Raw genomic sequence first — 144179 nt, forward strand, 5'->3', positions numbered from 1 at the left:
ATGTGAGGACATACATCCATACACAACAAACAAGGATTTTGTGTACAATATTGTCTCCAGTTATTTTCAATTTTCCTACTTTTAAATAAAGAAACCTATAGACAGAGTGAATTGTCTCTGTGACTTCCTTCTACACACTACAGTCACAGGCGACATGACTAAAGGGATCATCCCAAGAAGTTACTTGGCCCTGGTGTGTACACATGCTCATCTTCATTAGACAGGCAATTCTAGTTTCCCCGATTATTGAGACAAATTATGCTCCCAGAAGCCAGAAAACAAGTTGCCACTGCTCTGTCTCCTTTTAAAAATGTATATCCAATTCTACTTAGGAGAAATGGTGTCCTATAATACCAGTTTGTATCTTTTCCTGCTTATGGGACATCTGAATTTTCAGATCCATAACTATGAGACAGAGAGTCTTCTATACAAAGTTTCCAGAGCCTGGGCTGGGACGCATACTCGGCTGTGGGTCTGGTACATATGTTCAAATCTGTGACCACTAGCCCAATCAAACACTTCCCTACTCAGGAAGACATCTGATTCTTCTCAGGCTGAGAAAAGAGACTTAAGGAAGGGCTGGGAGATGGCTCCGTGGTCACTAGTGGAAATGCTCTTGGAGAAGAGCCACGTTTGGTCCCCGCACTCCTGTCAGGTGGCTCACAACCACCTGTCACTCCAGTTCCAGGGCCCTGACCACCTCTGGCCTCCATGGACGCCTGCACTTCTATCCCCATCACACATACACATAGACACAATTAAAAATAAACCTCTTTTTTAAAAAAAAAAAAAATGAAGGGAAACACACACACACACACACACACACACACACACACACACACAAAGTTTTTCCCCTCTTCCCCACCCTACCCCCGAGACAGGGTCCTCTGAGTGTAGCCTGGGCCATCCTAGAATTCTCTCTGTAGACCAGGTTGGCCTTGAACTAACCGAGATCTGCCTGTCTCTGTCTCCCAAGTGCTGGGATTAAAAGAGTGCATCATCACTGCCCAGCAAGTTTTCTTTTTTTTTTTTTTAAATCTTAAGAAATCCTATATAAAACCTTATAAGGAACAAAGTTGTTCTAGAAAAGTCCCTATGTATAAATCTGTGTCTGTTTGGCCCTCTTCTGCTCAGTTTTCAATGTGTAAAATTATAACAATCTGTAACATTTCTTATCCCATGTGAAAAATTTAGATGCAAACATTCTTGTAAAACTGTGAAAACAGGGATCACAGAGTCAAGGCTGTGTGAGTGTTAGTTATCCAATACCTTCTGAGAACTTCAGCAAGAAGAACACTAGAACATTGAGCAGCTTAGACCAGGAAAGCAGCTTAGACCAGGAAAGCCTACAGCCCTGCTGAATCATATCCCCAAACAGCTTTGTCAGAGACAAAGCTCTAAGACGTTCTTCACTCAGAATGTTTACAGAGACTAATAAAGCACTCCCTCAATTAAAAACAAACAGCAAGACTGTGGTGGCACACACCTCTGATCTCAGCACTTGGGAGGCAGAGGCAGGCAGATCCTGTGACTTCAAGGCCAGCTTGGTCTAGAGTGAATTCCAGGAGAGCCAGGGCTACACAGTAAAACCCTGTCTCAAACAAACAAACAAACAAACAAACAAGTCCCTTTGGCACCCTCAGTTTTCTGAGGTTATCTGCTGCCTTTTGTAGCTCACTTACCCATCCACCCTGACCTCTGTCCCAGGATAACGATCTACCCTAATGTCAAACGTGCTTTAGAATTAGCTATAAAGATTCACTAGTCCACCTCACTTCACCTTCTCACTCCTGAGACTAAAGTGTCACCTGAAGAAAATAGGTCTAACTGCTTCAAGTGTCAATTACCAAAGCACAGAAGGTGGAGGGTCCCCAAGGAGCCTCTTTCAGCGAAGAGTAGGGAGTCACACAGAACAGCTAAGGTATGTGACCAGGCAGCATGTCAACTCTAGACCCCCACCATACCTCTTTGCAGAGTTGGTTGGCCACTGGCACCCGTACCCATCCTTCATCCACCCATCAAATGCCACACCAAGTACCAGCAAGAAGATCTCATGACTCCCCATCCCACAGCGTGATCTGCAGTGGCCCTGAAGATCCACATCCTCCTGGGTAAGCAGGCATTTCTTCTATATGTCTCAGCTACTCAGGATCATTGCCTATAGATTCTTTGGCTTTGGGCAATCTCTGAGTCAAAATTCCACTGTGGCCCAGGAGCTCCCCTATGTGTCGGTGCTTCTGAAAATGGAGTTTGACCCTGGTGCCCACATGGAAGGAGAGAACTGATTCTTGTAAGTCATCCTCTGCCCTCCATGCTTGGGTATACACATTGTGAACAGCAAGAGATAGAATAAACGTTTTAAAATTTAGATTTATGTTTTATGTGTAAGAATGTTTCGTTGGGGTTGGGGATTTAGCTCAGTGGTAGAGCGCTTGCCTAGCAAGTGCAAGGCCCTGGGTTCGGTCCTCAGCTCTGGGGAAAAAAAAAAAAAAAAAAAGAATGTTTTGTTGGTGCCTGGTACCCTCAGAGGTCAGAGGAGGACATCCTATCCTCTAGAACTGGAATTACAGTTATACACTACCATGTAGGTGCTAGGAATTTAACCTGGATCCTTTGCAAGAGCAGCCAGCAGTCTTTAACTGCTGAGCCATCACCTCTCTAGACCCATGTTTCAAAATGTAGATGATGATGATGATGATGATGATGATGATGATAGAAGCTGAGTCTGATGGCATACGCCTTTCATCTCAGCAATTGGAAGGCAGAAGCAGGCAGATCACTGTGAGTTGGAGGCCACCTGACCCACACAGTGAGTTCCAGGCCAGCCAGAACTACATAGTAAAAGCCTATCTCGAGAGAAAAAAGAATGGAGTCAGAGAAGAGAATCATACTTACCAATGATCTCAGAGGACTACTCCTTCCAGAGCAGTAACATAGCTAAAATAAAACTAATGTGGTGTGTGTGCACGATTGCTCTGTAATTTTTTTCTTTTTAGATTGAAGTTACAATAAGATGGTATCTACAGTAAAGAAAACAAACCATTAATAGAGCAGTTCTCACCTGGTGGTGACACATGCCTTTAGGCAGGCAGATCTCTGTAAGTTCAAGGCTAGCCGGGTCTACAGAGCAAGTTCTAGGACAGCCAGGACTACACAGAGAAACCGTGTCTTGAAAAAAAAAAAAAAAAAAAATAGGGCAGTGGTTCTCCAACCTTCCTAATACTGCAACACTTTAATACAGTTCCTCATGTTGTAGAGACCCCCCCCATCATAAAATTATTTTTGTTGCTACTTCATAACTGTAACTTTGCTGCTGTTATGAATTGTAATGTAAATACCCAATGTGTGACCGACAGGTTGAGAACCACTGCAATAAGGGCAAAGAAAGCCAAAGTCCAGCAAGGACTTATAGAAAGAAGAAGCCCATCGGGAGAAGCACGAGCCACATATTATTTTCTTTACTTGTGCCTATTCTTCAAAAGGCAAAGGGTCAGAAAATGAGGTCACCCATAAACAGTTTCCTTCTAGAGTCAAAGAGTGTGTGCCAGCACACAAACTCTTGGTGGGTGCTAATACACTTAGGTTTCAGACACAAGGCAGTATGAAGTAGGCATTTCAAACACTGGAAACAGCCCTGCTTGGTAAGCAGACTCATTAGGTCTTGGACTGCAAGGGTCTGGAGTTGAATGACAGGAATTAGAAGCTAGGTCTCACTCTCTCTAGATCTTCGTTTCTTCTTCATGCTCTTTACAAAAGTCACAAGATATTCATGCATAGCTTCTACCATTTTGGTAACCAAATAAAATTCTGAAAGCAGAACCAAACTAGGAAAAGTTTGTGAGGTTACTTGTAAAATACAGTGTTAAATCACAGGCAATCATGGTGGTCAGACCACCCTGGCATGGCAGTTTCTGGAAAGTGATTAGTCCTGAATGGAGTTTTGTTCCTGGGAGCAAAGGTACCTTCAGTTGTAACTAAAAACCACTGGCCCTAGCTAAGGAGAGAGATACAGGCTATAGAGAAACTAACTATGTGGGTGATACATTGTGTACCCTAATAAAATTTCCCTGAAGACCAGAGAGACAAAGGAACAAGCCACTGTCACATCTTACCTCTAGAACTCCTCAGCCTGAAAAGCCTCTAGTTCCTGTCTCCTCACACCTTATATACCTTTCTTCACCCAGCCATCACTTCCTGGGATTAAAGGTGTGTGACTCCCAAGCATTGGGATTAAAGGCACATGCCACCATTGCCTGGCTCTACTTCTCTCTTAGATTGAGTCAATTTCATGTAGTCCAGGGTGGCTTTGAACTCACAGAGATCCAGACGGATCTCTGCCTCCTGAGTGCTAGGATTAAAGGTGTGTGCCACCACTGCCTGACATCTATGTTTAATCTAGTGGCCTGTTTTCTTCTCTGATCTTCAGGCAAATTTTATTAGGGTACACAATATATCACCACAAATATAAAACTATCTTTTCTTTTTTAAGTGCTTTTATCACTGTATACATGTTGGGGGGGGTACACACGCAAGTATGTGTTGGGAGATGCAGAGAATTATCTTGGTTGCCATCCTCAGGAATGCTATCCACCTCCTTGAGACAGGGTCTTTCATTGGCCTAGAGCTTACAGATGACTGGCATGTCTGGGCACGATGCTCCAGGGATCCTCTTGTCACACCTCCCCAGTGCTGAGATGCCAAGCCTGTGCCACCACTCAGCTGAAGATCAAACCCAGGTCCTCGGGTTTGGCAAACACTTCATCAATTGAACCAAGCCCCTAGTGTCATAAACTGTTTTCCCTAGATCGGACACAAGCCGCTCACAACGCATCTTGGGAATAGGACACAGCTACGGATTAGATGGTCTATGAACAAAATAGAATGTCTTCACCTCCAAAGGACAGCTTGGGGATGGTTCCAGGCACTACCTTATTAACTAAAGCAGGAAAAAAAATTCTCAGAAAGTATCATTGTTTAAATACACTCTATTTTTATTTTGTCTTAAAATAGTTTAACCTTTATGCTACAGACTTATTTCAAAAAACAAAATCTCATCTTGCACCAAAAAATATATATATAACACTCTGTTTATTTTTTTTCTCCAAAGACCATTAAATACTAAATGGAAACACAAACTAAATAATGATGTAAAGAACCAAATTTCATTTTACAAACTTGAGTTGCACATTTGGAAAACATTACTTCTACGCAATGATTTGTCGTCACTGCATCAAGTCCACACTCAGTCCCCAGCAACAGCAGATCTGTTAACGCCAAGTGCACTGGTTCCTAGCCATACAATGGCTGACAATTCATGTTCAAGGTAAGAAGAGCAAAAGATTCAATGACCTCTGCACTCTTTAAAGAACAAAGCAACAACAAATACATTTCCTAGTTTCCAGTGATTTTTTTAAGATCACTACCCTTTGAAATTTGTTAGAGGATAAGTAGTGTTTTAAATAAAAAGAAAAAAAAACACAACAGCATTGGACTAAACTACGTGATTATTTTAAACAAACAGTGCACAATCCGAGGAAGTTTGGTTAGGGTGCAACAGTTTTTATATACACATGGAAGTCACATCACACACACACAGGAGAGCAGGAATGGGGACTCAGCTCTTTGCCTTTATTTAAAAAAAAAAAGGGGTGGTGGGAGAAAGTCAAACCTAAGACAAAATTGTGCCCTAGGCTTTTGCAATCCTTGTGACACAGTACAAAAAAGCAGGCAACGCATCCGTCTTCAGTCCCTCACGGTGTTAGTATGTTAACTAACAGTAGATGAACAAATGACTAACTAGCAGCCGGGGCAGCTCATGCTTGGAACTGTGCTGACAAACACATTCGATGGCTGCTCTCTCACACTGACATCATCCAGTTAGTCTATAACAATGGTTCTCAACGTCCTAATGCTACAACCCCTTCATACAGTTTTTCATGGTGTGGTGACCCCCAACCATAAAATTCTTTTCATTGCTACTTCATAGCTCTAATTTTGCTGTGAATTGTAATGTAAGTATCTGATATAGAGATGATCTTAGGAGATCCCTGTGAAAGGGTCATTCAATCCATAAAGGGGTCATGACCCACGGGTTGAGAACCACTCGTCTACAGGAACAGCTAGCTACAAAAGAGTAGTAGTTGCCATACAGACCTGTGAACAGCCAGGTTTCTGCTCCTCTGATTTTCAAATTGGAGGGGAAGGGAATTAACCACATTTGTGTCATAAACCAATCTGTGATCCCACTGTATCCCTCAAACAATATCTTGGCAAAGCATAAAAAACTACTTATGGGGTTGGGGATTTAGCTCAGTGGTAGAGCACTTGCCTAGCAAGCGCAAGGCCCTGGGTTCAGTCCTTAGCTCTGGAAGGGAAAAAAAAAAAAAAAAGAACTACTTATGTTACCAAATGTAAAACTTTAATTAGAAAACAATACTCTTAAAGAAAATGTCAAATGTTCTGAGAATTATATGTCACAAAATTTGATTAACACCTTGCCAGAAACCCCATTCCCACTCTCCTGGATGTGCAGTAACAGAGGAGTTTGGATGCCCTCTCAATTAGTTATCAGATGGGAAAGTCCATACTTTAGAGCCGACTGCCTCAAGCATCCCTTCAGTCCTCGCATATGAATGCCTACATCTCTGTCCTGATGTACCAAGTCAAGTAGTCAGGGCCTGTATCGGGGCTAAGGATCTGTTCGTACAACCTAAGATAAAGGCAACAGGCCAGAAAAGAGCTTAGTTACAACTCCTTTCTGTCCCCAATCCACAGTGCACCCAAAGTTAGGGGAAGGCTAATGGCACTAAAGAAAATGTCAGGGGAAATCACCTACTGTATAGACTTGAACAAAACATTATCAACAAGAAAATGAGTAATGTGAAAACATTCTTTAAAATGGGGCTGTGTCCTGATGCTGGGGGAGATATAAGCTATGAAAGCTTCAAGTCATACACTTCACTATATTCTCTTAGCAATGATTTTCTGGAAAGCAAAGACCAGAAATTATGTTTCTCCTTTGTTGAGTATTTTAATTCAAGTAAAAAAAAAAATGTGTAACAGTAAAACTCAATAAATTAATCCTAAAGCAAGATATGAAGGTCCAAAGATACACCAGCAGTGAATTTTCAAAGTTCTGTTTCGCTCTGGCCTCTGGGTCTTTGGTTTCTGTCTAGGATTGTGGCCAGGTGAGAGCGATAAATGATGTACTGACACTGGAGATTCATGATTTTTAAAGCCTAATTAGTAGTAGACTGAAGGAAAAAAAAAAAAAATGAAAAGTTGGTGAGCAGAGGGCAGATCAAATGAATACCACCAGAAAAGATCAAAGGACACGTGCTCAAATACATAACTACTGAAGGAATCTACAGAAGACCTGAAGTAACAAGAAGGAGAATAAAAGAATAAACTTGTCTTTACATAAGAAAAAAGAAATGCCAGGCAGACTCATGCATGAGCATGCAGGCTGTGTCTCATTCCCCTCTGGCCTCCACAGCATCCACCCTGCACAGTGCTTTATGCAGTATGGGTCCTTTTAATTGTGTGTGCACTGAATGAAAATGGCAGGTCTCATCCTACAGTCAGGAAGAACCACCGAGGCATAAGGAGGGAGGCAAAAGGACATAGCAACACCTCATGTAACAATGCAAACAAAATCAAAAACCTACCAAAAACAAACATGAAGTCTTCTGAGCCAGTATTACTTCACTCCCCCTGTGCACAATACATGGTGTTCTTATTCTAGGTATTGCTTTTTAAAGTACTTCACTAGTAACTACAACAGTATAGGAAAAAAGGTAGTAACTAATGCCACACAATTCCTCTGCTGGCATTTCCTAAATTCCCTGAAGTTTCTATTACCCTTTACTAATCCTTTTAGACACTGTAAGACTTAACGTACTATCAATGTGCTTTGCATCTGACTTCTTAGGGTCTATTTTCATTTCTCTTGTACATATTGTAGAAGGCAAAGAAAACTACCCAAACACAGCATGAGGTCCACTTAAACAGTTGTCACGCCCTCCATGGGGCAACCAGCTGCAAGAGAAGGCACTTTCCTCTCAGATTTGCAAGTGCCTACAGACTTAGATGCCACACTGCCTCTTAAATTCTTCCTACTCAAGTAACAGGTTTCCATGTTTGCCTTCCTAGTTGAATAAAGCAGGGGGAAAAGCTGAAAGAGAGATTTCCCACTGATCTCTCAATGCACTCTTCAGATATCCAGAAACTCTCAAAGAATGAACAATTATTGCAACAGGAGACCAAGTGAGGCCCTTAATAGTATCTGGAAATAAAGGGAGGGTGTTTCAAATATTTGTGTCATGGCAAGTTGACAAGGAGCTATGTCAGGAAGAAGGCAGAAGACATACACGGAAGAAAAAAATATACTTTATAATACTTCTGTCTTCCACTTTGAAGGAAGGGTTTTCTAAATGCACATGCCCTACCAGGTGCCAGTGAGGAGGACCTGACTGATGTGAGCGCAAACGCCCTAGAGCAGGAGTGACAGGAGGCAGACAGAGGGCGGTCACATCTAGATATTAATTATGAATTTCATTATACAGAAAAATAAATATAAGATTCAAAACCTGAAATCCATTTTGACTAATAAGTAAAATATTATTCTAAATGGAGGGTGACTTTTAAGGTAAGTCACCAAGCAAAATGAAGTTGTCTAATAAAATCTGCCATTCTCATATTCTTATTGAGGAAAAGAAAAAATTATTTTCTCTGTGATAAGTTATTTTCCTAAGTGGATTATTTTAATAAAAAGAGGGGGGAAGTTACCATGAATTTCAATTCCACAAATGCCACAAACAGCTTCTGAAGCTGAAGCTATGACAATGAATTTCCGTGTCACAAAGAGGAGGAGATGGAAGGGAACAGTGCAGAGAGACAGTGACATTGCATTACAGTAGGTATTTACGTCTGCTATCCTCATCCAAGGTCAGGTCAACAACCTCTGCTGGTGAAGCCCAAGTCTGCTGGGGAGTCACAGCAGTCCATGACTGTGTTTGCCGGGAGCCGACATACTGCGTGCCAGAGCCATGCTTCCAGGAAGAAACACTCTGTATCACACCTCCTCGGGGGTGAACACACCTGCAATTGTGTGAAGAATAAAGTCCAGTTAATCTCACCGTTAGAAAATTTTCAGATAATATGACTTCATTTGTACCGTCAACACTTTACCAATCCTATTATGCAAACTTATTTTAAAAGACCAAGTCAGCTCCTGAGTTGTACCCTGGTCAGTCATTGACAACAGGGAAGATTTTCTTTGAAATCACTTAAATCTCTCTGATTTCTATGATAGCAAAATAGAAATTCTCAACAAAATGAACAATCTTAGTTGAAACAATAAGAAAAATAGGTAAAATCTGCTTGTAAAATAAGTTCTGTAACACAATTACATAATCATGTTAAAAATAGTGAAGATAGGCCAGGTGGTAGTGGTGCACACCTTTAATCCCAGCACTCAGGAGACAGAGGCAGGAGGATCTCAGTGAGTTCCAGTCCAGCCTGGTCTAGAGTGAGTCCCAGGTCAGGCTCCAAAGCTACAGAGAAACCCTATGAGAGAGAGGAGAGAGGAGAGACAGGAGAGAGGAGAGAGGAGAGAGGAGAGACAGGAGAAACAGGAGAGAGAGGAGAGAGGAGAGAGAGGAGAGAGACAGGAGAGACAGGAGAGGAGAGGAGAGGAGAGGAGGGGAGGGGAGGGGAGGGAAGGGGAGGGGAGGGGAGGGGAGGGGAGGGGAGGGGAGGGGAGGGGAGGGGAGGGGGAGGGAAAGAAGGAAGAAAGGAAAGAAAAGAGGATGGGAAGAGAGAGAGAGAGGAAAGAAGTGAAGATAGAGGGCTGGAGAGATGGCTCAGTGGTTAAGAGCACTGGCTGCTCTTCCAGAGGTCCCAGGTTCAATTCCCAGCACCCACATGACAGCATAAGACTGTGCAACTCTAGTTCCAGGGGTTCCAACACCCTCATACAGACATGCAGGCAAAACACCAATGCACACAAAATAAAAAACAGATTTTTAATGATAGTGAAAATAATGCTATTTTGTAAGTTACATTGCTGAAACCTATGGGAACTAGACTTTGCATAAACCATCTATAAGTCTCTCACTGTGGCTCAGTGAAAGGCGACAGGGCTGAAGCCCTCAGTTTCTAACACACAAAGGGAAGAACCACACTGCTAACAAGTCACACGAGTCCCTGGGAATTCCACAGTCTAGCCAAATGATAAACCAGAGCCCCTGGAGGAACACTGAGTCTTGACTCAATGAGAGGAAGGTAGAAGGCTCTGAGCCCACATCTGAAATCATTGAGTGTGTGTGAGGCAACAAGCAGCATGAGTTTTGGTAGCCTGACAACCAGAGCTCAGCCATCACCACAACATTCTCACCACTACATGCTCACCATGATATGAGTGAGTGTATCCATCCATACGTATCAAACACACGGTAATGGTTGAAAAACAACTGCTTTTAAACCATATACCGCCCAAAAATTATCTACCTGGTCTTTCAAAGGTTAGACTGCCAACAACTAAGAGAACTACGGAAGAACAGGGCCACTGGGGCCAAAGCACTGGGCAGATGTATGTTGTGGTGGTGGTGGTGGTGGTGTTTTGAGACAAAGTTTTTGCTATGTATTCCAGACTAGCTTTAAACTGATCAGGTATCACAAGCTGGCCTTGAACTAATACTAATCCACCTACCTCAGCATCCTGAATGCTACAATTACAGGTGTGGACCACCATACCTGGCTCAGAACACAGATTTCCTAAGTATCAGAGACACAAAATCTGTTCAGAAATGGGCCATGTAGGCACCAGGCCAGAGGCTACAATAGTTTGAAAGACTAGCTAACAAAAGTACTAAAATAAGGAACCCACAGCACAATGTCTAATCCCAAGCCCTACAACCTGTTAAGTAAACCCAGACTGAGTGACTCCGAAGTCGGAGATTGTCATGGAAGTGACACATCTACAGAACTGATTGGATGGGATACTTCAGCAGTTTCATACACATCACCTCGCTGGACAATTCCAAAAACCCTGGGAGGCAGAATGAAAGCCATTACCCATGGTCTACATACAGAAACAGGCTTAAGCAGGTGACGGGACTTGCCTGGTCACAGTACTCTTAAGTGTCAGGTAAAGGAACTTTGAGATGAGTCTACTTTAAATCGGTGTGTAAAACAAACCATCTTAAAGTATGAAGTTCTCTAAATTTGTACAAGCACTCTAATTTAAGTAAAGCTAGCTAGAAACCTAGTAAGAATTCAGGGACCAAGGCAGCCGATGTAATCTTTGCACAATTCCTAGAGCAACTAAGCTAGGGATATAAAGTACCATTGTTATTCTTCCTAAGGAATCATGAGCAGTGGTTTTAAAGGGATCTACTCTAATCTGTATTTTACAGAAGAGAAGGACCAAGGATGAAATGCAACCTAAGTATAGAACTACAGCAAAACCACATCTCCATTCAGGTTTATCTCCCTTTAAGTAACTATGCCTTCTTCAAATGACAGCTGAAATTCTACGGTTTGATCCAGAGGACTGCTGCCCAGTCCCAGGGGCATTTGTTAAACATCAAAACAGACTCTAGAAAAGTATCTGGTGTAGGAGCAGGGAGTCTGAGTGAGAGGTTTAGCGCCTGCATTTCCTGCTGAAGAGTGAACAGCCAAGGACCCAGGAGATGAAATACATACCTGACTAAATGGTCACTCTGCGCTGTGTTACGAGCAGTTCTGTGAAAGGGGTACTTGAGACGCTGGAACACCTACAAGACCTAAGGACGAAAACAAGCCCTGACCACCTGAGATTGTTTCTCTAGGGATATGGTGATCATACCTCTCTGGTCCAAAACTTTCCTGGCTCCAGATAGCTGTAACCAAGTGGTTAGCTCCAACAGAGATCCACCATAAACTGCACAGCCCCATAAAAGGTGCCATTCTGCCCTTCAGAAATATCAAAGGCAAGTGACACAAATCAGCTTCCAGAAGGCAAGTCTCAGGTGATCACATCTACACAATCCAGCCACCACAAACATAATAAACTTCCCCTTAAGATTCAAGCTGGGGGCCGGGCAGTGGTGGCACATGCCTTTAATCCCAGCACTTGGGAGGCAGAGGCAGGCGGATCTCTTTGAGTTCGAGGCCAGCCTGGGCTACCAAGTGAGTTCCAGGAAAGGCACAAAGTTACACAGAGAAACCCTGTCCTGAAAAAACAAAAAACAAAAAACAAAAAAAAAAACAAAAAAAGATTCAAGCTGGGGAGGTAGGGGGGCTTACTGCTCTTATAGAAACCCTGAGTTCAGTGCCTAGCACCCACCTTGAGCAGCTCTCAATCACCTCTAACTCCAGCTTCAGGAGATCAACACAGTCCTATTAAAGAACTCCATAGTCAGTAACCTACCTACCTAGGAAAACTACCATTGGGGCTGGTGGAAGCAAAGGGGAAAAGACCAAGAACAAAGAGGAACATCGGCATGAGGGTCACAACTTCTCCCAAGACTTAAACAGGCACAGAAGAACTAGGGACCTGACAAGTCTCCATCTTACTAGCACGAAATGCACTGTGTTACTGAACTGCCCCCAAGGAACATCCTGAAATGATAATAAATTCAAATAATGCCAGGAGCTCACCACAACGGTACAAGGTCACCATAAACAATGCATTCAATCATTAGTTCAGAGAACACACTAGAATGGCTAGATAAAATGCACAGGACAAAGTCTAGCATGGTTTCCATGCCAGCCTGGTCTACACAGCAAGTTGCTGGCCACCAAGGCTAACTACATAGTGAGAGCTTATCTCAAAAATACATAATAAATGAACGAATGAATCAATGAATGAATGAATGGTCAATCAATCGATCCATGATAAAAGAATACAAAAGTTTCAGGCCACCAAGGCTAGCTACATAGTGAAAGCTTGTCTCAAAAATACATAATAAAAAAGATAGATAGATTAGAAGAATACAAAAGGATATTAGCAAGCAAGAAAAGAAAAGCAGCTTCACTGAAAAGGCACATCATTAAGCACAAAAGTCAAACAGGGAGTGTGGCACCCACCAGAGCAACCAACCCCACAGAGAATACTCAAGGACCACATTTTCTAAAATTCTTAGGAAACCCATGACTATGTAGAATAACAAAAGCAGAGAGAGAGAGAGAGAGAACACAAGACAACTAAATCCAATCAAACTATCTACACATGCAAATAAAAGAGAACAAAAAGACCTGGGCCAAAACCTAAACTCTTTCCAAGTGATCACCTTACCAGAAGCCTACCAATACTTCACAATTGCAACCCAAGATCTGTAAATAATTTCTGGATGAGATACAAGCAGGCAAAGGAGCAACTCTGACCACCAGGAAAGCCTCCTTTGTGGGCTTTGCTGTGTTTTAATCCAATGCGTGAGTGAAGTTCACCAGGCTATAAAATACTTTTAGCAAGATAGAAGAGCAGTCAATGGAGACTACTCACTTCAGTCCTGGATCCAAAGGCCAATATAAAAGATAACCTCAAAGGAAATAGGATTTCCTTTAAAATCTCCAACAGAATCCACAAACTTTGTATCAAAATGGTTTCTCATCTGTAAGATATGTTTTCCCCAAAATTCAAAATAATGGATCAGAATAAAATGCAGCTTTACGCTTCAGGGCCTGTACGAAAAGGTCCTTGAAGGTAATGACATTCAAAATGTATTTTAAGTTACATAACTTGGTTCAGGAAATAGTACAAAATAGATACAGAAGAAGATGACAGTCTAGACCAGTGGTTCTCAATCTGTGGAGCACGACCCCCTTTGGGGTCAAACAACCCTTTCATAAGACCATCTGCATATCAGACACTTACATTATGATTCATAACAGTAGCAGAATTACAGTTATGAAGTAGCTACAAAAATAAATCTATGGTTGAGGATCACCACAACATATGGAACTGTATTAAAGAGTCTTGGCATTAGGAAGGTTGAGAACCACTACTCTAGATCAACTGACATTAAGATGGGTATACCAGAGATTGCATCTATACACTTGAGTTAGGGTTAAGGAGGCATTGAGCTTTTAGACTGAATGTTTTTAAACTAGTGCCAGACACCATAACATTGGTGGGGGGTGGGGGGTGAGGGGCGGAAGTAGAGATGGCTCAGGAGTTAAGAGCAGTTGTTGCTCTTCTAGAGGATCTGGGTTCAATTCTGAGCCTCTACATGGTAGTTTACAACTGCCCATAACTCCTGTTCCAGGCGATCTGCTGCCTTCTGACCTCCATAGGCACCAAGTACGAATGCTGTACACATACATACATGCAGGCAGAACACTCACATATACAATAAAATGAGTAACTCTCAAAACAATTCAAAAGAAAGCTAAAAAGTTCAGGATGGAAGAAAAGCTGAGCAAAGGAGCTAAAAAGAAGGGCATCTAACATTTCTAGGTATGAGGAAACAATGAGGGAGGGAGACGTGACAGGAATACAGAGAACCAGAACAAGAGGTGTGCCTTAGCACACACAAAAGACAATTTAACTACGTCAGTCTCCCAAGAGGGTATCATAGTAGAAAACCTTAAAAACCAAAACAGGAAAAGTCCAGAAAGAGCCTAACACAGGACTTAAAAGGGACAATGTAAGAAAAAAACCAATGGCAAAAACCATGTTAAACTAAGGGGAGAAAAAGCAGCATTCTTTCTTCCTCATCTGATGGGAAAGTCAGAGTAAAAAGAAAAGGTAAATAATGTAAGAGAATTTATGAAGAAAAGGTTTTTTATTTGGTCAAGAAAAGAAGAAACAATGAAGTTGCAGTGGAAAACTCGTCCCCATACAGACTGAGAGGAAGCCAAGCAGGTGCACGTCTGTCCGAGGGACTGGCGTAGGATGCCCAGGACAACACTGACTTCCAGAGAGGCAGAGCCGCCGCTCCTCTGGTTTCCGCTGAAAAACTGCCTCGGGAAGAATGACAAAACCTTAGGTCCCTCAGTCACACATATCTGTATGTCACTGCAGTCTATACTCCTAAATTCATTCTTTACAGGCTATACATAAATATTTTATTAACATACTAACATAGGAATGAAATTAGAACAAAGAACAGAGTGAAGAAGGTGATTGTGTTATATGCTTCTTTGTTAAAACATACACACAACTTAACCCTTGTTGGGAAGAAGTGCTAGTTTTGATAGATGGAATATATAGATTTTAAAATGTAAATTCTTGGTTTTTATGTAACTGTATTAAGACAAGAAAAATACATTTGAGAGGACTACAAACAATTATTTTAAAAAATTAAAATCAAATAAACAAAGCAGTACCTGGGACTGATACATGTAGTTAAGCACTCCACCCTTGAGTTACACTCACAACCAATCATTTAAAATAGAAAGCTGGTGTGATGGCACATATCTTTAATTCCAGTACTCTGGGAGGCAGAGGCAGGTGAACCTCTGTAAATTCAAGGCCAGCCATATCAACCTACTGTACCAAAAGTGAAAGAAGGAAGGAAGGGAGGAAGGGAAGGAGGGAGGGAGGGAGGACAGACTGACTTTCTTTCTCCTGCCAAAGGCCAAATATCTTTGATTTTGGGGACCATGCAGTCTGCTTAAACTATTCAACTCTTTGGCTGCAGTGCAAAAGCAGACATGTGCTATGTGCAAAATGGACTAACAGTGACTCCATTAGAATAATTTTATGAATTTCTTAAGAATTTTATGGCATAAAATACCATTTCTGCCCCAGTATTTTAAAACGTAAAAGGGCTGATGATGCTGATCTTGCGGAGAACCAATTCCCAATCTATAACTCTGCAACTCCAGCTCCAAGGAATCTGACACTTCGGATGTCTATTGTCACCTGTACTCACATACAAATACACCTACCCCCATGCATGATTAAAAAAAATAAAATCTTTAAAAACTAAAAGTATAAAAAGCACTCTTAGGCTGGACGGTGGTGGCGCACACCTTTAATCCTAGTACCAGGGAGGCAGAGCCAGGCAGATCTCTGTGAGTTCAAGGCCAGCCTGCTCTACAAAGCCAGATCCAGGACAGGCACGAAAACTACACAGAGAAACCCTGTCTCCAAAAAAAAGCACTCTTAGCTCTCAAGACATACAAAAGCCTGTGGTAGGACAGATTTGGCCTATGAACCACAGTTTGCTAGCTCCTACCATAAAGAACATCAAATTTCATAAAAATTACATTCTTTAACATCACACATTTCATGGATATTTTTGATTCTTAACCAGCACAAGAGGTATATCAGATTCATGTCCCCCAGCTGTTTGTTTTCAATACACTTCAATGTAAAATGAAGGGGTGGAGGAGAAACAGGAATGAGAAAACAGCACACAGTACTTCTTTTCTTTCTTGTTTTGTTTTGTTTGTTTGTTTTCAAGACAGGGTTTCTCTGTATAGTTTTGGTGCCTGGAACTCACTCTGTAGACCAGGCTGGCCTCCAAATCACAGAGATCTGCTTGTCTCTGCCTCCCGAGTGCTGGGATTAAAGGCGTGAGCCGCCGCTGCCCGGTTTGTTTTTGTTTCGGAGACAGGGTTTCTCTGTGTTTCCCGGGCTGTCCTGGAACTCCGAGTGCTGGGATTAAAGGTGGGTGTTACCACAACACAACCAGATACATCTTTCTTTGCTTAAGAGCAAACTCTGTCATGGTACCTAGACGTTTGCTTAAAAAGAGGGAGGAAAAACCAGATGTAGTTCACACACCCATGAATACATGTTTTTTTTTTTTAAGATTTATTTTGCCGGGCGGTGGTGGTGCACACCTTTGATCCCAGCACTCGGGAGGCAGAGGCAGGCAGATCTCTGTGAGTTTGAGACCAGCCTGGGCTACAGAGCGAGATCCAGGATAGGCACAAAGCTACACAGAGAAACCCTGTCTTGAAAAAACAAAACCAAAAAAAAAAAAGTTTATTTTATTTTGTGTGTATGAATGTTTTGCCTGCATGTATGCACCATGTAAGTGCCTGGTGCCTGCTGAGGTCAGAAAGAAGGCATTGAATCCCCTTATACTGGAATTAGCCAACAGCTGTGAGCAGGCACATAGGTGCTGGGAAAAGAACTGTTTTTTGTTTTTTGTTTTTTGTTTGTTTGTTTGTTTGTTTGTTTGTTTGTTTGTTTTGAGCTGAGGATTGAACCCAGGGCCTTGCGCTTGCTAGGCAAGTGCTCTACCACTGAGCTAAATCGCCAACCCAAAAAGAACTCTTCTATAAGTGCAACAGTGCTCTTAACTACAGAGCCAACTCTCCAGCTCCAAATGATATGTTCTTTATATGCAACAATATGAAACATGCTCTAAACCTCAAACTACATCTTAACAAAAAGTATTAAACCAAAGAAGGCTGCAAGACAGACTACACCTTCATGCCAAGGAGGAGGCCTACCATTTTCTTTGTTATTTTTAAAGATTTTATGAGTGCTCTATCTGCACGTATGCCTTTATGCCAGAAGAGGGCATCAGAACCCACTAGAGATGGTTGTGAGCCACCATGTGGTTGCTGGGAATCGAACTTGGGACCTCTGAAAGAGCAGCCAGTGCTCTCAACAGTTGAACCATCTCTCTAGCCTGGATCTACCATTTTCCTATCATTTATTTATTTATTTATTTTTGGTTTAAACAGACTCACAATGTAAAGTATCAGAATATCCCCCAATTACTCGCCTACCTTGCATGCTCCTGAACACCCACAATCTCCACTTCACTGTCTGAAGAGGCAATGTGAATTTCTTCGTTAAGTGGTGCATTGCCAACAGATGTTTTGTCACCTGCTAGGAATCCTGGATCCAAATGACCTGAGAGAGGAGGAGAGGAAAACAAGCAATACAGTTGATTTCTTTATAGTAACAGCTCACTGACAGATTACTCATCCAGTTTGAATTACAGAAAAGGTAACTCTATGCAAGCTCTGTAAGTCACAGCAAAACTGCTATGATGTCAAATAAACAAAGGAACAAATCTGTTGTTTCCCCTTTTTTCTCTTTTTCGTGTGCGTGTGCATGTGTGTTTGTTGTGCATGTGTTTATGTATATGTGGTATACATAGATGATTCTTTTTGCATGTGTGTAGGTGCACATGTGTGGCATGCATGTGGAGATACAAGGTTAATATCAGGAATCATCTTTCATCTATCTTTTACCATATTCACTCAAACAGGCTCAATCCAGAGCTTGCTGATATCGCCAGTCTTAACGGCCAGCTTGTATCCACCTTCAGGCTGAAATTACAGGCAGGCTCCCATGCCCTCCTGGCATTCTGAATTCCAATCCTCACAACAGCACTTTAACCACTTAGCCATCTCCTAAGATGCTCTGCCATTTGAAAACAAACAAACAAGCCAACAAACTGGCTTTTAAAAAAAATACAAAGGGCTGGAGAGAGAGCTCAGCAGTTAATATTAAGAGTATGTGCAGTTCTTCCAAAGGACCCAAGTTCAGTCCCAGCAGCCTGTAACTCTAGCTCCAAGGGATCTGATACCCTCCTCTGGCCTATGGGCACCTGCATTCATAAACACATACCCATACACAGATACACATAATTAAAAATAAAAATATCTTTAGAAAAATATGATATATGGATGTAGCATGTATCCAAGCAGCACATCAGGACTTTCAAGTAAAAGTCTCTTATTCTACACTTCTGTCTCTTAGGAGATCAACAAACTCCATCGACTAGTGCTCTACCTAAATATATTTATAAATAAACTGAACAACATTCTATATTTTATTCTGTAGTGCTTTTTGCATTCAACTCTAGTGTACTATTAATGACCTGCATAATCACCTCGAGGTCAATGGGGTAGCTCTCTACTGGGTATCATCCTAGAACAAAATTCTAAACCAGAAATCTGCAAAGGCATACGTAGAATAAAGCTAACTATTAATACTGTATTTATACCAAGATGCTTTGTGAAAGACTTAACATGTTTTCCCTCTCAGGGAATGACGATCTGGCAAAGTCTAATCCCAAAATCCATCTAAAAGCAAAGACAAGAGGCAGATGGAGCTTTGGGATCTGCGTGACTGACACATAAGCTGCACACTGCCAACAACTCTCAATAGATATGAACAAGCCTGAGTGCCAGAGGCATAAACCAGTTCAAGGCACTGAGACACAGAGGACTGCTCCACAGGCGTCTTCATAAACTATTCATTACAGAATACAATGAAATGCCCCCAGTGTCACAGTGAGCTGGACGGTCATAGACCTGACATAAAGGGCAATGGCACCACATCAAATCAAAATACACGGCTCTAAAAACAACCCAAATATGAAAAAAAGAATTCAGCTAAATGCCCTGCTCTTAAATATACAATCTTAAATGAATTTTCAATTCCTACATGGCCAGCAATTAAGTTCAGTAGTAAAAGCATTTGTCCCTCAAGCCAGACAACCTGAGTTCAATCCTCAGGCACACAATGGAAGGAGGAAATAGACTCTCAAAAGTTGTCCTCTGACCTACACACACACACACACACACACACACACACACACACACACACAACTTTAACAATTTTTAATTAAAAAATTAATTCCTACAAATTAACAGGGTTGCAGTCAACATAAATTTCCATTTACTCTTTAAAAGTTATTTGCATTTAAACATGTTGTCATCTAATACAAATTTTTTCTCTATATACTTAACAAAAATGTTTATGAAACCTCATACAAATGAGACCAATGAAAAGAAAACTTCACAGACACGGGTCATCCTTCCTTTCCTCTCACTTGCTCCAATGCACCAGCGACACTGAGAAATCTTGTACCCTCACTCCTGTCAGCTTTTCACAAGACCTTCTGGAAAAGCACAGGCAGGCCCAAATCTGAACTTAATCCTCTAACCCTGCAAACTCACCTTGGAGAGTCCCCCCAGGAGGAAAAGACTTACATAAGCTAGATGTTACAACAGTCACGGGCACTACAGTGCTAACAATGGCTTGGGAAAGCATCACATAATATTTAAAGTATAATACATACTATTGTAAAAATGTGTAGACAGTAAGGAAAGCTGTGAAAAGTAATCAAGTTTGATGAGTGTTAGTGCTTATTGTTTAGTACTATCATTCCTATTTGGGGATGTTTAAAATGACTGAGTGTTGGTGAGATGGGTCAGTAGGTAAAGCACTGTGGACAAGCCTGGCTACCCGAGTCTGATCCCAGGATCCACATGGTGGAAGGGAAGAACCTACTTTCAAAGTTGTCCTCTGAGTTCCACGTGTGCCCTAAGGCACATGTGTGTCTACATATAAATATTTTTCAATGAATAGAAACAAGGTGACCAAGACTATATTGCAGTCTGCATGAGTCTATAACACGGTTTGGATTTCATGTGGTGGCACTGGTAGTGGCCACCAGTCTTTGAAAACCTACATGCACAAATATTCTCTACACAGCACCTAATTTTGCTAAATCTGGGATGTTGTTTAAATGGGACTTGGGGAAGTCTAGAACTGGCAAACTCAGATCCTTTTTCTGTCTAACACCTTGCTGTGGTACAGTGTTTCATCCATCAGATCCTTGTTCTAACACCTTGCTGTGGTACAGTGTTTCATCCATCAGTACCCTGACGCTTTAGTTACGGTCATCACTAAGCACACTGCTCCAGATGCACTGCAGGGGAGGGATAGACTGACAGCCTTGATCTTCTCGAGTTCCAAAAAAGCCTAGAATCAATATCTCAATAGATTTTACTGTTTATCTGTGTGTTCCTATGATAAGTATATTACTTGTGACATGGTATACATTATACTAGGCGATAGGAATACCACTGGACACAAGGCAGACTCAGGCACTATTCTCAACAAATCTGTAACACCTTCAGCGATAATAAAAAAGCAGCCTGCTACCCACAGTTCAAAGAGTTGCTCCATGAGGGGGGTAGAGAACAGCCTGCAAAGATGAGTCGTGATACACATCCGTGATCCTAGCATCTGGAAGCCAGGCTGGGTTACATACATATCTAGCAGTGCAAGGAAACAGACCAGGCACATTCTCCAGACTTTAGTTTGATCAGGGAAGGTGGGTTCCAGAGAAGTCTGGGAACAAGCGAGAAGGAAGTACCTTTAGGGCTTAAAGGTTTATTGAGAGTTAGAGTAGAAAAAGTAATGATGAGCAATGCTGGCAATATTGGTGAGGTGAAATCATAGGTTGGAGTCTGGACTTGATCTTGAAAAGTGAGACACTACTGAAAGACCTACAGAGGGACACAATTCAGTTTTGCATTTTAAAGACTTCCCTTTGAAGTACAACCTGACAGCAGGGCCAGAGATTGCAGGCAACAGAACCCGTTAGCTACACTGCAACACTTTCTGGAGAAGACACAGAATGGGAGGTGCTCCTGCGATGCTGGCATCAGATAACTGGAAGAATGCAGGAAGTAGAAAATGGCTTACACTGATTATTTAGGCAACTTGAAGGAGACGATGGAGGCTGAGGATGGCTGCATGCCTACTTTTCAGATTTCCAACAAATGGTTGGTGGCACTGTTCAAAAACTTTTTTGACCCAGAGATATAAAGAAAACAACTTGATAAATCCCTACCATCTCTGAGAAAAGGGAGCACAGAACAGAACCCTGATGACCACCACTAGTAAAGAGATGGCACAAAAAGGGGAGTCAATGGGGAAACAAAAGCAAACCCACCAAAGACACGGTCAGGGAAGAAGTGAGAACAGGGCATTACCCACTTGGAACCCCTCCCCTTCTTGGGAGTTCTATCTCAATTTTTCTTAATAAATCTGTGCTCACTTGGCTGAAGGAAAAAAAAGGGAAAATAAGTAGGAACCTCTCTAGTCAACAAGATGACCTTAGAAAGCAGAGCCTCAGGAATGATGGGACCAAAACAGCAAAAGAGCCAAGGGAAACAAGAAAAGACAAACTGCAAAAGGTGGAATGTGGACGGGAAGGAAGGAAGCAAGAGGACTCAAGGGAGAGAGACGAGTGTATATGTACTGTTCTTAAAGATGTGCCAGATCAGGTTATATTCAGGGAAAAAAAAAGAAGTGAGAGTCATGGTGGGCAGCTAAAGTGATCTTCACTGGATGTGAACAGGGAAGCCGGAAATGGGTTTAGAGAAGTACTGCAATCACTCGAGGGAAAAGGAAGGAGGGGAGGGGAGGGGGGGGGGGAGGGAGGGACGGGAGGAGGGAGAGGAGGGAGGGGAGGGGAGGGGAGGGGGAGGAGAGGGGAGGGGGGGGGGGAGGGGAGGGGAGGGGAGGGGAGCTGAGAGTCAAGGTGAAATTGCAGATTAGGGAAATAAAGTGGCCCTTAATCCAATCCTGTAACTGTCTCCAGTTGGGTTTAGCAGTGTCTACATAGACTGACTAAGTTACACCAGGTGAGTACAGCTGAACACTCAACTACACTCATCAGCTGAGGACACCAGCCAAGGGGCCCTGGAGCCAGATTAGTAAGGAAACAGTAACAAGAGTACAGAGAAGCCCTAAGTGCAAAGCCGGAGTGGCTTCTGGGATCCAAGCCCTAGAAAGGCTGAGTCAGAAAGGATGCCACCAAACTGTGACAAAGCAAACAAGGGCTCTGGTTGTGAAGAGAGAGAAGAGGAGCAGGCGGGGAGCCAGCAGCCAGGAGAGCAGCACACGGCCAGCTCCTCTTTCACCTACACAGAAACACTAAGGCCCTGGCCCATTCCTGTCCTCTGCTCTCACCCTCCACTCTTGTTCTACTGTGTCTCCCACGACTCACCTGTCAACGATGTTTCTACTGCCCTCTGCAGTGTCAGCTCAAGGTCAACTGTTGCCTTTCACTTCTGTGAGGAAACAGGCTTTCCTAAAAATGCTGCTGCCCAGCCCAGATCCTAGCCTGTGCCCCAGTTTGGGGATTGGCTGAACAATCCTTCATTGTCCTCCAATGCCAGTAGTGTCCTCCTCCCAGGGAGCTTTTCCCCTTCACACAGGAGCCACTGACAGGTTCACACATTCATCATTCGTGACTGCAGTCTCTCTCATTCTCTCTTTCCACCTATGAATGCTCATCTGTGCTCATAGCCACCTTAAAATAGTGTCAACTCACTAAGAAGAAATTATACTCCAGGAGGCACTTAAAGCCACTTGTGACAGCCTCAAAACAAGGATTCTGAGTGCTGCTGTCAAGTCAACTGAATGAAACCAAACTTAAGGGAAGATTTGGAGTCAGTGCTGCAGTCAAGGTGTTCCTCTGTCATGCAAAGCTTCAAGACAGTGACCAAACACAACACAACGAACCTTCCTATGTGTGTCCAGTTCAGCACCATTCTTCTGATCTACAATTTAACTTTATGCTAGGAATCTCTGATACACCTCAGACATTCCTGTACTCTTGAACACCAGTCTTTACTTGGCAGGCCCCTCACCCTGACCCTGTGTCCAAAGCCCTATCAGAGCCAGCAACGTGACATTATATTAGCTTTTTTTTGAGGGTTGAGGATTTAGCTCAGTGGTAGAGGGCTTGCCTAGCAAGCAAGCACAAGGCCTGGGTTCGATCCTCAGCTAAAAAAAAAAAAGGAAAAAAATTTTTCTTGAAGAAACCACTAAGCCACGTTATTTTTAGAATATTTTTTACATCACTAGTATTTCAGGTTATTCTAACTTTATTCATCATAAATATAAAAGCCAAATTTATATACTACTTTTAGAATATTAGACCCAAACAATTTGAACAGTACAACTGTGGCCATAAAAATTGCAGTGTAAACCTCATATAGTGGGTATGTGCCTATAATTCCAGCATTTGGGAAATGGAGGCAAAAGGATTGTGAGTTCAAGGCCAGCTTAGACTACACAAGACCCTGTCTTAAAAACAAACATCCAAACCTGTAGTCCAAAGCAAGCTGCTTCATAACAATGCTTACAGTCCTAGTACTTGGGCCCCGATGTGGAGGATTGCAAGTGTGAGGCAATCTGGGCTACCTTGTCCTATAGACAAGAGGACCTCAGACTTCTGCTTCTTTAAACTCCAACTACAAGTTTATTGTTGCTGTTTTTTGTTTTGTTGTTTTGAAACAGGATCTTACTCTCCTACTTTGTCCTATAGCGGAGAGGACCTCAGACTTCTGCTTCTTTAAACTCCAACTACAAGTTTATTGTTGCTGTTTTTTGTTTTGTTGTTTTGAAACAGGATCTTACTCTCTAATCCCAGTGGCTGAAACTCACTAGGTAGCCAAGGATGGCCTCAAACTCATAGCACCAGCAACCTTCCTTACTTAGTCTACTTCAACACTATCATTACTATTTAGCACAGTGGTAGTGAGCATTCCTGTTCTGTGCTATACATATAACATGCACAATAACCTTTGGTGAGGCAGACGTAGTTTTATAGATAGGGAAAACTGAGGTCTTATATAACTGACCTATGGCCACACAGTTCCTAAGTGGCTACTGGTTCAAAAGCACCCTACCCAACCATTCAAACATCACATAAGAAAAAGTAAACACATGGTAAGGACACACGGCAAAATTAAAAAATGTACAACTTTGGCTGACCAGTGTCTTTCCTGATTCCAAACTCGTCTTTAAAATCTGCCAGTTACTCAACTCTTTTACCTAGGTCAAAACTAAAGATATTAAATAGTGCTAACTCATACAAGAACATCATCTAATTGCTTTGAAATGGAAGCTAGCTACTCTATTACCAATGCTTACTCAAATGATCCTCTATACATCAGGGCTGTGGATTTGAGCTGACATCCCACTATTAAAGTGAACATATGAATAGTCTGTTCAGTAACTAGAATTTTATCTGTGACACAGGGACACCAGAACATTTAACTTATATTCAAAACTCAAAACAGAGAAAGTGTCAAAACTAAAAATTATGACTTCTATTAACATTTTATAATGGATTCCACAATCTTTAGATCCATGATAAATTCCTACTATAAATTATAACACTCAATTTTATTTGTTATTCTTTGTAATGACATCATAATATTTAGAACCATATAATAGATTCCTACTATAAATTATAACACTCAATATTTTTATTATTCATATAATGGTCTACATTTTCATATCTAGGGAAAATGACTTTGAAAGAGAGACATCTTTATAAGAAAATGTCATGGGAACTATTGAACAGTGGTAATTGTATCCTAAAGATTAACCTAATATAATTTATGGCCCAAACTGTACACATACTGTGTATTATAACTTAAAGAAATTATATACATATATATAAAATTATATTTGTATATACATATACAAAATTATATGTGCATATACATATATACAAAAAATGTTAACAGCATGATCATTTAAAACAGCACCCTAAACATTCAGTAAGAGTAAGTTGTGATATACTCACATAGAATATTACACAGCAGTGAAAACCAACAGTAATGAACCAGACTCACACTTAGCAAGCACAAAGCTCACAAAATGTTTAACAAAAAAAATTACAAATGATTGTCTGCCATGCAATTAATTCTAAAGTAGGTGTGTTTTTAAACTATTTACTAATTAACAAACTAAATACTTAAAGAACACAGAGAGCCAAACATGAAACAACCAATTTAGGGCAGCTCTGAGAAGAAGGGGAAAGCAAGCAGCCAAGCTGAAGGCCCTGGTGTTAGTCTCCTCACACTCTTTCAGCATGTTGTATTTCTTAAAAAGAACAGTGGTAGGCACACAGCAATCACAACATTTTAAATAAACAAGCTAAAATGTACAGTGAGCCCTCCATACCCATGGCTGCACATTCAACTGTGAACGGAAAATACTGAGGGAAAATTGCATTTGAATTGAACATGCAGTCCTTTTTGTCAGCATTCCCCCAAATAACAAGTAGTACAATGATGAGGGCTTGTAAGTAATCCAAGGAGACTGAAGTACAAAGATGTGTGGGAGTTATATGCAAATACTATACCATTTTATAACAGGGATTTGTTCCTTCCTATGGATTTGGATTTGTTGTTTTCAGACAGAATCTTACTCTAGCCCAAGTTAATCCTAATATACTCTGTAGCCCCAAAATGGCCTTAAACTCAAAGTGATTCTCCCAATTCAGTCTTCCAAGTGCTGGAATTATGGGCCTAGTCCCTCTGGGTTTTTTCGTTTTAGTTTTTTGTTTTTTGGTTGTTTTTTATTTGGGGAGGGGGTTTCAAGACAGGGTTTCTCTGTGTAGTTTTGGTGCCTGTCCTGGATCTCACTCTGTAGACCTGGCTGGCCTCCAACTCACAGAGATCCACCTGGCTCTGCCTCCTAAATTCTGGGATTAAAGGTGTGTGCCACCACCACCCGGCTTTGTTTTACAATCCAGAGATTGTAGAACAATTCCCCCACAGACACTGAGATATGACTATACCTGAATCTGAAAATGTAAATACTACCCTAGATAGAAGTGCTGGGTTTTCTGTAGATGAAAGAAACACATTAACAATTCTACATGAGTCAAAATACACTTAAGAATTCTCTATATTAAAAATTACATGGGCTAGAGAGACAGCTCTAAAGTTAAGAGCACTGGCTCTTCTTCTAAAGGATCCAAGTTTGATTCCCAGCACCCACATAGTGGTTCACAAGCATCTGTTAACACCAGTTCCAGGGAATTTGATGCCATCTTTTGGCACCAGGTATGCAAGTAGTACACAGACATACATGTAGGTGAACACCCATACACATAAATTTTTTTTAAAAATAGCATGTGAGCTAGAGAGATGGCTCTGAGGTTAAGAGCACCTGCTGTACTGCTGGTCTTGCAGAGGACACAGGAGCATCTAACACTACACAGTGGCTCACAAGCACCAGGAGCTCCAGTTCCAGGGAATGACAAACTGTTCTGGCCTCCATGGATACTGCATGCACATGCAGACAGGCAGGTGTTCATGTTCACACACACACAAAGATTTAGTTGTTTTTGTTTTTGTTTTTTGTTTTTAAGAAAAATAACAACATGCTGGGAACTGTTCTTTTTTGTTGTTGTTTCCAAGACAGGGCTTCTCTGTATAGCTTTGGAGCCTGTCCTGGAACTCGCTCTGTAGACCAGGCTGGCCTTGAACTCACAGAGATCCACCTGCCTCTGCCTCCCAAGTGCTGGAATTAAAAGCATGCCCCATCACCACCCAGCTTTTTTTTTTTTTTTCCTTTTTTTGGAATTATTCATTTTTATCCCCAAGAATGAACTAGAAAGTGGTCTGTATGTAATGACATGGTCAGGGCAACAGGAAAATAAAATTGAGATGGGTCGATTACTTCTTCAGCCATGGATAAGAATCAAAGAAAAACACATCTAGTAATAGAACAAACTAAATCACACAGCTTGGAAACATGTTAAACAAAATGTCTTTAATTTTAAAGTATTACCTCTATTCAAAGTATTAATGCAGAATACTAATAAATCCTTAAAAGATTCTTCTTAGGCAAATATTTATACACATAAAAATGAAAATACAAAAGAAAAACAACTGATCTAAGATCAAAACTAAATTTAATTTCCAAATTAGACATAATCAGAAGGTCAGTAAGTTATTTTTCTTCAGTGTTAATCAAGATGGTGACAGAAAGAATTCAAGACCATTGGCACTGTGTTTTAATTCAGAAAACTAAATTATATTATAAAATTTCAAATAAAAGTAATAGTTTGGCTAATGATTAAATTACCAGACCAGTGCATTAAACCAATGAACATAATCCTTCAAAAGCAACAAAGAAAACATACACTGCATAGGAAGGTTTTTAAGTTTCTTCCCCTTTTATCTTAAGTACTAATCTTTAAAAATGAAAGTTCAAATTAAAAAGAATATTTGAGGAAGAGATTGACGGGAAGTTGGAGGCATGGTAAGAAGTTCCTTATAAGTATCATGTTAAGAATGTCAGAGACCTCAAATAATGGGACACAAAAAGGAAATTCTCTCTGAAATGACGGAGGCAGAAGGTGAAAGAAAGGTGTTAGATAAGGTGAGGGGGGAATTAACAGGGAGAGAGCAGAGAGGAAACAAGGACCGCACTGTAGATGAAGAGGCACAAGCAGAGAGCATCCAAAGCCCTCCGGAAGCTGCAAGGCAAAGCTATCCACAGTCAAGGCAGGGAAAGAACTGGCCAAGGAGTGTGAGGACATCTTGGTTGCCTTTTTAAAAGCATTTTAACCCAAGAGTATGCCTCCTAGAATTTGATGCCTACACATTCATATATTTTCATTTGCTTCCTTCTAATTAAGAAGTAAAATGACATGCTACTTAAATCTTTTGTTATACAGGGCAGCCTGGATAGACACGATTATTCAACGACAGAGGCTGTTCTCCTCATCAGTGTCTACTACCAGAAGAAATGGTTGGCAGGACTCATGCATATTACGTCATTAGAAAAAGGGGTAGGGAAGACCAACCTGCCTCTAGAAGCCCGCTGGTCCTCCAGGTAGCTCCTGTGTTCTGGCCGCCTACTGAATTACTGTGCTCTTGAACTACTGCAGCCGCCAATAAATTGTCCACATTTACCACTTCTGGGTCAGAGCTGGTGTCAGACATATCATAATGAGCTACAACTGGAGGTCCATCTAGGGAGGAAAAAAAATGTATACTTGTATCTAACTTGTGGGGTAAGAAATATCTCTCCAACTAATTAAGAGCCCACTAAATGCCGGGTGCCTTAACTTAGAGCTCACTTTATGCACCTAGCATTGTGAACCTGATGCTAAAGTAGAAAAAAGCAGAGGGACACATTTTGGAAAGAGGAAAAGGGTAGTACTATGAAGAACAGAAGACAAGACTATACTACACAATGGAGCACTGTTATTCCTACAGAGCAACAGATTAAGAAGAGGCGGTGAGGACTCCACAAAGAAAATGGGGGGAAACTGCAGTAAACTGTTGAAATTTAACTTCATGTCTTTAGAAAAATGAGTTTAGCTCTCTTAGTAGCTAATATTAAAAATTCCTAGTAGACTTAGAAAGGAAAATCACATGTACATTTTCTTATTTACTAAATAAAGTTGGCACAAGCCACTAATTTACCTCCAGCGAGGCCCTTTTACAGTAACAGGGATGTTACACACTTTATAACATTCTACAAAAAGACAACACCACAAAATCCACTGTCAGGATTTTGCTTTGGCTATCTTATGAAGGAATAGGGATATTTATATTTTCTTTTCCCTGAGAAAGATAAGTTCATTCAAGTAAAGGACAGCAACCTTGTGAGTAGGTTTTAAAAGAAGTTGAGAAAGTTCTCATTAGAAAAGTAAGAACATGCTCCTAAGCCCAAATCACATCACTAACTCCAAGTAAGTACCAAAGTAATTATACGACAGTAATTCATGCTATAATAGCCCAATATTCATGCTTATAAAATGAACACATGCTTTAAAATGGTATTGCCACCCTCTTCCTAACACAGTAGCAAAAGTATTGTGAAATAGCTTTCTTTCAGGAAATCCTTCAACCCGTCCCCCCTTTTAGAACAGAGCTAAAGGGAATGCTGTCCTTCCCAATAGCTAGCTATAAAGAACAAGCAAACTGTTTTCTCCACAGATTTTTAACATCACCCAACAAATGAGTATCAAACACACCTATTTATGACTATGAATATATGTATCAGTGAATCAAAAAATAACATATAATGAAGGCTTATTGTTTCAATACATACATCCATTGTATAAACTATCACTGAACAAAACACAGAATACAGATGGGCTATTTATCCCCTATCTTATGTGGCAACATTTTTTAAAAATAAAAAAGTGATCAGACATAAAAGCAAATGAGTTGTCAGGTGTCACTATATAAAGGACAGACACATCACAATATGAAATTCTGACGACCATGGCAATTTTAATTAACTACTTAAAATCATTTCCAGTTTCCTTACAGGGGTAAATCAAGTTCATCAAAGCCCATAAAATTTAACAAGATGGTAATAGATTTTAGTTCAACAGCAAAATTTGCTCACGTTTGAGGTTTTTCTTTTCTTAAAAAGTGCATTTTCCTATAGAATTTTCGTCAGAGTTCGAAATGACGACTGTGGAATCATGATACTGTGTGATGTCCAAATACTTAGGTACAGAAGGTAAGGGGACCAAGTACAATGTTGACTATGTGACCATAGGTTCGATTTTTGAAAGAGCTTTGTGGGTTTCTTCAGTTGTTTGCAAATAATTATTTACTGATTTATTCTAAGATTTATATAACCAACGGCCAATTCAGAGCCATTTATCCACATATTCCCCATCTCTGTCCCCAAATGGAGAACACAGGTCACAGGTCAAGTCAAAATTGTACTACTCCTACATGTATAATCATGCAAATAAGTATAAATGTATGTATACATGCAGAGTCACATCACCTACCCATGGAAATAACTTGTCTGAAAGTCTTCATCAGTAGAAAATACAAGCATAAACTTGTTATCTGGCTTCATTCTTGTATCTTCCATATTTCCAAACTGCACGCCTTATAACTTAGCTTAAATTTAGTATTTATCGTAAACAAAGACAGCAATATTTCATATTTTAATTATATTTAACAGTTAAATTATGATCACTGTCATTTTTCATTTCCAATGGATTCAAATAATGACAACTCAGAAGTATACAAACTTTAATAAAGTAAAGTACTTTTCCAGCTTCGACTTTCAGTGAGAAAGCACTATTAAGGATCCTTACACCTATCATTAGTAAGCCAAAACTAAGTAAATGTACAGCAATGGCAAGGGGGTTCGATTTGAACTCTGAAAATAATGGTGACAATTTGTGATAGTATGTTAAAGTGTGATTCCGGCTGCACAGCATTTAATTTTTTTCAGCTGATTTATTTTTGCATTTACTACAGGAATGTGTGTGTGTGTGTGGTGTATCGCGCGTGTACACATGAGCATCCATTTGCACGTAGAGGTCAGAAGACAACTTTCAGGAATCAGTTTGCTCCTTGCACCATGTAGGTTCTGAGGATCAAACTCAGGGCAGACCTGGCAGAAAGCACCCTTTCTCCACTATGGCATTTCACAACCCTTTATCTGCTTTATTTTTTAAAATATATCTTCAAGTAAAACAATCAGACCACTGAGAAGCTATAAAAGTTCAGTGTGTTAACACAAAGATCTATGCTGTCAATTCATGGCTGCATAATAAGCATTCTCCTTATTATTCCTATAAGCTTTTAGAACAACTGAATTCCTACTAATAAATTGTCTTGACTTTCAAGAATATCAAAATAGTTGCTTTAGGTAGGTCTACATGGAAACACTAACAATTTAAGATTCAATTGTTAACATAAGCATATTCTATTCTACAACAAATAAGGCTACCCAAACAGCATTCTCCATCTGCCAACTGAGATCCATCACACCCATAAAAATCGGCACACAGTAATAATTCGCTAGTTTTTATACAATCATTAAAAGCATCTCCTTATGAAGGCAAACTGAATACAATTAGTTAATAACATCAACGTGCAGTTTATCTTTGTGCTAGTCCCCCTCGCTAACTACTTTCACGGGGGACCCAGACAGGGGATCTTTCTGAGTGCTAGGATCACAGGCATGTCCACTTACAGAAACATTTTGAATGTTTTATCATTTGTTGCAAATACAAAAGAAGAAAATTTAAAATCAAGAATCTACCAACTACCTTTTATATAAGGACTCCAACACAAAGCTGGAAAGGTAGGTCAGTTGTCAAGTCCCTACACTAGGTCCTGGACTTAATCCCCAGCAACATAAAACACTGTGTTAGGTTTGTACTAAGCTCCTATCTTATATGAATAGATTCTAATCAATCCCTTTGTCGCTGTGTCTCTGTCTCTGTCTCTGTCTCTCCCTCCCTCCCTCCCTCCTCCCCTCTCTCCCTCTCTGTGCCAGTCTGTCTGTGCACCTGCATGCGAATGAACCAACCCTGAATATTCTTTCTAGTCTCAGGCATCATTCACCTTTTGTTGTTGTTTTGAAACAGGAACTTTCACTGGCCTGTACCTCTCCAAGGAGGCTATTCTGCCTGGCTAACACACCCCAGTGCTGGGATCAGAAACCTCTATTATTACACCTGGCTTTTTTGCATAGGCTCTGAAACTGAACTCAGGCCCTCCCTCACGTTTGTGGTGGAGGCACTTTACGAAGTGAGCCATCTCCTCAACCCGGTTTTAACTTTTCAAATACAAATACTGATGAATCTGTACTGCTATTCATTCCTAATAAAATTAAGTTTTATTTCTTCAACTTTCTCCATTATTGATATTAAATGTTTAATAAAATTAGTTTCTTTTTCAAATATATTCTAATGGAAAAGAAAATCAAAATCACACAGACAAAATAAAAAACAAAATAAAATATTTCTTTACTATGTTTATCCATAATGAATTTCCTTTCAAATTTGGCAATGAGAAGCATATCATTTTATAACTATATAAGGTAATCACTCAATTTAACTGCTTTCCCATCCCCCTTTTTCCAGTACTGGAAACCCAGGATCTCATGAATGCCAGACACTACCACTGAGCTACACTCACAGCCTTTTCAAAATGTTGAGACACAGTCTAGCTAAACTGCCTAGGCATCTACCCTCCACCCTGCTTCTTTCTCTACTGATGAAAAGCCTAAATCCTTAGTAGGTAGAACTATTTTAAAGACTCTGAGAGGCTTTAAAATAGTTGGGAGGCACAGACAAACTCTGTGAGTTCGAGACACTTATCTACATACATAGCATGTCATAGTCAGCCATGGCTACACAGTGAGCCCTGTCTCAAAACAAAACAAAACAAAACAAACAAACAAAAAACACACTTGCCTACTGGCCCATCTTTCTGTCAGAAGGAGCTATCCTATTTCATCTGTCTGCTTCTTTTTCCATGTACATTCTGCAAAACAGTTTGCATGCAAGCAGCTTTGAGGAAATAGTAATGCCTCAGCTGGTGCCTTCTACTGGTTATACACAAAGCTAACTTGCTAAGTATCAGGCTAAGATTAAGTTAAATGAGGCCATCATTAATGCATGTTTTATTCTCTAATCTCAGTACCTAGGAGACTAACACAGAAGGTTTATAAGTTCAAGGCCAGTCTAGACTACATAGCAAGTTCTAGGCTAACCCTAATTAGCTACAAAGCAAGACCCTGTTTCAAAATCACTAAAAAGAAAAGCCAAGAAACAGAAATGAAATGTTAGTTTGTAAGTATTCTTATAAAAGCATCTCAAAACCAAAGATCATTTTGGATTGGTCTGCACTTAGCATCATCCCTACCTAAAGAGCACTTCCACTAACTTACATTCCCAGTATCTCATTATAAATGCTAACTAAATCTAGAATAGGGTGTCCTCCTGTATTCTAGACACCTAGAAATATCACTCTTCATTCACTTTCACTTAAACCATACTAGGCAATGCACCAAACATGGTTTATTCCTTTGAGTATTTCTATGACTACAGTAATACACAACAAGGTCCAGAGAAAATTCCCTTCATCTGTTAGAAAATTCACTTCATCTGTTACACCTCATCTCTCCAATCCCCAAACAAGGAGAGAGAATGTCTGTCCTGTTGCTACTAAGGAACCTCAAGTGCTCCTTTCCCCGTCACGCCTATGCCCAGTGCCATTACGCACAAAACATCAAGAGGAGAATGAGGGGAGAGACACCCCTCAGCCCAGTCTGCTCAGATAATGAGATATGAAAGAAGTTAGTCTGAAAGAAAGGTTCTAATGGATCACCTAGCCAAGGAGCCTCAGAAAGTACAATGTGTGTGCTTGTGTGCATGGTGACAAGCAAGGTAGTAAGGTGTAGGCTTGAGGAACTGGAGGAAAGGGACAAACTTCAACATACACAAAGGAGACTGAATTTAGAAGAACCTACTTTTAAAAAAACACTAGTTATACTACCTTCTAGAAGACAAAAATACAAACATATTTGTAAGTGGCAAAACGCTTGAGAATACTTACTTTGTTTTTTCATTACTATCAAAGAAAAAAGTGCAAATTAAGAACCATTTGAATAAATAAGAAAGCAGCCCAATCACCTCTGAGAAGAGAATCATGTCAACAGAAACAAAAATTCAAAAAAGTGCAATCTTTGGAAAAGCAACCTTAAGTATCAAAAGCTGTGTGAGTATATTTTTCTTCAGACTAACATCATAAAGCTATTTTAATCTAAAGAAAAAATGTTAAAAGGGGGGGGGATAAACAGAGATGAAATTCAGCAATATGCACTACATTTTATGTTTAGGAATTATGCCACTTTTAAAATAAAAACAAACCAGTCTGCTCTAAATTTTTTCCACTATATTCATCTCAATTATTAAAATTGAGAAACTTCATAAAGTTCCTAACATGGAAATTGTTTTTAGGAATCATTGCCTTTTCTTCATACTGATAAACAATTAAGTCATTTTGTTCAGAAACAAAGTTACCTACAATAGATACAAGAGTTTCATTTATCACTTTGAAAGGGTCAAAGAGGTAAAGGGAGTGAGTGCGTCAAGATGCTCAGAATACTTGAAAAGCTGATCAAAAGAAAACGACAGCTTCACACTGCAGCATTATGTACAGAGAAAAGCAAGCACTGGATCAAGCGAGCTAACTCAAAAGATAACCTGGTACCACTCACAGAGATCCTTAAAGGAACCAAGAAATACAGGCCCGGGGCATTTGAAGAGGCTGCCATCTGCTTTAAGGACTCAGATATGACTTAGAAACTGACTAAAGCGTACACTACAGACAACAGAGAGCACACGCTAGTGTAACTTCTCCAAGTTTAGTTCCTTGCCAAAGATTCCTTCATCTGCCATTTTAGTTCCTTCTTTAAACAGACATGGTCTACATTTTCCCATTTTCCCAAATACCCTTTAATTTTTAACATGTAACCAGTAGAGCTCATAGTTTAAAGGAAAAGACAGACTTTCAGGTTTATAGTGGTTTTTTATCTTCCTTTTCAATATGTCAATTACAAAACTGAAAATCATCCTATAAATATTGTGTAAAATCCATTATTCTAACTATAAACTAATACTGCTAATTTCATTGTAGAAATATTATTTCTTGATTCAGGAATAGACTGAATTTGTTGGTAGGAAATAACTAACATTACAACAGAGTCCTCAACAGAGTAACAAGAAACATTTCTTTTTCAAATTTTTTATTTAATCTATTAGTTACACTCCAGATGCACAGACGTATAAAGGATATAAAAAAAAGCAATAAAATAAAAACAGCAATTTAATAACATTATTCTCAAACCTTCAAGGTTCTAGTAGAAATAAGAATACATTTCATGGAGGCCATTCCGTTGTTGTTCATGACAAATTCTGTATAATACTGTGGTGACCTGATACAGCAATAAGACCATCTACTCCATACTTTGCACTCTGGTCTGCTGCTGACTAACTTCTCTAAACTTCAAAGGAAGGAAGAACAAAAACTACAACCCCCTCCAAAAGCATAGAATGAAGTACTTTTAAATGTTATTTAAGTTTGTAAATTCATATACCTTCTAAATAAACTGACACATTTCTTGTCTATACCATGATTAAAGGCACCTATGCCATTTTTAAGAGGATCTGAGAAGAATCTAAGAAGAATTTTACAAAACAAATCAATAAAATAAATTTAATGTGTAAGTTTAATAAATTTGGTAGAACTATTTTTGATACTATACTCTGACATTTGGCATACACAAAATCTTCTCACCACCCCCATACATTATTTAAATAATTTTTAAGAGGAAAAAAGGTTTAAATTAAATAAAATACAATACTGTCAGAAGATTGCCTTTGCTAAGGTAATTTGCCCACATTTTCTTATTACATACATATGAAGACAGCAAGAAGCCTGCATACCATTTTTTCTATAACTGTAGTGTAACTATCATTAGGCAAAGTCAACTGCACGCTAAAATTGAAACTTAAGACCTAGTGTGAGAATACAAACTGTAATTCCAGAACTTGAGAGGTAGAGCCAAGAGAATCACAAGTTCAAAATTATCCTTGGCTACACAGTAAGTTCAGGTCAACCTGCATTACAGGAGACTCTGTCTTAAAAATAAGAAAATAAAATAAAAAATTAAGAAAGAGGAAGGGAAAAAAAAGAAAATTATCAGTAAGAGTCAAGCAAGGTGACAAAGGCCTGCAATTCCAGGATTAAGCAAGGCTGGTGCAGGAGGATTACAAATTCAAGGGCAGCTACATAGCAAGACCTTGTCTCTGACAAAACAAAAGTTTATCAGTAATATTAATTTAAGATATCTTGCTGAACAAAATGATTTATTATGTAATTTTTTCATTAATAATCACGTATGAGCCACATAAGCTTTCATAAGTCTAGAAATACCTATACTCATTGGCCCTTGCTTGAAACCTACATAACAGTAATGCAATAAGCAAAATAAACTCATTTGTGTGTGTGTGTGTGTGTGTGTGTGTGTGTGTGTGTGTGTGTGTGTGTGTACTTTCTGGGTTTGTTTTTCTTTTTAAAGACAGGAACTCATTATGTAGGCCTCGCTAGCCTGGAACTTGCTATGCACACAAACCGGCCTGAAATTTGCTATGTAAAGCATACCAGAGTGGCCTTGAATTCAGAGATCCATTTGCCTCATCTCCCCGGTGCTAGAATTACAGGCATGCACCACCATGCCAAAGCTAGATCTCATATTTTTTTATCCAGTCTGTTAGCAGTAACTGATTTCCAAAGATATTGTTTTAAAATAAAAGCCCTTCCCCTCTCCAGTTTAATTACCATAACTAAGTTTATAGTGAGTGACATTTTCCCCTGCATGTTAGGAAGCAACAAAGGGACAGTGTATTAATGACACTGTAGACTATGACACAGGAATTTGCCTCTAGACACTCATCAAACTAATTTTAATGAATTCAGAATTAAGGTGATAGGTATATAGGTACAAGCATACACATCCCTGAGATTAGACTCCTTTATCTGACTTGGGAAAAATAACAAAACAGAAAGAAAGGAAGGAGGAAAGGAAGAAAGGAGAAAGGAAAAAGGGGGGAAATTAAAGATAAGTTTCTTATTTTAAAAAACTTCACGCAAGGGGCTGGAGAGTTGGCTCTGCAGTTAAGAGCACTTGCTCTTACAGAAAACCGGGGCTCAGCCCCCAGTCCTCATACAGTGGCTCACAACCATCTGTAACTCCAGTTCTGGGAATCTAATGCCCTTTTCTGACCTCAGAGGGCAACAGGCTCACATGTGGTACATATACATATATTTGAGCAGAACACTAATCCGTATAAAACAAAATAAAATTTTAAAAAAATTTAAAACTCATGTAAAATATTAAATCTTAAGCTTTTAATTTCTTATGTATTCTAAACTAAAATTTTACTTGAACTTTTAAAGTTACCTCAATTTTAATAATGCCTACAAAATATATATCAATATAGCTGTTAGCATCTCATAAGTGGCTCTAATAACCAGACTACTTTAATCTGCTACTTAACGTCTCTTCAAATGACTAGGTATATAATATTCAGAATGCTACACCAGTAAATACCAGGTGAAAGCAGAGCACGGAAACATTATTAGAAAATATTATTTAACTTAAAGAGGGAATTATGCCCTTGAAATGTCACAAACTAAAGTGAAATACTGCTGTGAGGAAATAAAATGGTCAGTAAGAGTTATGATTAAACATGTTCCCTAACATTTGCCAAATAATTTAAGTGAAGTAACAACTTTTTGTCAAGTCTTCAACTTGACTGTCTAATTCTCTATCCCATGAAAAAAGCCACAAATGAAGACAATCGCCTGATACAGAAACTTCCACAGGCAGATTAAGAGATGTTATAGTCCAAATAAAGGATTACACTCTTACATAAAAGCATTTTAGTAATGCCTGGACTAGTGTTGTAGGTTGAAAGATGCTTCCTGCCAGGACTATCCCTTTACAGACTATAAGTAAATCCAAACAGAATACATGATTCTATCATTTTTTTAAATTGCTGGACAACTACAGGAATTCATGGGAAATGAAGGGTAGACCACTAGGCACTTAAATAACAGCTACATTAAACTGTTATCACTTAATCTGGAAACAATTCTCACCTGTGATTTTAAGAATATAGACATTTGCCTCAGACAAATTTTAATAATCCACTCCTTTGAATGTCCATAATACAAGCTCAAATGATTTTAACTGTTGAATCTGTGCAATCTGGAAATGGTGCTATCGTTAGAGTAAAATCTGTTCTCAAAACAGTAATCCTTAAGACAGTTATGATGTATTATCTTCAAGGCACTGTGTGAAAATGAAATCAGAATAAAATTTTTTGTATATGCCTCTACTGCAAAATTACTCTTAAGGCTAAACTCTGCAAACTATATAATCCCAAGTTTTAGTCTAAGATAAATTATTAATATTTTAGTATATATTTTTTTAATTAAACAGTGCATTATAGTTCCTTCTTTCTACCAAAACCCACTTTCATATCTTTATCCAAACTTTTGCAGAGAAGACCTCCCAAAATGACAAGTATTTAACATATCTTCAAATATTCAGTACAGTATTCTATTACCTGAAAATATCAACTATTACTGAAAAATTCCAATTAGTTGAATTTTTCCTGGTTTTATTCTTGGAAAAAAAAATATATATGTATGTGTGTGTATATATCTCCAGGGTGGTGGCACATGCCGTTAATCTCAGAACTTGGGAGGTAGAGGCAGGTGGATCTCTGTGATTTCAAGGCCAGCCTGGTCTACATAGTGAGTTCCAGGCCTGCCAAGGGCTACATAGTAAGACACTGTCTCAAAAACAAAACGAACAAAAACCTATAGAGCTCTTACTCAACAACAAAAATGAGACTATATCCAGTCAATATAATCAATATCAACAATAATTTTCCTACAGGTTATTTCTAAAAGAATTGGTCTTTTTATTTTAAAAATAAATGTATTTTTCAGTTACTTACTACTTGCTTAATAAGTTAAATATTTTATCAGAAAGCAAAATAGAACTCATTAAGTTTATGCATGCATTAGAAAGTCATAGCAACATACTGAAATGAAAGTAGTACTTTTATGTCTATAAGTCTACTTCTAGTAAAATTTGACTCTAGATTGAAAGAAAAGACAAATAAATTTCCTTTGAAAACATCTCAATTTCAAGGAAAGATTATTGATCAAAGTTCAGTCTGTTACCCAAAGTCAGAACGCTTTCTGTTGATATAAAACTTAAGCTCTATGCACGTATATATTTATAAAATCTGACATAGTCTGTAACTCTACTTTCACTTCAGAGAAAACTCCATCAGTTATAATACACTCCTATATTTTATACAGAAAAAACTCTTGATGTTCAAATCTTATCTCAATTAATCAAAATGAAGTACATAAACTTTCAACTCAATACACAGTAATGAGGACATCAATCTACAAAGATATTCTTACACAAGAACATATTAAACTTTACACAGTTAACACAATTGCCATACACTATGTTAAATTACAAGTATTTGCTTAATTCAAACTTTGTAAGAAAAAGGAAAACCTCGAGTCTATTACTGTTAATTTAAAAGTTGCAATATTTACATGCTCTATGATACCTGCCTGGCATGTGTGAGGCCCTGGGTTAAATCTCAAGACCACCAATAAGTGGGGGAAAGGGCTTGGAATGTAGCTCAGTTAGCAGAAAGTCTGCTTAGCATGCAGGAAGCCTTAGGTTAGATCCTGAGTACCTCATAAACTGGGTGTGGTCCATAGGATGATCAGAAGTTCAAGGTCATGCTCAGCTAACAACTAGTTTCAAGAACAGTGTGTGATTTATAAGAAATCCCATCTTAGCTGGGCAGTGGTGGCATATGCCTTTAATCCCAGCACTCTAGGCAGTCAGGTCTGTGAGTTCAAGGCCAGCCTGGGCTACAGAGTGAGTTCCAGGAAAGGCTCCAAAGTCACACAGAGAAACCCTGTCTCAAAAAATAAAAAAAAAAGGAAAGAAAAGAAAAGAAAAGAAAAGGAAGAAAGAAAGAAAGCCCATTTCAAAGTAAGTAGGGAAAGGAGTAACTTTTTTTCACATAAGATTACTGAAAAATATTAAGATGAACTATAGGCTTCATTTCTTACACACAAACTTCTAAATATACTATCTAGCCTGTAAAACATAGAATGTTTTTCTTCCATAATAAAACTAATCTTTTTCATTAATGTGAAGGAAAAGGATAAGTTTCTCAAAAAGAAAGTATAACTTAAAAACCAGTTAACATTACCAACATTATGTATCTCTGTTGAAGTCTTTCATGCCAATTTAGCTGTCTCTCACCATACTCCTACAAATCCTCAAAAAGATTTAAAAAAAAAAAAGAATCCCACATACAAACACATCTATCATACTGCAAGACTTGTGTTTAGTTCTGCTTCCGGGGCAAAGGAGATCACATAGTCAGGGATGACTTTGGACCCTGGTCCTCCTGCTCCACCTCCCATCCTGGGATTAGAGGTGTATACCACCAAGTCCAACAAGCCTGTCCTATTTAGTCCCTTTGCTACCCCACATGAGACCTTTAACACAATCAAAGACTATTTATTTTAAGTCTAAGGAATGAAAACAAAATTAAACTAGTAATTTGAAAAACAAAATTAACTAAATAAACTTTTTCACTAGCAACTTGAAAAGCCATTTAATTCCCCTAATACTTGCCAGGGCTAATTTAAAGTTTATCTGTGTAACGATGAAAATTAAAGTACTGCCCACTAAGGGCACTTTTATTTTCCTTGGTTTCAGTTGTCCTACAGTTAACTGAAGACCAAAATAATAAAAAGGAAAATATAGAAATGACTAGTTCACAAATTTTAATTTGGACAATATTCTAAGTAGTGTGATGAAATCCTCCACAGCTTTGAGCCCAAGCTGAGTCATCCCTTTGTCCAGAGTCTCCACAAAGAAAGCCACCATCTCAGTTAGGAGACTGTTTTAGTAGTACATCACTTTTGTTCAAGTAACCTTTACCTAACAGCCCAACTCTAGGCCAATAGTATTCACCTCACCATGTAGGCATGATATCTGCCATCTTACTATATCAAAATAAGAGTGAATATAATCCAATAGGATCTTTTGAGACACTAATTCACACAGCTTTTTAGTGTACTGTTAAATTTTTTTCTCTTTTTGTTATTGCTATTAACCTTAATGTGCCTAATTTATAAACTAAGTTTTATAGTAGAGTACATACACAAGAAAGAAAAACAGTATATACAGGGCTTGGTACTGTGTGGAAATCTTAGAACATACCCTCTCCCAGTAAGGGGGAACTATTGCACTATTTTTCCTCATGCAGGAAATCAACGTGCAGTAAGCTGGCCTTTCCTATAATAATGCCCTGCTCCCCTTAAGGAAGGGCTTTGCTATAACCCAGACTGACCTCAAACTCATGATCCTCTAACATCAGTCTCTTAAATGTTGGGATTACAGGCCTGCACTATCATGCTCTGGTATTCCATACAGTATGTTGCATAGCTGGTACAAAAGTAAACATTTACTCAAGAAAGTAATGTATGCTTCCCATATACAATATATTATAATTTAATGAAGACTACTGACAAATTAGTTCATTAAATAATAAGGAATATAAAATGCTCATGTAGTATACTTTCATAATCTTCATACAAAAATTACAGGATATGTCAGGTGGTGGTGGCGCACGCCTTTAATCCCAGCACTTGGGAGGCAGAGGCAGGCGGATCTCTGTGAGTTCGAGGAAAGGCACAAAGCTACACAGAGAAAACCTGTCTTGAAAAAAAAAAAATTACAGGATATAAATCAGAGTAAGGTGACAAATATTTATGGAATGAGTGATAAGATATTCAAGTTATAAACTATTTATGAGTTTTTACTAATTATTTTTAATTAAAGTTTTATTTAGATTTTTTTGCATGAACAGACATAAAAGAGAGACTCATTCCTTCCTATTGTTGCAAAAATACAGTTTCCGTTCCAACATACAAAATAAAACACAAGCTAAAACTTATCAAATTGTTGCTTTGTTTTAAGTACTTTTGCTTTTTGTTTGTTTTTGGAAGTTTTCACACAGCCCACGCTAGCCTCAAACTTGCTAGATAGCCAAAGGTGGCTTTGAATCCCTGGTATCCCTGCCTCCCTATCTCCCAAGTTCTGGAATTATGGGTACATGCCACCAGGCTCAGTTAGGAATACCTAATTTAAAAAGAAAAACCAAAACAAACCTGTAGTCTTTAAATACCATCAAAAGAAAAAAATTTTTTAATAGGCAAGAGTATACTTTTTCCTTAATCGGGCAACACACTTTAGTGACAAGTTCATAGGTGATTCAGAAATGCTTCCATTTTTTAGCAACGTTAACTAGAAAACTATTATGTTTTGGGGAATTCTAAAATATGGTCAACCTTCAGATGGGCAAGGAATGCAAGAAGTAATAAGGGATTGCTGTGGCAATACTTGCAAGTTGGGCATCAGCATTTAAGCACCTGACTGGGTGAGGGAGAATTCTTAGAGTAACTAGTTGTGTTTTGGATTCCCTGGGTTCAAGGGCTGTTCATTGTCTTCACCAGTGTCAAAGTGAGTTAGTTTCACACCCACATTCAGGACTTCTGCCTGTCTCTGTAACTCAGCAAAACAGTTACTGGCATCTTCTAGAACACCGCCTATACAGTTCCCATCACACACCACTCCTCTTGCCAAGTACTCTTGACATTTCCTATTTCCTTGAACATTCATTCAAATCCTCTAGCACAACTGATGTCAACTTTGAGACACTGAGGCCACTAATAAAACATTAATAATTTAGAAAAGTGTATTTTTATTTAAACACACTGAACTCAGGAAAAGTGGCAACAGCATTGTTGTTTGGTTTGGTTTTGTTTTAAAGCCTGGTAGCTATATCACTGGTAAGCAGTGTTGAAATTCACTAACCAAGCCAAAGTAACTTACTATAAGGAAATTAATAAAATTACTAATATCATATGATGCTACCCCTTTTCACAGCTTCAATGATCTATCTGGGAAAATTGTTCTCTTACTGTATGACTGTCTTTACCTGCAATTAACTGGTTTTTTGCCTTTGATAAATATAAGAACCCAGAATGGCTTAACAATACCACAAACCACAATGGCTCTCCGATATCTAAAGTTTAATTTAATTTTTTTAAGTTTTCAAGATAAGTTTAATACACAGCTTTAGTTGAGAACCCTGTATATTTGAGTATTTTTAACTGTGTTGGCTAAAAGGTAATAAATACTTTGTCAGGTGAACCCATAAATCTTACCTGACTGAAAGTTTTTATTTATTTGTTTGTCTGCTTGTTTTTGATTATGTGGAAAACCACATAAAGGATGTATAGGATCCATGTGTACTTCTGGGCCAGTCTTACAAAGACCGTAGTATCTGCCAGAGTGTTAAAAGGATTGTATGCCACTGGGAGCAAAGGAATCTTATGTTTAAGTTTGGGGTATACAGGCTAAGTATGTAGGATGTACAGCTCTTGCCTCGCATGCATGAAGCCTGGGTTCAGTTCCTAACACTGCATGAAATCAGATGTGGTGATACACTCCTATAATCCTATAATATCAGTATCTGGAAGATGAGGTGGAGTCAAAAGTTCAATGTCATCCTCAACTGGAAGCTAACCTAGGTTACAATGAGACCCTGTCTCAAAAATAAATAAATAAATAGAAAAATAAATAAATAAAGTGCAGTGAGAATTATATTTATCCCCTATATAAGATATATTAACAGTTCTAAGTTGTCCTGCAGTAAAGAAACTTGTTTTCACATAATCTAGCATATTCCAAATATGTGAACATATAAATAGGTATCGTTATTCTGTAGAAGAGTAGTTTTATAGAATTCTAGTTTAAGATATGGCCTTATACAAACTGTTCATCCTTGAGCTGGATTGTTTTGGTTTAGGCCTCTAATAAAACTAACAGTATTAAACTCTTCACTTTCAGGGACAATATTAAATAGGCTGCCTTCTCACACTACTCTTGACTATACTACCTACAATAGTTTTTCTATCTAACTCCCATTCAGTCTTTTGATCTATATGCTTTATTATTGTTGTTGTTGTAGTTGTTATTATAGTATTAGTAGTATGTGATATTAACATACATAAGTATATATTAGTAATATATTACTATGTTTAATATATACTATATATTACTATATAGTATAGAATTCACCTAGTAATAATGAATGCATTTATTATCTGGCTCCTGAGAGTAGAGTATATTTCGTGAGGGAGGAGACATCATTCACTATTATGCCCCCAACATTGTATATTAGGTATGCAAATACTTGCTGAATAAAATGACTGATGGAATCAATCAATACTGGACTTATATCATCTACCTATATCAAGAAATTGTATAAACAGTCCAAGGCTTGGGATATAGCTTAGTGACAGAACATGTGCCTAGAATGTGAAAGGTCTTGGTTGGGTTGAATGCCCAGCACCACCTAAAATAACACAAACAAAATTGGAAAACAATCTTATGAACTGTTCTATCATGTTTACTCCAGGTTATTTCTTTCTTTCTTTCTTTTTTTTTTTTTTTTTGGCTGGAGCTGAGGACCGAACACAGGGCCTTGCGCTTGCTAGGCAAGTGCTCTACCACTAAGCTAAATCCCCAACCCCTCCAGGTTATTTCTAAAAGCATGGCTCACTTTATCATTTAGTGGCTATTTATAAGGATGCAAAAGAATGCCTCATTATCAAGAAAAACTGTAGACACTAAGAACTTTTTAATCATGTCATCCTTTTTTCTATACTTACATACTACTGCACAAATTTTTAGCTCCATTCTACTTAGTAATAAAAAAATCTCTTCAAGTTTGCTACCTACACTTCCCCTAACTTCATCTTACCCATCTTCTTCTGACTACTCTTTCTCTACTATCTCCACTTTAAAAAATAAAACAAAACAAAGCCTTTCCTCTATATGCATGATTCTTTGAGAAGGATGTACCCTCTTCCTATTGTATATTTAAGCTTAGGAAAACCAGACCAAATAGAATTTATACTTTATTTTCCTTGTGGTTTTTGAGACAGTGTCTCATTCTATATTCCATGCTGGTCTGACTTGCAATCACTCTGCATCAGCCTCCTGGGGGCTGTGAGTGACTTATAGGGTATTACTATACCTGAACTTTGTACTCCTGTCTTTGAGACAGGGTCTCATTAGGTAACTTAGGCTGTCTTTGAACTTTCATTAAACTCCTGCCTTAGCCTTTCGGATGCTTGGCGTAAGCAGAATTGAAAGAGTAACCACTTTCCTTTTAGCTCCATGGCACATGCTGCGTAAAAATACATGTAGGGCAGAAAATCAGAAAGCAAACATGGCCTGCTAAATACTGGCATCAGCTATTTCTTGATGAATATAAAAATAGGTATTTAAAAATTGAATTCAGGAAATAGTGAGAGAACACTTATACTGAGGACAGTAACAGAAATTCTAGTCTCAAAAAGATGACTGCCAGCCATAAACACTAACAAATATGAATTTCGAGAACTAAAAGCAAAGGACACATTTGTCAAAATCCACAGAACTTAGAAAAATGAAGTGAACCCTAATAGTACATAAAGGACTTTAGGTGATAACAGAAGGTCAATATAGGTTTATCATTTTTTTTTAAAGTGTGCACTTTAATTTGGGTTTTGATAATGCAGAGGCTGTGTGTAAAGGCAAGAGTTTGGAAGAACTCTGTTCATATTTGCTGTGAACTGAAAAACTACTAAAAAGTAGCTTGTTAAAAAAATTTTAAAAAACAGGGAAAATATTCTCATCTCAAGTGAACATGGTCTTTTTTATTAACACTAAGGTATAGTCTGTGTTGGACATACAAAGTTAGTGCAGACACTCATTTTAGATATGAAGAATGAAAATAATGTATCTTTGTGCTTTAACATGAGAGGCTGCCAAAGGATACCTACTTCAAAGCCTATAAATGTAACATGCAGGCATTGGAACATCCAGATACACCCTTAAACAATGGATGCTTTAAAAACACTTAGGGTGGGTGTAGTGGAAAACGAGGTGGAGGCAGGAGGATCACTAGTCAAGGCCAGTTACCTAATCAAACACGGTGTCAAAAATACACAAACATTTCACTTAGATGGAGAAAGAGGTGCCCATCAATTAATTAATAAACAACTGTGCACAGTATACAACTCTGATTTCTAATCACCAGACCCCATTTTTTTGGAACATCACACCCATTGGCAACTCAGATGACCAGACTACCAGTTTTACATCCTCACCACCACTCACATTTGTGCCACACAGCCTGGCTAGCAACTGAGCGTTTCACCTGGAGAGCTATAAAGGCACTAGTACCTAGGTTCAGACCCCAGAAGATTCAGATTTGACTGGGCTGAAGTGTGGCCTGGGCACCAAAAGTTTTAAATGGCTATTAAAATACATAGCTAGGTTAAAACCTGCATGACTCTCTTTTATACTGAGCTCAGAACAGTTTTTACTTGGATGTTCTGCCTCTGTGTTGTATTAGCAATATTATCTACCAGGTCTCCTAAATAACTGTCAAACTAATTCCAGGCTACAAAAAAAAAAAAAAAAAAACATAGTTACATTAAATGCATGAGGCTTTAAGCCACTAAGGGTCACTTCATATTTAATCTAGGAGAAAGGTCAACAACTGGTGCTTCATGGAGATAGATCCTTATGAGTCTAAAGGTCTTCTACTATGAGCCCCCACTGCTTGGATTAATATCAAAACTTTTCCAAACAATTAAATACCCAATAGATTAAGAACCCCTACAAATTAAGAAGCAAAAAAGCACATGTGCCAAGAAGAAAATGTATGAAGAATATGAAAATTGTTTACCAAAAGAAATAAGTGCTGGGCGGCAGTGGCACACGCCTTTAATCCCGGCACCCAGGAAGCAGAGCCAGGCGGATCTCTGTCAGCTTGAGGCCAGCCTGGGCTACAGAGCGAGATCCAGGACAGGCACCAAAAACTACACAAAGAAAAAAAAAAAAGGAAGAAGGAAGGAAGAAGGAAGGAAGGAAGGAAGGAAGGAAGGAAGGAAGGAAGGAAGGAAGGAAAAGAAAGGTTTTCAACTTTACTAAACAGCAAAGTAATACAAATTAACCTGAAGCTCCAATTCTTCAATTCTTCACCAAATCAACAATAAATAATTATTTATCTATTGAAAGAATATAATACATAAACTTTCAAACTCCAACATAAAATAAATAATGTATTTTTAAACATAGTTTTAGACTATATGGTCAGAAGCCTTAAGTGTTTATACTCTTAACTTATAACAGCAAAATATAAAAATGGCTTAAATGGCAAACATTAGGGAAGTTATTTTTATAGTTAACTAAATTATTCAAAATTCAAATAATCTAGAGAAAAATGTATTAGTAAAAGGTGTAAAATGCAATGTTATAAAGAAAAGGAACACAGAAATATACCCACATAACAAATTTTGTATTATAGAAGACAACATACTCAAATGTTAACAGAAGTATAATTATGGGGGGCTGGAGAGATGACGCAGAGGTTAAGAGCACATGTTGCTCTTGCAGAAGACCAGAGTCAATTCCAGGCTCACAGCCATCCATAACTCTAGTTCCAGGGAATCAAAAGCCTTCTAACTTCTACGGGCAATGAGCACTCACATGATCCACATACATGCATTCAGGCAAAACATCTGTACACATAAAAATAAATAAATAAAAATAAGAAAACTTAAAAGTCATTTTTAAAAAGTGAAATTACAGGTCACTTAAAAATTTACTACTATTTTTAGGGTTGGGGATTTAGCTCAGTGGTAGAGTGCTTGCCTAGCAAGCGCAAGGACCTGAGTTCGATCCTCAGCTCCACCAAAAAAAAAAAAAAATTTACTACTATTTTTAAAAAAGATTTATCTTTATTTTTAATTGTGTGTGTGTGTCTATGAGTAGGTGTGTGCACATGTGTGCATGAAAGCCAAAGGCATATTAGATCCCCTGGAGCTAGCATTGTAGGCGTTGTGAGTCATCCAATGTGGGTGACAGGAATTGAATCTCTGAAAGAGCAGAACTTGCTCTTAATCACTGAGCCATCTCTCAACCCTAAATTTGTTACTTTTTAAGAATGTTTAATTCTAGACAAGAATTGCATGATTAAGTATAATAATCATAGGAAATTAGCTAGACAAGTTTGTCATGATCCATCTGAGCATACCAATATCTGTGGTGGATATTAGGTGTAGAGATGCTGGCTTCAGTAGGGCTGAGCTAATCTGATGTCCTCACATGAATTAAGAATTCAGGTTATTGTAGACAGCTGTCCTCAATAACCATCCTCACCTACTCCAAAAAGGTAAATCAGTTGAGACAACTGACTCTTACCTGCCACAATGGGTACCCTTTTGGAACCTCATTCTGAAAAAGCATATATAAGACTATTAGACCACACAGAAGTAGGTCATAATACCAAGATGAGACAAAGTTACCCTAAGGCTCACTCTATGCTAACTATTAATGAAAAGGAAAGGTTACAGAAAAAAAAAAAAAAAGTTTTCTGGATGCTCATATATACAATGATGCAGATGTTTACTCAGGAAATAAATTCCCTGAACTGAAGTTTAATGCCCATTATTCTTAACTAAAATCAAAACACTTCCAACAAACTTTACAGAGCAAGAGTGGTTTTTTACAGAGAAACTGTCCCCCCATGAAAAAATAATGTTCCATTCATAAACTGTAAAGAAAACAAAAAAACATAAATGTTCCAATCATAAAACTGCAAAGATAATATATAGAAAGCACATCAAAAACTCTAGAGATAAGCCAGGCATTTGATAAAAAGCCTTAAGTATTCAAGGTAACTATCACATAGCATTTTTACATTGGTTTACTTTAAAATACTATAAATTTATCTCTAAGTCCTCCAAATGAAGTACTGCCAGATTAACTTCATCATGTTCTTCCAAATAGATATTTAAAGCATCCATATTTCTAAAAACTTCAAGAAAATGGTACAGTGCAATACTAAGCAGCCTATCAGTTAACTAATTTTTTAAAAACCATAAACATCTCTTCCCAAGATATCAAACTAAATCAGTAGGCCTGAACTAGTGTGTATCATTATCTAAATTCTTTAAAAGAAAATATACTGTTAAATTACTTGGCATATAGTACAATCATGATATTTCCTTCAATTTTTAAGATGTGACTAAACAAAAGCTTGCAATAAAGCATTTTCTGAACTACTAAATTGGTTGTATCTTGACAAAAAAATCACATAGTAGGACACTTTTTACTGTTCCAATTGCTTTCCATTCTGTGTAAACAGCGGGACTCAAATTCAGCATCCAAAGATTCTCTTAGGCACATCCAGTGAAGGTTCACCCGAATGTCCATGTCGTTGCACTCAAGTTGGTTCACAGCACTTTTCAACAACTACTCTTGCTATAAGGTTGAGTGTACCTCCCTCCCTTCTTGCCCAAAGTTATGTGACTCACGAAATTAAAAAATATGTGTCTGTCACAGTAGAAATGTACAAGGAAACAGTTTTTCAGAGAAAACAATACGGTTGACCTAGAGTTCCTTATATTTAAACACTAGTTCAATGTTCTCTGCTTTGCATAATTACCAAAAAAAACCATTTATACCTATTCTATGTGTGAATAGGGCCACCTTCCCCTCCAAAAATATAAACAATGCACATCACAGTCATACAGTGGCCTCCATCTTCAACTACCATTTGATTTTCCACAATTACCTTAGAAACTGTTACCTCTTCTCAAAGGCCAAAAACTTATAAGTAATATAAAAAAAAAAAATAGAAACTATAGTAAATATTAATTTACTTCAATGTTTGATTGGCATACAATTCAGAAGAGATGGCAAAAACAAAGAATACCAATGTTTCAGAGATCTTAAAAAAGGTTCTGACAGTCAGAAATGAACAAACAGCACCTAGCCTGTATATTAAGGAAAGAAGGAGAGTTTTCATTAGACATTACTCATTTCACCTCTACAATGGGATTCTAGCTTTAAAAAAGACTTTTATTCGCCCACCTTCTCCCTTTCCATAAAAAGGCAAAGTGTTGAGATTATATGAAAATCTGTTTATATCTGGAATTAAGTACTATATCAGGAGATCCATTATAATTTGATTAATAGATTAGAACAGAATATAAGAATACATAAACAATTTTACAGGTATTTAAAGGCTTCCTTAAAAAATTAAATGGAAAACTGAAATATACCTAGAACATGTGTTAGAACAATCCAAAAGTCTGCTTCTCTCATGAACTTCATTTAAATCTTTCCCCATTAGTTTTAATATAAGGAACTACTAAAGGAATTCAATCAAGAGACTATCACAGTAAAAAGCATTTTTCAAGACTGTTTAAACTCATATTTAATATGCTATATGAAAGAGATTTATTGTTAGAAGTTCACACCTATAAAGTGTTTTTTAAATCATTCTTGCTATTGAGTTTACATGGGTAGGTATAAATTCAAATAACCAATATGATTTTTCTTGAAATATCTTTTGTACACCAGCAATATGTTGCCTTATGCATAAAACAGAAAACTAAAAGGAAAAAAGTCCCTATAAAACTTTAGAAAACCAAAACTTTCCCCTCTTCAATGCACAATAAACAATGTTGTCATGACCTATTAAGCATGTTACTTTACAAAATATTCCTAGTCATATGATTCTCTTCAATAATGAGAACTCTTCACTTAAGAACCATTCAGATATCATCTTTCTTCCTCTATGAAATCTCAAGACTGCCTCTGTAGCACACAGTATCAGATGTGACAATACAGGGAAAGCAGACATGTTAAAAATGTAATAAACTACAGACCCTTTTCTCTATGAGAGCTGAAACAAGCCAATGTCCAAGTAACTTTTTAAAGCCTGGGAGATTAAGGGGAAAGTTTTTTTAAAAACATTCTTTACAATTTGAGTGACAAGGTAGGATAAAAAATGTGCAATATGGGTAACTAGTTTATCATCCACTAAACCTGAGGGAAAACACACAAAACTATTGTTTTAGGAGAAACAGTAATTAGAAAGCTTTCATGAAAAAAGTGTATTATTCCAGACACCATAAGCTCAAGTGCAGAGACTAGATAATAAAGCAAGGTGCCTATTCCTGAGGAAAATGTACTTGTACTTAGTAATAATGCTGAACAGTGAGTATTAAACCTATGCAGTGCTAAACAGGCAATGATGGAAGTTCAGATAGTATGTTACAGAGAAAGGCCTGTAAGAATTCCATTGCTTAAAAAATAATCTTGTCCCTGTCATTAACCACTTAATGTTTTTGCTGATGTGCTAAAGTGCACTGGCAACTCAGAGCAGGTTTGCTTGGTTTAAGGTGGCCATGTCTTGTTAACAGACTGCAGTCTTCACATTTACAGAGAGCTGCAGGTCTCCTGGATTTTTTCAAGCGTCACTCATCTAACTGAGTCTGACAGCTGAGAAAAGCCATCAAGTGCTTTACAGTCAGTTTAAAAAACATCCTCTACCTGGTATCTCTGCAGTGATTGTCTTGCTGCTCCCTGAAACCTCTTCATCATCATCTGATGAGCTCGTGCTTGAGTCACAAGTCAGGTCACTATCACTGGTACTACTGTCCTGCAGCAAGTTGTACTTCTTTCTTGCAGCAGCCTCCCTTTTCTGCCTCAGTAGTCTGATCCTTTCCTTGTGCTTTTGGCTCCGATGACCTTTAACCTTGGTGACTCGGCCATTCTGCTTATCACTGGATTGCCGGTTTTTCTTGGCAGCCATAGTAGATGTTTCACTTTCAGAACGGGACCTCCTAGACTTGCGCCCAACAGTGGCACCAGGTACTCCTGAAGTATCTCCTTCTACTGTTGTTTCTGCTTGAGAGGGTTCATTCTCCTCTACAGAAGACAATGTATCTGAATCAGCCAAGTGACCACTAGAGGAAGGGGAAAGCATGCAATGATTAGAGGAGTCACTCTCATAAACTCGGCCAGTTGTGGGCTTGTCACTCTCTGTGGATGCTAACTGAGACTCTGAAGAGTCCCTTCTCAGTTCCATCAACAAACAGGGCATTGAAGAAAGAACTGCAGAGTCGGCTACACCATCCTTCGGAACTTGAGATTCCAGTTCTACAGAACCATCTTCCTCCTTGACCGTCTCTTGTTCAGAGGTTTTTGGTGGGGCTGCAGACTCAATGAGTTCTTCTACTTTTCCCACTGTCTCCTCCATCTTCATTTCAGAATTCCAAATTAAATCATGGAGCAGAGTCTAAGAAACGATATCAAAGATGCAACAGGAAAGCAGCCTGTATGAAAACACATAAAGTCAATGACTAGAAATGGAAGATTACTTAACCTATACAGTATGCTATTTTTCTAAGTAGCAAAAGTTACTACTTAGGCAGACCTTTAAGATATTATATACCCATACTCTGCTTGATTGGCAGTCAGATTCACAAGATTTAACAGCATCACAATCATAGCAGTCTTATCTACTAAAAACAGAATATTAATCCCCTATTGCTGTAATTACAGTAAGTAACCAAAGAGTAAAGTTTAGAACTTTAGATAGAGTTGGGAAAGTAGTGTAGCACATAGTGCTTGTTTAGGGTACCTGAAGCCCTGCACCAAAATAAGAAAGACTTAAAAGACTCAAGAAAGAAATCTTTGAAAACTTTTAATATAATAATTAATGTGTACTTGGCTTTAGTATAAATGAGAAGAATGATTTAAAATGTGACTACTCTGGGGCTGGAAGTGTAGTTCAGTTGATAGAGTGTTTGCCTCGCATATATGAAGCTGGGGTTCAATCCTCACCACGACCTAGAATTAGACATGATGATGGTATATGCCTGTGATTTCAGCACTATAGAGGCAGAGGCAGGAAAATTAGGAGTTCAAGGTCATCCATAATGAATTTCACCCTGGGATACATGAGACCCTATATCAAAAAAGAAAAAACAAAAAAAAAGGAGGAATAATCTGACCTAGACATGGTAGCACAGGCCTATAATTCCAGTTACTTGAGAGGCTGAAGTATGAGGATCTCCAAGTTAAGACCGACTTGGACAACTTGTGAGACCCTGTTTCAAAATGAAAAAAAAAAGGGGGCAGAAAGATGACTCAGTGGTTAAGAATACTTGCTGCTCTTGCAGCATATCTTGGTTTGGTTCCCAGAACCTACCCAGGTGCTCCTTTCTGTAACTCCAGTTCCAGGGCATCTGTATGTATGTATGTATGTATGTATGTATGTATGTATGTGTGTGTGTATGTGTGTGTGTGTGTGTGTGTATAGGCAAATACTTCTACACATACGAAATAAATCTTTAAAAAATATATACAAATAAAGGGGGAAGGGGCTGGTATGTAGCTTAGTAGTAGAGTGTTTGTCTAACATGTTTAATGCCCCAATACCATCAAACACAGCACTAGCCTGGGAATCATTGTAACTGAAATGATAGTTTTACACTCAATTCCCTAAAGAAAGAGGAGATGTAAAAGGGAGAACTAGCTACTGTACTCTTATGGATTGTTAGGGGATTGGTGGTGTGTATTTTGTGTGTGTGTGTGTAGGTGCATGCGGGGGCCAGATGAAAACCTCCTGTGTCATTCCTCAAAAGCCATCCATCTGTTTCGTGAAACAGGATCCCTTACTGGCCTGGAGATGGCCAATTCCACTACACTGGCTGGCCAGTAAGTTGTAGGGAAGCCTGTCTTTGCCACCCAGCACCTGACTTTTTAACACAGGTGCTGGGTATCAAAGTCGTGTCTTCTGAATGAGCTATCTCCTCACTGCTTCCTTTAAAAAAAAAAAAAAAAAAAAAAAATCAACTACATGCTTTTGGTAAATGAGGAACCAAAGTAATTCCCCTCAACAGAAGCTATCCCAAAGGAGAATTAAGAAACAAGGCCATCTGCGAATGGCAGCATATCCATGTAATATGGCTCTTTCAAGGCTGAATTTGGACTGAAAGTTGGACATCAGCCCAAGCTACATATTGAGAGCCTGTCTCAAAGGCCAAATTCTGCTGTTCTCTCAGTCCATCTACTGACTGAGTCTTGTGTCTAATGTTTTGTTTCAAAAGCAATAGCCACTACATACAGTTCAGTTACTTTGTGAACCCAAGAAATTCTCTGACTAGGTTCAGGTTTAAAAAAAAAAAAAAAAAAAAAAAAAAACTCCCTATAAGTTTTACATCTTATTTGCTAGATTGGGCCCCCAATGTCCTCACCACCGCCATGAAAGACACAGCTCTGATTAATCGTGAGCAGAACACAACCTTTAACCACAAGTCTGTAACCTCTTCTATCGAAAAGTTCATTAATTGATGGTTTTCCAGAGAATGCTAAGAAGGAGCAAGGCAAGTCACTCCCTCACCTTGTACATAGAATACAGAAGGCAAGGACCATGATGTCCCCATAGGCCAAGTGCAAACGTTAATCATGATGGTATGCTAGTAAGGTATAATATAGCTTCTCCACTACGTTAGTCTACCAACTATCAGTCCATTTTATGACCAAAAAAAAAAAAAAAAAAAAAAAACCAGAAAATACCAGAAAAAGCCTTTTATTGCTCTAACATTAGAAGCATCATTTTTATGTACCTTTTTTTTTTTTTTGCTTTGCATAGCCCTGTTCACTAATAAAATGGACATTATGATAGTTTCCTTAACAAACTCAGGAAGACTAAAATATTCCTACTTGAGCATTTACTAATTTGAGACACTCCATAAACAAATATGTATTACAACTAATTTTTTAACTAAGTGAAAATAAGCATAGATATTTAACAGTTCTAAAAGAAATGTAACGCTGCTGAAAGCCAACAGAGGGAGTACAGGCTAAACCAATAAACAGTGTCAAATGAAGTATGCTAACAACATAAAATATTTGTATGTCTATATAAAATACTCCTGGAATTTAAAAAAAGCCAAATTTTTCTGATAAAAATAAAAGAAGCGAGAGTTGAGGCTGGCAAGATGGCTCAATGGGTAATATAAAGGCAAAGGCACTTGCCACCTAGCCTTATGGCCTGGGTTCAGTCCCTGGGATTCACAGGGTGAAAAAGACGCCTATTAAGTTGTCCTTTGGCCACTACATACATACTGAGCACATGTGTATACCCTAACCCTCAAATAAATAAATACACTTAGAAAAAACTTAGGTGGGAGTTGGTGGGATTGGTGGTTTGCAAAAGCCCAGGGTTCAATTCCAAGCACTACACAAACAAGACATGGTTAAGTATGTGTGTAATTCTAATACTCAGGAAGTATAGGAGGAGACACAAAAATCCAAGATCAGCCGGGCAGTGGTGGCACACGCCTTTGATCCCAGCACTCGGGAGGCAGAAGTAGGCGGATCTCTGTGAGTTCAAGACCAGCCTGGTCTACAAAGTGAGTTCCAGGAAAGGCGAAAAGCCACACAGAGAAACCCCGTCTCGAAAAACAAACAAAAAACAAAAAATCCAAGATAATCCTTGATACATAACAAGATCAATGCCAGCCGGGGCTATACAAGACTTTGCTGGGGGGGGGGGGATAATTTATTGCCTCTTTCGTCAATGTTGCCAAGGTGTACAGTCTTCTAAAGAAGCTAAAGCTGCATTGGATGAAGGCCTCATTCCATCTAGAGATTAACTAGCACATCACCCAGCAATAGCAGTCTCCTCAGCACCATCCCCACTGTCCACCATGGCTTATCTCCACGTTTGTCTGCATCTACCCTGCCCTCATCCTGTAGGATGAGGTGGCCTGTACAGGGAAGATCAATGCTCCCATTAAAGCAGCTGGTGTAAATTTTGAACTTTTGGTCTGACTTATTGCAAAGTCTCAGCCAATGTCAGCACCGGGAGTCTCATGTACAACATAGGGGCTGCTGGACCTTCTCATGCAGCTGATATCACACTAGCAGGAGCCCTGTCCACTGCTGCCATCAGAACAAGAGAAAGCCAGAAACAAGAATCAAGAGAGTGGGCAGCGGCTGAGGAGAGAAGACTCAGTGGTTAAGAACACTTGCTGCTTTTCCAGGGGACCCGAGCTTATTCAGTTCCTAGCACTCATATTGGGCAGCTCACAACGGCCTGTAGCTCCAGCTGTAGAGGACCCAATGCCTTTCTCTGGCCTCTTCAGGCACATACATTCATGTGGCATACATTCTCATAGTCCTATTCTCTCTGTCTCTGTCTCTCTATGTCTCTGTCTTTATGTCTGTCTGCCCTTGTGTATGTGTCTCTGTCTCAATCTTTCGCGCGCTCTCTCTCTCTCTTTCTCTCTCTCACACACATATACACATACACACACACACACACACACACACACACACACACACACACACACAAAAACAAACTTCTAAAAAAAGGAAAGAAAGAAAAAAGAACCCAGAGACATTGATAATGACATGGGCTTTAGTTTGGTTTTGCTGCTGTTGTTTCTTTTTAAGATTTGCTTGTTTTATTTTATGTACACATGCTTGTGCCTGAGTGTATGTTTGTGCACCCCATGTATGTATACAGGTGTTCCTAGGGGCCAGAAAAAGCTTTTAACTGGGGTTACTAGTTATAGTTGCCCAATTTGGGTGCTGGGAACCAAACCCACATCCTCTGCAAGAACCAGTGCTCTTAACTGTTGTGGAATAATCTTCTAGCACACTGTGAAGATGTGTCACTCTGACTGGTTTAATAAAAAGCTGAATGGTCAATGGTTAGGGGGGCAGAGAGGACACTGGGAAGAAGGTTGGAGATGAAAGGAGACATGGAGGAGGCAGAAAAGCAGGATGGACAGTAAGTATGTAGATGAGGTAAACAAGCCTCAAGGCAGCATATAGATTAATAGAAATGGGTTAATTTAAGTTATAAGAGCTAGCTAGAAAGAAGCCTAAACTATCAGCTGAGCTTTCATAATTGATAAGATAGTAAGTCTCCATGTTGTGATTTGGGAGCTGGCTGGCAGGACAGATAAGGACTTGCTACACTTAACCAATGAACCATCTCTCTAATCCAGCGATGAACTTTTGACTAAACTCTTCTGCAATATGTTTAATAAAAAGCTAAAATCCAGCCAGGCGGTGATAGCGCATGCCTTTGATCCCAGCACTCAGGAGGCAGAGCCAGGAGAATCTCTGTGAGTTCAAGGCCAGCCTGGTCTACAGAGCAAGATCCAGGAAAGGCGCAAAGCTACACAGAGAAACCCTGTCTCGAAAAAATAAATAAATAAATAAATAAATAAATAAATAAATAAATAAAAGCTAAAATCCAAAAAATTGACTAACTACTTAGTTGAAATGACCAAGACTTCAGAGACTATGTTATTATGGGTAACACAAATGAATCTGAACTACTTTCTTTGTTTTTTTAAAAAAAAAAAACTAACAATATTACTTTCCATATTATATATCAATATATCAATCAATTAGCTTGCATTTCAAGATCCTTAAACTTAAGTCATAAATAAGATTTCATTACAGCTGCCTAAAAATGTCAGCAATACTGTGGTTAAAATCACTGTAATATTACCCAAATCAATCACAAAGGACTGGCATTAACTATAAACAGAACCAGTGAGTTCATCGAGGTATTTCCAAACAACATGGGCATTGAGAAGAAAAGGGCTCTTTTTATAAAGTGACACGAGACAACTCTCATGAACAAAAATTAAATGAGGAGGCTGAGAGATGGCTCAGTTGGTAAAGTACCTCCTGTACACACATGAGGACCTGAGTTTGGACTGCACACATTTATACTCCAGTGCTTGAGGGTAGTAGGAAACAGGCAGATTGAGTTCATTGGCCAACCAGCCTGGCAAAATCCATGAGCTCTAGTTTGAGTGAGAGACCATGTCTCAAAAAACAAGGTGAAGAGTGATTGATCCAGGAAGACAACTGACATCAACCTCTGCTTCCATACACATGTACACACATGCACATGCCAACACGAATACGTCCATATAACACACACAAACCTTAAATGAACAGAAGTAATTATACTATCTAAGTACAAGCAATGGTATTTATGATTTTGTCTACAGGGCACCTAATCTCTATAATAATCCTTGTTAACAAGAGTAGCCACCATCTACCTTGAGAGGAAAGAGAGGGGGAAGGAATAGATGTTATTATACACAGTTCCGTACCTGTTAAATTTTGTATCATATACAATAAATCTCTCTCAAAGCTCTAACATAAGTCTTCTGAAAGGGTAGTGCTTTTTATTCTGGACATGACACTCTATCATTTGGGTCATTTTCATCAATAAATTCTATGAAGCTTCCCCCAGAACAGTGGTCAACCTTCCTAATGCTGCAACCCTTTAGTACAGGTTCCTCACTCTGTGGTGACTCCCAACTATAAAATTATCTTCACTGTTACTTCATGACTGTAATTTTGCTACTGTTATGAATCGGAATGTAAATGTCTGTGTTTTCCAATGGTCTTAGGTGACCCCTGTGAAAGAGCCATTCAACCCTCAAGGGGTCGCAACCCACAGATTGAGAACTACTGCTCTAGGATATAATTTTCTTATAATTAATCACAGGGTTGGGGCTAAAAAAGTCACCAGAAATCCAAGCTATGAAAAAAGTCTTTATAATGGAATTAAAATAAACTTCTCTAAACACAATAGAAAAAATATCTATCATACATAAAGTTTAATCATGCCCCCCCCCAAAATTATCACTTTAAAATTATGTTTGCACCAGGCAGTGGTGACGCACGCCTGTAATCCCAGCACTCAGGAGGCAGAGGCAGGTGGATCTCTGTGAGTTTGAGGCCAGCCTGGTCTACAGAGCTAGTCCAGGACAGGCTCCAAAGCTACAGAGAAACCCTGTCTCGAAAAACTAAACTATAAACTAAACTAAACTAAACACCAAACTAAACTAAACACTAAACTAAAACAAGACAAAACAAAATAAAATAAAATTATGTTTGAGTTTATAATAGAATTATAGCATTTCCCCCTTCCCTTTCCTCCCTCCAGACCTTCCCATATTTCCCTCCTTGCTCTTGTTCAAATCAATGGCCTCTTTGTTCATCAATTGCTCTGTGTTGTGTGAATGTGCATGTGTGTGCACGTGCACACGCGTGTTTCTAAATACATAAACACAACCTGCTCAGTCTGTATAGTGTTACTTTTATGCATGTTTTCAGGGCTGCCCACTTAGTATTAAATAACCAGTCGGTGTGCTCTTCCCTGGAGAAGACTATTTTCTCCTGCTCTCAGTGTTCCTTAGTTGCCTGTAGTTCTTAGTGTAGGGTAGAGGTCTCATGGGCCTTCCCCTGCCCAAAAAAACAGAATTTTTTGGGTAGGGATAATCAAATAGGTGGAAGTAGAAAATGATTTTAACATGTGAAGCTGGGGCTGGTAAGATGGTTCAGCAGATAAAGGCACCTGCCACTGACAACCTGAGTTTGATCCCCAGGGTCCACATAGTAGATAGAACTTGTCCTCTGACCTCCATATACATGTAGTAACACACATACACACACACACACACACACACACACACACACACACACACACTGTGTATACACTAAAAACATGTCTTAAATATAAATATCAATAAAATGTTTCTATTTACTACCTCAACTTCCCACCCCCACCCCCTTGAGACAGGGTCTCTCTATGTAATAATCTTGGCTGGCTTGGAAGTGACCATGTAGGCCAGAATGGCCTCAAACTCACTGAGATCCACCTCCCTCTACCTCCTGGATGCTAGCTAGGATTAAAGGCGTGCACCACAACTGGCTCCCGTGCTCTTTCACAGGATACTTCACTGTGTTGTCAGAGAATAGTATATCCAGTCACTGGGGACACTCATGTAAATCAATGGGTCAAAATGAGTTACCTGGTAGAACATGAGATTCCAGAATTTTTGGTACCATGAACTGGTAAGGACCTCATTAGCTACTTCAGAAATCCTTCAAACTGTACTACCAAGGGTAATACTGCATAGAAGCACCCATTAAATTCACTTGCTAGAGTGGTTCTGGACAATAGAATATTTCATGATTATTAATTGGGTAAAAAAAAAAGTCTATGATATTGTTGATACTGCATGCTCTACTTCAACAAACTTCTTTGGGGAAGCTGAGACCCAAATATAAATGACAAGGGAATAATAACATGTTTACCAGTCTCACCCCAGTTTCCTTGGTCATTTGTTTAACTGGTTGCTTTGAAGCCTGGATTTTTAGAAACCAAATAATTTTGAAAACTGGGACTATCAGATACTCTTAATTTTGCTCTGTATTATCCTTTTTAAATTTTGGATTTGTTGCCTATCAAGTTTCTGAAGAAATACAAGTACCAGAGGTCAGCCATCTATCTCAGTAGGTAAAGGCACTTACATCCAAGCCCAAAAACCTGGGTTCAGCTCCCAGGACCCATATTTGAAAGAAAACCACCTGCTGCAAGTTGTCCTTTGCACACTCACATACATACTAAACACAGATGTGAATGCATACAATAGACAGGCAGATAGATGACACATACACACGCACACACTAAACAGAATAATGCTGACCCAATGCTTTGAGATGACAAGCAGCCAAACCTATAGGACAGACAAAACTGAATCTGAGAGTGAAACATTGAAAGCTTGGCTCAATGGGTTAGAAAAAAAAAAAAAAAAAAACTTGCCAAGCATGCCTAATAACCTGAGTTTTATCCCTGGAATCACAAATGCAAAGAATCAGCTCCCAAAAGCTGTCCTCTGACCTCTATCTGTGCAACATGGCATATACACCTAAGTCATATACTCATACACACACACACACACACACACACACACACACACACACACACACGAAAAAAGAAAAAAGAAATCCTGAAAGTCTCTCCTTCTGTCAACCTTGCTGAGCAAATGTGAGCAAACTATTCAGGTGGTCTGTTTGTTTCAAGATGTTACTGTTTATGTGTGTATATGTGTATTCATCTGTGTGAGTTTATGTGCACGCCATGTATGCAGTCCTCTTAAAAGAAAGAGGGCCACCCAATGTGGACGCTAGGAACGAAATGCAGTAATGAGTAGGAGTAAATGATGTTAACTACTGAATCAACTTATCTCCAGCACTGCTATGCATGATTTTAGTATCAACTAAAACTAAAATTTTAGCAACTCCTTGTTGCTAGTCATTTTCTTCCCATGCTGTAAGACAAACCAGAATATGTCTGTCCTATCTCCTAAGAACAAACAAAGCTAATTTGAGATAAGCAATGTTTTTAAACAAGGATATCCATAAAGAGGGAAATGTAGTGCTGTGGTAACACATGCTGTGATCCCAGCACTTGGGAGGTGGAAGCAGGAGGGATTAGAAGTTCAGAATTTGAGGTCAGCCTGGGCTCTGCAAGACCCTATCTGAAAATGGCTCAGTTGGTAAAGTACTTGCCTTGCAAACACAGACCTGAGTTCAATCCCTAGAACCTACATAATTAAAAAAAAAAAAAAAAAAAAAAAAAAAAAAAGCCTGCCATGTTGATGACATGTGCTTATAATGCTCGTATTGGTAGGCGGAACCGAATAGATCCTGGTGGTCCACTGGCCAGCCAGTCTACCCTACTTGGCAAGTTCCTGGCCAGTAGGAAACCCTACAGTGAAACAAATAGAAAGGTGGACAGAACCTGAGTAACAGTGCAGGTTGTTCTCTAGCCTCCATAGATACATATATAACACACAAAAGAAGGGGTATGTGGTGTGGCAGTTTGAATTGTCAAAAATGTACTACTTGTGTGAAACCTTAAAAGAATAGCCCTCATATCTGCATACTTATGATAGGGACAATGCATAGAATTCCTCAAAACCCACTGTATTCCATCCATATAAGGCATTTGAACAGGAAACCTACCTAAACGCACAGCACTAATGAGCTAATGCCACCCCTAAAACAAGTCCTTGTAATAAAAACCCACCCTAACATTTAATACACTCAAGGTGTATTTCTTCTTGGAACTGGAAAAATGGCTTAGTGGTTAACAACACATCTAGTGTAACCCCAACCATCTCTAACTCTAGTTCCAGAGAATCTGACCCTCTCTTTTGACCTCCTCAGGCACTGCAAACACATGATGCACAGACATATGCAGGGAAATCACTCATACACATAAAATAAATATTTATTTATTCCTAATGTGTGTGTATATAAAATAAAACTAATGCTGATCATGACTCAGTAAACTGATTTCACAACTGATGGCAGCCTGAAATTTGGAAAGCACTCCCTAGAGAAATCTGTACACATGGGTTGTAGATGTACTGTTAGTAAGGATATATGTCATTTGTCTAGCACACAGAAATCTCCAACACCACACAAACCAGGAGGACCTCTGATCCCAACACTAAGGAAGTGGAAGAAGGAAAAATTTTAAAGTTCAAGGTCGGGTTGGGGATTTAGCTCAATGGTAGAGCGCTTGCCTAGCAAGCGCAAGGCCCTGGGTTCAGTCTTCAGCTCAAAAAAAAAAAAAAAAAAAAAAAAAAAAAGTTCAAGGTCATCGTACAGGGAATCTGAGATCAGCCTGAAAAAGAGAAAGAGAAACCCATGCACAAGTTACGTTGACAACACAATTGTTTTGGTTTGGTTCTTTTGTTTGTTTGGGTTTTTTTGGTTGTTGTTTTTCCAGACAGGGTTTCTCTGTGTAGACCCTGCTGTCCTGGAACTCACTCTGTAGACCAGGCTGGCCTCAAACTCACAGAGATTCATCTGCCTCTGCCTCCCAAATGTTGGGATTTAAGGCGTGCGCCACCACCACCTGGCCACAATTGTTTTGTTAAAAAACATAAATGGGGTTGGGGATTTAGCTCAGTGGTAGAGCACTTGCCTAGTAAGCACAAGACCCTGGGTTCAGTCCTCAGCTCTGGAAAAAAAACAAAAAAAAACAAACAAAAAAAAAAAAACCCATAAATTATGGTACATTACACTGAAGAAGCACTGGGCTAGCAAAATGGCTCAAAAGATAGGAGCATACTTTTTGCTTCAAAGCCTGACAATGAGTTCAATCCCCAGGACCCCTATGGTAGAAAACTGACTTCCCAAAGTTGTCCTTTGACTCCTGCATCAGCACTATGAAATGTACGTGTATACTTGCACACACGCACAAGCACAAGCATGCATACACACACACACACACACACACACACAGAGCCACAATAAATAAATGTAGTACTAAAAAACTTAAAAGAAGTATATAAAGTGGAAACAAATTAAGAGCAACTATATTAAGTGAGTAAATTTTAGAAGCAATGGTAAGAGAATTCAAGAGAAAAGGTGTCCAAAGTATATAAAACTCAAAACCATGCAAAATGACACATTATGTGTAGACATTTAGTTGCACACTAAAATTTCTTTTAAAGCAAGGGAATTTTTACTAAAATGTTAGGGAAACAACTATCTATAAGTGGAAGTATGAAGGTTATGAGTATACAAAGTTTAAAAGTATTGGTAGGGACAAGTATGGTGGCTCAAGTATGTAATCCCAGCACTTAGGACACTGAGGAAGGAATATTAGGAACGCCGGGCCATCTTAGTCTACATAAGATATCTCAAAAACAAAGCAAAGAAATAAAAAAAGGCCAGGTTTGGGGGGGGGGGGTGCTTGCTGCACGAACATGAGAACCTGAGTTCAGATCCCTATGTCTCTATGTAAAAGCAAGGCACAGCAATATTATTCATATGTAATCCTAGAGCAGCGGTTCTCATATATCCTCAATATCAGATATTTACATTCCAATTCATAACAGTAGCAAAATTACAATTATGAAGTAGCAATGAAATAATTTCATAGTTGGGGTTACCACATGAGGAACTGTATTAAAGAGTCATAGCATTAGGAAGATTGAGAACCACTGCCCTAGAGGGAACAGGGAGTATGGGACAATTGAGTCTTGGGAGCTCACATGGGCAGTAACAGAGGACATCTGATCTCTGTCTCACACAGGCTTTCTGCCTATAGGCAAGTTTTAGGGTTACCAAAAAATATTACTACAAAGCAAAGCAAAACAATAACCATTTCAGTTCTCTGGAAATCCAACAAAAGCATACAAAAAATGTTGGTGCTTGAAAACTTCTCAATTTTTGTTGACAACAAGAGTTAAAACATTCTTGCCTGTGGCTATCCACAAGCTGAGTAGATTCTGTCAATGTGGAACAAGCACTGGCTACAATGTGTAATAATAGAACACACCTATATCCAGGCATTACAGGAGCAAATGACAATCTTAACAGGCAACAGAGTACCCAAGGGCTCTAGTAGTATAAAGATATGGTTTGCCGGGCGGTGGTGGCCCACGCCTGTAATCCCAGCACTTGGGAGGCAGAGGCAGGTGGATCTCTGTGAGTTCGAGGCCAGCCCTGTCTACAGAGCTAGTCCAGGACAGGCTCCAAAGCTACAGAGAAACCCTGTCTCAAACCCCCCCCCCCAAAAAAAAAAAAAAAAGATACGGTTGTACATATATCGAGCATATTCTTGGTTGATGTGGTAGTTTGTGTAAGAAACCACCCTCTCCCTGGATCCCTGGTTGGTAGTGGGGTTTAGAGAGTTTATGTAACTTTAAGAAATGGAATCTTGCTAGCAAAAGTATGCAATGGGGCTGGCCTTTGAAGCCTTGTCCCAATTCCTGTTTCTCTCTCCCCACCCGCCACCAGTACCCACCCCTACCCCTTTGCTTCTTGTTTGTATATGGATACAAATGTGATCAACTAGTTTTCTGCTTCTGCTAACACGCCCTGCCTTCTCCACCAAGATTAAATTTTATCCTTCTAGAACCAGAAGCTAAAATTAAAAATCCTTTCTTCTGAAGTTGCTTTTGGTCATGGTATTTTATCACTGCAACAGAAAGGTTAACTAAAATAGAAGATACTGAACTATATTGTCAAAGCATTTTAGAAAATAAAAGTGGTAGATATATTCTGAAAAGGCTTCAGCTTTAAAATGTATTCCCTTATCTACTCTAGGAGATATTCTCTACTAGGAGAGAATGAAGTTTTATTAGCCTCAGATCTTTATGTACAACCACTGTCTAGTCACTGGTTGTAGATCAGTAAGCAGTACCAGAAATGACAAAAGCAACCACTAAAAAGCTTGAAATTTAAAAAAAAAAAAAAAAAGAAGAAGAAGAAGAAATATTGAACAGAGTAACTAGTAGCTAGCTATACACTGGAATGAAGACATTTCACAGATCTGTTATCTAAACAAAGAAAGTGTAACATTTTCAAAAGGACAAAGATGAAAATCCAAAATTGGAACAATATTTTGTCTGAGATGTCCAATTTCAACATAAAAAATTAAGACTTCCAAAAGAAACAGGAAACTGTGACTCATACACAGGAGAAAAAAGTAGTCACTGGGAAAAATTCTCAGATGTCTGACTTAGCAAAGACTTCAAAGGAGCTATTTTAAATATGTTCAAAACACTTAAGGAAGGGGCTGGGTGTGTAATCTCAGTGATAAAGAGAGCTTACCTAGCATGCACAAAACAAAACCCTGAACTCAGTTCTCAGCAAAACACACACACACACACACACACACACACACACACACACACACACACTTTTAAAAACGTATTTAAAAAGAAGAAAAAAGAAAAACAAATAGCACTTTGAAGATTTACAGAATGGACAAAATAACAAATACCATTATATATTCAATAGTAATCCTCAAAAGAAAGTAAGACACAAGAAAAAAATTGGAAAAAAAATACTCCAAAAGCCAGTGGTAGCACTCATTTGTAATCCCAGTACTTGGAAGATAGACGCAGAATCAGGTTGTCTTTCTTGGCTACAAAGCAAGTTCAAGGTCAGACTAAGCCACATAACACCCTATCTTAAAAAAAAAAAAAAAAAAAAAGCTGGGCAGTGATAGCACATGCCTTTAATCCCAGCACTCAGGAGGTAGAGGCAGGTGGATCTCTGTGAGTTCGAGGCCAGCCTGGTCTACAGAGTGAGTTCCAGGACAGGTTCCAAAGCTACGGGGGGGGGGGGGGGGGGGGGGGGGGAGTGGGTGGTAAGATGCATGCAAAGTGATCCACATATTCACATCATAGGTAAGTAAAAGACAAAAGAATTATGGGTAATGTTGTTATGTATGCTGTGAATATGTGTTGCTCTGATTAGCTGATAAATAAAGAAAGCTGTTTGGCCAATGGTGAGGCAGGACATTCTAAATAGGGAGAGGAAGGAGAAAGACAGAGCAGGAGATGCTGCCAGCCACTACCGCCATGAGAAGCAAGATGTAAAGACACCAGTAAGCCATGAGCCACATGGCAAAGTATAGATTTATAGAAATGGGTTAATTTAAGATGTAAGGGATAGCTAGCGAGAAGCCTGAGCCATTAGGCCATACAGTTTGTAATTAATATAAGCCTCTGTGTGTTCATCTGTGTCTGAGTGGCTGTGGGACCGTGGGACTGCAGGAACCAGCTGGGACCAGGAAAACTTCAGCTACAAAAGAAAAATACTGAAATCAGCTAAAGTAACCCATCAAATGCAAAGGAACCTTATTTCATTTTCACTTCTTCTTTGAAACAGAAGCCAGAAGGAGTAGACCCATACATTCCAAGAGCTGGGGTAGAAAATCGTCAATCAAGAACTCTAATAACAACAAAACTATTCTTTCAAAATGATCTTCAGACTCAAAGAAAGTGATATGACTCTATGCTTGAACCTTAAAAAATGAATGATGAGTCGGGCAGTGGTGGCGCACGCCTGTAATCCCAGCACTTGGGAGGCAGAGCCAGGCGGATCTCTGTGAGTTCGAGGCCAGCCTGGTCTACAAAGCGAGCTCCCGGACAGCCTCCAAAGCTACAGAGAAACCCTGTCTCGGAAAAAAAAAAAAAAAAAATTATGACAACAAACACTGGAGAATGTACTGAGTGAACCTACAGGAATCTACATACTTTCTTAGTTCTTATCTTCCCTTTAACATAAAGGAAAGGGGCCAGAGAGAAGGATCAACGGGTGAAGTCTCTTTCCATCAAGCCTAATGACCTGAGCTCGAAACCCAGATCCACATAGTAAACCAACTCCCATAGGCAGTCTTCTAATCTCTAATGCCATGGCATATGCATGCACTTATACACACATACACACAAAATACTTGAAAATGTATAAAGAAGTAATTATATCATTCTAATGTTAGGTTTATAATTCAAACAAATGTCAAATACATGAAAATTATAGTTATCTAGCACACCTCTATAATCCCATTACTCAGCAGGCAGAGAAACTCAAGAGCATGGGCTATATAAGACAGCTGAAAACATAAATAAAAATAACACTATGCAGACTGAGGTTATTATTTATAAATAGATATGTATGTACGTATATATGTATGCAATAAAAGTAGAAAAAGAAGCCATGAATTTGAAAGAAAACAAGGAGGGGTTTGAAAAGAAGGGAAAAGGAGAAATACTGTTAATCTCAAAAATAACAAAGTATAATAAACAAATAAATATAACTAAAAAGGACTGGGTATGAACATGCCTTTAATCAGGAGGCAGAGGTAGGTAGATATCTAAGAGTCCCAAGGATTAGAAGGATTAGGAGGTATGGCCCTGTTTGAGGAAGTGTGCTGCTGGTGGGGTGCTTTGAGATTTCAAAAGTCCACGCCAAGCCCAGGGTCCCTCTCTGCCTATGGATCAGGATGTAGCTCTCAGATACTGCTCCAGCACCTGCCTGCATGCAGCCACACTTCCTGACATGATGCTTATGGACTAAACCTCTGAAACCATAAGCATGTCATCAATCAAATGTTTTCTCTTATTACAGTTGTCTTTGGTGACTTAAGACACTCTTCTACTACACTGTGAGCACCTAAATAAGGATATGTATTAAATGTCTCAATACTCAAGAATAATTCTGAATTTATATTTAGTGTCTAATATATGGATTGAAGACGGATAGATGGAGGTTAAGGTGACATGGTGTTATGGTTTGAATAAAAATGTCGGCCGGGCAGTGGTGGTGCATGCCTTTAATCCTAGCACTCGGGAGGCAGAGGCAGGTGAATTTCTGTGAGTTCGAGGCCAGCCTGGTCTCCAAAGCAAGTTCCAGGAAAGGTGCAAAGCTACACAGAGAAACCCTGTCTTGAAAAAAGAAAGAAAGAAAGAAAGAAAGGAAGGAAGGAAGGAAGGAAGGAAGGAAGGAAGGAAGAAAGGAAGAAAAGAAAAGAAAAGAAAAGAAAAGAAAAGAAAAGAAAAGAAAAGAAAAGAAAAGAAAAGAAAAGAAAAGAAAAGAAAAGAAAAGAAAAGAAAAGAAAATGTCCCTTACAGGCTATGCATTTGAACAGTTTGTTCCCAGCTGTCAGTGTTGGCAAGATGGGTCACTAAGAATGAGCCTCTGAGGGTTATAGCTCTATCCAACTTTCTATTGGGGTTCTCTGCTTCCTCATCTTCCAAGACAGGAGGAGCCCTATGCTCCAGCCATCATGTCTTCCTCACCATGATGGACTGTACCTTCTCAAACTTGGAGCCCAAATAAATCCATCCTTCCATCCTTCCTTCCTTCCTTCCTTCCTTTTCTTCCTTTCCTTTCCTTTCTTTCCTTCCTTCCTTCCCAAATAAATCCTTCCTTCCTTCCTTCCTTCCTTCCTTCCTTCCTTCCTTCCTTCCTTCCTTAAATTGCTTCTCTCACAGCAACAAGAGAGGAGCTCCTTCCTCTACATCGTTACACTCACTCTCACATTAACACTAACTCTGCCAATCTAGCTTGCATTTATTGATGGCTTAGAGTCAAAAATTTCAACACAATTAACAAAAACAATGTGAAGACTGCTTCTGTAGAAACAATATTCCCTTCCCAAGACAGATCTCAAACTAGAGTGTTAAAACAGCTGACAAAAAAGCTTAAGGCTTTCTTAGGCTGGAGAGATCACTCATCAATTAAAAGCACACCTCCTCCAGAGGACCCAACTTGAGTTTCTAGCACTCATGCGGCTCAGCTCAGGGGACCCAACACCTTCTCCTGGCCTCCCTGGGCACCCATATACATGTGACATACACGAGCACAGATACAAACATACACAAAAATAAAATCTTCAAGTTCAAAAAAAAAATTCTTTCTCATCTGTAAGGTTATTTTTTTCCTAAGAAAATCTCATATACATGATGAATCATGCTTATAATCATAAAATATGTCCTAACCACCTGGTGACCTATGTATAGTTAAATATAGAAATTTTTTTAAAAATTCATCTTATGTGAGTATTCACCTACATGTATGTCTATGTACTACATGTATGCAGTACCCACAGAAGACAGAAGTGGATGTTAGATCCCCTGGAACTGGAGTTACAGATGGTTCTGAGCCACCATGTGGGTATGGGAATTGAACCCAGGTCCTATGGAACAGTAATCAGTGTTTTTAACCACTAAACTATTTCTCCATCCTCTCTCTTAGCTTTTGTTTTGTTTTGTTTTTATGAGTTTTTCTTGTTGTTGTTGTTTTGTTTTGTTTTGTTTTAATCGTACCAGAACTAACTCTTCTTTTTATAAACTTGTACAAGGTACACCATAAACTGCTTAGAGGAAAAAAAACAAAAAACTATATAGCTATGTAGATCAGGCTTGGCCTCAAACTCAAAGAGATTTTATTTTACAGTCTACGCCTCCCACATGCTGTAATTAAGGTATGTACCACATGCTCAGCACTAAAACACTTGCACACTGTATCCTTTGAAATATGTAATTTCAAAATCACGCACGCACGCACGCACGCACGCACGCACGCACGCACACGCTCAACATTTCACAAAAACACTGAGAACCCTAATCCACCCCTTGGGAGTATACTGTTCTTTTCTCAATAAACCCCAACTTTGCTTCATTCTGATTCATCTTCAAAGTTTTCTCTGAGATCTAAGTCAAGATTCAGGCAATACTTAAGTGAAGGTCCCTGAGAAGACTTCTTCAAGCAATAAAGCTGATAATTAGAGTTACATCTCTTGCTGCCTCTAGCAAATCAATTACTTAAGCTATCCAGAAGTGATGGGGCTGGAGAGATGGCTCAGAAGTTAAAAGTGCTTACTGCTCTTGTAGATGTCCCAGATTCAGTTCCCAGTACTCACACAACAGCTCAGAACCATCTGTAACTCCACTTCCAGAGGCTCTGATGTCTCTTTTGGCCTCTTCAGGGGCCAGGCACACATGTGCTACAAAACTTACACTCAGGCAGCACACACATACACATAAAGTTAAATAAAATAAGTATTTTTTAAAAAGTTTTTCCTAAAAGAGATAATAGTGGCTTCAATAAAGACAGATTTGAGAGTTACTTAAACAAGGCTTCAAGAGAAATCTGGAAAGTTCTTTCAAAGAGGAAAAAATGGGCTTGAAGAACACTCTTTAGGTGACAAAAGTAGCTGTCTAAGTGGTGGAAAAATAACCAACTTGAGTGTGTATGGACTAGTACAAGAATGCAACCCCCAATAAACAAATATGTGGATGAAATGTGGTGGCACACACTTCTAATCACAGCCCTTTGAATTTATTAGACTACAGTGAGTTCCAGGCCAGTCTAGGCTACACAGTACGATTCTGCTGAAAGAAAGAAGGAGAGAGAGACAGAGACAGAAAGAGAGAGAAAGGCAAAAAGACAAGGGAAGAAGAGAGAAAAGGAGGTATAACATGTATGAACCCACTGAGCACTCAGCTTGTCTTACCTTACCTTTTCAACTACATAGCTTTATAAGCAATCATTAATCATTCACACCACTTTAATGATAGTGCATTTCTGCTAAAACAAATAAACTTAAACTGTGCTGCCCTTTACCCTTGTGACAAAATACAAACTGAAGTCATTTGATGTTACAAGTTTATTGCTGCCAAAAAGACTTTTCAGTTGAAATCACAAATTGATGTTGTAAGCTGACAAAAGTACAGCCCTTTAAATGGCCTTTCCTAGGATAGGATGTAGATTAGTGGAGCATCCATGTGCACAGACCTGGGTTCTATCTCCAGGACTATAACAAATTAATTAATTTAATTAAATAAACAGGATACTTTAAGGCAAGATTTTCTCCACAGAGTAGGCATTCTAATTGCTAGCTCATCACCCTAAAACCGGGAAAAAAAAAAAAAAAAAAAAAGCAACTAATATCTATTGGTGAAATTATTAAGGCCACTCCATGTAGTTAAAAGGGAGGTTTATTTTGTGGGGTAACTTACAAATGAAGGGATAGGTTGCAGGGTCTGGCAAAGGTATGGCGCATTCCGGCGATGTTCTCTGGAGAACTCTGCTCAGTCTACCTAGAGCGTCCAGGGTCCCAGAACCAAGAGAGACCTCTCCTCTCCATCCTGGGGCTTCAGCTTCCTCCCCAGCCCCGCCTTGTGGGCATGACCATTACCGAAGCCTCAATGGGGGTTGGAACTTCCAGGCCAAGGCTGGGATGGCTACCCACTACAAATATCTCAAACAGGATCTATATAAAACAGTTAGCTTATCCTGCTGCTTTATATGTATGCTCTAGTATTAGATAACTCATGAATTCCAACTGCACTGTCTTATACAAAATGTATAAATTAAAAATGGACTTCTAGTTTTAAAAAAAGACTCAAAATCTTTTGAGAGTCAAGGTTTACTGATAAAATAAGAAAGCTTCTGTTCACTAAGAGCATATGAAATTTTCCCTGTCAACAGAAATATGAAGGGAGAAGAAAAAGCCTTAAAGGTGAGGTAATTCTATGCCCTTGCAACATACAATTGGGCCAAATAATACACGTGCTGTTTTAAGTAATCTAGTTTCAAATACCAAATGATAGGGCTTTTATCAATCTCCTTTGAACGGATACTGTATTCTTTATGTTGGAGGGGATGTCAGGAAAAGAAAACCCTCATTTCCTGTCAGTGAGAGTGCACACTAGTATATCTACTATCGAAATTCATGTGGAAAATTCTCAAAAAGCTACACATAAATCTACCATATGACCCAGCTATACCACTCCTTCATACATGCCCAAAGGACTCAACATCCTACTCCAGATACTTGCTCAGTTATGTTCATTGCTGCTCTGTTCACAATAGCCAGGAAACAGAAAGAACCTAATTGTCTTCCAACTGGCAAATGGATAATTAAAGTGGTGTGTGTGTGTGTGTGTGTGTGTATATATATATATATATATATATATATATATATATGCCCATAGTATGTGTGTGTGCACACACACATACTATGGATAAAGACCCTATCATTTGTTACTAGCTGTAAAGAAAAATGAAATCATGAACTTTGCAAATAAATGGATGGAACTAGAAAAAATCATATTGAGTGAGGAAACCCAGACCTAGAAAGACAAACATCACATGTTCTCTCTCATTGGAGGCTCCCAGCTCCAAATCTTCAGATGTAAGCACATAAGCTTAAAGTAACTGCAGAAACCAGGTAAGTAAAATGGGCCCGGACTGGGGATTTAGCAAGGCCCTGGGTTTGATCCTCAGCTCAAAAAAAAAAAAAAAAAAAGGGACCACTGCCAGGATTGAGGATTGAGGAGCAATAAAGAGGGGAAGAGCAGGGTACAAGTGGTCTGATTAGGGAAATGGGAAGAGGGGACTCTTTTGGGAGGGGGAAGGAGGCTAATACAAAAGAAGGTGTGAGGGGGGCAGGAAAAGGAATAGCAGGGTACAAGTGATCAGATAGGGGAAATGAGAAAGTGGGGGATCCTTAGGGTGGGGGAGGGAAGTAAACAGAGAAGGAAGGAGGGTAAAATAACAGTAAGGACGTTATTAAATATTTGCAAACTAATATACATATATAGTTTTAACAAACTTTTCTCATCTAGATTGACAATGGTTCTTCCAAGAACCAAAGACTACTTAACAAAAACTCCAAACCAGACTGAGAAGCCCTCTTTTGAGTTGTTGGCCAGGGTTTTCCAAGAGATTCCCAAAACATATAGTTTGTTGCTATTGTCCTTGGTTGTCCCTAGAAGGTGGAAGGTAAGTCCCTATTGCTGAAGACATCAAACACTTCAGAAGCAGGGCCCAGAGAACTCTGAGCTAGAACTGCCTGAATGCCTCCTCCCTGAGGACTAGCTTTCATGGTACCAGAAGGCACTGTGCAAGCTTCCAAAGGAGGGAGGCAAGCAACAGCTCTACCCAGCTATGACACCTATGAACCACAATCAACAACCAGCATGGCAATCAATAACCTGAAGGGTACAGTAGTAACACACATACCTGGGTAGTAACCAAAAGCTCTCTAGATATGCTCAAGTACTCAGTGCTAGTGAAGTCATGAATAGTCAACATGGAGAAGTTGAGCTGGTGACTCACTAGAGCCTTCACCCCTACTGGCTAATGTTATGGTGCTGGAAGGTACTCTGCACACAACCAGAGAAGGAAAAAGGTAACCACCAAGTCAGTTAAAACCCCAGCTATCAACAATGGTGTCCTGCCTGCATGATACTGTGATACAATAGTGGCACAAAAGCTGTGGTAGTAATCAACCACCATCTGGCTAGATTTAAGGCCCACTCCATGAGATGGAGCCCATGCCTGATATTGCTCAGGTAGCCAAGAACCTGAGATTAGACAGACCATGGGCCTAGGAGAAACCCAAATACTATTGTTCTACTAAAAGAACATAGCAATAAAATGGTTCTTAAGGATATTCTGCTATACCTATAAATCAGTGTTTTGCTCAGCCATCATGAGAGAAGCTTCCTCTTGCCATAGAGGGGAACAATTTAGAGACCCACAACTGGACAATGTGGAGAGAGTGGGAGATTTTGTCACACTCAGTCTTAAATGAAGAAAGGTCTTCATCATCTCCTCTCCCCAGGCTCAGGGAACTCTGCAGAAGAGGAGGTAGAAAGACTGGAAGAGCCAGAGGGGATGGATGACACAAGGAAAGTGGCTTCCAGACACAACAGGACTAATACACAGATGAACTATGGTAGCATAGGGTCTGCACAGGTTCAAGCCAGATTGGGGAGGGGGGCGCAGGGGGGAATGGACACATACACAAACTCCCATCCCCAATCAAGAACCTATCTCCAACCAACAACTGACTGGCCTTGTAGTCTTAGTCTTCCTGCCTCCACCTCACAAGTGCTGGGATTACAGACAGGTACCATCACATACACCTTTTCTATTTTATCTGATGATATAGTGTTCCTTATTTTTATGCTTTTTAAAAAGCTGTGATTTGGGGCTTCAAATGTAGTAGATTCCCTGTAGTAGAGCTTGATGCCTTGGATTTGATCTCTAAAACATAAAATACAAAGTGTCCCTACACTGATAACTTTTTTGAGATCAATTTATTAATTCTTATTACTGATCATAGCTAACCTGAAATAAATACTCATTTCTAAGAAAAGAATATGTAGGTCAATGGCCAAGATATATTTGGAAAGATATATTTAGAGCACATTCTGAATTTCTACCCTGCTTCAAGCCTGGCCCATGCTACAGTAGCAGCCTCCTATAATCAAACACAAGCATTCTAAACATCTAGATTTCTACAAAAGATAAGTTAAATTGTAATGCTTGAAAGACAAGAATTTTGGGCTCAGACTGAGTTTGATGCCCAGCACCATATAAACTGGATATGTTAGAACATGCCTATTATATACCCTGTCTAAAAATAAGGCTACTCTTCTTTGAGAAGCCCACACTCACCATGCCCTGGGTGTATCTGTCTTCTTGCTCAGTGTCTCTTACTCTTAACCCTCTGGGGGTAGGATCTATGTTAAGATATCCATAATAGAGCAAAGCATGGTGGCACACACCTTTAATACCAGAACTCCAGAGGCAGAGGTGGGAATGGATCTACCTAGTTCCAGGCTACCCTGGTCTACATATCAAGTTCCAGGCCAGCTATGACTACTAGTGAAAAAAGGAAAGAAAACAGTATTTAATTAACCCAACTCTGCTTCAAATGAAATAAATAAAAGTTTTTGTACTACTAAGGTTTGAAACAAAGACTCAGGCATGCTAAGCAAGTGCTCTACCACTGGGCTACATTCACAGCCCCTTTTTAATTTTATTTTGAGATAAGGGTTTGTCTCAATTGTCCATGCTGGCCTTCAACTTACAAGGCTTCTATCTCAGCTTTCCCTGAGGGAAACAACTACACTCTGCAATGTTTAAAACAGAATCCTTTAAAATAGAGCTTTCTTCAGCCAAAGACCCCTTTAAAAAACATTTTAAGCCATACATACCAGTGTCTGCCTGCAATCTCAGCATTTGAGAAACTAAAGCAGGAAGACAATAAATTCAAGGCTATCCTGAGCTTTAAAACAAGATCCTGTCTCAAATAAATAAGCCAAGGGTTTAGGATGCAGAGAAAGCAGAAACAGTGCAAATTCAAGGCCAGCCTGGTCTACATATTAAGTTCCCAGGCTAGCCAGGGCTACATAATGAGATCTTGTCTAAACTCCCAACACACACAGACACACACACAAACACACAAACACAAAGCCTAACAAATAAATTGCCAAAAGTAAGTTTCCCAAAGGCTGGAGAAATGGCTCAGCAGTTAAGAGTACTGGTTGCTCTTCCACAGGACCCAGGTTTGATTTCCAGCATCTGCATCTGCATCTGCATGGCAGTTCAAAACTATCTGTGACTCTAATATCAGAGGATGCAAACTCCTGTTCTGGGACACCCATACATGCAGTGTACAGACATATATGCAGACAAAATACCCAGTACACACACAAAATAATAAGCTTTCCTAACTTATTTGAAGGTTGCTATTTAGAATTTGGATGTCCACAAACATAGATATATCATTTTGTGTAAGAAAATATCTACACTTTACCTAAGTATAGTAAAAATATACTTAAAAGGCTAAAGAGGACTGCTGTTTTTTGTTGTGTAACAGTTTCCTCGGAGATTGAAACATTTATTCTGCAGGGAAGCACCTTAAGCAGGAAGCAACTCAAAATAGCTTCAGGAAGTCTCTAAAACCAATCAGATTCCCTAGGCCCTCCTTGCCAGAATAAGCAATAAAAGCTGCAAAGACTCTTGAGACCAGACCAGCTACCTGGAAGAAGCAGAAACCAGCTCAGATACCTGGTTTAGAGGTTTAGGACACCTGAGGTACCTGCAAAGGGCACTCTCCAACCTGTTGAGCTGCCTGCAGGCTGTGAAGTATGCTCCAGATTGCCAGCTTCTGTGAGTTGTCACCGATGCTGGATGGACTTTGGTCATGCAGCTATCTTTGAGTCATTTCTGTTTCTTTTTTCTTTTTCCTTCTTTCAAGACAGGGTTCTCTGTCTAGCTCTGGCTGTACTGGAACTCACTCTGTAGACCAAGATGGCCTCAAACTCACAGATCCTCCTGCTCTGCATCCTGAGGCTAGGATTAAAGGCGTGCACCACTACCGCCCAGCCAGTTCTGCTTCTTTAAGTAATCATTCGTCTATATTCCTGTAAGTGACCCCAATAAAATTCATGGTTCACCAAGTTGTACTTTGGTGGTATCTATACTTTCATCTGTCACGGGTTTCCTACGTGAGGTGAATAGTTTGTGTGGGTAGCATCTCCTCAGAAGAAGTTTTGTATACAACATTTACCCAGACTTATACTTTCTCTTCCAATTAAAATAAAATTTGAGAGACAGAAGGATAGGTTAACATTGAGCCATTGTCTGGACAATCTGAGTTTCAGTCTGTGATCCCACAAGCTATAAGGAAAGAATTGACTCCCAAACCGTCCTTTAACCTCCACATTAGTGTCATGACATGCTTTCACAGAGAGGCAGACACCAACACACAATGTAAAAAATAATAATAATAATAATTAAATTAAACGAAATCTGAAGGGCTGGGAATATGGCTTACTGGTGGAATACTTAGACAGTATATACAAAGTCTTGTATTCAATCCCCAACACCATACAAGAAAAGTAATAATAATAAAAAAAAAAAAATGAGGTTTTCTAATGGCCCACAAACATGCTGAAATCTTATTTTCAGCACTGAATTCATCCAGGAGGTTCCAAAATCTGTTATGATGTAGCGTTTTAAACGTTTCTAGCTTAAAACTAGTTCTTTGTTTTGTTTTTTGTTTTTTATTTTTTCAAGACAGGGTTTCTCTATGTAGCCCTGGCTGTCCTGGAACTTGCTCTGTAGACCAGGTTGGCCTTAAACTCAGAGATTTGCCTGCCTCTGCCTCCTGAGTGCTGCGATTGAAGGCATGTGCCACTATTACCCAGTTTAAAACTAGTTCTTTCTAAAGGTGGTTCCTTTTTAAACTTTCAGTCCAACTTAATTAAATTCCTTAAGGTTTCCTTAGGTAGGTAGAGGTGCTTACTCCATAAGCCTGACAACCAAAGTTCAGTCCCCAGAACCCAACCCCACAAAGCCATCCTGACCTCCAAAAGCATACTATCAGACTCGAGCGTGGGCGCGCACCACACACACACACACACACACACACACACGCATACACAGTACATACAGACAAGCAGGAAAACACGCATACACATAAATAAAAATATATTCTAAAAATACCTTTTTTAAAGTACTGAAATAGAATCTTAACATTTTGGCTCATTTCCTCTGAGCACATTTACCTATAAATGTGTTATTAACATAACAACACAAGGCTTTAGAAATGAATTACTTTTTCTTTCTTTTTTTTTTTTTTTTGAGCTGAGGATTGAACCCAGGGCCTTGCACTTGCTAGGCAAGCACTCTACCACTGAACTAAATCCCCAACCCTGAATTACTTTTTCAAAACAGCAGCTATAGGATATGCAAACAGTACATAATACCCTTGTCTAGATCTATGGCTCAATTAATACAAACTATAATTATAAGCAAATACTATGCTACTTGATGAATGTAAATACTATTTATTTGACAACTTTCCCTTAAAAACATAAAACCAAGCGGGGGGGGGGGGGGGGGGGGGGGTGGGGGGTGGTGGTGGTGGTGGTGGTGGTGGTGGTGGCACGCCTTTAATCTTAGCACTTGGAAGGCAGAGGCAGGTGGATCTCTGTGAGTTGGAGGCCAGCCTGGTCTACAAAGCAAGTTCCAGGGAAGGCGCAAAGCTACACAGAGAAACCCTGTCTCAAAAAACCAAAAAAAAAAACCAAAAAACAAAAAAAAAACATAAAACCACCATTGTCTTAACTGATTGGGGAAAAATTAATCCCTTGCATACTTTAATCCTACACTGAAGAAATGGTGTAAAAATAAACAAAAACAAACAAACCAACCTTGGGCTGGCGGGATGGCTCAGCAGGTAAAGGCACCTGTCACCAGGCTTGGCAATCGAGGTCTGGTCATCTCCTGGGCCCACATGGTGCAGAAAAAGAACTGACTCCTACAAGTTGTCCTCTCTCTTCTACACACATTTCTCTAATAGTTGGAACCAAGAGCCAAAAAGAAGAAAAAAAAGAAAAAAGAAAGGATCCTTAAGAACAAGTTGTGGCCAGGAGTGGTGGTACACACCTTTAATCCCACTTAGGAGGCAGAGGCAGGCGGATCTGTGAGTTCAAGACCTACCTGGTCTACATTGTGAGTTCAGAACAGCCAGGGCTGTGTAGAGAGACCTGTCTCAAAAAAAGAAAAAGAAAAAATCATGGGTACTTAAGATTATACTTCTGTGGTCCCTTTGTCTGAGCTATTTCTATACTTAAAATATACAATTAAAAATGTTGACCTGACATTCGGCATTCAAAAAAACAGAAGAAGAAGAAAAGAAGAGGGGGTCAAGATCATGATGGGGAAACCCACAGGGACAGCTGACTGGTGCTAGTTGGAGCTCACTGACTCTAGACTGACAGCTTGGAAACCTGCATGGGACCAAACTAGGCCCACTGAATGTGGGTGACAGTTGTGTGGCTGGATCTGTTTGTGGGGTCCCTGGCAGCAGGACCAGGACTTATCCCAGGTGCATGAACTGACTTTTTGGAACCCATTCCCTGTGGTGGGATACCTTGCTCAGCCTTGATACAATGGGGAGGGGCTAGGCTCTCCTTCAACTTGGTATGCCAGACTTTGTTGACTACCATGACTTACCCACTCTGAGGAGTGGATGGGGGCAGAGTCATAACATACATAACTAACAGTCATACAAAGATTTCATGTATTTCATAGGCTAGGTATGTAATTCAGTGATGAAGAGAATGCTTGCCTAGGATAAACAAGGTCCTGGGTTCCATCCCTAACACTAGAAAAAAAAAGAAAATGTGTTATTTTGCACATGGTTAGACAAGCTAGGTCTCAGCACAGTACTGTAAACAGGCCAAGGCATACCTGCAATTCCAACACACAGGAGGCAGAGGCAGGAGGCTTTGAGTTCAAGGACAGACTGAACTTTAGAAAGCATGTCTTTAAAAAAACAAGGCCTAGGGCTCAAGAGATGGCTCAGAGGTTAACTGTACTTGCTGCTCTTGCAGAGGACCCAGATTCTACTCCCAGGAATTAAGTGGTGGCTCACAACCCATACCTCCAGTTCCAGAATATTCCACACCCTCTCCTGACCCCCACCAGCACACATAGCCAAACACTCATACACACAAAATAAAATAAGTAACAAGGCCTAAAAATGTAGCTCAGTAAGCAGAGTATTTATTTACCCAGCATGCACAAAATCCTAGGTTCAATCTCCAACACACACCATACACACACACACACACACACACACACACACACACACACTCGCTCTCTCTCTCGCTCGCGCTCGCGCGCACAAGGTATGCTATGGTGATATTTTATTTGTGCTGAAATGTGATTTTATTTGTATGTTAATAAATAAAGTTGTCTGAAGATCAGAGCTCAAAGCAATCCATTTAGCAGCTAACATCACAGACAAAATAAAATATGTGCCTCCCAAGGCAAGTACTCAACATTAACTATGAAGTCTCCTTGTCATCCAAGAAAAAAGGAAAACTGATAAAGAAAGACTATACATCACAGAAACTGAACTAGATCAACTCTCTAAACAGAAGATATCAATTAGCAAACATGCACAGGCGAGAAGAACATGCTCACCACCACTACAGGAGTAGAACTAACAAATTCAGACTATGGGGAAATTTCAGTTTCTTCATAAATGATGTGTAAAGAAAAAGAGAGGAGCTAGAGATTACTAAAACTAAACAACTGCATTTGGCTCTTGATCTAAGTAACTATAACACCGCATTTATAATGAAGAACCCTAAATGCTCCCATATGACACTAGGCATTATTAAACTTATTATCCTTCATTGTGATTAACAGTTTTTTGGGTTGTCTTTCCTTAAGGGTGAAGTTGACTGAGAAATGAATGTCAAATGGTTGGAGCACATAAAAGGAAAACTAAAATTAATAAAGATGAATGGAGTTATCAGAAACATCCTGATCTGGACTAACAAGCACGGAAATATGAAGGCAATTTTGCATGTCTGCCAGCCAACCTTTTCTCCAATGATACAAGCCCTATAAATAAACCAAGAGTGATAATAGCCGCTCAAATCACTTCATACTGCAGATACTACCACTTCTAGCATGTACCTGGTGCTGTGGATATCGCTCTGTGTAAATAAAGTTCTGATTGGCCAGTGGCTAGGCAGGAAGTATAGGCGGGACAAGAGAGAAGAGGATTCTGGGAAGTAGAAGGCTGGGAAGACACACCACCAGCCGCCGCCATGAGAAGCATCATGTAAAGACACTGGTAAGCCACAAGCCATGTGGCAAAGTATAGATAAGCAGAAATGGGTTAATTTAAGATAGAAAAGGTAGATAACAAACAGCCTGCCACAGCCATACAGTTTGTAAACAATGTAAGTTTCTGTATGCTTTCTTGGTTGGGTCTGAGCGACTGTGGGACTGGTGGGTAAGAGAGATTTGTCCTGACTGTGGGCCAGGCAGGAAAACTCTAACTACAACCTGGCCCTACACCAGGACTGTGATTAAACCAGCATCAGCTAAGAGGCCAATGAAGTTACCAACTGCAAAAGCCCTGCAGCTAATGAGAGAAACCCTAAAGCACTCATTCTAAAGCACCATTACTGCATATCAAGAATAATTTAAATTACAAGTTTTAAATTTCTCCAAGATTTTGCTCTTACCATTTCTAGAAGATCACTCAAAAAGATAGGTCACCAAATAACCACATATGCTAGGACCTCAGGTCCCTAAGAAAAATGAAAACATGCTGCCAAAAATCTATCTCAGGCTCATACCAAATTGTTCTGTGGATTGCAGCAGAGAAAAACAAACAATACTTGATGATTAAATGTTGGGTTAAGAATATGCTTCTACACATAATGAGAGGAAACCCCTTTTATCGAAGAAGTTGCTCTGGAGCAGTGGAAGAGCTGAAGTTGATTTGCAAACTATACATCTAGTAGGCTGTAAGTCTCTTAAGCTGGGGGTGGAGGGGAGTTAGTACCTAGTGGAACAGTGTCTGAGAAGCTTAGCTGTTTGCCAAAATGGTTTGGAAGTATTTGGGCACACAAGAATTTCATAGAAGACAGCTGAAATATTAAAAGCTGTATAACACCAAATATTCATAATAAATGGCTTGCCTTTTGACAGACCTTTGGTCTGCCAAAGTATAGCTTTAATTCACTAATAATAATAATAATAATAATAATAATAATAATGATAATAATAATTTTTTCTTTAAAAAAAGAATATGCTTCTAGATGCTAGAGAGATGGCACAGTGGTTAAAAAGCTCTTGCAGAGTTCAGTTCCCAGCATCCATATCAGGAAGCTCACAACTACCTTCAACTCAAGTTCCAGGGCACCCAACAACCTCTTCTGACCACAGGCAACTGTACTTACACGCATATTTTCAATTCACACACACATAAATACATTTAAAAGAAGTAATAAAGGTCTTTAAAAAGTAAAAAAATGAAGACACAGTGGCAGACACCTTTTAGCACTAAGAAGGCTGCAAAGCAAGTTCCAAGTCAGCAAAGGCTACACACATAGGGAGACCTTGCCTCAGAAAAAATAAAAAAAGAGTATGCCTCTCGCCTAGGAGGAGTAGTGCAGGCCTATAAATCCCAGCACTTGGGAGTAGAAGCTGGAAGATCATAGCTTCAGCTATGTAGTTAGTTTGAGCTCATCCTGAGTGAGCTATGTTAGACATCACACACACACACACAAATTCAATAAAAATGTTTTAACCTTTTTATCAAATGGGAATTCATTCTAGTATTCCAGTAATCCCAGATCCAGGAGGCTGAGGCACAAAGACTGCCTCAAGTTCAAGGCCAGCTTGGGGTACAAAGTGAGATCCCTAACACAAAACCAACCTTTCTCAACAAATACTTTGTCACTTTCTTTTGTGTATGTGTCGGTATCCACATGCCCACGTGTAGTCAGAAGACAACCTGAGGAGTCCCTTCTCCCTTCCACCTTGTAAGTCCCCTGGACCAAACTCAGTCAGGTTTCATGACTGGGTCCTTTACCTGCTGAGGCAACTTACAGCCCCTCTTTTGTTGTATTAAGGGGAACAGGGTCTCATAAACCAAGCCAGCTCAAACTTACCTAGCAGCTGAGGATGACCTTGAACTCTCAATCTTCTACCTTCCAAGTAATGGGATTACAGGAATGTACCACAATACTTGGCAAAAGAATATGCTTCCATGCTAGGATAAAACTAAGGCAGACAAGAAAGACACTGTTTAAAATCAACTGGATGAGGGTTTTGTTCTTAACACAGAAAGGAAAACAACCTTGTTCTCCTAGAGTTCATACCATGATATTCGATTTTTAAGAGATTTATACCAACCGACCATTCATAAATAAAAACTGGAAGCACTAAAAAGAAAGAAAGTAGGGAGGAAGGGGAAAGAAAAGAGAGGAAGATATGGGAGGGGAGGGAGAGGAGAAGGGAGGGGAGGGAGAGGGGATAGCTGTTCTAGGGCTTGGGAAAATGTCTCAGTGGTTAAGAGGGCTTCCCTCTCAAGTGAGGTGGCACACGCCTTTAATGTCAGCACTCGGGAGGCAGAACCAGGATCTCTGTAGGTTCGAGGAAAGTGAGTTCCAGGAAAGGCGCAAAGCTACATAGAGAAACCCTGTGTGTATGGGGGGGGGGGGGTTTGCTTCCAGTCCCCAGCACCCACTAAAGGCAGTTTACAACTGCCTCTAATCCAGCTCCAAGAGATCCAACACCCTCTTCTGGTCCTCTTTGAGCAAACACAAACTGGCGGCACAATAAACACACATTACACATAAACAAAAATAAAAGGAATAAAATCATTTTTAAAGTTTTAATTATAAAAGCCAGGCGTGGTAGCACACGCCTTAATCCCAGCACTCAGGAGGCAGAGGCAAGTGGATCTCTGTGAGTTTGGGGTTAGCCTAGTCTACAAAGTGAGTTCCAGAACATCCAGGGCTGTTACACAGAGAAACCCTATCTTGAACCCCCCACCCTAAATGAATATAGCTACTCCAAAAATATTATCAGGTTTACCACTGATGCTCTTTGAACATCCACCCAAACTAATTTATTAATACACAGACCTGAACTTAGGTGGAGGAAAAGGCATTTTGCAAAGAAACTGGCAGTACATTTAAAAAACAAATTTTTTAAGGTGTCCACTTTTTTTAAGCTTAGAGAGCTATTTAAGAAAACATTGCTTTCCAAACACCTTATTGAAAACTGGCTTACAAAGGAAAAGACCGGCTTCAGCCTACAATTGCTGTGAGTACTTTCCCCTTATAGCATACTTCCTCTCACATTCTAAGGCAGGAAGACGACTTAGGAATCATCAGGTTCACTAGAATCATTTCCTTAGCTAGAAACTATTTCTTTTATCTACATACCCATCCCCACCTGCACTTCAACACTCAGTAAAGGAGGTTTTAATTTAACCACTTTGTAAAATTTACCTACATTCACACCAAGTATGATTTGCTGATAAGACTTACTTTTATTAGTCTTCATCTAACTATGAAAACATTTTCAGGTAAATGTGTAAGTAAAGCCAAGTTCATACTTTATGAATTTACAACATCTACTCAAACTTTTGGGTGAGCAAAGACAAACTCCTTATATTAAGTAAAGATATGAAAAAGAACAGAGTTAAATTTACAAGAACCAAGTCAAACCCAGAAATTCCCAAATAGAGCAACTGACCAAATACATCAGATAGGCTAAAGTATTTTAATTTAAATCACATTAGGAACTGCCAGCTGCTGTTACTACTTTTTGATAAGTATGTACATACATATGTGTTCATATGTATCCATGTGTATATATATGTATGTATGTATGTATGTATGTATGTATGTGTAGATAGATAGATAGACAGACAGACAGACAGACAGATATGTTTCTCGTGTTTCCACTCCTAGTAGTGCAGAAACACTGAAAAGAAGGAGATACTTTCTTAGCTTGCCCTGCCCCTTCCTTTTATGACAAGGCCCTGTAGGCTGAGTGAAAACCAACTGAACATCAACCCCACTCTTCTAAGAGATGCTGCCCACACAAGAAGCACTGCTTCTTTCCCTTAAGTTCAATGAGAGTTCTGAAAGAATAAAGAAAGCAGGTATATTTAAATGACAAAAACTAACAAAATTTTTTTCATAAAGTTTCATGACAATAGTCAAATTCAAAGCAACTAAAGAAAAATAATTACCAGAGCCAGTGAGTCAGCTCAGTAGAGGCACTTTGCTACTGTGGTAGTTTGAATGAGAACCACCCCAGAGGCTCTTTTATATCTGAAAGCTTGGTACCTAGTTGGTGGGACTGTTTGGGGAAGGATTAGGAGCTGTGGCTTTGTTGGAGGAGGTGTGTCACTGGGAGTGGGCTTTGAGGTTTCAAAAGTCCAGACCAGGCCCAGTCTCCATCTCCCCCACTCCCCTCTCTGCCCTTGCTTGTGAATCAGGATGTAAGCTCTTAGCCACTGCTCCAGAGCCTGCCTGCCTGTCTTCCACCATGCTCCCTACTATGATGATTGTGAACTCACCCTCTGAAACTGTAAGCAAGTCTCCAATTAAACGCTGCTCTCTTCCATAAACTGCCTTCATTATGACGTCTCCTCACAGCAAGAGAACAGACACTTTATACAGCAACCACACCTGACAACCTGAGTATCACCCAGGAACCCATATGGCAGGAGTGAATGGATTCTTACAAGTTGTCCTCTTACCTCCACATTCATCAGACAGACAGACAGACAGACAGACACACACACACACACACACACACACACACACACACATATACATACATACATACACACACACACAGACACACACAGTAAATGGCTAAAATGTTTTTAAATTAAAAAAAAAATCTATCAACTTTCTTTAGCCTGACAATCAAGGATCAAAGGAAATTAAGTAAGAGCAGGCCTGTGAGAGCTCAATGATAGCATGCTCTGCTAGGATACACAACACCCTGGGTCCAATCCCCAGCACTGGGGGATATTGAAAATAAACAAAACCAAAGACTTCCTAGGCTAGTAAGATGGCTCAGTGGGTAAAGGAACTTGGTACCAAACCTGAAGAATTTCATCCCTGGAACCAACTAACATGGTTGTCCTGCTCTCCAGATGTGCACCATGGCACACACAAATTAATAGAAAGGAAAAGTAAATAAATCAAAGAATTCTCACCTCACCAGGTGTACAGTAGTTCCTACCAGTAATCCCCACACAATGAACACTAAGGGATCACAAATTCCAGGCCAGTCTGGGCTAGAAGACTCTATCTTTGAGTTTTCATTACAACTGAGATGGGAGGAGCCATCCTAAAAGAAAATTCACAACCCATTAGCAAACTAAGAAATCTTCACAGCTTGGCCCTATCTCTATCTACACAGTGACCCCTCTGAAAGCTCAAGGCTCTGCCGCCCTGATCAACTCTGAGTTTGATAATCATGACTTCACTTTGGCTGGTCCCTTTCAGGAAGTACTTATCTGGAAATTCATCTCAAACCTTAAGTACAAAAGCTGAAGCTTTTTGAGCATGCTCCATCATGGCTCTATGGAATTGCTGACAAGCATTAACAATCAATAGCTTAGGGCTAAGAAGAAAGAGGTGTCACATAAGAAAGGCCAAGGTGTGGTGGTGTATACCTTTAATCCCAGCACTGGTAAAGTAGAACAGTCAGAATCTCTGTGAGTTACAGAACAGCCAAGGCTATACAGTAGACTCTGATACACACACACACACACACATTCACACTCACATCCCATATGAATATTTTGTCTTCTTTCTCCATATCTCTTCTAGATATCACCATTTTATTCATGTTATTATGCCTACATAATTATAGTTAACAAAGAAAAATTTGGGAGGCAGAGGCAGGCGGATCTTGTGAGTTTGAGGCCAGCCTGGTCTCCAAAGCGAGTTTCAGGAAAGGCGCAAAGCTACACAGAGAAACCCTGTCTCGAAAAAAACAGAAAACAAACAAACAAAAAAAAAAAAAATTAAAATCACTGGGTGTTGTCGGGAGGCAGAGGCAGGTAGATTTCTATGAACTAGAAGCCAGCCTGGTGTCTACATAGTGAGTTCCAGACCAGCCACAGCTATATAAAGAAATGTTGTCTCAAAAATACAAAATTAAAAAATGAGGAACAAAATATACTACATTAACAATATATTTTTAGCCTTTTGCAGAGTTTCAAGCATAAGCCTAGTTACATGCAGGAAAATGAAAATCTAAGATAATTATTATTAAAGTTATCAAAGTAAGGATAGGGTTGCTACTACATCCAAGCTTTAAAAAGGGAGGAAGGCACTCAAACTGTCCACCCATCTTGTCTATTCACTCACATGTTGGAGCAAAACTGTAAGATTGGGGATCCCAGCTAAACATTTCTTGAATAATAATTACACAAGCTCACAGAAATGATTAGTTATATAGTAAACAGATTTATTTATTTTTGAAGTTCAGTCCCACACTATAACCTAGGCAGTCCTAAATCTCACCATGTCTCCCATATTGGCCTTGAACTCAAAGCAATCTTCTTGCCTCGGTTTGGGTTACATGTATAAGCCATCACATCTGGCTCAGTAACGAGAGTTAAAGTATCAATACCTGAAATGTGAATATAAGGAAATCAGAAGTATCAATGTCAGCAAAAATCTTTAAAGGCCATACACTGAACACAGAGCTCCAGCAGAACTGCATTACATCTGAAAGTTAAACTTATCTTTATTATGTAGGGCTTGAATTAGTCACATTAAACAAACAGTATTATGACCATTAGCCTCATATGAATGCTCGTGGTGTAAACAATGACAGGAGTGATGGATGGCACAAGCCTGCAATCCCAAGAACTCCAGAGGCAGAAGGACTGCCACAAATTCATGGCCAGCCTGGACCCTGTCCCTCCCTGACACATACACACCAAAAAAAATTAAATAAATTGAATTATAAAAATGCACTGTGAACTTAATATGAAGCTAATGATGGACAATTTCTTGTTCCAAAAATCCAATCCACTTTTCACAAAGTTGAGGGGGTGTCCCAGTAAGCAATCTGACTTGATACCAACCCTAGGGACCCACATGATATAAGTAAAGAACCAACTTCACAAACTCCTCTGATCTCCACTTAATAAAACAATGCATGCACCCAAGCATAAAATTGTAACTCAAATTAAAAAGAAATCTGAGCACTCAGGAGGCTGAGGCATGGGGACGGAGATTGGCCTGAGCTACAAGGTGAGACTGTCTTCAACAACAAAAATCTGATTTACTTGGTCCTCTAGTTAAAGCTGCCTTGTCGTTTCTCCTTGTCTTTCAAATTTCATACATTTATTTTGAGGTTTATACCTATATTAACATGAAGCAGGGCATGGCGGTGAACCCTTGCAATCCTAGCATTTGGAAGCAGAAAGCAGGAGAATCAGTTCAAAACCAGTCCGTGCTACACAAGATCCTGTCAGGAACACACAAATCTCCATGTATGGTGGGGGGGGGGGGAGACAACAGAGTATAGTTTGCCATTTTAGTATAACATTGCACAGCCAGTCATGGTGGCACATTCCTTTAATCCCAACACTTGGGAGACAGAAGCAGACAGAACTCAGAAGTTCAGGGTCAGCCTGGTCTACAAAGCTAGTTTCTGGACAGCCAGAGCTACAAAGAGAAACCCTGTCTTGAAAACCCAAAACCAAAACAAATTTAAAAAAAAAAAAAAAAAGTATTACTGAGAAGCACTCTAAAGAAAGTCAATTTATAGGTTAAAAATATTTTTCGTTCTCATGTAATAGAAGTGAATTAAAATTTCAGTAAAATTCTTTTTAAAGTTGTATGTAGGTCACTGGAGTCAAGTCCATCTAGGCTTCCTAAATTCAAATTTAATTAAGTAATTACATATTTATAGACAATCTACTAAGCACAATGCATGCTACTTAACACTGTATTAGCATATAAATATGGTCCTCCAAAAAAGAAAAAAAAAAAAAGATTACTGCTGTAATTCTTCAAGATAACAGAAGATTCATATCAACTGTAGGTCTAAAGTGCTAGCTAGTTAAACCAAAAGGCAATGCTCTGATTACTGGAGAAATCCAAATTGCCAGAATCAGCAAAACTACATTACAAAGTTAATAGCCTCCATCCTTAAAATATCCCAAGAGGAGAAACAGAGTGATTCAAACTGTTAGCATGTGCCTAACGATACAGTAATAACCTAAGCAAACGGTCAGATGCATTAATAATTAAGTGACCCAACCTTTACAAGGCATCATCGGTGGGGCTTCCCCCCAAACGGAGGCAAAGATCCAGATACAAAAAGCGCAAATGCACAACTGCATGCACAAACTGCCCAAGCGGTGAAGATCTGGAAGGGCTGCACGGGTTCTATGCTTCCACCGCTCAGCCTCTATTCTGTGATAAAGACGGGGTAATTTAAAGGTGAGAATGAATAGCATACCAATCCGACGGGGGGGGGGGGGGGGGGGAGTTGCTCCATAAAAAAACACATTATAAAAATAAGCGCTTTAAGATATACGATGAGGCATTATGCTGGGGAGGGAAACACTCTGGGAACTCGAGGGAGGCAAGAGTCCTTAATCCGGGGGGGTCGTCAAGATTACATCTGCTCTGGCCTTTAAAGTTGACAAACTCGCAGGTCAGTGTCGGACCAGGCACACTTGATTCTGGGGATCTGTGGACCGACAGTCGCGGAAGCGGCGCGAGGCCGGCACCAAGCCAGGGAAGCCCTTTCTCGCTCCTCCTCCAAGGCCACCACGGGAGGGGGCTCTCCGCGGCTCGGGCAGGTGTCCCCCGCCAGCCTCCGGTGCCGAGCTGGCGGGGCTGCCGCCTCAGCGGCTCCCACGGGCCGGCCGGGCTCCGGAAAGTTGCGTCCAACACAACTCTGCGGCCTGGGGGCTGCGGTCCCTCCAGCCCGCCGTCGCCTCGGTGCCGGCGGCCGGGGGAGGACACTTCGGCGGGTAGAGGACGCGAGGGTCACCCGCGGCGGGCGAGCGAGGGGTCCGGGCCGCGCCTCCGCTCGGCGTGACCCCACGCTCGGACGCCGCAGAGCCCTCAGCCCGGCCCCGCTCCCCCTCGGCCTCGCAAGCGCCTCCCTGGAGCGCAGCCCCGGCCCCGCGGCTCGCCCCGCGGCCAAGGCCGCTCCCCCGCGCCCCTTCGTGCCTCACCTGCGCCCCGCCGTCCGTGCCTCCTCGCTGGCCCCGCGCGCCCCGACGGGGCACGCGCGCCCACCCCGGGCGACGCTGACGGGCCGCAGACTCGGGCCGCGGCGGCCCCGCCGCCCCCGTTCTCCTCAGACAACTCCCAGCCGCGGGGCAGACGAACGCGGCCGGAGCCCCGGCAGAGGGGCAGAGTAAAAGCTCGCCGCCTCCGCAGCCTCCAACACCAATTCCCTTCAGTCGTCCGCGCCGCCCCAAGAAAATGTCACCAGAGGCCGTTCCGCTCTGCGCCTCACTTCCGCCCGGAACCACAGAGCAGCGCCACCGGGCTAGAGCGGCCGCCGCGGCGGCGGGAACCCGTCGTGACTGGCGGGTGGCCCGGAGCAAGCCGCGCAGCGCCACCTGGCGGCGGGGATACGCGCAGGCCCTTCAGGGAGCGCGGGTTCCAGCGCGGTTCCAGCGCGCCGGCTTCCCGGGCTTTCGAGCGGACCCTCTTTCTGTTCCCGCAACCTCCATCCAGTAACGTCGGTCTCGGAGAGCCAAGATGCCAGGCGATGCAAGCCAGGGACAGTACCTCAAAAGCACGGGAATCCGCTTCCCGAGCGCTGCCCAGTACTCACCCACTCGTGAAGCCTTTCCGATGGAAGCTCACGATGTCCAAATCGTAGAGCCACTCCAGCCGGACGGAGGTCAGCTCCCTTCTCTTGCCACTTTCCCGCGGGAGCCAACAGCTGCGGTCCGGGAACCGCTCGTCTGCAACACCCGCACTAACAACGTCTTGTTCAAGTTTTCGGCTCCGGAACGGCGTTGGGCTTGCGGCTAGCGCGCCACCTGCTGGTGAGACCGCATTCCAGGGGACCCGGCTCCGCCACCACGCTTCAGACGCCCCAAATTCCACCTCTGCAGAGTCACTCCTTGGTTTGGCGCGCCCTAGGAAGGGTGACCGACACATACCAATGTGAGTTTTGCAGACCCGTCCTTAAGATGGGCGCGGGGCACGTGCTGGACTCAGGACCTGGAGAAAATGGGAAGGGCAAGTAGAGAGCTCCAGAGACTGATGCTGAGGACAACCTTTCCACGCAAGGTCGACTCCCTAAAAGCAGTGCAGGTTTTTTGGAGGAGAGGAAAGATGTGAAAGGTTTGAGGAAAAAAAAAAGGATTGCGATCTGTCCCCTCTCTCCCCGTGTACCGGAAATTGAACTGATCCCTGCAGATGCTTGACAAAGGCAGGAAGTCTTTTCCTTCTTTTTTCGAGGTGTATGATGTCTCCAGACTCTGCTACCAGAAATCAGAGCAGACCTTTACCAGTTTGGATAACGGCTAGACCTGTCTCAAAATTTGAAAAAGGTCTGGGGGGAAATGGATTTGGTGTCTGCTGTGTCTCTCCATCCTTCGGTGATAGTAACTTTTCCATGTTGGTGGTCTTTCTAGTAACGAAACCAACTGCCCAGCGACTGGCAGAATGAAGGTGGAGGCTGCCTGCAGTGAGTCCTCCCCTGTCCCATTATCACTGCCCTGCATCTCAAACGCCAGACCATAAAAGGAAATGGGACCAAGACCCCTGAACCTGGGGCCCACTCAGCCTTCAGAGCTTCTGTTTGCTGTGGGATGTCAACCCATCCTCTCCGACAGCATCTGCAGGAAGAGGGTTCACAGACAATTTCTGTTAATAAATTGCCTCTGTGTAAGGGGGTGTGAAATCTTGCGTGAGGTTCCTCAAAAGGAGATTTGGGAGAAAAAAACCTGCAGCACTGGTCCCACGCCTCCATCAACATCAGTTACCTCCTTAGACTAGGTAGCTCTGTTCTCCCGTTCACTCGGGATTTATGTTTATCATTATCTTGTCATTTTGAGAGAGAGAGATGCTGGTGAGCTCAGAAGACAACCTTGGGAGTCTGCCCTCGCCTTCCACGATGAGCTGTGAGGGTCAAACTCAGATGGTCAAGCTTCCAAGGCAAGCACAGTCTTCTCGCCCGCCCTTTCTCAAGACCTTTTAAGTATGTTTTATCCACATATAACAACTGTACTATTTGTAGGGTACAGTGTGCCATGTCAAAACACGTATGATGTCATGGTCAAATCAGCATAATTGGCTCAGACTTTTTTTTGGGGGGGGGGGGGTTTCGAGACAGGGTTTCTCTGTGTAGCTTTGTGCCTTTCCTGGAACTCGCTTTGGAGACCAGGTTGGCCTCGAACTCACAGAGATCCGCCTGGCTCTGCCTCCCGAGTGCTGGGATTAAAGGCATGCGCCACCACTGTGTGTGTGCGCGTCTGTGTGTGTGTCTGTGTGTCTGAGGTGGGAGGCAGGACTCCATGGTACGGCTTCCCTGAGGCCACTACTCACAATGAAGTGGGACTTTCAGTGATGAAGTTGTTTTAGAATCACCCAGGCTCCTGGAAATAGCCCCTCACCTGTGTTCCTATTATAAATAAGCCAGGACACTCATTGGTTCACGAAGTGGGACTTGGGAGGAATCATTACTTTGATCTGTCACAGGTGTCCTATTTATTTTTCCACAAATTTCCCCCACATTTCCCCCAGGGAAAGTTAATGTGACAACATTTAAGTGAAATCATGCAGAGTTTCAGCACTTGTCCTTTGGTCCCTGACATATTCCATTTAACATCCAAAACCTCCAAGATGCGAGAAATGGTAGAATTTTATTTCATGGCTGGATAATAGTCTACTCTGTGCATCACATTCATATTTGTCAATAGAGCTGTAATAAACATATAAGTGCAGATATTTCTTTGATATGCTGATCCCATTTGAGATATATATTTTTATATATGTAGGATATATATACATCTTATACAGTCCGTTCATTTTTGCTAACTGGCATTGGCACAGAGATTTCCAGTCCTAAGTAAAGTGAGAGAATGAGATAATAATGGCTTTTATTAAATACTATGCACCAGATGCTGTGCTATTTAAATGGGTTTATTCATCTACACCTCACAGCAGCCCCATGGGCTTGGTGGTATTTTTAATCCCTGTAAAGGTGTAAGGCAGTGGACTCTGCGGAAATGCTGAGCCTCCGCACTGTGATAGCCTTGTAACCGCAGACAAGGCACAGTTTCCAGAGTTCACTTTCTTGCCCTGCCTGGAAGTAGCCTTCCACGGAATGGCATTGCATCCTCATAGAGAAGTCTGTGAAGCTAGAAGCAGTCAAAGGAATCCAAATAGTCAAAAGTCTGAATTTGGACCTGGCTCTGCCTCACTCCAGCAGAGTGACCTTCAAGCAATTGTGTGACCTCACTGGATCTTGGAGTCCTTACTGGTCCAAAGGATGACCTCTGGATGCTCTTGAGGGTGAAGGTGAAATGGGGAATGCATAGAAAGATCCCAGAACAGTCCTTGGCTCAAAGAGAACACACAACTCAGGGCTGTCCTTCTGGTGCCAGGGTCCCGAGTCACATGTTAGGAGTCCCAAGGCACACAGGCGTAATGCTTCAGTACAGTGACATCCCATCTCAACATGATTCTTTTTTTTTTTTTTTTTTTTTTCCCAGAACAACAGGTTCACATGGAACTAGAGCCATAATGGAACAGTGCAGAAGGATGTCAGGAGGTGGCCAAGTGAGGGCTGGGAAGAACTCTTTTCTTCTCTCTTGGCAGGATGATTGACATTCCTTAGCCTGGGGTGAAGTGCTCAGAGACCCGGTTCCATGCCCCTCTTTCTTGTCAGTTGAGCCAATGAAACCTAGTCCACACAGAAAGACTAGCTTTTTTTTCATGTGTATGAATGTTTTGCCTGCATGTACATATGTACACCACATGCTTGTCTGGAGCCTGTGGCAAGTGTCAGATCATCATAAGTGAGTCATCATATGAGTGCTGGGAGTTGAACTTGGATCCTCTGCAAGAACTAGTGCTCTTCACTGCTGAACCATCTCTCCATCCCCAAGTCTAACTCCTTAAAAGAAGGAAAATACATGCACACCTTTAATCCCAGCACTCAGGAGGCAGAGGCAGGTGGATCTCTACAAGTTCCAGGCCAGCCTGGTCTACAGAGTGAGTTCCAGACCAGCCAGGACTACACAGAGAAACCCTGTCTCAAAAAATCAAAAAGAAAGAGAAGGAAAATGGAAATAAATGCAAAAGATAGTTTCTAATTTGTCAACAAGGCTCCCCCGCCTCCTGCCCCTCTCTCTGCTCCAGCTATAGCTAAGGATTTCTGGTTCCCCTGCTGAAATGACAGGCATGTGCCACTACACCTAGTGACCCAGTTTATACTGTGCTGTGGATCAAAGCTGGGCCTTCCTGCATGCTAGCAAGCACTCTATCAATGAGCTACATTCCCAGTCTATGGCCTTCCATTTTCTTAAATAAAGCTATAACAAGCTAGGCTAGCTGTCCACAGTAGACTAATTAGTGAGGTCTAACAACTTCCCTGTCCCCTACAAATCCATCCTCAGGATTCTGACATAAGGTTTAAGTTTAACTAGGGAACAAAGCCAGGCATAGTGGCACATGCCTTTAATCCCAGCACTCAAGTGGCAGAGGCAAGTGGGTCTCTGTGAGTTCAAGACCAGCCTGATCTACATAGTGAGTTCCTGGAGAGGTAGAACTACAAAATGAAAACTTGTTTCAGAAAGAAAGCTTGACTTTCTCTTACCCACTAACAGTTCAGAGAAGAGGGAGCGAAGGACTCGAACCAGCTGCCCAGGAGGCTAGTAGGAGCTCTGGAAGAAAGGGCTATATCTGAAGACTCCGGGGGAAGAAAGGAAAACATAGGAGGCGGTATGGCAAGGGTATCCACCCTCAAGAGTTCCCTATGAGTGGCCACAAAAGACACCTAGTTTGAGAAGAAAGGGTTTGACCTTTTATTTCCACTTGGATTTTCTTCTTTCCTACTTCAAGTCCCCAGAAAGACAAAGTGCCAGCTCAGGAGGAAGGCATCTTGAAACCTCTCCATGGGTTGACCTGGAGGTCTCAGAGTGAAGTCAGGCTCCCCAAAAGTATAATACACCAGCAAATCTGGAGAGCAAGTGCCCAGAGCAGCACCATGCCTGGAAGCAGAGAGAACACACACCCAGACTTCAGGTCAGTCTCAGGGATGCATGACTGCCCTCAGAGAGCTAAGAGTTGCTTTGATAGAACACTAAGAATCCATCTCCTGGATGAATTATTGTCACCAGAGGAAATCCTATCTAAAGCGAAACTATGGATTTGAAGTTTGTCCTGGTCAGGGTTACTATTGCTATGATGAAACGTCACAACCAAAAGCAAGTTGAGGAGGAAAGGGGGTCTTTGGCTTACATACCCTGAATCACAGGCCACTCAGGGAAGGGAAGGCAGGAACCAAAACTGGGCACAAGCTATGGAAGAGTGCTGCTTACTGGCTTGCTCCTCAGGGCTAGCTCAGCCTGCTTTCTTATAGAACCCAGGACCGCCAGCCCAGAGTTGGCTCCACCCACAGTGGACTAGACCCTCCCCTGTCAGTCACTAATTAAGAAATGCCTTGCAGACATGCATTCAGCCAGATATCATGGAGGCATTTTCTCAGTTGACTCTAGCTTGTGTCAAGTTGACACACAACTAGCCAGCACACCATCTGCCCCTGCTCCACTACCCCAGACCCCTCCTTAATCCAGCCAGTGCCCTTTCCCATTACTTAAGGAACAGGACTTCAATCTTCTTTGCCTTCCTCGCTTCTAACAGCCAAATCTTCCTGCCTGGGACTCTCCGTCTCCGTGTCTCCACGTCTTAACAACCGTTTGTGGAGACTAGTTCTCATCAGAGTGGTAAATGACTAATATAGCGCCCCTCCCAGGCGACAGAACACCCTGTCTAACTAATATAAACGCTTCTCCAGAGTTTGTCAAAGGGGGACATAGGATGGAGGGATTTTAGACAGAAAGATGGATCCGCTGGTAAGCCAGGCTTTGTGGAACCCTCAAATCCTATTTTGTTAGCCCAGAAGGGCCAGCCTAACATGCACGAATTCATGTCTGTATTCTTTCTATGCCCTAATGCCAACTATCTTCCAGACCTGGGAAATACCAGGACATTCTGGAATTTGCAATCAAAGTAATAAAAAGAACCAGATCTGTCTTGTTGATATTGGTGTCGCGATCACTCAGAGAAGAAAGATTGCTGTCACAGGTCACAAAGCCTCTGCCACAACCAGCAGGGCTGGAATTAAAGTGCAGCCAGGAACTCCTTGTGCTTCTGGGGGAGTGGGCCAGTGTCAGAGGACTTGCATGGCATAAACATACCAACAGGAAGAAGAACCCAAATGTGAAGTGTCCTAGGCCTTTTCAAATTTCACTTGATATCCTTCTAATTTTCTCCAGAAACTTTAGAACACATCTCCTCAACTCCATGCCAAAATGAAGGTTAGATGTAGTAGGTAGGTTTCTCTGGCCCCGCCCAGTCCCAAAGCCACTTATAAAATAATCACTCAGAGGCTTAATCTTTTTGTTTGTTTGTTTTTCGTTTTTCGAGACAGGGTTTCTCTGTGTAGCTTTGCGCCTTTCCTGGAACTCACTTGGTAGCCCAAGCTGGCCTCGAACTCACAGAGATCCGCCTGGCTCTGCCTCCTGAGTGCTGGAATTAAAGGCATGCACCACCACTGCCCGGCATTATTATTTACAAACTGTATGGCCTATGGCAGGTGTCTTGCTAGCTAGCTCTTATATCTTAAATTAACCCATTTCTATTAATCTATGTTGTCAGGTGGCCATGGCATGTCTGCTGGCATGTTGTTCCTTGGGCAGCAGGCTGGCATCTCTCCCTCCTTTTTCTTTCTGTCTCTCTGCTTGGATTTCCCACCTGTGTCTCTGCTGCCTTGCCATGGGCCAAAGCAACTTTATTAGCCAATGGGAGCAACACATATTCACAGCCTATAGAAAGACACCCCACAGCAGCCAGAGAGGCAACTCAAACTGCAGGGACATGTCATGGGACTTCAGGAAGCTGGCTTCTGCCCAGCAGCTCCCCATCCTCCCATGCGGCCCTGTTCCTTCAGCCTGCCCCTTGGCAGGGGTGTGTTCACAGCCAGAAACTTTTGGGTGATGGTGAACTAAAAAAGCAAGCAAAGACAGGGAGGCAGTTTGTCGTCATGGGAGACCTCAAAGAGATGGCTCCTGGCTGCAGAGGGAGGGGAAAGCTCCGTCATTGCCAAGACCAACCTCCCGGCCAGTGCCTACCAGGCTAGTGGCAGAAACATCACGCCTCTGGCTTCACCCCAGCCCACTGGCAAGCCAGGACCTCAGGTCTGCTTCCGCGGTACCTCAAGCTTCGTTTCCTCTCTCTTTTTGTCACCTGTCCCCACTTTGCTTTGCCCTTCTCTCTTTGAGTCCTGCTCACCTCGTCCAGTGTAGACTCCTGCCTGTGTCTATGTCAAGACGGGGGTCTCCCGGGCAGCCAGAGTGGGAAGCAATGAGAGTCCTCCATGTGGTCCAGAGGAAGCCCTGGTCTCTTCTTGATGGTGGAAGGGGACAACAAAGACAAGTGGGTTATGGAGAGGACAGAGGTGCCTGTGGTTTCCAAGAGTCCTCTTGGGACAAAGGTGACAATACAATCTCAAAAGCTGAACTGGTATTCTTTCTATGTCCTTGGTCCCTTGGAGGTAGGCCGGGTGCTAGCTGGCTGGCTGCATCATCTTCAGAGCTGGAAGGATCCTGCCTATCCTGCACAGGCCCTCTTGGGCTTGTTTCTGGGCAGGCTTTCCTCTGCAGTTGGTTGAACTTGATCTGTGTCATCCTCTCCACTCTGGTCCTCAGTGCTGGAACAATGGAAGGATTCATTAGTTAGCTGGACTTTGGGTCTCCAACTAGAAGCACCTATCCATCGACAAGATTCCCTTTGTGCAGGGCTTGCCACAAGTCACTGTGAAGATAGCCACCATTCGGTCTCAGGAGTGACAAAATACTCCCCAAACAGGTGAGGGGGGGATGGAGTAGATTCTGGGTCAGTTCAAGATCTGGCAACATTTCTACAGTGTGCATGTTGGCGGTAGTGGTAGTGTGAGGAAGCAGCATTTCAGAGAACAACTAGGGATTCAGTTTGTCCTTTATGGTTGGATAACAATCTGTCTTCCAACTCACCCATATAAGAAACGTCACAAGGGTACATGACCTATCCACCTACTTCCCTATCTTCCTATCAACAGACCTACCTATCTACTGATTGATTTATTGATCTACCTACCTATCTATAGTCTATCTATTGCCTATCCCCAAAGCAGAGAGAAGAACCTAGAGTCTCACACATGCTATGCAAGATTCCACACTAATGCCTAGTTTATACCCACATCCAAACTAACCTAATTTCTACTCCAAGGCCCCCACCTGACAGAAGGGCTCATTTTGTTATTACCAAAGCCTCATTCTCTCCCCTTCCTGCCAAGTACTCCCAGAATCCAATCTTCTAGAAAGGTATGCTCTAGACCTTCATCTGTGTACATCCCTCACTTGACCAAACCCCAAAATACACTATGGCAGGTCTCTGGCCTCATGTCATGAATGGGGACACCTTTCCCAAGGCTGGGATACCCAGGATCCTCCAAGGACATCTCTAGAGTGGATGGCTGTGTAAGGATCAGCATAGCAGTAAGTTTCTCCCCGCTGAGGCTCTGAGGGTTGCTTCTCTCAAAAGTCCTCATCACCTTTCACCCTATTCCCTTCCCCACTCAACAGTACATATCGAAATGGCAAGAGCCCATGTCCCTGACACTAGTGGTCACCAGCCTGGCTGTCTACTACAAATGGGAGGAGTGGAGAAGAAGACTGGATGGAAGGGATCGGAAGGCCAGATGCCATCCTGCCGCTCATCCACGGAAGCAGCACTGCACAGACACCAGCTCCAGAGTCGAGTGCCCTGCTGAGCACTGAGGACACGTGACCCCAGGAAGCCCCTCCAGAGCCACACACAGCCTAGCCTCTGCTTTGGAACAATCACCTCACATGAAAACCGGATAAAGGGTTGTGTAGACAGACACGCTCTGCAGAGAGGACCAGTCCAGTCCTCTGTTCCTTCCCAGCAACCCTTGTATCAAGCAAGTCATCCTCCATCTAAGAGAGGCCAGCCAGATGGGCTGAGAGATGGATCTGCGTTAGAATACATACGGGTCTCCAGAGGGTCTGAATTCGGTTCCCAGCACCCACATCAGGCAGCCCACAGCTGTCTGTAATTCTAGCTCCAGGCCATCAGACTCCCTCTACTGGTCTTCCTAGAAATCCATGTCCATACACGGAGACATATAAATAAAAACAAATCCTTCTTTTTCCTTTTTTTCATTTTTTGTTTTTGTTTGTGTTTGTTTTTGTGGTTTTTCAAGACAGGGTTTCTCTGTTTAGTCCTTACTGTCCTGGAATTCATTTTGTAGACCAGGCTGGCCTCGAACTCAGAGATCCACCTGTCTCTGCCTCCCGAGTACTGGGATTAACGACCTATGCCGCCACCACTTGGCTCATTTTTGATTTTTTGAGTCTCACTATGTAGCCCCAGCTGTCCTGGAACTCTCTCTATAGACCAGGCTACCCTCCATACCATCAATCCACAGAGATCTGCCTGCCACTGCCTCCTGAGTGCTGGGACACCTGGCAAACAGAAATAAATCTTGATAGAGAGGGGGAGGGGGGCAGTCCAGAGACACTCATGGAAGGAGGTTGGCACAGCACCCTAGCTACATGGAACTAAAGAGGAACTGCATTTGTGGTTCTTTCCTGAATCAAAGAACCGCTACACACCTGAGTGGAAACCCAACTATGTACTTCCTTTTCCCCGGTAGTGCTGGGGATCAAACCCAAGCCCTCACACTTGTTAGGCCCACATTCTACCACTCAGCTACATCCCTAGCCTGAGGCCACACTGGCAGGGACTTCCACATCCATTCAATAAGAGTGCACGCGCGCGCGCGTGTGCACACACACACACACACACACACACACACACACACACACACACACACAGTGTTGGGAAATCACCAAAGCCTACCAGCTCCTTTTACAGATAATGAAGTCCAGGCCTACAGGTTAGGAAACCAACAAAGAGTGGCAGTTAGGCTAGAGGCCACTTGGTCCAGGCACTAGCCACAGTCCGGAGCTCATCTGACATTAAGGTCTGCTACCTGAAGCTTCTTTCCTAGTGTTTGTATTCTTTCCTCTGCAGCAACTATCCTGAACACTGGCACAAATCCCCTCACGAGAGGGAACTGAGGTCACAGCAATTCAGAGTGCAGCTAAGTGCTCTCTGCAGGGGCCCCAAGGTGTGCTTCTGTTTGTACTTGCCCTGTCTGGGCTTAGCTTAAGCACTGAGCCATGGACGACATCGAGCTGCGTGTAAACACGAATCAACGAATAGCTGAAGAACTAGAAGACAAGAGATGCTGTTTAAAGACATGAGTGAAGAGGGACTCTTGAAACAATAGAGCAAATGAACTTGGCATTGGCTGGAGGCCTCTGCCAGGCTTGTGCCCGGGTACCTGTCCCCATTCTCCAGGGACCTTTAAAGGTTATCTTGGGCTCCTTTCTCTCCTTCATCCCCATATCAAATTAGTTTCCAAGTTCTCTTGTTTCTCCTTCTTTTCCATCGCTGTGCCTGCATCCTGGCCTAGGTCCTTATCACTTGGAGCCAGTCTGGACTCCGGCTGCCTGGGTGAGCACAAAGTCTGGCAGGCAGTTCCACAGCCAGCTTACTGCCTCAGGCTGTGCTGACTCTGGGTTTGTCTCCTCCCCCTTAGTGGTTCAGGTCTCCCCCCCCCCCTTATCAGCTGCCCTCACGCGTACCAGGCTCCTGCACCCTGTGCCAGCTCCCGGCTTGGCCACCCAGTCCCTGTGTACTCAGGCTTTCTCTACCACCTCTCCCTCCCCCAGCCCCTTCCTCAGGTTTCAATTAACTAGCTGCCCATAGATTGCGGCAAATTTACTGTCCCTGAAATAGAAGTGGCCCATAGCGAGGCTTAATGAGATCATCCCCCAAGGAATTTAATAAGGGACAATCCCTTTAGCTAGGCAGATGAGAGTTTAGCTGTGTGTGCAAGGGGGTGTTGGGGGAGGGGAGGCAGAGGGTTCACGATGCACTACTCCCGGGGTGAGTGGGCAGTCGGATTGAGGGAGCGCCAGGGAGGGTGGGACTGAGAGCAAGAAAGGTGGGATGTGGGGAGACGTGGCAGATCGGCTGGGTGGGGGAGTGCAGCGCGGCCTTGTGGCTTCAGAAGCTTGCCAAGAGCCAACGGGAAACCCGACTCCAGCCCTCACTCTGCTGCTCCAGAGGGCCCAGGTCAGTTCTAGAGGACAAGCCCAAGAGTTTCCAAGACCCTGAGAGGAGGCTCTCAAGCTGTAACCTCTCCCTCTCCTAAATACGGTGGGGCCAGCATCTAGCACAGTGGAGCTTGCCTTCCAAGCCGGGAAAAGAGAACGTTTCTTTTCCCTGCTCTTCAAAACTGACTCCCTCTGCAGCCAGGAGCTCAGCCAGCTGCTGTCAGCAGCCAGCGGAGCAGATGGGTCAGGAGGGACCCAGGATGATTCCTCAGCTGTCTGCATTCCCTCTGCCTGTGTGTTAGCCACTTCAGCATCACAGCTCCTGGGCCAGAACAGTCCCCTGTGCCCTCTCAGGAGAGGGCCAGAAGCCCCCCCAACACACACTAGAGCACTGCTTCTCAACCTTCCTAATACTGCAACCCTTTAATACAGTTCCTTATGTTGCAGTGACCCCAGACCATAAAATTATCTTTGTTGCTACTTCATAACTGTAATTTTACTACAGTTATGAATCATAATGTAAATATCTAGATATCTGATATGTGACTCCCGAGAACCACTGCTCTAGAGGAATCAGCCACTGGTCATTACACAGTCTCTCCGAAAGCTGAAGCCTGAAAAACTCCCAGCCACGACGTAGACCAGCCATCTCTCTAATTCAGAGGTGAGCAATCAGGACCTAGGGAGGTTGAGACATCCCTGAGTCCTAGGCTGCAGAGCAATAGCCCCATCTAGCAGATTAAGCCAAAAGTCCCTTAGCTGAGTTCCTAGAGTGGGAGAGCCATGCTGGTGCCAGTTGGCACTACTTTGAGCTCTCAAAACCTGAGACCAAGGTGTAGGGTTGGGGCAGCAGTCTGGGTCCCATGGGGATTTAGCTGAGGAAAGACCTCCGGAGATTCCTTGAGCTGTTGGCAGAATTCTTCTTGTTCCTTTGCTCATGGTCAGATGTGATCACAGGTAAAGGCCGGCTACAAGTCCTCAGCCATCTCCCATAGGTCTTCTAACAAAATAGCAACTTATTTACTCATTTAAGCCATGGCTCCACACATGCTAGCAAGGCACTTTACTTTTGAACTACACTTCCAGTCCCATAACAGCTTTGCCTGGGTGAGTATGTGCTACTAAGGGTTAAACATCTCTTCCCTTTGCCATATTCTGTTGCTTAGCAGCAAGTGACAGGTCTGTATTAGAGATTGTTTAAAGGACCAAAACAAATATGAGACAGACAGATCTAAAGTCAGGAGGGTGGCGGCTTGTTTTTAATTGTCAACTTGATTGGAATAGTGAGGTTCACCTAGGCTGTGTCTCTGAGAGCATTTTCAGAGACGCCTGGCTAAGAGGAGGAGACCTGACCAGAGCTTGGGTGGGCTGCACCATCCCATGCATGAGAAGCCTAGAGTGAATAAAAACGATGGAAGGAAAAAGCTAGGGGAGCACTCACACTTCCTTTTCTGCTTCTCGAGCTGTCCAGATGTGAGCAGCAGCTTCCCAGCCCAGCTGCTACAGCTAACACAATCAGCAGCCTTCCTCCATCCCCAGGCCTTCCTTGCCCGGTGAGCTGTCCCCTCAGACTGTGAGCCGCCAGAAGCCTTTCTTCCAACGCCTTGTCAATGCTGGCTTCCTTTCTTCTCCGGGTTTGGTTACAGCAGCAGGAAAAGTAACCCATGCCCATGCCTCTAATTCCAGCATTCTGGACCAGGAGAACAAGGCCAACCTGGACTACATTGGGAATCCTGTCTTACAAACAAACACACACACACACACACACACACACACAAAAAAAAAAAAAAAAAAAAAAAAAAAAAAGAAAGAAAGAAAGAAAAAATAGCTAAATCAGGGGTTTATTAAGAGAATAGGTCCATGTTCATCTGATTATGTGGGCTGAGAAGTACCAACACAGATCCAAGGGTGCCCGCCACGTCCAAAGACCTCAGAACCAATTCTTAGCTTGAAGGTAAAAGCCCAAGAACACACAAGGACATGGCTTAAAGGCCAGAGATCCTGGAGTTCTGATGGTCCATGGCATCTCAGAGAGAGAGAGAGAGAGAGAGAGAGAGAGAGAGAGAGAGAGAGAGAGAATGAACATGGTCTTTCCATATCTTCTCTAGAAATGAGCTCACGGTTACTCTCGGTTCTTTAGGTACCCACTTAATCCAGTCCAGTTGATTTCTAAACTGAACTATGACAAGGTAGGTCCCACCCATACTCAAAAGAAGGGGGTCACTAGCAGCATGGTTCCTGAACCTAAGGACCACCTTAGGATCATCTATCCATCATACCTATCATCACATGGCTGGAGAATGGCTGAGATAAGTCAGAGAGCCTGATTTCATAATAGGAATGGGTTCCCAGGGCCAGCTCTGTTTTAAACGTCAGGATGTTTCAGTTCTAGGAAGCAGGTATAGTACTAAAAACTCACAGTGTTCCAGTGAGGTCCAGGTCAGCACCAGTTCTCACAAGTGTCAGTTGGCCAGACCGTTTGAACCTGTTTCAGTAGGACTGTTTGGTTTTGTTTTTTTCCATTGTGATATCGAGGATGGAACTCAGGGCATTGCATGCTAGGTAAGCTCTTCCTCCATCTCTGAGCTTTGTCTGGAGTCCTCACGACGAATAAATCCAGGTCAGGCCAAGTTTTGTCTGATGAGTTATGAAACTCTTTGGGTTTTGAGAGCTTTGGGAGCTTTAGAAATTCTAGTGAGGAGGTGTGAACATGTAATGATTGATGTGCAGTATGTTCTTACCATAGGCTAGGTGCAGGTCAAGAAGCTGCAGTCTCCCAGTTCCAGGAGGGATATAGTTCTGCTGTGTCAGCCTGTGTCCCCCACTTCCCTTCTCACTCCAGTAGACTCTGCATTCTTGAACTTGGGATGGGGACAAGAGGAGGCTGCAGGGGGCCCAACTCTCTATTTTATATTTTCAATATTATTATTATTATTATTATTATTATTATTATTATTATTATTATTATTAGAGACAGGTTCTTGCTATCACTATACTGCTCTGACCGACCTAGAACATGCTATGTAGTCCAGGCTAGTCTTGAACTCACAGAGATCTTCTTGTCTCTTCTCTCCTTCTTTGTTTTTGTGGATTGAACCTAGGGCCTTACACGAGGTAGGCAAGTGCTCTACCACTTAGCTATACCCCAGCTTTTTTATTATTATTATTTTATTGTTATTTTTGCCAGAGCTGAGGACTGAACCCAGGGCCTTGCGCTTGCTAGGCAAGCACTCTACCACTGAGCTACATCCCCAACCCCTCTTTTTTTTATTTTTATTAGCATACAATTTATATGAAACCTGATGGGTTTCATTTGAGCTTTCCCGAAGTGCATATAACTTATTTTAATTCTATTCACCTCGCCGCCCTCTCCTGCGCCCTCCTCCTCTCGCTGACGGCCTCTTCCAGCGGCCACTTTTCCTACTCTCGTGTCTTTCTTTTTCCCAGTTTAATTAGATTTACCCACAGGAGCGTGGGCAACTTGTTAGTGTCTGCACCACTGCAGGAAACCGCTCTCCCTCTCCCAGCTACCACTACCTGCCTATGAATCCAGAGATGGAGACTTCTCATGAGCCCCACGCCACATCAGAATGTTTGAAGATCCAGACTTTTGCAGGTGATATGCTACCCAGAGTTCAAGAGTATAACTAACTGCCAGACCGTGCCTGAAGCATAGTGCTCCTCAGCACTGCACACCCCACCCCCTCTCTGGTCCTTTCTGCCGTCTCTTCTCGGATTTTTCCCGAGCCTTGGAGGGGGGAGGGGTGTCACTGTACAGTCCAGCTAGACCAGATCCAGATCCTCCTGCCGCAGCCTCCCAAGTACGAGGGGGTTACAAAACTGACCTCCCAGGCCTGGCTCTGACTCTCTGTTGCTGTGTTTTCCCCAATGTGCTTCAGCCCCGTATTTTGAGAATACCAGGCTTTGACAAAAACACCTCAGAAACAAAGACCAACTAAACAAATAACCAAAAGCAGACACCGGAAGTGGCCCTCTTAGCCCAGGCTGGGTTGAAGGCTGAGCTTCTGAAAGCACTCATGAGTTAGCCGGACACCCAAGCAAAGCTCTGTAGGCTGTTTAAACAAACCGGATTTGGGCCACATGGCAGCATTCATCCCCTGCAGTGGAGGGAAAGGGCATCCTGGCTGAGGCCACCCCAGAATGTGTTGCCAGCTAGCTAGAGAAAGTCTGTTTCTCTCCAGCCGTAGCCATTGCTTAAATAGCTGTTGCTCAACAAACGCTCCCGACTGACTCTTCGGTACAAATTTGACGGGTGGCACGTCTGTGGACACTCTAGGTACCTTCCCCGTGGCTCCTGCGCAGTTAGCCTTGCAGGGGTGGGTGTTAGCTTTGGGAAACTCTGTGACCTAGTTTGTCGTGGTGGGCATCAGGTTCCACTGTGCTATCCTCCATCAGGGTCCAGAGCTTCACGGTAAACTAGCAAAATCCCAGGCCAAGAGTAGAACAAGAGATTGGTTGCTGCATGTGTGGTCCCCCCGCCCCTCAGACTGTGTTTCTTCTCCACATATCCATCCAGAGCCTTTTCTGGACCAAGTTTGTCTTGTTGGAGTTGTTTGGAAGCGTTTTAAAGTGATGGCCGCCCCCTGGTGTCTGAAATGATGTATGCCAGCGACCATGCCTTTCAAACATGATCCCAGACAGGGAATTTGAGCACCGTGAGTGTGAGAACCGCTCAGTGAGAATCACTGAGGTTCCTGAGTGATTTAGGATCACAAAGTGGATGATAACAATTTTCTGTGTTTGCTGGCGTAAAAGTCAGACTTTAGTAGATAATTGGTCAGGTCACTTGGTAGGGGGGAGGGTGCAGGGGGCGTGTTGGGTTTTTGTTGTTGTTTTGAGGTTTAGGGAATGTTTTGTTTGACGCACTGTTTTCTCCTAGTGCTTTGCGGAGTGCTGGCGGGACAAACAGTAACTACTCTAAGATGTTGATTGATTGAATGAATGAATGAGTGAATGAATGAATGAATGAATGAACGAACGAACTGGCCCCTTAAAGGGAGCAACATAATTCCACCCATTTTTACCTTATTTTGCTGTCTCTCCATAGATTATTTTTAAGGTATTTGGGGGGGGGGAATCTACATTTTTTTATTGTCAAAATTAGAATAGCTTCTTTAATATTATGGAACCAGGATTAGAGCAAAACTTATTTGGTAGACTATCTTCTGCTTAACTCAGGAGCATTAGGTTCTGCCTTTGGCAGACTGTATTTCCCAACACAGCTCCATGCTCTTACGCTATAATCCTGACAATCTGCTCAGAAGTGGGAAATGGTGGTGCAGATCTCTGGGGAAGGCTCGGCTTGGGGAAGGAGCCTTTACAGAAGACCTGGTTCCCAGCACCAGCTCCCAACCATCTTTAACTCCAGCTCCAGGGGATCTGAAGCCTTTGAGGGTACCTGCACGCATGCGCATATCTTCACACACAGACAAACACAAAAGCACACAACTAAAAATAAATCTAAGCCAAGTGTGTTGGTGCACACCTTTAATCTCTGTGAATTTGAAAACAGCCTGGTCTACATAGTGGGTTCTAGGACAGCCAGAGTTACATATTGAGACTCTGCCTAAAAGGAAGGAAGGAAGGAAGGAAGGAAGGAAGGAAGGAAGGAAGGAAGGAAGGAAGGAAGGAAGAGAGTGAAAGAGAGAGAGAGAGAAAGGAAGAAAGAAAGAAAGGAAGGAAGAAAGAAAGGAAGGAAGGAAGGAAGGAAGGAAGGAAGGAAGAAATCTAAAAAAGATAAAACAATAGGATCCTAGTAACATTCACAAAATGTTTATTTTTGTTTGTTTGGTTGGTTGGTTGGTTTTTGGTTTTTCGAGACAGGGTTTCTCTGTGTAGCTTTGGAGCCTGTCCTGGAACTCACTGTGCAGACCAGGCTGGCCTCAAACTCACAGAGATCCGCCTGCCTCTGCCTTCTGAGTGCTGGGATTAAAGGCATGTGCCACGACCACCAGGCTTATTTTTTTTTTTTTAATTTGTTGTTTTTTTCTTGATGATATGGGGTGCTATTTTAAGAAAGAGTGTCTCACTCTAAGCCAAGCTGACCTGGAACTCACTATGCAGCCCAGGTTGGTCTTGAATTCAAGGTGATTCTCTGGCTGGGGTCTTCTGAGTGCTAAGATCTTAAATGATAATGCCAAGGATTTATGAGGATGTAGGACTGAACAGAGGAGAGAGTACTACAATCATTTTGGAACATATTTAATAGAAATTTCTAGTTTAACATACCAACAATTTTATTCCTAAATGCATATATATGTATATACTAAATAACATAAATGATAATATATGGTCGTTGTTCATATCTGTGGGCTTTGCATGTGCAGATTCTACCAACCATAGTAAATATTTGGTTAAAAATTACATTTGGGGCTGGAGAGATGGCTCAGAGGTTAAGAGCACCAACTGCTCTTCCAGAGGACCTGAGTTCAATTCCCAGCACCCACATGGTGGCTCACAACCATCTGTAATGAGATCTGGTGCCCTCTTCTGTATACATAATAAATAAATAAGTCTTTTTTAAAAATTACATTTGTACTGACATGTACAGCCTTTCCCCTTCCGATTCTCTAAACAATACAGTGTAATAACTATTTGCATTGCATTGTATTAGATGTTATAAATAATCTAGATGTGATTTAAAAGGACAAGCAAGCATGGTGGTGTATACCTTTAATCTCAGCACTTGGGGGACAGAGGCAGGCAGATCTCTGTGAGTTCGAGGCCAGCCTGGGCTACCAAGTGAGTTCCAGGAAAGGCGTAAAGCAACACAGAGAAACCCTGTCTCAAAAAACCAAACCAAAAAAAAAAAAAAAGATAAATAATAAATAAATGCCTTAGTTGGGGTTTTATTGTTGTGATGAGACGTCATGACCACGGCAACTCTTAGCAAGGAAAATATTTAATTGGGGCTGGCTTACAATACAGAGGTTTCATGGCAGAAAGCATGGTGGCATGCAGGCAGACATGATGCTAGATGGGTAACTCTGAGTTCTACATGCAGACCCACTGGCAACAGGAAGAGACAGTGAGCCACTAGGTCTGGCTTGAGCTTCTGAAACCTCAAATCCCAATCCCCCAGTGACACAGCTCCTCAAATGAGGCCACACTCACTCCAACAAGGCCACACCCACTCCAACAAGACCACACCCACTCCAACAAGGCCACACCCACTCCAACAAGGCCACACCCACTCCAGCAAGGCCACACCCACTCCAACAAGATCACACCTACTCCAACAAGGCCACACCCACTCCAACAAGGCCACACCCACTCCAACAAGGCCACCCTCCCACTAGTGCCACTCCCGATGGGCCTATGGGAGCCATTTTTCTTTAAACCACCAGAATAAATAAATAAATGTGAGGACTGCAAAGATGGCTCAGAGGTTCAGAGCACTGGCTGTTCTTCCAGAGGTCCTGAGTTCAATTCCCAGCAACCACATGATGGCACACAGCTATCCATAATGTGATCTGGTGCCCTCTTCTGGCATAAAGGCCTACATGTAGGCAAAACACTGTATAACAAATAAATAAAGAAATAAACAAACAAATAAATAAATGTGATTTAAAGTATATGGCAAGTATAGCGTTCATGAGAAATATAGACCAAAGACTTCAAATGCAATTACCTTTGGGGAAGGGATAATATACAGTAAGATTACTAGCTCTTGCTGAGTAATCAATGGTTCTCAATAAATGTGTATGTTTTTGTTTGTTTGTTTAGTTGGTTTTTCGAGACGGGGTTTCTCTGTAGCTTTGGAGGCTGTCCTGGACTAGCTCTGTAGACCAGGCTGGCCTCGAACTCACAGAGATCCACCTGCCTCTGCCTCCCAAGTGCTGGGATTACAGTCGTGCGCTACCACTGCCAGCTTTTTGTTGTTTTTTTAAAGTAATGGAGAGAAGATACATTGGTGCTACTCCAGTTTTTTTGGGTTTTTTGTTTTGTTTTACTTTATTTTTATTTGCATTTTGCCATGGATGTTGGGGTCCCCCAAAACTGGAGCTTCAGACTGGTGTGAGCTGCCATGTGGGTGCTGAGAATTGAACTCAGGTCCTCTGGAAGAAGAGTCAGCACTCTTAACCCCTGAGGCATCTCTCCAGCCCTTGTTTGTTTTTATTGAATGAATTGTACTCCAGCATGGTCTTGAATTTAATATGTATGTAATTGAAGATGATTTTGAGTTCCTGATCCTCCTGTTTCCACTTTCCTAGTGTTGGGATTACAGGCATGTATTACCATGCCCAGGTGAAATTTTACATACTTAAAAATAAATTTGTGTGCCGGGCAGTGGTGGTGCACACCTTTAATCCCAGCACTTGGGAGGCAGAGCCAGGTGGATCTTTGTGAGTTCGAAGCCAGCCTGGTCTACAGAGTGAGATCCAGGAAAGGCACAAAGCTACACAGAGAAACCCTGTCTTGAAAAACCAAAATAAATAAATAAATTTATGCATATGGGTGTTTCACCAAAAAGTTTTATGTGTATGGGTGTTTGCCTGCATATGTGTCTGTGTACAACATGCATGTAATACCCAAAGAAGCCAGAAAAGAGTGTTAAATCCCCTGGGACTAGAGTCACAGATGGTTATGAGTTGCCATGTGAGTGCTGGGAACTAAACTTGGGTCTTCTATGTTTATAATAAAAATGTAATACAAATAAGCAAAGTCTATGGACATATATAAGACATTTGCACTATGTAAGACATGTTTTACTTAGCTTACAAAACTAAGATTTGGACGGGGCAGTCTGATGGTCTTTGGATTTATAAACTGTCTCTCTGAGATTGAGGGAAAATTCTTATCTTTTTCATAACCCCACTATGTAAGGTATCATGCTTAGTGGGTGCTAAGAAACAAGCCAATGAACAGTGAAGAAGGGCTTTCAGCTCTGGAGTCTGACACCCCGAGAGTTCCTTGCAGCATTTAAGGTCACACTTCAGGGAGCATAAGGATGGGCTCCCCATGCTCTGTGTTGAACATGCTGAAAATTTGGATCCTAAAGAGGGAGAGAGAGCAGTCCCACCCACCCATACTGTGGAGGCAGGCTGTCAGCCCACAACTGCTGCTGCGGAGTTTAAAGAAAACTGAACATGTGGGAGCTGGGTGTCGTGAGATAAGCCTAAAAATACACACCTGTACAATGTGAGAGAAAGCATGCCGAGATCAGAAGGGACACATGCATCGTGCTCCCAAATAAAGGTGGCAGATTGACCTCTCGGTGGTGTCCCATCCAACCCACAACCTCAGCAGTCCAGGCACAGGGGCACAGCCAGCTGAGGGTAAGCCATCTCTCACGTGCTTCTGTGACAATCCACAAGAAAAAGTTTCCCTGGCAACCAAGGACATCCAACACCATCATTCCACTCTTAAAATAGTAGCAGCCACATCTTCACAGCAAAGTCTTCTCATTCAAGCTGCACCTTGCACCCACCAGGTGGCTTCCAGGGGCAAGTGGAACACAAGTGTCAACAACTCCAGATCGTCCCTGGCTGTGTAGTGAGTTTGAGGCCAGCCAGGTCTACATTAGACCCTGTCTCAAAAAAGCAGAAAACAACAAAGACAAACGGGACTATACATAACATATGTTCCTGAACTGGGCAATTATATATACTGTGCATTATTAAAATAATTGAAGAAATCTGAGTATGAATCATACTGCAATAATATTTCATCAATATTAAATTTCCTAAGATGAAATATTATATTTGATCATTTTACTGTGCTTCGCTACAAATGTTTCTGTTCTTAGGGGATGGATATGGAAGTACCAGGAAGGAAGAAGTAGACATGTAGTCTAGGTTCAGACGTAGAGACAAAAAACAGAGGCTGCCCCTCACACCACCTCGCCTGTACATGCAACTGAGTTCACAGCAAAGAACAGTGCTTTCTATCTTTTATTTATTGGTTTCCTTTAAAAATATATTCATTTGTGTGTGGGCCTATAAATGCCACAATGTGCGTATGAGAGTTGGGGAACAGCTTGCAGGGGGTGGTTCCCTCCTCCCACTATGTGGGTTCCCAGACTTGAATTCTGACCCTCAAGCTTGGCAGTAAGTGCCTTTCTCTAGCCACTGAGCCATCTCACCAGCTGGGGTGGTTTGAATGAGAGTGAATATATTAGACTGTGTGGTCCCGGTGGGTGGAACTGTCTGGGAAGGATCAGGAGGTGTGGCCTTGTGGGAGGAGGCGTGTCGCTGGAGGTGGGCTCTGAGGTTTCTCAGCTATTCCTGCTGCCATGCTTTTGCTCCATTATCATGGACTCCAAACCTCTGGACCTGTAATCCCAATTAAACACTTTCTTTTATAAGTTGCCTCAGTAATTATGCTTCTTCACAGTGATAGAAAAGAAACAAATACAGAAGTTGGTACGAGGAATGGGGTATTGTTGTGATAGGCTTAACCATGCTGGGCTGTTTGTTTGTTTGTTTTTAGAGGAATATAGAAAACTTTGGGATTTAGGGGCTGGAGAGATGGCTCAGCAGTTAAGAGCATTGACTACTCTTTCAGAGGTCCTGAGTTCAATTTCCCAGCAACCACATGGTGGCTCACAACCACCTGTAATGAGATCTGGTGTCATCTTCTGGCCTGCAAGGACACATGCAGACAGACTACTGCATACACAATAAATAAATAAACCTTTAAAAAAAAAACTTTGGGAATTATACTAGGAAAGCAACTGAATGCTATAATCAGAGATTAATGGGCCATTCTAGAGGGGAACAATATTGGCAACCAGGCTAGGAACCATTCTTGTGATACTTAGGCAAAATATTTGGCTGCTTTCTGCCCTAGTCCTAAGAATTTGTCTGAGGCAAAATTGGAAAGTAATGGACTAATTTATTTGAAGGAGATTTTAAAACAGTCTAATATTGGCTCTCTTGCATGGTTATGAGTAATCTCATTTATGTAGGTCTACAATAAAAAAAGAGCAAGTGGGGCAAAAGGAAATACAAAATGTAAAGTTTGGGGAGAAAAAGAGCATCTGGAAATTTCATGTTCGAGCCAAGGTATGTGCTTAAAAGATCAAGGTGAGGCCTGACCTGCACTGTTATTAAAAAGGGAGAGGTGCCCTCAGGGCAAGACTCCACCCAGAAACTCCAAAAATTTGTGAAAGCAAAAAGCCTAAGAAATGTTACTCCCTTGAAGAGCAATAACCAAGAAAAGCTTCTGCAGATATGACTCAAGGGGCCAGGCTCCAATCCTAAGTAGGAGGCCAAATTTGGCGGTGTTGTCCACGTGGTTCTGGTTTCAGAGTCATGGAAGATACATGAGTAAAGGGCTTGTAGGATTTTCATCTGATGTTAAGTCACTGAGGCCAGGCATGTAGCAGAATCCCTGCATGGAGACCCTGAGAGGCCACTGAAAGAAATCGTGAAAGTGAAGCCTGTATTGCACGGGGTACCTCAAGATCAGAGTCGTGGGCTGCATACAGGGAGTGGAACCTGCCTGAGAGATGTTTTACAGGCAGCAAGCTGAAGTGTGCAGCCGTCTAAACCCTTTAACATCAGACAGGATTGGGAGTTGGCACTACTTGGTTTTGGTCTTTCTTCATTATGGTATTTCTTCATTATGCTCCAAACCCTCACTTTTGGAATCACATTACATATTCTATGCCATTGCATGTTGGAAGTATGTAGTTTGCCTTTTGCTTTTCATAGGGAGTTGCAATTAAGCGATTGCTTTGAGATTCAGAAAAGATTTGGACTTTTAAACTGTCAAGACTGTGACAGACTATGGAGACTTTTGCAGTTGGAGTAAATGCATTTTGCATTATGATATGAACTAGCCTGTGGGGCCAGGAAGTGGAATATGGTGGTTTGATGAGAATGGTTCCTACAGGCTCATGTTTGAATACTTGGTCCCCAAGTTTGGGAAGAATTGGAAGGCGTGGCCTTGTTGGAGGAAGTGAGTCACTGGGGGCGGGCTCTGAGCTTTCACAAATTCATGGCATTCCAGTATTCTTTCTGCCTCCTACTTGTGGATCAAGATGTGAGCTCTCTGTTCCTGCCCCAGTAGAAGCCACAAGGTGGGCATGGGAAAACTAGCCTAGCCTCTCATGGGGGAGCTGGCCCTGCCCTGCTCTGGCCACCACGTGGCTTTCCTTAGATGATGGCTTCTGGTGTGGATACAGGTGGAGAAAGACTCATCCTTGTAGGTGTAAGTTTTCTCGGGTTCCACCTGGTCCAACAGTCCTACAGCTGCTTATAAAATAATCACTCAGCCAGTGAGCAGTGGCACACACCTTTAATCTCAGCACCTGGGAGGCAGAGCCAGTTGGATCTCTGTGAGTTTAAGGCCAGCCTGGTCTACAGATCGAGATCCAGGACAGACACAAAAATTACACAGAGAAACCCTGTCTTGAACCCCCCCCCCCAAAAAAAAAAAATCACTCAGAGGCTTAATACTATTTACAAACTGTATGGCCTATGGCAGACTTCTTGCTAGCTACCTCTTATAGCTTAACTCAACCCATAACTATTAATCTATGTATTGTTACATGTTCCATGGCTTTACCTGAGTTCCATTACATGTTGTTCTTGGACAGCAGTTTGGTATCTCCCTCACCTCTGCCTTTTTTCTTCCTGTCACTCTCTTGGATTTCCTGCCTGGATATAACCTCACTTGCCATAGGCCACAGCAGCTTATGTATTTATCAGCCAATAGAAGCAACACATACTCACGGCATACAGAAAGACATCCCACAGCACATCCTCCCTTAGGGGACTGACCACTAGGAATTTGACCATGCTCTATTGAATATACGGACAACACAAAATAGACTTGCTTTTTTTGGGCGGGGGGAGTGGGAAGGCCATGGGGTGGGAGCAGACATGGGAAGACTGAAAGGTGAGAATGATCAGGGCACATGATGTGAGATTCCCAAATAATCAATAAAAACATAATTTAAAAAAAGATGGCTGGGCAGCGGTGGCACACACCTTTAATCCCAGCACTCAGGAGTCAAAGGCAGGAGGATCTCTGAGTTCGAGGCTAGCCAGGTTACACAGAGAAATCCTGTCTCAGAAAAAAAAAAAAAGTGAGCGCTCAGCTGTTCTTGCCTCATGCTTTTGCTCTGTCATCACAGACTCTAACACTCTGGAACCCTAAGTCCAATTAAACACTTTCTTTTAAAAGTTGCCTTGGCCATGGTATTCTGCCACAGCAATAGAAAAGAACTACTACATCAAAGGAGGGTGAGAACCTGGAGGCGGAGCTGATGCAGAGGCCATGGAGGAGGCTGCTTACTCACTTGCTCCCCATGGCTTGCTAAGACTGCTTGTATACCAGGACCACTGTCCATGGATGGCAGCACCCACAGTGAGCTAGGCCTCCTGTATCAATCATCAATCAAAAAACTGCACCATAGGCTTGCTCACAGACCAGTTTGGTCGGGACATTTTCCAGAGGTTCTCTCATCTCAAAGCTTGTATTGTTGACATAAATCTAACCAGAGCACAGTTCCAGCTTGATTTCTCTGTCTTTCAAAGCGTTTCTTCAGCAATAGAGTCTTTACCATCTAGTTATGGTGGTCAGTCAAGAGCAACAGCAATACACTATGTTGTTCCTGCTTTTGCTGCACAGTGATTATAGGTATGCGCCACTACACTCAGCCTTTTACATTTTAGGAGGTCATCATTCCTATGACTTTTTGTTCCGTTGTAACTTTTGAAAATCAACTGTCAGTTAAACATGCACACCACACTGGGCTGCAGACTGAACAGTGCTTCATGTATGCCAGGCAAGCGTTCCATCAACTGAGTTACACCCCAGTCCAGTATCTTTTCTCTTTTTATATTGGTCTTCGATCCTTTGGATTATCCTAATATAAGGCATGAAATATGAATTTAGCATTATATGCTATATTATTCCTCTTTCTGCCACTGGCTTAAAGGTCTAATTTTTTTCATAAACTAAACATATTAACATTTGGAGAGTGGTCAGTAGGAGCTGCTCAGGAATGGAGGCAAAGCCCTAGAGAAGGAAGCAAATAGAGAAAGTGGAACACAGAAGCTGTCCACTAACCTAGTTGTTGAGAACTGCCATGGTGATCAGCTAAGGGAATACTGAAGAACTCCTTTCTTTCTTTCTTCCTTTCTTTTTTTTTGGTTTGTCGAGACAGGGTTTCTCTGTAGCTTTGGAGCCTGTCCTGGAACTCGCTTTGTAGCCCAGGCTGGCCTCGAACTCACAGAGATCCCCCTGCCTCTGCCTCCCGAGTGCTGGGATGACAGGCGTGCACCGCCACCGCCCGGCCCTCTTTCTTTTTGTAATGTGTAGGAATATTTCACCTGCAGGTGGGTCTATGTACCACATGTGTGCCTGGCGCCTGCAGATGCCAGGTGTCATTCCCCTGGAACTGCACTTATGGACGGTTCTCAGCCACCAGACAGGTGCTGAACATCAAACCCAGGCCTTCTGCAAGAGCAACAAGTGCTCTAAACCACGGAGCCATCTCTCCAGCCCCTCCCTGACCTTTGAAAGATTCTTAACTGCCAGGTACACAGTAAATAACAGGCAACACAAATTTTTTTTCATATGAAAACTGTATTTAGGCCAAAAAATTTAAATGCATGACCAAAAACTGTTATTTTACCAGGAAGGATGTTATTACTTCCCCTAAGAACAGTCATTTACTTCTTAGGAAAAGGATGTCTACTTGGCTCTGCTCACAGCTCCATCATTTCTACTTTCTTAGTAAGTTCAGCTTCAATGGCGTCCTGGTGAAGGGAAATAAGCCATAAATGAAGACACAAAGAGAAATGCTATCAACTTCTACTGATATTTTAAAAAGGAAAGTAGAAAAGAAAAGCATTACAACCAGTTTTATTTTATTTATTTATTTATTTATTTTTGTGGTACTAGGGACCAAATTGAGAAACTTATATATGCTAGTCAAGCCCTCTATTACTGAACTGCACTGGTATCCCTTTGTGTGCGTGCGAGCGTGCGTGCGTGCGTGCGTGTGTGTGTGTGTGTGTGTGTGTGTGTTGTGTACATGTGTGCACATTGAGTGTCTGAGGAACTTAAGTATACTAGTCAAGCCTACTGCTGAGCTACATTGCCAGCCCTTGTGTGTGTATGTGTTAGTGTATGTGGTTTTGTTTGTGTGTAGTTTTGAGAGAGTCTGGCTATGTAGCTTTAGCTAGTGTCAGACTTGAAGTCATCCTCCTGCCTTGGCCTTCTGAGTACTGAATTTTTAAAAATACTATTAGGAATGTCAACTGTGCCTTTGGATATTCACTTGCTTCTGTATCAACCCACCCTGCCACCTTCCAAGCCCTGCCCCCAAGGGTACTCCTACTCTCCAACTCCTACTGATTCTAATGAACACCTGAAGGGATGATACCCTTAGAAAGCCATAGTGGCACACTGATGGGTGATACCACTCTGTATGCTGTGAAAATGTGTTGCTCTGATTAGTTGATAACTAAAGCTGTCTGGCAGGCAGTGGTGGTGCACGCCTTTAATCCCAGCACTCGGGAGGCAGAGCCAGGCAGATCTCTGAGTTCGAGGCCAGCCTGTTCTACGGAGCAAGATCCAGGACAGGCAGCAAAACTACACAGAGAAACCGTCTCAAAAAACAAAACAAAAAACAAAAAACAGGGCTGGAGAGATGGCTCAGAGGTTAAGAGCACTGACTGCTCTTCCAGAAGTCCTGAGTTCAATTCCCAGCACCCACATGGTAGCTCACAACCATCTGTAATGTGATCTGATGCTCTCTTCTGTATATATAATAAATAAATCTTAAAAAAAAAAAAAAAAAAGCTGTTTGGCCAATGGTGAGGCAGAATAAGGTTAGGCGGGACTTCTCTAACTAGAGAAACAGGAGAGAAGAAAAGAGAGCAGAGGAGACGCCGCCAGGTGAAGCAAAATGTAAAGATACTGGTAAGTCACAAGCCACATGGCAAAGAATAGATTTATAAAAATGGGTTAATTTAAGATGTAAGAGCTAGCTAGCAAGAAGTCTGCCATGGCCATAGTTTAAAAACAATGTAAGCCTGTGTGTGTTCATTTGGGTCTGAGCGGCTGCAGGACCAGGAGAAAACTTACAGCTCCGGCACATGGGTAGACTCTTAGGTCTGTGTCCCACAATGTTGCACACAGCCTCTCTTTCATTCTCATTGCTTTACCACTTTATTCTTTATCACTTCTCACCTGGCCTAAACAAACCAACGGCTCTCTACAATTTTCTTCTCCCCACCCGTCTGCCCCATATGCTGATTCTAGAACTCTCTTCCCAAAGTACTTGCCTGATCAAAAAGCACAGCTTTGATTACCTTTTTTTTTTTTTTTTTAAGATTTATTTATTTATTATGTATACAGAAGAGGGCGCCAGATCTCATTACAGATGGTTGTGAGCCACCATGTGGGTTCTGGGAATTGAACTCAGGACCTCTGGAAGAGCAGTCAGTGCTCTTAACCTCTGAGCCACCTCTCCGCCCTTGATTACTTTTTACTTTAAAAAATAAATACATACATACATACAAGAACTCAGCAACTGTCACCAGTCTCTTGCAGCCTCTAAGATCGAACTCTATAAGGCCCTTTACAATTTCTACCACAAACCCTGTCTTGGGCTGTGTACTCCCAAGCAGCTGGACCTCATCACTCGACACAACTTAGAAATCTTATTATCTCAATTTAATAACTGTTCATTAAAAAGGGGAAAAATCAGGAAAAAAAATGGGAATTACTTACTAATTCTCTCTTTGCCTCTTCAATTTTCACTTGAGCAAGAGATGGATTCTTAAAAAGAAAAACAAAACAAGGAAAGGTTTGATGAAAAGTTTAACAGGCTCTTGTTTGAATGCTGTTGGTACTATTTGGGAAGCTCTGAACCTTCAGGAGGAAGAGGTCACTATAGGTGAGGTTTTGAAGTTATAGCCTTGTCTTAGCTTGGGTTTCTATTGCTGTGATGAAACACTATGACCAAATAGCAAGTTGGGGAGAAAAGGGTTTATTCGGCTTACACCTCCACATTGTTGTGCATCACTGAAGGATCCTGGAGGCAGGAGCTGATGCAGAGGCCATGGAGGGGTGCTTTTTACTGGCTTGCTCCCCATGAATTGCTCAGCCTGCTTTCTTTCTTTTTTTTTCTTTGGTTTTTTGAGACAAAGTTTCTCTGTTTAACAGTCCTGGCTGTCCTGGAACTTGCTTTATACACCAGGCTGGCCTTGAATTCAGAGATCCCCCTACCTCTCCCTCCTGAGTGCTGGAATTAAAGTAATGTGCCACCACCACCCAGCTCAGCCTGAATTCTTATAGAACCCATGACCACCTGCCTAGGACAGTCCCACCCACATGGGCTAGGCCTTCCCCATCAATCACTAATTAAGAAAATGTGTTATAGCCACATCTTATGTGGAGGCATTTTCTCAACTGAGTTCCCCTCCTTTCAGATGACTGTAGCTTGTATCAAGTTGACTATTCAGTACAAGCCTGGTCCCTGGCTTGTTCTCTGCGTCCAGGTCTGCCATGTTTTACTGACCTGTTCCACCTGCCTTTCCCACCACTATGGCTGAAACTAGGAAAATATGAGCCAAATGAGTCTTTGTTCCCTTAAGTGGTTTCTGCGAAGTATCATGGTCGTAGTGATACAAACAAATACAGGAGGCAGTTCACTCAAAGAAAGCCACTTCACAATACAATCCCTTCAGAAGGCAAAGAAAATAAGGGGCATACATACAATACTGAAATTTACCATCACCATTTGGGGAGGGAGTGTTAAAACAGGATCTTTCTTTTTTTGGCCAGAGCTGAGGACCGAACCCAGGGCCTTGTGCTTGCTAGGCAAGTGCTCTACCACTGAGCTAAATCCCCAACCCAAAACAGGATCTTGACAGGAAAAATGGTTCACTAAGTAATGGCACTTGCTGCCAAACCTAGTGACTTGAGTGGAATCCTTGGTAAGGGAATCAACTCTGGTCTTCACATGTACTGTGGCACCCACACCCAAAATAAATAAATAAATGTACCAAGACAGAACCCAAATTGGTCTTGAATTCAAGATCGTCAACCTCCCAAGTGCTGTGATTAGAGATGCGGATTACCATGCCAAGCCTACCACTGTCTTTATTTTTTGTTATTCTGATACAAATCTTCATTCTGGGGTTGGGGATTTAGCTCAGTGGTAGAGCACTTGCCTAGCAAGCACAAGGCCCTGGGTTCAGTCCTCAGCTCCAGAAAATAAAAATAAAAATAAAAACAAATCTTCATTCTGTAGCCTAAGCTGTCTTACACCTCACAGTGGTCTTTCTGCCTCAGCCTTCCAAACATTCAGATTGCAAATGTGAGTCACACTCTGAGTTCTGCCACTGATTTTCAATCCCTGAAACACTGTGCTCCGATCACTTAGTGTCTTTAGAGGAAGGTTAGAAAACGTGACTCCAAGAAAACTCATAATAACAATTACCGGCATTAAATCTAAATAGGACTCCAATTTCTTCTTCAGGGGTATTGTCTGCTGTTTTAGTTCTGTGAGTTTCTGGAAATGAAAAGAGTTTTATAGCACAGAAATATCCACAAAACAACTAGACAGTGCACATTTCTGATAAAATGCAATAAAGCATTGCTATTTAGGTATTTATTCATTTGTGGTGCTAAGGATAGACCCTATGGCTTCCTAAAGGTTGGCAGGCAATCTACAACTGAGCTACACTGTCCAATCCATAGGTACTTTAAATAAGGAATCAAAGAACTTCAAGTAGAACACCTCATTTCTAATAGAAACAATACTTTTCTAAAATGCTTAAATACATTACATTCCTACTTACTTAGTATAGGAATATAGAGACTAGCAATATGGTTCAGGGGTAAAGACACTTGCCGGCAAGCCTGGTGAATTAAGGTTTTTCTATTTTGTTTTAAATGTATTTTATTTTATCGTATAAGGTTTTTGTTTGTTTTGTACCTTTTTTTTATGTCCCCTTGGAGGTCAGAATAAGGTACTGAATCCTCTGGAACTGGAGTAACAGATGATTGTGAGCCACCGTGGGGATGCTGGGAGACAACCCAGATCCTCAGCACAAGTGTCCTAACCACTGAGCCATCCCTGCAGCCGGTTTTGTTTTTTACGTTTATTTTATGCGTATGAGTGTTATGCCTGCATATATGACTGTGAGCGATATGTATGCCTGGTGCCCACAGAAGCAGGTGCTAGGTCCCCTTCAACTGGCATTACAGACAGTAGTTAGGCACCATGAGGGTGCTGGGAATTGAATCCGAGCCCTCTCAAGAGCAGCCAGTGCTATAATTGCTGAGCATCTCTCTAGCCCTCTGATGAACTAAGTTGGATCCCTAGGACCAATGTGAGGGAAGAAACCAAACTCCTCCAAGTGGTGTGCACCGTACGGAGGCCAGCGGTTGACACTGGGTGTCTTCCTCAGTCACTCAATGCGGTTGTTTTTTTGAGATAGTGTCCTTCAGTAAATGTGGAGTTCACTGAGAGGCTAGACAACCTGGCCCAGGAGTAACCAGCTCCTTATGTCCCCTGCAAACCCTTACCTACACTCACAAGTGTGAGAAGAGAAGGCTGTCAGTGCCTGACAGGAACCTGGAACTGCTGCTCAGTAGTTATATAACTTGGGAAAGTTACCTATCTTCTCCATAGTTCCCTCACCTACAAAGGGACTGATAATACAGGAACTGGCTGTCTTTAGCCCCTAACTGGGGAGTTAGACATGTGCAGCTTTTACATGGGTGCTGGGGATCCAAACTCATGTAAGCACTTTACCAACAGCTGAGCCGTCTCCCTCACCCTGGGACCTGCATTTCCTACTATACAACTGAGAACACAGTAGAGGGCCCTCAACAGAGCAAAGGGCCCTCAGCAGATGGCACCCTTGGTTCTTAGACGTTTCAGCCTTCAGAATCATGAACAAAACAAACTTCTATTTTGACTGCCCATATATTACCCAGTCTGTGGTATTCTGTTACAGCAGCAAAGGGCAGACTAAGACAGGAAGCTAACCTCTGAAAGTGCCACTAGTGACCGATGAGATAGAGATGCATCCATGCCTCTGGCTGAAAGTTGCTCCTACAATATGAGGAAAAAGAGTTCTGTTGAAAAATCAATTTGAAAGTAACCATCACGAAAAATTTTCAACGTGCAATAAAGAATGCTACAGATCACAAATAAAAAAAGCACACATGCATCTAAGCTAGTTTATGTTACTTGTGAATCCTTTCCACACTTAGACATGTTGAGAAGATGGGTGCCGAGTGTAAGGGTTTGAATGCTCGACTGTGAACCTGGAGCTGCTGCTCAGTAGTTACATACACTTGGGGGTTACAGATCATCCCTGTGGGTTTGTCATCTACCGAAAGGACTGACGGACTTTCTACTGTGAGGACAAAGGTCTAAAAGGCTAGCTAGATACAGTTCTTCATACACACCTCTGCAGCTTTGATTCCAAACCTGAACTCCGCTGCCTTTGCTTTCAGGAAGTCCATGTTCTGAAGACGACTGTCAACTTTGGCCCTTTCCACAGACAGATGCAACTCTGCCTTCTTGAGATCTCTTCGAAAAGTAAAATTAAAGCATTGTTTTCTTCTCAGTAAAAAGGGTTGTTTAAAAACAAGAAAACTAACGCCCTCTTCTGGGATTTAACTCTGGCTCAGCCCATATAGGTCAGCTACTTGCCGGCTATTCCACCACAGGTACATCCCAGACTACAGTGCATTCTGTAGAGCATTTGCCCCTCTATGTTGCCAATGTGGGACTTTTCTCAGGAACATAACAATATTAACATGAACCTATCCTTAAATTATTCTCGGACAAACTAAACCTGCCATTCAAAAAAGTGCTTTAATATATATCCTAAGCCAATTTGAAATACAAGATCCCAAAGACCTCTCTACTACATGTGACATGACACAGTGTCCAACACATACATTTTCATTATTTGCTGAGTACATTTGAATATCACCAAATTACTCTGCATTACATAAATGCTAACCACCGGGTCTAATCTCTGGGGCAATAAGAATCTAAAGGCTCACAGCCTCACAAGAGGGACATTAAGAGTGACAGAAAAAAATCATACCAAAATATGTGACTTTAAATGTTGTGGTAGTTTGTGAGTTTAAAGATTTGAAACTTATAAAACTACACATTCTTAATAAGGCAAAAATAAATATATGGGTAATAAACTATATGAAGTAAGATGTGGAAATCTGCAGCTAAGCACCTCCTGAGCTGCTCAGGCAGCCTTGGACTTAGGCGGCTGCTGCCTCAGCCTTCCAGGAGCTGGCATTACAGTACTGTGCCACTATGCCTGGCTTGACAAGATCCTACTAATGTCTTTATTATTCAAAATGTCTACATTTCAACTCACTCTCGTAGACATTTTTCTAACACTAATGTTGCAGTTAGATTTTTTCCAAGTTTTCCCAATTCAAGCTTGATTTCTTCACTTTTGGACTTGGTACGAAAAAGGTCAGAAGTCAAATCATTCACTGCGGGAATAAAACTGAAAGAGAAACCTGGTTACACGGAGGAGCCGAGGATAAGCTCTGCATAATGATCTTCTCTACAGACTTTATGCAATCACACTGTTCCGTCCATTTATACAATTGTCACATGCGGCTGCCATTGCCTCAAATGCCCTTCAGCAGGCCAAACTCCCGTTTTCCCTACAAAACTCAGGAAGGCTGAGTGTGGTGGTGCACACCTGTGTTCCCAGGACTGAGAGGCAGAGGCAGGCAGATCTCTGAGAGTTCAAGGACATCCTGATCTACAGAATGAGCAGTGAGTTCCAGGCTAACCAGGGATACATAAAGAGACCCTGTTAAAACAAAACAAACAAACAAACCCCATCAGGGAAAAAAAAAAAAACCCTCAGGTAAGACTTACCCATCCTGAATTTATTACCTTGTCTGTGCTTGCCAGAGATAGCATCTTTAGTCTTAGAGTGCAGCTGTTACATGATGGTAGAATTCTCTCCATTGTCCTTCTCATTTGACTAAGAAACTGTCTTTGAAGGTGAGGTCTATCTCCCTATTCATCTCTGCTTTCCTAGTATTACATCTATGCAATTGTACTTGGTATCAGAAGAACTGATTTGGTCCACAACATTGTGCCATGTAGTCTACATGTTTTTACACTTACAACACTACTTGTCAAGAATTATAGAAATCCGGGGGCTGGAGAGATAGCTCAGAGGTTAAGAGCACTGACGGCTCTTCCAGAGGTCCTGAGTTCAATTCCCAGCAACCACATGATGGCTCACATCCATCTGTAATGAGATCTGGTGCCCTCTGCTGGCCTGCAGTCATACATGCTGTATCCATAATAAATAAATAAATAAATAAATAAATAAATAAATAAATAATCTTAAAAAAAAAAATTATTATAGAAATCCCAAACCTTTACACTGGCAGTCATGCACAACATACTTATGTGTACTTTTCTGATCATATAGTTGCAGTAGTAGTCCTAGCACCAACAGCTGTCATATGGCCTTTGGAGTCAAATTTGCTGAGAATCTCACTCTTCAGTTTCCTCTGAGGATCCAGGGGAAAATTACATCATTATATAAGTGAAATATCTATCACAAACAATGAGGGTCCTCAGCAAGGTGGTGATGGTGCACGCCTTTAATCCCAGCACTCAGGAAGCAGGAGCAGGCAGATCTCTATAAGTTTGAGGCTAGCCTACAGGGTAAGTTCCAGGACAACCAGGGATACACAGAGACTCAAAAAAACAAAAAAAGAAAACAAAGAGTCCTTCACTTATTCAATGTTGTATATGACCAAAATTTGCCATGCTCAACCAGATCATTTAACCTACTACTGTTCCTGTTTATTTGGTGGTGGGAGGGTTCTCACATAGTACATGCTGGCCTCAAACTCCCTCAGGAGCCGAGGATGACCTTGACTTTCTGATCTTCCTGCCTCTACCTCCTGGGTGTTGGACTTACTATAGGTATAATATACCCACATACCCAGTTATCAGCCATTCTAATTTGCTTTCTGGTGTTGTGATAAACAGTAAGACTAAAAACAACATAGAAAAGGGTTTTTTTGTTTGTTTTTTTTTTTTTGGTTTTGGTTTTGGTTTTTCAAGATAGGGTTTCTCTGTAGCTTTGGAGCCTGTCCTGGACTAGCTCTGTAGACCAGGCTGGCCTCGAACCCACAGAGATCTGCCTGCCTCTGCCTCCCGTGTGCTGGGATTACAGGCGTGCGCCACTGCCGCCCAGCAAGGGTTTATTTTGGCTTACAGATACAACACAACACTTAGGGAAGTCTCAGGGCAGGAACTCCAGCAAAACCAATGGAGGAACACTGCTTACTGGCTCCATCTCCCTGGCTTCTACTCAGCTGGCCTTTTTATACAGCCCAGGGCCACCCACCCATGGTACTGCTGAGCTAAGTAGAACTCAGCGCGCGCGCGCACACACACACACACACACACACACACACACACACCCCAAGGAAAAAACCCCATCCAAACCAGTCAACCAACCTACCAAACAAACGAAACAACTACCTCAGCACTTTTGCACTTATTGCTAATTTTCTTTGCCAAATTACTGTGAGACCAAAAAAATCTTACATCAAGGCCTTACAGTGTATTCTGCTTTGGGAACACGGACCAAAACCATTACAATGATTACCTTGCTAGTGAAGTATCCTTTGTTTCCAGGGCTACTGCACTGTCAACCAATGCATTCAGAAACCTGGAACCAGTGTTAGACAGATTGGCCGGGGAAAAGTTCACACTCTCCATAAGGAAGTCTTGAAGATGTTTGGCTGAAATGATAAAAGCATTCATGGTTATCTCAGATGTTTTGTCCTTTTTGGTTTTTGGCTTTTATTGTAGTTTTGTTTGTTTAAGATTTATTTTGACCCAGGCATGGTGGTGGAAGCCTTTAATCCCAGCACTCCAGAGGCAGGGGCACCCAGAACCAACCAAAACCAAAATAGAGCACCTCTGATTTTGAGGCTAACCTGGTCTACACAGAGTTCTAAGACAGCCAGGGATACACAAAGAAACCCTACCTCAAAAAAAAAAAAAAAAAAAAAATTGGTAGTAGTAGTAATTATGTATGTGTGTGTCTGCATTTTTGGCACAGGTGCCCATGGAGGCCAGAGACATCGGAGTTGTGGAGCATCCAGTGAGGGTGTTGGGAACCAACTTGTTCAACCCCCAGGACCCACACAGTGGAACACAGAATTGACTCCTGTGAGTTGCCCTCTGACTTCCACATGCTCATGTGCCCATCCCTCAAAAGCAGTAAAGAGAATTTTAAAAAAACAGGGACTTGCCAGGCGGTGGTGGTGCACACTGTAATCCCAGCACTCAGGAGGCAGAGGCAGGTGCATCTCTGTGAGTTCAAGCCCAGCTTGGTCTACAAAGCAAGTTCCAGGACAGCCTCCAAAGCTACAGAGAAACCCTGTCTCAAAAAAACAAAAAACAAAAACAAAAAAAGGGTCTCACATAGACCTGGAATTCACTCTGTAGACCATGATGGCCTTGAACTCACAGAGATCTGTTCTTGTCTCCTGAGTTCTAGGACTAAAGATGCATGCTACCACATCCATAAATGTATTAAGAAAATCAAGAAAGAACTCCAGAGTGGGAGAAGTTCCGAAGAAGGAACATCCCAGAAAGATCTTGGTCATTCCCTTTGCCTTTGTGCCCTGCTCTTTCTTCATTTTTTCACACACACACACGTGTGTGTGTGTGTGTGTGTGTGTGTGTGTGACCAACAAAAAGAGGGGAAAAACTTTTTGAGACAGTCTTGCTATATGATCCAAGCTGACATTGCATTCATCACAATTCTCCTGCCTCTGCCTTCCAAATGCTGGGATCACAAGCTTATACCGCCATGCCTGGCTTACTAGGAACTTTTAAGCAATTCCTTAATATGCAGTCCATGGTATTTGTCCAAGTCTCACATTTCATGGCTGCTACCTCTAGTGTCCTGCAAGCTAGGGACAGGGACAAAACTACAAGTGTCTTTCGTGTTAGGCTAATAAGCTTTTTTTTGAGACAGGCTCTCACTATGCAGCCCAGGCTGACCTTGAACTCACAGATATCCTTCTGCCTCTGACTCGAATATATTGGGATTCAAGGCATTCCTCTATCAATTCCTCACCCCAGCAAATTTAATTCTCTTTTAGGATTCACTGTTTTACTAGCAGAGTATCAATAAAACACACTATAGTGAAATTTCTAATTTGGAAGTTACTATAATAGAGCAGAAGCCAATTTGTCTTAAAAAAATGATAGGTGGTAGTGGCACACGCCTTTAATCTAACAATAATCAATTCTAGTAGTCTATCCTAATCTTGGGCACTTTAGTGTTGTAAAATTTAATTTCCTCTTTCGGAACTCTAGACTTAACTCACCTTCTGATTCATATTCACTTGCTTTCTGTTTTAAGTCCTCTATTACCAGGGAGATGTCCCTGTCCCGTACCCTGTTGCGTTCTGAAAGGTGATATAAAATTTCTGTCGTCCGTGGGTTCACCTCATATTGTGGAATGGGATGGTCTCCAAATATTTTTTTCAACCACGCAGCAACCTAACCATTAAAAGGTAAGCCCTGTTATAATGAATGCCACAACAGAATCTGACAAAGACGTGCTCGGCTGCAAACTAAACGTTTCCTGTGACTATCCTGGGGTTACATTCTGACTAGCCAACAAGCGAGTAGGCAAGTGAAAAGTCGAAATTACCGAAGAACATCACTCTTTCCCAACGCTGCAACCGCAGCACAGGCAAAAACAAAACAAACAAACAAACCCCCACACTGCCTCCCTTGGAAGATCTTAATAAGCGAATACGAAAGCATGATTGACGATCCGTGCACCGTCTGAAAAGCGGGTGGCCCCCAACACACACACCCTCAACCCCCCGCAGTGCCAGGCGGCTCCGGGAGTTGGGAGGCGGCTCAGGTGTTTCAGTTCTGGACTGAAGCAGCAGAGGTTGGGCTGCAGGGCGGGTTTGTGTTGGGAATCCCACTCCAGCCTGAAGCCAGGGGCTCCATACCGCGGCTTGGGTGGGTCGCCGGGAAAGGGAGGCCCTTCGCAGGGGCCTCCCGGCCCACAAGGGGCCTCAGGGGTCGGGATGGCACCGTGGGGGTCGGGACAAAGCCAGCGGTGGCGGCGAGCGCGGAGCCCGGCCGATGAGCGGCCCCAGAGGGGTGAGCAGGTCCCCGACCCAGCTCCGGATGTCACCTGCGAGTCTCTCTCCTCCGGCGCCGCCATGGCCGCCGCTCCCGCCACCTCACTCTCAAAACCTCGCGGGGAACGCCCCCAGGCTCCACCCCCTCACCGTTGGGTCCGCCCCTCGGCCCCGGGAATTCTGGGAGTTGTGGTTTTTTTTGAGTCCAGGCCCATGAATTCCAGGACTAGCTTTGCAGCGTCTGTGATTCTCAGCATGCTGTGTTATAATTGTAAAAAAGAGAAGAGCTGCTAGAAACAAGTTTTTTTTTTTTTTTTTAATTTCTTATATTTATCGCTTGGATCAAGTTGTCTTTAAAAAATACCTGTCACTTCCAGTTTTTAGTCAGCAGATGCTATTGCTGATTGCATAAACCTAATAAATAATTTTTTGGACAGAGTGGCACATTCCTATAATCCCAGCACTAGGAAGGCTGAGGCAGAAGGATTGCCAGTAGTTCAAGGCCAGCCTCCATTCCATAGTGATAGTGTAAGTTCCATGTCAGCTAGAGCTATACTGTGAGGGTGTCTCAAACAAACATACTCCAAAGGCTCTCAAGGGTTGAGGTCCATAACTGGGAGTTAATAGAGTGCTTGCTTGAAAGGCAGGAAGGGCTGGGTTGGATCTCCAGCAGATCGTATACTGTATGTGGTAGTATACACTTGTAATTCTAGCATTTGGGAGGTGGGGGAAGGGTGACCAGAAATTTAAGGCCATCCTCAAGGCCAAACCCAGTTATATGAAACCTGTCTTAGTTAGGGTTTTTTGTTTTGTTTTGTTTTGTTTTGCTGTGAAGAGACACCATGACTACCGCAAATATTATAAAGAAAACATTTAACTGGGGTGGCTCGCTTACGGTTTCAGAGGTTCAGTCCATCGTCGTCATCATGATGGGGAACATGGTGGCGTGCAGGCAGATGTGGTCCTGGAGCTGAGAGTGCTACATCTTACAGGCAACAGGAAGTCAACTGATGTCACACTGAGGGAAGCTTGAGCAAAACAGACCTCAAAGCCCGCCCCCACAGGGACATGCTTCCTCCAATAAGGCCATACCTCCTAATAGTGCCACTCCCTTTGGGGGCCATTTTCTTTAAAACTACCACAAAACCCTATTTCAAAAAAAAAAAAAATTAACTTTTTACTGTACTCTGGCATAGGAACTAGCTGCAGTAATCTTAACATCAGTTTCTGTTATCAAAGATCTAAATGTCCTTAAGATTGATTTATTTAAATTTTTATTACACTTCAAAATTTGTTTGAGGGGCAGGAGTGGGGATGGTCAAAGCACAACTTTCAGGAATAAATAGATTCTTGTTGTGGAATAATCCTTCTGTATAGTGTGAGGATGTGTTGCTCTCATTGTTAATAAAAAGCTGATTGGCCGATGGCTAGGCAGGAATTTGGGGGCAAAAAGAATGCTGGGAAGGAGAGCAGAGTAACAGGAATCGCCAACCAGATGAGGCAGAAACAGCATGAAAAGTACATAGATGAGGGCCGCAGGACAGCACATAGATGAATAAAAATGCATTAATTTGAGTTGTAAGAGCTGACTGGAGACAGGCCTAAGCTATGGGCTGAGCATTTATAATTAATAAGAAGTCTCTGTGTGGTTATTTGGGAGGGACTGCTGGGACACAGGAAAATTCTGCCTACAGATTCTCTCCTTCCAACATGTGGGTCCCTGGGATCAAACTTGAAGAAGATCACACTTAGGATCAAGTCTTGAAAACAATCACCTTTACCTATGGGGCCAACTCCATAGCCTTTTTATCTATTTATATTTGATTTGGGGCTTTCTTGTGTAGCTCAAGCTGGCCTAAAAGTTGCCATCTATCAGAGAATGACTTTGAACTCCTGAAATTTTTCTATGTATATATCTTCTGTATTTCACTCTGTAGTCAAGGATCACCTTCTACTTCTGATCCCTTAACTTTCAACTCCCAAGTATGGGGATTATGAATGTCTGCACCACAGGTGGCTGTTGTGTAGGATTTTTTTCCAAGACTGCTGGTGCTGACATAAGGCAGTCTGGATAGCTGTTTTTTGATTGACATTCCTTTTGTTCAAAGCAGCCAGTACAGCCTTAAAGAGATGAACAGTTAGGGACTTATAGAGTTAGCTGGCAGTTAGGGAGTCAATTGCTCTGGTTTTTACCATCATTGTTTATTTAGAGGAAAATGTATAGTCAGAAGGGGTGCTTATAATAAGAACTTTAAAAATGTCTCATTAGCCAGATGTGGTGGTGCTGTGGAATAATCCTTTTCTACACCATAAATATGTATTACTCTCATTTGCTAATAAGAAGCTGACTGACCAATAGCTAAGCAGGAGGAGAATGAGTGCAAGAGCCAGACTAGGAGAATTCTGGGAAAAGGAAGGGTGAAGTCAGAGAGTTGCTGGCAAACAGAGAAGCAAGATGAGAATGCCATACTGAAAAAAGGTACCAATCCATGTGGCTAGACGTAGATAAGAAATACGGGTTAATTTAAGTGTAAGAGCTAGTTAGTAATAAGTCTGAACTGTTGGCTGGTCACTATTTATAATTAATGAAAGCCTCTGTGTGGTAATTTGGGAAGCAGCTGCTGGATATTTGGGAACAGGCAGTCAGGACAGGAAACATCTGATTACATATGGTGCCTAAACATTGGGCAAGATTTTCCTCATAAAGCCTAAAAAGCTTTAAAAAAGGATTCTAAACACACAAAAATGGGGTCAAACTTGGCTTCTTGGTAACTGCTTTTTTGGGGGTAGGCTGTTTGCTTTCAGCAAATGGGTGTGGCTCCCTTAGGAGATGTCTTCCTGATTCAGCTTTACTCAGGCAAAAACTGAACAGCTCTTTTAAGAGGCCTGGCTAGCTCAGTTAGTAGAGCATGAGACAATCTCAGGGTCACAGCCCAAGCCCCACGTTGGGCACCAGAGGAAGCATTATTCTAATTAATTTTATCAATAAAAAATTGGGAGTCAAATATTGGGGTAAGAACCAGAAAGATGAGTGAACCAGGAGCAGCCGCCAGTTGCTTCCTACTTCTTGTGTTCCTCTATCCAAAAAGACCTAGATCCTCTCTCCACCCTGCCTTACCACATCCTGTCTCCTCTCTGGTTAACTAGTGGCTAGCTCTGCCCTCTGACTCCAAGCAAGCTTTATTTGTCAGAACAGAAACAAAATATCACACAACATGGTGGCTCAAACCCATAATCTCAGTGTTCAGAAGGCTAGAGCTGGAGGATTGTCATGAGTTCCAGGCTACAGGGTGAGACCTTATCTCAGAAAGAAAGGAAGGAAGAAAGAAAGGAAGGAAGGGAGGAAGGAAGGAAGGAAGGAAGGAAGGAAGGAAGAAAAGGAAGGGAGGAAGGAAGGAAGGAAGGGAAGAAGGAAGGGAAGGAAGGAAGGAAGGAAGAAAAAAGAAAGAAATCATTAACATTAATAGCGATTTTAATCCTTATTGCATTTATTTGGTGTGTGTGTAGCATATGTGGAGATCATGGGGCAACTTGAGGGAGTTAGTTTTCCTCTACTATATGGGTCTAAGAGATTGAACTCAGGTTATTAGGCTTGGCAGTGGGTCTTTTACCTGCTGGATCATCTGCCAGCCACTAATAAAGATTTTAACAGTGATTTTAAAGTGCATAACATTTGTTGCGGGGGGTGGGGGGGGGGGGGGTGGGGGTGCTTCTTATCTAGCTCACTACATCACTACAAATTTTTCTAAACTTCCCTTGCAATTTTATTATTTTTGTAACTAATCTCCTGGCCACCTTAAGTGTGTTCATACTCACCCCTTGTTCCCTGGAAAAGCTTGCATATTTATCTCTGGCTCCCTTTGAAAATGCAGTAGTGGGGCTGGAGAGATGGCTCAGAGGTTAAGAGCACTGACTGCTCTTCCAGAGGTCCTGAGTTCAATTCCCAGCAACCACATGGTAGCTCACAGCCATCTTTAATGAGATCTGGCACCCGCTTCTGTGTACATAATAAGTAAAATCTTTAAAAAAAAATGCAGTAGTTAGAGAAAGGATTACTGACCATTCATTGGCAAGGCATGTTTCAGGAGATGGCATTTTTAACCCAGTTATTCATATTATTACCCAAACTAAATCTTTGAATGTAGGCCAACTTTGGGTATATTAAGCTAAAAGATGCCTCTTCAAACAGTTACAAGTGAAGCCAATGCTGAGTCTCCACTACCATATAGTACCCAGCACCACAAAAAAAATTCTAGGCATATCACATACAAAAAAAAAAAAAAAATCTCAGTGTTGTAAAATTCTGTGTGTGGGGTGGGGGTGGTGCTGGAGAGATGGCTCAGAGGTTAAGAACACTGCTTGTTCTTCCAAAGGTCCTGAGTTCAATTCCCAGCAACCACATGGTGGCTCACAACCATCTGTAATGAGATTTGGTGCCCTCTTCTTTCTGGCCTGCAGGGATATGTGCAGACATATACATAATAAATAAATAAAACTTTTAAAAAAAAATTCTGTGGGGGGAAGACTGGAAGATGGCTTATTAGTTCAGAGCACTTGCTGCTCTTACAGAGGACCTCAGTTCAGTTCTCAGCACCCATTGTAAAACAGATGTTTCCTGTCCTGACCTCCCAGTCCCAAATAAAAACACAGATGCTTATATGAATTATAAATCCTTGGCCAATAGCTCAGGCTTGTTACTAGCTAACTCTTATACTTAAATTAACCTATATTTTTATTTACCCTCTGCTGTGTGGCGGTACTGTTATTAGCATGGCACATTCATCTTCTGCTCCTCTGTGTCTGGCTGGTGACTCTTCAGACTCCATCCTTCTTCCCATCATTCTTAGTTTGGTTACCCTGCCTATACTTCCTGCCTGGCTACTGGCCAATCAGCATTTTATTAAACCAATTCCAGTGACAAATCTTTACTGTGTATAAGAGGATTATTCTGGCTGGGTGGTGGTGGCACACGCCTTTAATCCCAGCACTTGGAGGCAGAGCCAGGCGGATCTCTGTGAGTTCCAGGCTAGCCTGGGTTATCAAGTGAGTTCCAGGAAAAGCGCAAAGCTACACAGAGAAACCCTGTCTCCAAAAACCAAAAACCAAAACCAAACCAAAACCAAAAAACAAAAACAATAAACAACAAGAGGATTATTCCACAGCAGCCAGCCCATACTAGGTGTAACTCTAGTTCCAGGAGATCCGATGCCTCTTCTGGCCTCCGAAGGCACTTGCAAGCATGTAATGTACATACTTATACTCTCACACACAAATACATATAAAATAAAAAAGTAAAATCTTAAGATGGGTTCAGTGGCATGTGCCTTTATTCCTAGCATTTGGGAGGCAGAGTCAGGTGGATGGATCTCTGTGAGTTCAAGGATAGCCTGTTTTACATTGTGAGTTCCAGGACAGGCAGGTCTACATACAGAGACCCTGTTTCAAAACAAACAAACAAAATCAAAAGAACAACAACAATGATTAAAATAAATCTTTAAAAACCCCGTGAGCAAAATATGCTGCTCTCCAATTTCATAGAGTAGGTGTAGGATGCGTGTGTGTGTGTGTGTGTGTGTGTGTGTGTGTGTGTGTGTGAGAGAGAGAGAGAGAGAGAGAGAGAGAGAGAGAGAGAAGAATGAGAGAGAGAATAATTTATATCCATTTTATTCCAAAGGAGAAAATATAAAACTTGAGACTTATTTGAATCTAGAATGGTGTGTTTCGATTTTGGACCATTCTCAGTAGGACTATCAAACATTCTACTCAGACTCCTTGTGATTATTAGAAGTTTTGAACCTATCTAATTTAGACAGGATTCTTCCCACTCCCCTCCCAAACTGGGCGTTGAACCCAAAGCCTTCTACACCCTAAGCAGCGACTTTTGAGATTTGTTCTTAGCCCCTTTACTGATTGATTGATTAGTTGATTGATTGACAAGGTCTTACTGTACCCAGGTTGGCCTTGAATTTGTTAATCTTTATTCTTTAACTTCCCCAACAGGGTAGCTGGAATTGGAGGACTGAGTCATCAGGCCCAGCTTCCCTGAAAAGATTCTTTTAGCTGGAACCTTAAAGAATTTCAATTCTTTCATTTGTGCTATCAGATCCCCTGTAAGATTTGGGTATTTGGACCTGAGAAACAGAGCACTAGCTGTCCTTCTGGAGGACCCAGATCTGATTCCCAGCACCCACATGGTGGTTAACAGCCATCTGTAATTCCAACTCCGAGGTATTTGACAGGCTCTTCTGGCCTGTGAGGTCACCAGACACAGGTGCACAGACATACATGCAAACAAAGCATCCATATACATAATAAAATAACACTTTTTAATTAAAAAGTATTGGGGTATTTATATAAACCCAAACGGGGGGCCAGCATGATGGCCCAGTGGTAAAGTGCTTGCACTCGGAGCCTGAGTTTGACTCTCAGGATCCACATCAGGTGGAAGGAGAGGACTGCCCTTTGGGCTTCACCTGCAGGCCTTGGCACACGAACGTATACACCACACACTAGTAAGAATGAACACTTAAAATAACGTCAGATTACTTCCAACTCTGGGGCGAGGCCAGGACCTGAGGACTAAACCCTCTGGGTGGGAGCACGGCGGCGCAGGAGTTCCACTGCCCGGGACAGCACTGCGGTGTAACCCCACCAGCACCCGGAATCCTGCTCGCAGCTACTCACGTGGTCGCCCGGGGCAACCACAAGGTCGATTCAAAAGACAAAAAAAAAAAAAAAAAAAGTATGATGAATGCCAGGGAGGCTGGAAACAATTGATTCATTAATCGTTAGTTTCAAATGTTAAAACAAACTATATTAATAGGAAAAGAAAAAAAAAAAAAAAAAAAAAGGAAAAAAAAGATTTACGTCCGGAGGTGAAGGAGAGGGGCGGTACTTCCGGGTCAGGTGGGCTGGCTGCCTTGACCTTCCTTCGCGCTCAGCCATTTTGTGCCAGTCGTCCGGAGGCTGCGGCTGCAGAGGATCTCTCCGAGAAGCTGCGAGGATGCTGACCGTACGCGTTGCCGCGGCCGTGGCCCGTGCCCTCCCCCGACGGGCAGGACTGGTGAGCGCCGAGGCCTGGGCAGGCGGGCGCGGTGGGCGCGGCTGCAGGCCTCTGCGGAGCGCTGCGGGGCTGTGCAGTGCCGTGCCGTGCGGGGCCGGGGCGGACGGCGCCATCTTGCACCGTGGTTGCTCGGCGGCGCGGACGGTCGCTTTGGCAGGCCTTCGGTGCGCGGTGGTGCTGGGGATCCGCCACCTCGGCGTTTCCGGGCAGAGGGGTTTTAGGAGGATTCCGGTCTTGGGGTGAGGGCCGGCCCAGGGCGAAGGGCAGGGCTTGTGCGCTGCGTGTCTGGCCTGTTGAGGCTTGTTCCTGGGGTCTGGCCCCGTTGAAGGTCAAAGGAGCTGTCAGTAGCTTTGTGCGGGTGAACGGGGAGAGCCTGACATTGTCTGAAGGTCAGCAGGCCCGATCCTTTCGCCTCTGCTCAGAGGTCAGTTCAAGGGAAAGGAATACATGAAAGCGATTTTTTTTTTCCAGTAGTTGGTGGTTGTCACTTGGTGCTGAATACGGAAAGGATCGTGAAAAAAAAAAACCGCTAGGTACAGAACAGTTGACGTGGTTTGCACTGTCAACGACGATGGGATTTTTGTAAATGGGCTAGATTAGGGAGAAGACTTAGTGGGGTGGTTTCTTTTTCTTTTTCTTTTCTTTTCTTTTTTTTTTTTGACACGTTAAAAGATTTTTGCCCTTCAGTTGCCCACCTCGTGTTTAAAGAGTTGTAAAATAGAACAAAGCGATGGGAAATGTTAAGTCCGTGCCCATCGCTAAGAATGTTCTATGATGTTGAGAATAACTCTTAGAAAATGTATGACCTTTAAGTCCTATATAATACATTTACCTTTTCATTATAAAAGCAGTGTGAATCCAAAAGGCGAAATAAAATAGAATGGCTATCCTGCTTCCCTAAGAAGACACTGGTAGCATCTTAGTTTCTCTTAGCAGAAAAAAGAGGCATTTTAAGAAAAGATTTGTATTGGTTCCTATTACAGGCTAGCCGAGTCTGAGCTCACCATGGCTGATCACAGTATTGCAGGTAGAAGGAAAAAGGCAGGGGTCCAGGTTACACATTGCTGCTGTATTTGTTCAAGACAGTGAGACAGTTATTTTATTTTCTAATCTACCTGTAGCATTGGTTCGCCCACCCAATTCGCTATTTGCCCTTTAAAGAAGAAAAGTAGGAAGTATACACTGAGGCTCCCCCTGTTTCGATAGTGGTTATCTTACTGAGATTCCCACAACTCAGTTGAAATCTAACAGCAAAATAGTATACCTAGATGCCTTTCAGGGAAGGGTTTTCCTAACATCTGTTTTGGAAAATAAGCTTTCCATCGTCTTGTGTACCAGCAGTTTGCACAATAGATGCTCGTATCGCAGTGGGCTTTCCCACATAATTCTTTGACTTTTAAGCAAAATTTACCAGTTGATCAGCCTAAGCCCCTATTTAAGCTTGTCAGTTTTATGGAGGCTTTGCTGCTTGTTTTGTTGTTTTTTGAGACAGGGTCTTGCTGTCCAGTTTTGGCTGGCCTGGAACTTACTATATAAACCAATGTGGCTTCAAACTCCATATGATCCTCCTGCCTATGCCTCATGAATGCTGGGATTACAGGCATGTACCACCATCACAACCAGCTTGTGAAAGGGGTGTGTGTGTGTACACGTGTACATTCGTGTACAAGTATATGAGTACAGCTTATGTGTGGTGGTTTTTCTAGAGTCAAGTTGCTTAAAGAATGTTTTGTACTAGGTCTCCAAAAATGTTCTGAGGTCATCCTTCATTGGTGCAAGAAATCTCCATGCCTCTAACACTCTACTTCAGAAGACTGGTAAGTCAGTTTTTTAAATCTACATTGTGGAGATTTTTTTTCCTCATTAAATTTTTTCTCTTTTAAAACATGCTGCAGAAACTTATTTGTACCATTTAAAATGCCTTGTCTTAATCGATTTTCTTTGTCGAATAAAACTATCTATTTCTCTGTTATGCTGTCTGACTTCTGATAATTTCTTTTGGATGAAAACAATATACATATGTAATAGGCACCCTCTGAATTGTGAAAGTTTTTTTTTTTTTTTTTTTTAAACTTATGTAAGAAGTGTAAGAAAGTCAGGCAGTGGTGATACATGCCTTTAGTCCCAGCCCTCAGGAGGCAGAGGCATGCAGATCTCTGTGGTTCGAGGCACACTTACAGAGTGAGTTCCAGGATAGCCAGGGCTATTTCACAGAGAAACCCTATCCAAAAGGGGGTGGGGGGAGTGTAAGAAAATGAACACCCACACCCCCCAAATTGATAGGCTTTTTCAAATACAATCACTTCTGTTTTATACCTGCAGGTACATTAGCATTAGGAAAATGGGGGGCAAAGATACATAAAAAGACAGTATGGTTGGGGATTTTTTTTTGAGATGTGCTGGAGGGCTTTCCTTCTTTTTGTCTTGGAGGTGCTGGGGATGGAACCCAGAGCTTTGTAGGCAAGTACTACTTACTGGTCAACATCCCTGGCCATATATTGGTAATTTTAAAATAAAGGTAAAATCTATACACACACACACACACACACACACGTGTATAGTGTAAGATGAGCACTATGCTTGGGTGCTTTAAAGGGGAAATTTTATAACTTCTTGGTTTGTTTTTTGCATTTGTTTAGTGAACAGCACATGCATGTGAGCCATGCTGTATGTGTGGAGGTCAGAGGACAGCTTTCAGGAGCCAAGTCTCTCCTACCTTGTGGGTCTCTGGGGCTGGAACCCTGTGTACCAGGCTTGCTGGTGCCTTTACCCAGTGAGATCTCACTAGCTGCCATTACATCTTTATTAGCTGTGGTGGGTGGGGGGCACTGCGTGCCGTGAGGCATTTGTTGAGATCAGAGGACAGCATTTTGAGAGTCTACTGTCTTGGGGGTCAGGGTTGGGGTCTTGGGTTGGTCAGCCAGCACTTTCCTGAGGAGCTAGTACTCCTACTGCTTTTTTTTTAATGTACCTAATTTTAGAGTATTCGAGTTTAGCCAAAAATTTGGATTTTAACATATATACAGATTCTTTATAAATAAAATGAGAAAAGAAGATAACACATTAGGAAGGGGAATATTTATTTTATCAGCTTTTTGTCTATCTAGGTTGTTGTCTGCCTTGTGAAGAAGGTTTTCCTTTCAGTCACTTGGAGTTTTCAATAATTTTGACAGTGATGGATATCCAATTTTATAAAAAAGATCTATGTATTTTTACTTACATGTATGAGTGTTTTGCCTGGGTGTATGCATGTGTGTGCATGTCTGGTACCCACGGGGGCTTCAGATTCCCTGGAACTGGAGTTAGATACAATCGAGAGTTGCTGTGTGGGTGATGAACTGAACCCAGATCCTCGGGAAGAGCAGCAAATACTTTTAGCCACTGAATCATCTTCTCTCCAGCTCCAGATACCTGCTTTTAAAATAGAATTTGTATTATGTTTTAGAAAGATTTTTATTACCATGAAGCAGTTATTAGGAAATGGATTTTGAAAAGCTGTTTAGACCAGGTTATTTAAATGAGGTGTTCTCTCTCAGGCACTGCTGAGATGTCCTCCATTCTCGAAGAGCGGATTCTTGGAGCTGACACATCTGTTGACCTCGAAGAGACTGGGCGTGTCTTAAGCATTGGTGATGGTATTGCCCGAGTACATGGGCTGAGGAATGTTCAAGCAGAAGAAATGGTAGAATTTTCTTCAGGCTTAAAGGTAAATTACAAAGTGGGGTTTTTGTTATTTTAGGATCTTCGGCTTTGGTTTCCCATTTAGTAATTAAGAGCTTGTCAGAAATTAAAAATGTTTAAGTCTCAGTTTGCCTCATTTACCCCCTATTACAGATTATAAGAGAATAAACTAGAAACGTTTCAGTTTAAGTGCTGATAAATAAATTGTGGCCACTGGCACCAAAATTAACATTTTAATGAAGGTTCACACAAATTTCAGTGAGCTCATGTCACTTCTTTTGTGGCTGTTAAGATTGTTTTGTGGCCGGGCTGTGGTGGCGCACGCCTGTAATCCCAGCACTCGGGAGGCAGAGGCAGGTGGATCTCTGTGAGTTCGAGGCCAGCCTGGTCTACAGAGCTAGTCCAGGACAGGCTCCAAAGCTACAGAGAAACCCTGTCTTGAAAAACAAAAACAACAACAACAACAAAAGATTGTTTTATGCAAAAGCATTTGGTTACTAGAACTAAACTTCCCCTGTAAGAGTAGATCCATTACTAAAAGCTGAGTCAAAGTATAGCTGTCTGAAGCTCTACTGATACTTCATTATTGGAGGTTGGTGTGCAGTGTGGAGGTCAGGACGGCCTTGAGGAGATTCTCGAACCTAGCTGTTGGATGAAGTCTTCACCAGAGAACATTAGTTGAAAGAGGTTAGATACAGCAGGTGGAGGGGACCCTGTCCTGCTGTTGGTCAGCTGCTGCTGTTGGGATTACTTACTGCTGTGGTGGGGAGCCCCTCTGGTTTCATTATTCACTGTCCCTTTGTGCAGGGTATGTCCCTGAACTTGGAACCTGACAATGTTGGAGTTGTCGTGTTTGGAAATGATAAGCTAATTAAAGAAGGTGATATTGTGAAGAGAACAGGAGCCATTGTGGATGTTCCAGTTGGCGAGGAACTGTTGGGCCGGGTAGTTGATGCCCTTGGTAATGCCATTGATGGAAAGGTGGGTTAATGCTTATTGGAGGCCAGTGTGGCAAACATCAAAACTAATTTTGAGGGGTCCTTTTTATTTATTTTAATGTTTTAATATTTTTACAGGGTCCAATTGGTTCCAAGACCCGCAGACGAGTGGGCCTGAAGGCCCCTGGAATCATTCCCCGAATCTCAGTGCGGGAACCAATGCAGACTGGCATTAAGGCTGTGGATAGTCTGGTGCCCATTGGTCGTGGTCAGCGTGAGCTGATTATTGGTGACAGACAGACTGGGTAAAGACTCAGATCCTGTTAAACGTTCTAACTGGTATTGATCCTAAGTAATAAATGATTTGTGTGTTTATTTTGAGTGGTATTTATAGCCTTGGCTGTACTGGAGCAGTGGCAGGTGATGCTGGCAGTTAGCAGTGCTCACAGGATTTTGCCTGGAAGTTCTGTAGTTAGTGACACTCATGCCACTCTCTTTAAAGGAAAACATCGATTGCTATCGACACAATCATCAACCAGAAACGGTTCAATGATGGGACTGACGAAAAGAAGAAGCTGTACTGTATCTATGTTGCTATTGGTCAGAAACGGTCCACTGTTGCCCAGTTGGTGAAGAGACTGACAGACGCAGGTATTGAAGAACTTTAGTCTTAGGGCCGTTCTGTCTGCTAATCTTGGAGTCTCTGTGTACCCAAGGCCAATTTTACTCCAGTGAACTGAGGGTCTAATAGAAATCAAAACAGAAACAAGGAAATGCTGTGAGGCATCACTTAACTAGAGTGCTGCTTTGTATATTATTACTTTAGATTATTGTTTTGGTTGGTGAGTTTTGGGGCTGTTTTTGTTTTTTGTTTTTTAAATGTTTTAAATTTTTTGGGGTGGATGGGAGAACATTGATACAAAGCCTGACTGTCCTAGAACTCCCAGTGTAGACCAGGTTGACCTCAAATTCACAGAGATCCTCCTGCCTCTGCTTCTGCCTCCCAAGTGTGGGATTAAAGGCGTGTGTCACCATTGCTGGGCTTGATTTGGTTTTTCTGAGATGGGGTCTCATGCAGCTCTGACTGACCTTAAACAGTCGTCTTGCTTCTACTTCCCAGGGTTAGGGACTAGAGCCTTGTGCTGGGGTCACTTCACTGGGTGTAGCCCACCTGTCCCTGGGGGCACTGGACTTGTTAGAGCCAGGAGGACGTGGAACTCTGCTGCTCTTTTATCCCACTTCCTAGGATTATGGGCTTGCTCTGACTGGAGCCTGTTGAAAATGGGCTCTACAAACTGAGTTCTTTCCTTCCTTTCCCCTTTATGTGGGTCTGGGAATTGAATTGTGTTTCAGGCTTGCATGGCAAGCCCATTAATTAATTATACAGAATGCAGGTACTGGGCAGTTTTGTTTCATAGCCTCTGATTTAAAACTTACAGCTTTGTAAAATGGAACCTTTTTTCTCCTCAGATGCCATGAAGTACACCATTGTGGTGTCAGCTACTGCTTCTGATGCCGCCCCACTTCAGTATTTGGCTCCTTACTCTGGCTGCTCCATGGGAGAGTATTTCAGAGATAATGGCAAGCATGCTTTGATCATCTATGACGATTTATCCAAACAGGTCAGAGGATGTCTTTAGAGCTTGTGTGTTTGCATCAGTGGACATTACCAGTCACAGCTGTTTAGCAGTTGAATTTCACCGCCTTCTTGTGTACTGCAGGCTGTGGCTTACCGCCAGATGTCTCTGTTGCTGCGCCGACCTCCTGGGCGTGAAGCCTACCCTGGAGATGTGTTCTACCTGCACTCCCGGCTGCTGGAGAGAGCAGCCAAGATGAACGACTCTTTTGGTGGTGGCTCTTTGACTGCCCTGCCGGTCATAGAAACCCAGGCTGGTGATGTGTCTGCTTACATTCCAACAAACGTTATTTCCATCACTGACGGACAGGTATCAGATTAATGGCTAAGGTGTTTGATTATTAAGGCCCTGGTTGGGGCAAGTAAGCATGAATTAGTAAATGGCCTTTGCTTTTGTTTTGTTTTGTTTTTCGAGGCAGGGTTTCTCTGTGTAGCCCTGGTACCTTTCGCTTTTTTTTTTTTTTTTTTTTTTTAAATGGAATACTGTAAACAAAACTAAGGAGAATAGGGACTGAAGAGATGTCTCAGTGGTTAAGAGCACTTGCTGCTTTTGCAGAGAATTGAATCCCAGTACCCCTTTGACTGCTCATAACCATCTGTAACTCTACTTCCTGGGTGCTTGGCTGGCCCTAGCTATCTATATAGCTGAGAATGACTTTGACCTACAGTCCTCCTAGTGTTAAGGTTAAAAGCATAGGCCACCCTACCTGGCTGGGCATGCTTCGGTTCATTATTTTCTAGCCTTAGAAAATTATAAAGTGTGTTTGAGAATTTTTGTTACTGCCCTTGTTTTAGTTGAGACTGGGCCATTATGTAGTTTAGACTGGCCTAGAATTGCCTGTAGCCCAGACTGGCTTTGAATTTGCAGTGATCCTTCTGCCTCTGCCCCTCAGTGCCAGGATTACAGGCACATGCAACCTGCATGTACTCTTTGAACATAAGTATCTTCTCGTCCCCCCTCCTGCCCCCCCCCCCCCCCATATCACCTTTTTCAACAGTGGGTATGTAGAAAGGTCACTTAGCAATCTTACTCAGGTTTTGGGTTTCAGCTTTTGGCACAGTGACTTAAATTTGAAAAAAAAAATATTTTTTTAAAGCTTATTAATGTCTGTATTCTTGAATTGCAGATCTTCTTGGAAACAGAGTTGTTCTATAAAGGCATCCGCCCTGCCATTAATGTGGGTTTGTCTGTGTCCCGTGTCGGATCTGCTGCCCAGACCAGGGCCATGAAGCAGGTGATTTTACCTCACTTTGTTGGGGAAAAGTGTATTAATTGTTTGTATACTGCTGTGTGTGACGTGGAGTCACGTTAACATCGGCTTGTCTGCTCAGGTGGCTGGTACCATGAAGCTGGAGTTGGCTCAGTACCGGGAGGTTGCTGCTTTCGCCCAGTTTGGTTCTGATCTTGATGCTGCCACCCAGCAGCTCTTGAGTCGTGGGGTGCGTCTGACCGAGTTGTTAAAGCAAGGACAGTACTGTGAGTTCTTTTCACTTGGTCAGCTGCCTATTGTCATTTAGGGTCTTGCCCGGTCTACAGGGCTGTATGTATGTACCACAAAATCTTCTGACAGAGAAAAGCCACCTGTTTTATTTCACTGATGTAGTCCTTATCACCGTTCAAATGTAGTGTTAGGAGATTAGTAACCAGGAAAGTCAAATATACTTAATACATCTTCATGTTGTGTGAATGTGGAATTTAGCAGGTTTAGAAGATTAGTAGTGTGTTTTTATCTTGCCTAAGAAGCCCAGCGAATACGCCACAAGTACTGTGTAAACACTGCCAGGTTGTAGGCGATGCTGACGAAGGTTATAATACTACTCCTGGGTTTTGCAGAGGACTGTGACTTTGGTAAAATGGCAGTAGAGTAACTCATTGGATATGTGTCTGTTTTCAGCTCCCATGGCTATTGAAGAACAGGTGGCTGTTATCTATGCAGGTGTGAGGGGCTATCTTGATAAACTGGAGCCCAGTAAGATCACCAAGTTTGAGGAGGCTTTCTTGTCTCATGTTATCAGCCAGCACCAGAGCCTCTTGGGCAATATCAGGTATGAGTGGACTTCGTGGCCTCTGTTGTGTTTGGTGCAGTTTTTATAGTCTTTCTTTCCCTGGGGTCTTGCTGTATGTATACTAGCCCTGCCTGGCCTTGGTGCTCACTATGTACGTGGTGCTTCTCAGTGTTTGACTGACAGTCTTGCAAGTGCTGGGATCTCAGGTGTGCACCTAACAGTTGTCTTTCAGCTCTCTAGGTTAGCCTTGTCAGTGAGTCTAGCCCAGGCCATTTGCACTAGTCACTGAATCTTGCTTTTATTTCCAAACAGGGCTGATGGGAAGATCTCAGAACAATCAGATGCAAAGCTGAAAGAGGTCGTAGTAAACTTCTTGGCTGGGTTTGAACCATAAAGCCCCATAAAGCCCATGAACACTGCTTTGGTTTTGTCATTTATTCGGTAAAATCAGCTCCATTTGTAAAGGATTGCTCCATACTCGTCATGTACAGAAATCACATAAATAAAGGTTCCATGTTGTGTGCCAGTTTGTGTGGGGACAGGTGCAGGTCTACACTGTGGCTTGTAGGGGGTGGGGGGTCCGAGGACAGTCTGTAGGAGTTGGTGCTCTCCTTCCACTATGTATGTGTGTTTGGGACTATGACTCGGGTCATCAGGAGTGATGGCAAGTGCCTCACTTGCTGAGCCACCTTGCCTGTCTTCATGGTGAGTTCATAAGTTCGTTTTTGTAAGACAAGGGCTTACTGTGTTTCCATCAGCCATGGTGTCCCCAGAACTCACTTGAGTAGCCCAGGCTGCTCTTGCCACAGCTGGCAAATTACTCTCTTAACCCATTCTACTTAAATATTGGTACAGTCAGCATGGCTAGATAGCTCAAGGCTGATCACTTGTGAGATTGTAAAACCCTTTGTGATTGATTAAAGAGAAATCTGCTGGAGATCTGTCTCAGTTTGTAAGTACCTAGCATCCATGAAGCTCTAGGTTTGAATCCTAGAATCACATAAACTGCTTGGAAAGGTGCAGACCTACAATCCCAGCACTGAAGAATGGGGGGGGGGGGGCGGCACTCATCAACCTAAGACAGAACACCTGTGTGGCCTGGACAGGTGTCTCCATGATGGGTAAGGTGACCTGCTGACATCCCATGCAACCTAAGTCAGAAGCTCATTTTTTAGTAAAAGTTGGGGGGGGGGGACCTGTAGGGCCCTGGCCCCCGTTTTAGGTAACTTGCATTGCTTGCTTGACCTTGATATCCTCCCTATGCTAATTCCACCCTCCTGAATGCTTAAGGGAAGTTCTTTGTCTGCGTGTCCAGCATATTGAGCATTAACAGCTTAGATGCAAGATTGTAAAACATCAGAAGCAGGGTTGGGGATTTAGCTCAGTGGTAGAGCCAAGCACAAGGCCTGGGGTTGGATCCTCAGCTCAAAAACAAAAACCATCAGAAGCGAACTTCTGCCCTCCGGGGTTTTCCCATTGTGCTGTAAGCCTGTGTTTAAGACCTCCCCTCCTTCAATAAATGGCATTTGGCATTCAAAGAAAAGAAAGAGGGGTCAAGATCATGATGGGGAAACCCACAGGGACAGCTGCCTGGTGCTAGTTGGAGCTGACTGACTCTAGACTGACAGCTTGGGAACCTGCATGGGACTGAACTAGGCCCACTGAATGTAGGTTACAGTTGTGTGGCTTGATCTGTTTGTGGGGTCCCTGGCAGCAGGACCAGGACTTATCCCAGGTGCATGAACTGACTTTTTGGAGCCCATTCCCTGCGGTGGGATACCTTGCTCAGCCTTGATACAATGGGGAGGAGCTAGGCTCTCCTTCAACTTGGTATGCCAGACTTTGTTGACTACCATGGGAGGACTTACCCACTCTGAGGAGTGGATGGGGGCAGAGTGGGAGGGAGGTGAGGAGGCGGGAGAAGGGAAGGGAGGGGGAAGTGGGGTTGGTATATAAAATGGAAAAGATTTTAATATATTTAAAGAAAGAATTGAGGCAGGAGGGTCAGAAGTACAAGGTCATTACTGGTTACATAGTGAATTTAAGGCCAGCCTGAGATACTTGAGACCCTTTCTCAAAGTTTTGTCCATGGTAACCCTCATTTTCCTCCTGTTATGTGGTATTGGAGATTAAACTTGGCCTCACAC

General features: G+C 41.8%; 3 protein-coding genes across 6 annotated transcripts; 1 reads left to right on the forward strand and 2 right to left on the reverse strand.

The window, feature by feature from the left end:
* Positions 1-6343: 6343 nt before the first annotated feature.
* On the reverse strand, positions 6344-90143 carry C13H18orf25 (chromosome 13 C18orf25 homolog). Of its 4 annotated transcripts, XM_036204378.1 has the most exons (6): positions 88794-89177; positions 88430-88584; positions 51389-52173; positions 28323-28490; positions 17677-17803; positions 6344-9099 (listed from the first exon to the last, which is right to left on the reverse strand). In XM_036204378.1, the coding sequence occupies exons 3-6, from the start codon at positions 52101-52103 to the stop codon at positions 8910-8912; spliced, it is 1200 nt and encodes a 399-aa protein (XP_036060271.1). In that variant the 5' UTR covers positions 52104-52173; positions 88430-88584; positions 88794-89177; the 3' UTR covers positions 6344-8909. The 4 variants fall into 4 exon arrangements, with proteins under 4 accessions (XP_036060271.1, XP_036060272.1, XP_036060270.1 ...); XM_036204379.1 differs by lacking the exons at positions 88430-88584; positions 88794-89177 and adding an exon at positions 89969-90143; XM_036204377.1 differs by lacking the exons at positions 88430-88584; positions 88794-89177 and adding an exon at positions 89358-89663.
* A 24964-nt stretch (positions 90144-115107) lies between these two features.
* On the reverse strand, positions 115108-126827 carry Haus1 (HAUS augmin like complex subunit 1). Its single transcript, XM_036204898.1, has 9 exons — positions 126761-126827; positions 125931-126105; positions 124193-124328; positions 121913-122047; positions 120972-121095; positions 120547-120612; positions 118990-119061; positions 117276-117323; positions 115108-115294 (listed from the first exon to the last, which is right to left on the reverse strand). Exons 1-9 carry the CDS (start codon positions 126788-126790, stop codon positions 115244-115246), a joined length of 837 nt encoding a protein of 278 aa, XP_036060791.1. The 5' UTR covers positions 126791-126827; the 3' UTR covers positions 115108-115243.
* Positions 126828-133402: 6575 nt separating this feature from the next.
* Atp5f1a (ATP synthase F1 subunit alpha) lies at positions 133403-142969 on the forward strand. Its single transcript, XM_036205158.1, has 12 exons — positions 133403-133770; positions 135509-135587; positions 137307-137476; positions 138259-138432; positions 138528-138694; positions 138892-139040; positions 139860-140011; positions 140111-140335; positions 141153-141260; positions 141358-141502; positions 141921-142071; positions 142345-142969. Exons 1-12 carry the CDS (start codon positions 133711-133713, stop codon positions 142424-142426), a joined length of 1662 nt encoding a protein of 553 aa, XP_036061051.1. The 5' UTR covers positions 133403-133710; the 3' UTR covers positions 142427-142969.
* Positions 142970-144179: the final 1210 nt, after the last annotated feature.

The sequence above is a fragment of the Onychomys torridus genome, chromosome 13 (assembly GCF_903995425.1).
Source record: "Onychomys torridus chromosome 13, mOncTor1.1, whole genome shotgun sequence".
Lineage (NCBI taxonomy): Eukaryota > Metazoa > Chordata > Mammalia > Rodentia > Cricetidae > Onychomys > Onychomys torridus.

Coding starts and splice junctions, on each gene's coding strand:
- Haus1 (XM_036204898.1), bottom strand. CDS start 126,790: ATGGCGGCGCCGGAGGAGAGAGACTCGCAG. Junction 121,096..121,912: donor TTAGAAAAATGTCTACGAGA/GTGAGTTGAAAT, acceptor TACTTTTCGAAG/AGATCTCAAGAAGGCAGAGT. Junction 119,062..120,546: donor CACTAGTGGCACTTTCAGAG/GTTAGCTTCCTG, acceptor TTTCATTTCCAG/AAACTCACAGAACTAAAACA.
- Atp5f1a (XM_036205158.1), top strand. CDS start 133,711: ATGCTGACCGTACGCGTTGCCGCGGCCGTGGCCCGTGCCCTCCCCCGA. Junction 137,477..138,258: donor AATTTTCTTCAGGCTTAAAG/GTAAATTACAAA, acceptor CCCTTTGTGCAG/GGTATGTCCCTGAACTTGGA. Junction 142,072..142,344: donor AGCCTCTTGGGCAATATCAG/GTATGAGTGGAC, acceptor ATTTCCAAACAG/GGCTGATGGGAAGATCTCAG.
- C13H18orf25 (XM_036204379.1), bottom strand. CDS start 52,103: ATGAAGATGGAGGAGACAGTGGGAAAAGTAGAAGAACTCATTGAGTCT. Junction 17,804..28,322: donor CAGCGGGCTTCTAGAGGCAG/GTTGGTCTTCCC, acceptor CTCCTCTCTCAG/GTCATTTGGATCCAGGATTC. Junction 9,100..17,676: donor GGTGTTCAGGAGCATGCAAG/GTAGGCGAGTAA, acceptor ACACAATTGCAG/GTGTGTTCACCCCCGAGGAG.